Source organism: Kogia breviceps, chromosome 16, assembly GCF_026419965.1.
Source record: "Kogia breviceps isolate mKogBre1 chromosome 16, mKogBre1 haplotype 1, whole genome shotgun sequence".
Taxonomy (NCBI): domain Eukaryota; kingdom Metazoa; phylum Chordata; class Mammalia; order Artiodactyla; family Physeteridae; genus Kogia; species Kogia breviceps.
This window is the reverse complement of record NC_081325.1, coordinates 18,040,057-18,184,235: the sequence shown is the minus strand read 5'-3', so window position 1 is coordinate 18,184,235 and position 144,179 is coordinate 18,040,057. Positions and strand designations below refer to the sequence as shown.

Below are 144,179 nucleotides of genomic sequence, written 5' to 3'. Positions count from 1 at the left end.
GTATTGGGTCTTTGTTGCTGGGCGTGGGCTTTCTCTAGTTGTGGTGAGCAGCAGCCGCTCTTTGTTGCGGTGCACAGGCTTCCCATTGTAGTGGCTTCACTTATTGCAGAGCATGGGCTCTAGGCTCGTGGGCTTCACTAGTTGTGGCACATGGGCTTAGTTGCTCTGTGGCATATGGGATCTTCCCGGACCAGGGCTTGAACCGGTGTCCCCTGAATTGGCAGGCGGATTCTTAACCACTGCACCACCAGGGAAGCTCTAGTATTAACATTTTGATGTATATCTTTCCAGTCCTTTTTCTAGACATATGTGTGTTTAAAAACATAATTTGGATCATATTGAAAAATTATTTTTTACTCAAAAAATATTTTTCATTGAATTATAAGCATTTCTCATGTCATTTATTTACTGCATTATATTCTGCATTTGCATCATAATTTAACTTTATTATTCCTTTATTGTACACAGTGATGTATCCCATTTTGCTACCATAAATGATATTGTGAAGTACAGATTTCTATAATTTATGACAGTTTTCTCAGGCTAGATTTTGTGAAGGAAAAAAAAAAAAAAAGAGTCAAAGGGATGAAATTTTAAGGTTTGTGATGTGTCCTACAGAACTGCTTTCCAGATAGATAATATAAATCTAGTTCCTATTAACAAAGTATGAGAGTGATTATATTGCTGACTACACTTATCATCATTGAATGTGGTAATTGTTATAAATAGTTGAAAAATATTATTTTCTTTTAATTTGCTATTTTAGTCTACTAATGGAATTAATTTTTAAGATGTTTGTTAGCCATCTGTACATCTTTTATGAAACTCAGTTCATGTTCTTTGATCATTTCTTTAATGTGGTTTTTAGTGTTTTTCTTATTGTTTGGTAAGAGTTTTTATTTATTAAGTATACCAATCTTTTGTCATCTGCAAAGTTTTCCAAGTCTTTTTGTTTAAAAGAAGTTTCTAATTTTTATGTAGTCAGATCTACTTGTTTCTTCTTCTTGATTTCTGTTGCTTTTATGCTGAGAAAGTCTTTCCTTATCTTGTTAATCAGAAAATATTTTGTCTAAGTATTTTATTTTATTATTTTTTATTTTTTGCGGTAGGCAGTCCTCTCACCACCGCGGGGCCCAGGCTCCGGACGTGCAGGCCCAGCGGCCATGGCTCACTGGCCCGGCTGCTCCGTGGCATGTGGGATCCTCCTGGACCGGGGCACGAACCCGCGTCCCCTGCATTGGCAGGTGGACTCCCAACCACTGCACCACCAGGGAAGCCCCCTAAGTATTTTAAATCTTGATGAATTTTCATTGTGGGGCTCATAATATACTTCAGCAAACTGGTGCAGTGCCTAACATGGGACATCTGAATATGAGATATGGTCACTTCATGTTTGACTAATAGTTTGCTCTCAATAGAGATTGGTCATTGGGGCAATTCTTTAAGCCACATCTTGAAAGAGGAGGTAGTATTACCCAGTTAAACAAAAGGGTGAAGATCATAAAAGATAGGAAATCATCACACGGTTTTAAGCAGGAGAGAAACATTATCAAACTGACAATGGGAAATTTAGGTAAATTATTCTAATTTACTCTAAACATCAGAGAGGAGGATTGGTGAAGATGATATTTGAATCTGGGCAACCATTAGGAAAGAAAATGTTACATTTATCAACAATATTTAAGAAATGGGGAAGGTAGTATTGTATGGGCTAGAGATAAACAGACTCAAGAAATATTTAGATTGTAGAATTTGTCCACTCCACCTCTGGCCTTTTATTGACCTTAAATATGGACAAAGAAGGCAGTACAGCATAGAGGAAATATATTGTGGTTTGGGAATGAGGGCCATGGCTCTGACACTAGCACTGTCATCTTTACTAGTTACTTCTCCTCTGAGGGCTTCTACTTCTTTATTATTATAAGTGCTTTCTGGACTTATTTCTGGGCTTTCTATCCTGTTCCATTGATCTATATTTCTGTGTTTGTGCCAGTATCATAGTGTTTTGATTACTGTAGCTTTGTAATATAGTTTGAAGTCAGAGACCCTGATTCCCCCAGCTCCGTTTTTCTTTCTTAAGATTGCTTTGGATATTCTGTCTTTTGTATTTCATACAAATTTGTTTGTTCTAGTTCTGTGGAAAATGCCATTGGTCATTTGATAGGGATTGCATTGAATCTGTAGATTGCCTTTGGTGGTATAGTCATCTTGACAGTATTGATTCTCCTGATACAAGAACATGGTATATCTCTCCCTCTGTTTGTGTCACCTTTGATTTCTTTCATCAGCATCTTATAGTTTTCGGCATACAGGACTTTTGTCTCCTTAGGTGGACTAGATGATTTTTAAAGTCTCTTATAGCTTTAAAAATTCTCTGTTCTCATAGTTTTAGGTACCAGCTTAGTGATTTGACACTGCAAAGTAGCCTGAGAAATCTTGTGAAAATAGGAACTTGTACTTTACTAGGATTTTTACTTCCTGTTTTTATAAAATTTGAGCTAGAGAGAACTCTAAGGAGTGTCAGAATGAGCCCCTGCCTGCTGCTTGGCCAGCTGAACAGAGAGGAGGTTTCTGATGCCCAGAGGTGAGGGTTGTTTAAGGGGAATTGAAAGCAGAAGCACAGCCCTCTTACCTCTCCAGTGTGTCTTATAGTTGGCATCGTTATTATATCCTGATGTCTTGGGACCAAAAACGAAAATAAAGACATGCTCAGAAATGACACCCATGTAGTAAACGAAATACAGCTATTAGAAATTCAAAAAATGAAGTTCAAATTCATTGGAAATTTAGGTAAAATTTGGGGTCTTGTTCATTCAATTTGAAAATGCTTGCCCAGCTCTGTGGCTAATTACATACTGAAACAATTTAGCTTACTGTCATTTTAGTCTTTAGTGCGGGCAGAAAAACTGAAGGATGTAAAAGAGACATGACTTGCATTTTAGGAGTTCCTTGTTAATTACAGTACTCAATTCTTGTTCGTCAGAATCCATAATATGTGAAATACCTTAGAATAAAGCTAGTATGTGAAATTAAAAAAAAGAAACTTTTCCCCCCCTGCCGGCCATACAATTTAATCAGTGTGCTCTTTGGTATTTAGTTTGCTATTCTCTGTCATTTTTGTCTTGAGGCATTAGAATTGGGTCTATATTCTGCTGTCTGCTTTCCAGTCTTATCTAAGGAATGTATAAGCAACTTAACCCTGTCAAGGGGAGAGTCTACTAAAATGGCCTCTTCAGGAAGACCAGAATCCCACTCCTGAAGCCATTAGCTGTGTCTTGCTCACATGAAGCTTATCATGCTACCCTCAGAAAATTTCCATCTTATCATGGGCTGCATCGTAAATAATGGAAAAAACTGTCTGAAACAGTTTGAGTGTTTTCTTAGATTGTTTGGAAATTTCCAGCTTCATGTACTTGACAGAAGACCTCTGACCTCAGGGATAACAGCATGAAGGCGAGGTATGGCTCCTCATCAGCCAAGGAGAGCCCATAATTGCTCTGCAGATGCTTTCTATTATTTTTGTCGTGAAATTTCTGACTGTGGTCACTAAGAGCATGGGAAATGAATTCACTTTAGGAAAAAAAACCTAGCAGAGAGAATTCGTTCCTCAAATGGAAAACTTTTAAAAGCCTTTTATTTATGTGCCTATAATTGTAAGAAGGAGTTTTAAATTAAATGTTGCTATTGAAAATTTATTAGTTCTTATAAGAAGCAATTTTAGGGAAGGCTTAGGTTAATATCTAATTTTTAATGTATTTAAAATTCTTCTAGGTAAATTTAAAAAGATGAAATTTATATTAGTTATTACAAGTTGCCGAAGGTTTAAAAATGAAATTTTCTCAGTCCTCTCGTTTTTTGTTTCTAAAATTCTTTGCACACAGTAACAAGCAATCTTTATGTATTGTGAAGGCACTGTTTCTACCTTTGGTCTAAAATAGAAGCAAAGCATTGGTTAACTCATAGCTATGCACTTTTGTTAGCCCTCAGTTTTGTTCATTCTGTCATCTAACCCAAAATGTCCTTTCCTCTCAATTTCTGACTGTAAAAATTGTATTTGCCTTTTAAGATTCAGATCAAATGTTACCTTCTTCTATCTCCTAAAACAGATTTCAGAGCAAAGACAGGTCTGTGAACATTTAGGAATGGAAGCAGTAACCTGCATGGATTTTTGATAAAGAAGTCATTACACACCTCATCTCTTTTTTACTTTATTTACATTATCTTTTACATTGTTACTCATTTTTACATTACTCATCTGATAAGTATTTTTTACATTATTACTCATCTGATAAATAAAGAAAATGCAATAGACATGATCTTTGGATTTCAATAAGTCTTTGATAAAGTTTCTCTTGATAGCTTTGTGGTCCATGTGATAGTACAGTTAGGTGGATTAGTAACTGGTTAAATGGCTGAAGCTAAAAATGACTGATTAACGGCTTTTGGCATATGAAATACTTCCTGTGGAATGCTATCAAGCTTTGTCCTAGGAACTATCTTAGAGAAAAATTTTATTAATGATGAATCAGTTGGGATGGGTTTTAGTCCATGCTGTAGTAACAAACAATGCCCCTCCTCCCAAATTTAGTGGCTAAAAATAATAAAGGTTGATTTCTCTCTCACACTACAAGTCCATCCTGGGGTGATGGGGATGGGTGGGAGGTCTTGATCTGTGCCTTTGTTGTACTCATCATTTGGAACATTGCTGGCTACCTACAGCCACACCTAATCTCAAGTGGGTGGGTGTGCAAGTTGGCACGTGCCTGCAAGGAGGGATCTGCCATATTTGTGAAAACCCCTAGTGACTATCACACTGATTGAGCAAACAAAAACATAAAATAACAGTGGATGACATGAAAGTGGGGGTATAGTAAATGGGATTTCTGGTCAGAAGACCCAGTAGCGGGTTCTGAACTCTTCCACGTATTATTTGTATGGCCTTGGGCAAATCATGTAACTTTCCTATTTCCTTATCTATAAATGAGACAGTCAATGATGTTAACATCCCAGGTTATTATGGGGTGTACTGGTGTCTGGTACTGGCTGGTACTGGTGTCTCTGAATTTGGAATCAGCTTTATATTGGTACTTTATTTTTGGATGTATAAAAGATTTCTATTGCAAAAGAGTATTCATAATATTTATCTACGTAAAATTTTTGCTTCTTTCTAAATTTAATGTAATTTGCTTTGAATTGCATCTTGCATCTGCTTACCTTGCCAGTCTTAAATGATATGTGAACTCAAAGATAGCTCATTGTTATTTATCTAATCTGAAAGCCTTTTTTTTAATTTAAAAATTTTATTCATTTTTAACATCTTTATCAGAGTATAATTGCTTTACAATGTTGTGTTAGTTTCTGCTGTATAACAAAGTGAATCAGCTATATGTATACATATACCCCCATATCCCCTAGCTCTTGTGGCTCCCTCCCACCCTCCCTATCCCACTCCTCTATGTGGTCACAAAGCACTGAACTGATCTCCCTGTGCTATGCAGCTGCTTCCCACTAGCTATCTATTTTATATTTGGTAGTGTGTATATGTAAATACTACTCTCTCACTTCGTCCCACCGTAGCCTTCCCCCTCCCTGTGTCCTCAAGTCCATTCTGTATATCTGCATCTTTATTCCTGTCTGCCCCTAGGTTCATCAAAAACATTTTTTTTAAGATTTCATATAAATGTGTCAGCATACGGTATTTGTTTTTCTCTTTCTGACTTACTTCACTCTGTATGACAGACTCTACGTCCATCCACCTCACTAAAAATAACTCAGTTTCATTTCTTTTTATGGCTGAGTAATATTCCATTGTATATGTGTGCCACATCTTTTATATCCATTCATCTGTTGATGGACATTTAGGTTGCTTCCGTGTCCTGGCTATTGTAAATAGTGCTGTAATGAACACTGCGGTACATGTCTCTTTTTGAATTATGGTTTTCTCAAGGTATATGCCCAGTAGTGGGATTCCTGAGTCATAATGGTAGTTCTGTTTTTAGTTTTTTAAGGAACCTCCATACTGTTCTCCATAGTGGCTGTATCAATTTACATTCCCACCAACAGTGCAAGAGGGTTCCCTTTTCTCCACACCCTCTCCAGCATTTATTGTTTGTAGATTTTTTGATGATGGCCATTCTGACTGGTGTGAGATGGTACCTTATTGTGGATTTGATTTGTATTTCTCTAATGATTAGTGATGTTGAGCATCCTTTCATGTGTTTGTTGGCAATCTGTTTGTCTTCTTTGGAGAAATGTCTATTTAGGTCTTCCACCCATTTTTGGATTGGGTTGTTTGTTTTTTTCATCTTGAGCTGCATGAGCTGCTTATATATTTTGGAGATTAATTCTTCGTCAGTTAGTTGCTTCATTGGCAAATATTTTCTCCCATTCTGAGGGTTTTCTTTTCGTCTTGTTTATAGTTTCCTTAGGTCCCATTTGTTTATTTTTGTTTTTATTTCCATTACTCTAGGAAGTGGGTCAAAAAAGATTTTGCTGTGGTTTACGTCAAAGAGTGTTCTTCCTATGTTTTCCTCTAAGAGTTTTATAGCATCAGGTCTTACATTTAGGTCTTTAATCCATTTTGAGTTTATTTTTGTGTATGCTGTTAGGGAGTGTTCTAATTTCATGCTTTTACATGTAGCTGTCCAGTTTTCCCAGCACCACTTACCAAAGAGGCTGTCTTTTCTCCATTGTATATTCTTGCCTCCTTTATCAAAGATAAGGTGACCATATGTGCATGGGTCATACTCACATATGGGCTTTCTGGGCTTTCTGTCCTGTTCCATTGATCTATATCTCTGTTTTTGTTCCAGTACCGTACTGTCTTGATTACTGTAGCTTTGTAGTATAGTCTGAAGGCAGGGAGCCTGATTCCTCCAGCTCCATTTTTTTTTCTCAAGATTGCTTTGGCTCTTTGGGGCCTTTTGTGTTTCCATATAAATTGTAAAACTTTTTGTTCTAGTTCTGTGAAAAATGCCATTGGTAGTTTGATAGGGATTGCATTGACTCTGTAGATTGCTTTGGGCAGTATAGTCATCTTCACAATGTTGATTCTTCCAACCCAAGAATATGGTATATCTCTCCATCTGTTTGTATCATCTTTAATTTCTTTCATCAGTGTCTTATAGTGTTCTGCATACAGGTCTTTTGTCTCTTTAGGTAGGTTTATTCCTAGATATTTTATTCTTTTTGTTGCAATGGTGAATGAGATTGTTTCCTTAATTTCTCTTTCAGATTTTTCGTCATTTGTTTATAGGAATGCAAGAGATTTCTGTGCATTAATTTTGTATCCTGCTACTTTACCAAATTCATTGATTTACTCTAGTTGTTTTCTGGTAGTATCTTTAGTGTTCTCTATGTATATTATCATGTCATCTGCAAACAGTGACAGTTTTACTTCTTCTTTTCCAATTTGGATTCTTTTTATTTCTTTTTCTTCTCTGATTTCCGTGGCTAAAACTTCCAAAACTATGTTGAATAAGAGTGGTGAGAGTGGGCAACCTTGTCTTGTTCCTGATCTTAGTGGAAATGGTTTCAGTTTTTCACCATTGAGGACGATGTTGGCTGTGGGTTTGTCATATATGGCCTTTATTATGTTGAGGTAAGTTCCCTCTATACCTACTTTCTGGAAGGTTTTTATCATAAATGGGTGTTGAATTTTGTCAGAAGCTTTTTCTGCATCTATTGAGATGATCATATAGTTTTTATCCTTCGGTTTGTTAATATGGTGTATCACATTGATTTTTTTGCATACATTGAAGAATCCTTGCATTCCTGGGATAAACCCCACTTGATCATGCTGTATGATTCTTTTAATGTGCTGTTGGATTCTATTTGCTAGTATTTTGTTGAGGATTTTTGCATCTATGTTCATCAGTGATATTGGCCTATAGTTTTCTTTTTTTGTGTGACATCTTTGTCTGGTTTTGGTATCAGGGTGATGGTGGCCTCATAGAATGAAGTTGGGAGTGTTCCTCCCTCTGCTGTATTTTGGAAGAGTTTTAGAGTGATAGGTGTTAGCTCTTCTCTAAATGTTTGATAGAATTCACCTGTGAAGTCATCTGGTCCTGGGCTTTTGTTTGTTGGAAGATTTTTTGATCATAGTTTCAACTTTAGGGCTTGTGATTGGTCTGCTCATATTTTCTATTTCTTCCTGGTTTAGTCTTGGAAGGTTGTGCTTTTCTAAGAATTTGTGCATTTCTTCCAGGTTGTCCATTTTATTGGCATATAGTTGCTTGTGGTAATCTCTCATGATCCTTTGTATTTCTGCAGTGTCAGTTGTTATTTCTCCCTTTTAGCCTTTTTTTTTTTTTTGTATAGGTGCTTGATCCATTTACATTTATTCCCATAATTTTTAAACTAAAATTTTCTTTTGGGCATTGTGATTTATACTTTCTGTTTAAATATTTCCCTTTTATTCTGACTTATGCTATATATACCATTTGCTTTGCACTTTCCTCTGAATGTAAACATTCTGTTTTTCATTCTACTAATATATACCTTAATGAAATAAAACTCAACCCCATAAATGCTGTCTTTTTTTGAAATATCAAAATCAAGAATGAAATAATTACTTATGACCCCAGACTTTGAACACTGGTCTTCCTGTTCATCTGTGTGCTTTAGATTATTTTCATATGCCCAGATTTATTTCTCTTTACTTGTCCTTGAAGGACCAATCTTAAAGTACAGACAAGACATGGAAGTTATCCAGTATTACACAGCCTCACCTAGGTAAGTTACAAAGGATCCTCTTTGGGGTTAGATTAAAAGACTAAAAAGGACATATAGCAGGTGATGAGTTGACAACCAAGTAGTGGCAGTGCTGGAAAAAGTGGCTCCCGTTCGGGGACTTCATTTCCTGGAAACTGCTCCTGAGTCTCCCTGGCACAGATTCCAATGGCTCCTTGGAGAAAAAGACACAGTATTATGCTCCCAGTCAACAAGTAAGTTTTCTGGACCCATAAGCAAAATGGATCAGCTGAGAGCAGGCAAAGACAAATGCATAGGTAGAAGGAAATCAATATAAATGTAGTTTCCTGTGGTAATATGGAAACAAAATTGTCTCAGGGTGATGCAAGATGTAAGACCCACTCTAGAGCCTGAAACACTGAAGTGGAATAAGCACAGATGCTGGTCGCCTGCTGTGGATTAAGGAGGATTATTTAATTTTGCATTGGAATCCAGAGTTCTATACTTTCTAATGTTCCATGTTATTACATAGATGGTTTTTCTTATTTCATATTTTATTTGTTCATGTAAGTGGTTTTGGAGGAAGATTTTTAGAATGTTCTCTCATTTCTTAGCCAGAAGCCCAAGGGCATTTTTTGTCTCAGAGGACAGAGCTCCATCTCAAAGGATTTGTGCTTAGGAATTTCAGGCACCAGTTGCCAGACAGAGGCTTGTGTCAACTCTCCAATCTGAATTCAGGATGGATCTAAGAAGCCATTTAAGGCACAAACTTAGGTGAGACCTCTGAGTGAGTTTCTGAGAAAGGATTGGGGCAGTCCAACTCAATCACTGCAGCCATGCAAAACATTTGCAAAATTCACGCGCTTTAGTGAAACACAAATACGCATTATGTAGCAAACAGAATTGGGATGGGTCTTGCAGAGCTAAGGCATTACCAAAAAAAAAAAAAAAAAAACAAACAAAAAAGTCCAGGATTCTGATAGCTAGGCACAAACAACTTTAGGATCTGTGAGTAGCAGCTGCAGCGTTTAAATAAACACCCAGCCTCTGCGTGTGCATACGTGGAAAGGCCTGTCAGTATCACTTTTCAACCACACCTGCACTCCCAGATGGCGACCACTGCCAGCAACCTTGGCTCCTGAAGAAAGGATAGTCCCGGATTGTTTCACAGAGGTTTACTGATGGGAAAATAACTACCCATAATCTCAGGCCAACACTGGGAACATTCCTGTGCATTTCCTTTATCACGTATCAGAAAAGGTCCCACTTTTTTTTTCTTTTCCCCCCCAAAAGACACCAGTTTTGAGAACTCAAGTCTTTTGCAATGAGTCTGGAACACAAGCCCATTCACTGGTATGAAAGTGGATTTGCAGAGCCTCCATGAAAATTGCCAGGGGCTAGGTGGGGCCCTGATGACCCAGGGCAGAGCCACTGAACCAGAAATGGCTCTGGGATTTGAAATGATAGCCATTTGCTGAGTTGCTTGGGCTAAATCTGAAATGATAGCTCAGCTGCCCATGTTCTTTGACTTCTGGAAACTCTCTTCCCTCATGGCTTTCCCAGCATGGCCCATCTGTTTTTTACCTCCTCTTTCTCTGTATTCTTTCTTAGTTTCCTCGGTGCTTTTTCTTTTCAGGCCCTGAAATGTTACTGTCTTCAGAGCCATGTCCTTGGCCCTTATCCTTTACTCCTCTGCATGTCTGTGGGTCTTCCAGACTCCTGACTTTAGCCCCACACCCACATGGCCATCCCACTTTGGGACATCTCCTGGGTCTCTCTGAGCTCCTCAAATGTCCCTTGTCCTAACTGTGTTCTCTGTCTTGGCTACTAAGTGCCTTTGTCCCTCCTGAGATTATCTATCATCCCTCACACCACCCTTGTCCTCTCTCTCTTTGATTTTTCTCTGTTTGTAGTACATTGCCTCTGCTTTCTCATTTGGAAAAGTCTTTATTTAAAAAAATCCTGTTCATAGACTAAAAGCTCTGTGGAACTTTACCCAACCCTCCTCTCTCTCTGCTGGAATTAATTGCTGCCTTCATTGGTAAAATAAACATTACTGTGGACCTGCTGGGCGCAAGGCACAGGGCAGGTACTAGGGACCCTCAGGAGTCTGGTGCAAGAGACAGACTGTGGTCAGTTAGCATTTGAAGTGGTGCAATAAAGACATGTGCTAAGTGCTGTGGGAGCACAAGGGAGGGAGTCACTAACACACCATTTTCAGAAATCACCAAGGTAGGGAGCTGGGAGCAGAGGGCAGTGAGTATAGAGCACTCGCAATCGAACAGCTGGACTTGCTGGACGATTTCTTCTCGACTATCCCTCCCAGCCTCTAATCTGTCTTTCTTCCTCCAAACTCATCTATTGTCTGTTACTCCCATTGGGAAGCTCCACAGAGTGAAGACAGTTTCATTTCTCCTTTTTCCTCTTTCCAGATCTCAGAGTGAACTCATGACTTTAATGTCTTTAACTCCTTCAATGAGACATGGTGATGTTGGCAAAAATACACGTGCAAACTGAAATCAAATTTTAAATGGTGCACACTCATGATGAACCTCCATTTTCTGTTCCCTTTAAAACTGTCTCATCAGAAATCATCGCCTGCCCTGTGGCCTGTTCATTTCTTCCCCGTGGGCTTTGTTGTTTGACTCATGCTGTACTGATCATGCTGTCCTTCTTTTTCCTGGTGAAAATGAATCCTGGAGGTGCTATGTGTGTAGTACATCACTACATCATGCTTCACTGTTTAACATGTCCTATCAAATTGTTATTTTAGATGAGTGGAAAGACTAGACCCCATTTGGGAGCTAGGACAGCAAAGGGAATTAGGCATCTTAGTCACTGCCCCATCGCATGGAATCTGGCATGGAGTTGATATGTAGGATGAACTCAGGGATGACGAATTTGAGAGTTTATCAGTCATCTAGTTCAACATGCTTATTTTACAAATGGCAGAATGAAAGCCCAGCGAAGTAAAGTGATGTGTCCATGGTTCACAGAGAATTAGTGGCCAGTTTGCCTAATGTCCTGTTCAGTGGTACTCTTTCTACTTCACTGTCATCCCTGGAACTCTGTAGGTGCTTATAGCTCTAAGCCTTAATCTAATTAAAATAGTCCTTTGAGGTAGGTTTATCCTAATTTACAGAGGAGGAAGCTGAGGCATATAGAGGGTAAATAATTATCCAAGATCACATGGAACCTTTTTAATAATCTACATTCTCACATATAAAATGGGAATTAAAATATCAATCTATGGAATGATAAGAAATTAGGGAGGTAAAATTTGTGAGATAGTATATCATGAGCTCTTAATTTATGTGTTTCTTTTCCTTCACTTTCACTCCCTTTCACTTTTTGATCCTCTTTTATTTAGGCAGCTAGATAAGAGGGAATCAGAGAATTGACCCAGATATCAAAGACTAAAATTCTTAACTCTTAGTTTAAAAAAAGTCCTTGCAGTGAATATTTACTTTTTTTTTTTTTTTTTGATCTGTCAACAGTTCTGAAGCCCCTCTTATGTTAGGGATTCTTCAATCACACAAGTCTTGGTGGAAGGCAGTCTCCTGCCACTCACTGTGGAAATATATGGTGGTTGGATGTTCCATCTTTCTGCTACCTGGCAGCCAGCTTGTGGGTGTGTGAACTACTCTTGGCTCCCACCAAGGACTGTGTGTGAAGGTGGTGATCCAGGAATAACTAGTGGTTAGTCACAGTGGTAACAAAGGCATGTGCAGGGATGGCAAGGCCCTAACTATTCAGTGTTTGGTTTCTGCTGTCCAGCTCTTTGTATTCTCAGCTGATTCTCCAGCCTTCCCAGTGATTCTGTGAACCACCCAGTATTGGTTCAATAAATTCCTTTTCTGCTTAAGTTAGCCAGAGTTGTTCACAGCAAGAGCCCAGACTGCTACAATCCAAGTTTAAGACAGAAATATTTGAAACCGAACCTGCAGAACAAATTTTCTCCCGCAGAGAAGTGACAGAGCCCTTGGTGACAGAGAGCTGGATAAGTACGGATTTCAGAGAAGGGACTGTGTGTCTTGCCTCTCCCTCTCACTCTGTGTAACAGAATGGAGAAGTTTGTGTTCGAGAAGCGAAAGGATATGTGTCTCATTCTCCTCGAACCCTCGGAGGAGGCTGCTTCCTACAGGTTCCTCATGCTGCCAATAGTGGAAGCTGAGAGTTAGGATGGCTTCACTGGGTAGGGTACCAGGTAGTGAGGAGGCCCACAGCTGCCCATCTGGTCTTCTGTTACTTTCAGAACCGCTAAGTTTTCCTGTGTCCTGTGGAAGGTGTGGAAGTTGGCTGAGGGAAAGAGGAAGGATGAAACTAAATAGCACCAGAAAGCAGGAGGGCCAGTGGAGCTGAATGGGTCTTAGGATTCTACCTAGGGGTTTGCAGCAGAGGGTGGTACTGGTCGCATAGTCAAAGACAAGGTGGATATACAGACATCTTGGTAGTGCCAGCCTGGAAAGATGACCACACATGGAAACCAGGTGAGACTATACAACTCAGGTATCCTGCAGAAGAGAGAGGACAATCCCAGACCAAAAACACCTCTATCCCCAACGCTGACACCAAGACATTCTATAAACACCCTGGAACTCAGATCAGTCCAGGGAGGAGGGAGAAAAGGACAGAAAGAAGAAAACCTGGAACTGACTTAACAAAAGTAGCAATGATTGAGAAAACCCCAAAGGTTGGAGTTTATCCGGAATCGATGAGATTATGTTTTCTGCCACTGGTGAACTGGAGTTCAAGATAGAAAAGCAGAGTCATATTTTTTGCAAACCTGAGATTTGTGCTTTGATTCAGAAAAATTGCTTTTAGTAATTCAGGCTTTGGGCAGACGTTTGATTAGGAAGGTGTCTGGTGCCGTCCTGGTCAGGAGGACCACACAGCTAAACAGTTTCATCTCTGAGCCACTTCTCTGTGGTGATGGAAACAAGGCAGTCCTCAGCGTTCTGGAAATGTATTCAGTTCTGGTGCATGCAATTTTATACAGCTGGGATGTAGCCACATTGGTAAACAATTAACGGGATACATGGGACTATCTGAGAAGTGTGATGAAAACCATAGTCAGAACACCAGCATCCCTCATACACAATGGAGCCGGTTGCAGAGAGCACCTGGACAGCCACGTGGGATTCCATTCCTTTTTTTCTTGACATTTCATATTTAAAACAGTTTCAAAAAAATTTTAGAGACCTTTCCAGGGTAGCAGTTGCAAGCTGGATATTGAGAATATCTATTACTCTTAGTCATGGATTTGAAGGACTGGTTAACTAATGATCTGTATGGGTCTGGCAAATGGAAAAATTTTAGAGATGCTTAGCATCACCTTAGCAGTTTTTCATCACTTTCTATTGTTCTTTGAGATTCAGTTTTCTCCAAAGCATAGAGATTCAGATGCCTGTGCAGGAAGTTGTATCCTCATATGACGGATAGTAAAGATTCAGCTTTGGGCCTTTGCCAAACACTCACAATTGAGAACTGCCCAAGAGAAGCCAATGTGGTAAAAAGAAAGAAATAGCAGGACTAATGACTATTACTAACTTTTATTGTCCGCACTTACATACACGGACCAGTTCGTTTTCAACACAGCCCTGGCTATATCACTTGAGAATACAGGCTGTCTAAGTGTACACTATCCTGCACTAACTTTGGAGTCTGAAGGTGTTTGGTACATGTGTTGAGGGGTGGGAATGAGGTGAATTTGGAGTTAACAGAAGACATGAAAGCGCGTCCTGGGATTCTGTAAGGCTGATTTTTTTTCTGATGCTGAATGTGGTGCTTTGGTGTGTGCTGGAGTGGAAATAGGAGTCGGGCACAGTCCAGACCACATCGAAGTAGATTAATGTCCCTCTTTGAATGAGGCTTAGAGGATCTGGTCATTTGTGGGAACCTTCAGACTGAGGGTGAGCAGGTGTGGGAAGGACCTTTGAAAATGCCTCTGAAACACATGCAGGGTGTGATTCCACTTCAAGTGGGAAGGTGAAAAGCCAGAGTCCTGCTGGTCTTCTGTGATGAGATTGGAGAGGTGCCTCGACCTAACTAACCAAGCCTCGCCCCGAGCTTGGTGCAGTGAGAGGCTTAATCATAGCTCTGCAATTAGCCTTTTGCATGGGATCCCGATCAGTCCCTCCATCTCTTTATGCCTCAATTTCTCCTCATGGACAGGAGATGACTTACTAGTTCCCTCCCTCCTAGAGGATTAACTGAAAATGGAATCCTCAGCATTTTCACACATCAAATGCTTCATCAGAGCTTAAGAACACTGTTATCCCAGCGGCATTTCATCTCTAAATGTTAGTTTAATGTATATGTTCTCTACTGGCCATGATAATTCTTAAGATATCTGTGTGGTAGGTTTAATGCAGTAGAAAAAGGTCAGCCTGCACCTGGACTTCTGAGGCTGGGTCAGCATATGCCCCAAAAGTAAGACCCAAAGCATTTAGTCAGTCATCTAGATTCTGGCTTCTTGGTATTGTGCAGACAAATTATCTGGATGATGAAACTGTGGGTGTCTCAACATCGTGTTTTGGAATGTGTCTGTGTATGTATGTTTGTGCACTGTGTTTCTGTCAAGTGTGTGACCTAAATCATTCTTCTTGGAGATGTGTTCAGGCTCAAAGCTCAGCTTTGTGGCAAATTCTGGTTTTCTCGCTCGAGTGTTCCAGGTGCTGATTTCTGTTTCTCATTTCCTCCTCTGATGCCTCATCTCTTCTGTTCTTGTGCCTCTCACCATGTAGCTGGAGGCTGATGGGCTGAAGTGATTAGGCCCGCAGACCCCTGAGCACCAGACCTGCTTCAGCAGCACCTGCTACCCCTTTATTTCTTGTTTCTCTCAACCTCAGATCCTGCCCTTTTATTCATCTGCTATTTGGCAGTCACCCTACATTTCATTTCATCACCATGGGGATGAGGCCAGGGGCAAACCAGAAATGGCAGTTGCCTTGTTTGATAGACCAACTTTCCAGGAGGCCACAGCCCAGAAATGCAGGTGATGGTGCAAGGAGAACAGGTCAGCTGTGCATTACTAGGCCATGTCTAGATATCTAGAAAGTAGCCTTTTTCGGTGCCCTGCCACTAAATTCCACTTGCCTTGATTAATATTCACAGAAGGGCATACAACTTTTTAAAAAAATTGTGGTTAAAATGCACATAACACAAAATTTACCATTTTTATAATTTTTAAATATACAGTTTGGTGGCCTTAAGTACATTCACAATTGTGCAACCATTACCATCATTCGTCTTCAGAACCCTTTTTATCTTGTAAAACTGCCACTCTATACCATTAAACAATAAAGATTTAAAAAATATCCATTCTCCTAGTCCCTGGCAACCACCATTCTACGTTCTGTCTCTGTAGATTTGACTTCTCTAGGTACCTCGTATAAGTGGAGTCATGCAGTATTTGTCTTTTTGTAACTGGCTTATTTCACAGGCCATGATGTCCTCAAGGTTGTAGCATGTGACAGGATTTTCTTCCCTTTTAAGGCTGAATAGACCATATTTTGTTTATCCATTTATCCATTGATGGACATTTGGGCTAAGGTTGTGCAACTTGTATGTGAGGTGGTAAAAACACCACAACCTTTATGGTCAGACAGATTTGGGTTCCACTTGTGGCTCTGTTACTTTTTAGTATGACCGTGACAAAGTTACTTAGCCTCTCCTTAAAAAAGTACTTTTAAAAATTTAAAGTATATCTTACGTACAGAAAAGAGTATAACTTACATGTCCAATTTGAAGAATGATAACATAATATATAATATAATAGTAACACAAAAATAGAACAAGCAGCCGCATAGTAGCCACACAGACTAAGAAACTGAACATTACTCCAACCTTTGAAACCCTTCAGTGCCCCTCCTGGTGCCCCTGCACAGCTTTTTCTTGACCTGAAAATTTGTTCACATTATTCCTTTGTTTTTCTTTCTTTATTATATGTGTAGATCTCTAAACAATGCATTATTTAGGTTTGGTGTGATTGTTAAACTTTTTTTTTTTTTTTTTTTTGGTGGTACGCGGGCCTCTCACTGCCGTGGCCTCTCCCATTGCGGAGCGCAGGCTCCGGACGCACAGGCTCAGCGGCCACGGCCCACGGGCCCAGCCGCTCCGCGGCACGTGGGATCCTCCCGGACCGGGGCACGAACCCCTATCCCCTGCATCGGCAGGCGGACTCTCAACCACTGCGCCACCAGGGAAGCCCCTGTTAAACTTTATGTAAGTGTAATCCCACTGATTTTTTTTTCCTCCAAGCTTTAAGTTTTGAGATTCATTTATGCTGAGTGTGTCACTGTAGTTGATTCATTTCCATCATCATAAAAGTATCCCACTCCCATTCTATGGGCATTAGGTTTATTTCCTCCCCCCTTCCTTCCTTCCTTCCTTCCTTCCTTCCTCTCTCCTTCCCTCCCTCCCTCCCTCTCTCCCTCCATCCCTCCTTCCTTCCTTCCCTCCCTTCCTCCCTCCCTCTTTCTTTCTTTCTTTCTCTCTTTTTTTCTTTCTTTTCTTCCTCCCTCCTCCCTCCCGTCCTCCCTTTCTTTCTTTCTGCTGCAAACTTCTGCTCTGAACTTTCATGCACATATTTCCTGGTACACAGGTGCAAGAGTTTGTCTAGCGTATCTACATAGCAGTGAACTTACCTGAGCATAGGATATATGCAAGTTTCTAGGTAATATTCAATTATTTTCCGAAGTGGTGCTCTCCCAAGTTGTGCTTCCACTGTCAGTATATGAACATCTCCATCAGGTCACATCTTTGCCAACATCTGGCAATGCCCTTAAACAATTTGTTTCCCCTGGTGGGGACACCTGGTGGGTGTGAAATGGTCTTACACTTTCTTTTCAAATACTTAATCTCAGTTATCTTTATTGAGCACTCTCTGGTGATAAGTGTAATGTATATAGTGCACAAATGAGAATTATTTTAAAACAAGATTTTTCTTCCATGAACATGAACCTGGTTGAATAACATAACAACATAGATACTTGCTAACTCTATGTAGAGATGACCTATTGTTGCTGGGGCTCAATACTGATATAAATATTGATTAATCCCTAAGTTGACTTCTTACCTTCATCCAAGGAGGAATGGAGACTTTTTCCAAACCATTGTGTCAGTCATCCAGAAACATCTATCAGGCTTTGAGTAGGAACATAACAAAGAATCTAGAAAATACATGTCTTAATTTAATAGTAAAGGGGAAGAGAAACACAAGGGAGGGTCTGCTGAGTTCAAGACAGAGTGATAGGTACTTTCATATATGTTAATCCCCACAATATACTCTTCAAAAGAGGTATTGACTGACAAGAGGTATTGACTGACAAGAGGTATTGACTGACAAGAATTGTCAGTCAACTAAAAATATATTTTAGTTCTGAGTGTGTTACAAACACTGTCCTTGAATACAAAATGAAAATACAAGGTTCCTGCTCTCAAGAATTTTATACTCAACCTGGCAAGGAAAACAGATGTGAATACAACTGTAATTGCATTTTCATGTGTTAAGAGGTATGATAGGGCTTCCCTGGTGGCGCAGTGGTTAAGAATCCGCCTGCCAATGCAGGGGACACGGGTTCGAGCCCTGGTCTGGGAAGATCCCACATGCCACGGAGCAAGTAAGCCCGTGCCCCACAACTACTGAGCCTGTGCTCTAGAGCCCATGAGCCACAACTACTGAGCCTGCACGCTGCAACTACTGAAGCCCACACGCCTAGAGCCTGTGCTCCACAACAAGAGAAGCCACTGCAATGAGAAGCCCATGCACCACAGCTAAGAGTAGCCCCCACTCGCCACGACTAGAGAAAGCCCATGTGCAGCAACGAAGACCCAACGCAGCCAAAAAAAAAAAAAAAAAAAAGCAAAGCGGGGGGTATGATAGAGGTATACTCTATGTACAGTGAAGGCTTCTCAGGGAAGAAGACACTTGAACCAAGCTTTGAAAGGTTAATAAGAGCTGGTCAGGTAGCAAGAAGGGACACTCCAAGTAGAGGGACAGCATGAGCAAAGTCATGGGTATGAGAAACAGCATTCCCTTTCTCAGGAAAGTGCTAAAGAGGGCAGTATCTGATGTAGGGAGATTATAAGGGGTGGGAGCAAGGGTAAGAAAGGGGATTTTTGGAGACAGGTGAGATCTTGTAGGACTAGTGGGAGTCCTAGAAAGGAGTTTGAACTTTATGGGAGCCTTCAATAAAGCAGGGGAGTAACATGGTTGGATTTTGGTTCTAGCAAAATCACTTGGATGGCTATACAGATCTGTGTACAAGGCTGGGGGTAGGGAGGTTAGGATATAGTAATGATGATTCAAGTAAGAGATGAGGAAGGCAGAGGCAACAGAGGTATATTTCGATTCTGTTCAGGTTTTAGTGACTAGTGGACGCAATGGCTGAGAGACCTGTCAGTATTTAGGCATCATTCACCGAGATAGTGAATAAAAGGTGAGCAGGTTTGAGATGAATGGATAAAGAAGATGTGGTATGTATATACAATGGGGTACTACTCAGCCATAAAAAAGAATAAAATGTTGCCATTTGCAGCAACATGGATGCGTCTGGAGGGTATTATGCTAAGTGAAATAAGTCAGACAGAGAAAGACAAATACTGTATGATAGCACTTACATGCGGAGTCTAAAAAACACAACAAACTAGTGAACAAAACAAAAAAGAAGCAGACTCATAGATATAGAGAACAAACTAGGGGTTACCAGTAGGGAGAGAGAAGGGAGGAGGGGCAACATTGAGGGTGGGGAAAAAAGGGTTATTATGGGATTATATAAAATCATGTGTGTGAAACTTTTGAAAATTATAAAGCACTATAGAATATAAAGCCTCTTTCATTCAGTAAAAAAATCAATTAAAATTTTTTGATTTCAAAAGGTTAAAAAAAAGGTGAGCAGGTTTGGGGTGGGATGTGACAATGATTTCAGGGATGAACATGTTCAATTTGTGGTGCTTGTAGGACATTCAAATAGAAATGTCTAGTAGGTGCTTAGAGTTTCTAGGCTGACTGACTCATTTTACTTTACCTGAGATTTTCTCAGTCTTAAAGTCCCGAGTCTCAAAAAATCCTTCAGTCCCAAGGAAACTGGGATGGCCTAAAATTCAGTAGAGTCTGGGCTAGAGAAACCGGTTTGGAATTTATGGAAGCGAAATGCACGGATGAGCATCCATAGAGAATGTGGAGAGTGAGAAGAAAATGGGGCCAAAGATGGCTCCTGAGCAAACCAACCTTTGATGAACAGCTGAGGAAGAGGAATTCATGAAGGAGCTCAGCAGGGAAGTCCAGGGAAGCAGCAGAAATCTGAGGTGGTAAGGTTGTGAAAGCCAAGGGAGAAAAACATCTGTAAATTAAGGAATCGTCAGCTGTATTGAAAACTGCAGAAAACTGACTATCGGATTGGCTCTTAAAAGTAGTCAGAACTGTTTGTAATAACAGATTCATTTTGTAATAGGAATGAAATCAGCAGAGGGGTGACCAGCAAGCAAAGAAGGGGGCACAGACTTTTAAGAAACTATATGGTGAAGTGACAAAGAGAGAAGAGTTATATAGTATAGGACACAGTGATGAGAGAGAGTTTTGAAAAAATTAGAGAGAGAGGAGCTTGATTATATGATAAGAGAAAGAAATCAGTGGAGAAAGAGATCGAAGGCACAGGGAGGATAATTGTTAGAGTAACTGGGAGGGATGGGGTCAAGAAATGAGTTGGACCTCAGCAGACTTCTCTTTTCAGACCAGAGATAGCAGTGTGTGGAGGGAGTTTGTGGCAAGGTCATGTAGCCAGTTAGCCACAGAGTTGGGATTTGAATCAATGTGTGCCAGACTTCAAAAGCCATATTATTTTCACCTCATCACGGAAAAATACATTCAAGCTCAATAAAAAGTGTCTACATATATGCTTAATCACTTAGTGCTACAAACAGACAGATATGTGTGAAATTGGGGAAGTGATTAGAGCGATTGGAACCAGGTGTAGTTCATCTGGGGAGCTTAACAGGAAAGGTGAACTTTGAAGAGAATTCTTTGAGAATAGAAGAATATGGTGAGGCAAGAATTAGTTTAAAATTTAAAAAATTTAAGTTGTTCTTCAAATCATACTTCCTTTTAGGAAACTTGCCTTGACAAAATAAGAAATTTGCTTCTTGTCCTTACTAGTATGTAGATTCTCAATAGATGAAATGGATGTAGAAATGTATTTATTCCATGTAGCAGCAGGATTACTAGTCCCCACTTCTCCCATTTCCATGTTTCCTCTTCTTCCATAGTAGTAGGATTTTAAAGTGAGATCATGACTACTCAGCTAACCACTACATTTCCTAACATTCCTTGCTAATGTTCTTGACCAAGTTGTGGCCAACTGAATGTGATCAGAAGTGACATGTATACAACTACTGGTTGTGCTTTTAAAGGGAGAGATGTGTCATTTTGCCCTCCTTCCTCCACCCTGCTGCCTGGAATGCAGAGTAGTAATGGTGAGTCATCTTGGACCAGGCAGATGAAGGCAACATCCTAGCAATGGTAGAGCAGCAATATAAGTGGAGTGGGGTCCCTAATGCTGAGGGGCTACCATATATAAGCCATTGGTAATTTGCATTTGTGGTACAGCATTTGAGCTATATACCACATTACTAGTAATAAAACGAACATAAAGTTACTTGTTTTCTTTGCAGGATTCATTTACATTTACAATATTATACTGATGTCTGAATTCTTTGCCTATTTCAGCTCTCTCTTAAAGGCTTCCAGAGAGAGCATCCCTGTGAATTTAAATTCCTTTGCCTGGAGACTAGCTCAGAGTGATACTTATGTACAAAAACACCCAGGAAGGATGGGGCAGGCTCAGAGTTGGTCCAGATCATCCTTGTTCACTGTCTTTACCTTTGGTCATCAGGTGCAATATATATATTTTCTTTTTCATCTACCTCATTTTTTTCGGAAGCTGCTGAGAAATGGGTTTATCGATTAGCACTGCGTATAGCTGTGAATAACAGAAACCTGACTAGTTAGTGGCTTAAACAAGTTACGGTTTTACTTTTTCTTGTGGAACAAGAAGGCTGGAAGTGCTTCACAATGCACTCAAGGATCCCCTAGGCTACCTCTGTTTTCTGCCCAGCAATCTTTAGCATGTGGTTTTTGTTCTCATGCTTGTCACTTCATAGTTCCACGTCAGGCATCACAACTGTCTTTCAGGCAGGAAAAGGGTTAAAGGTGAAGGAAAGAGTGCAAGCTAAATGAGTTGGCTCCCTCATTTTCATAAAAACTTTATACTAATATAACATACATACAGAAAAGTTTACAAATCACAAGTGTATAGCTTGGTGAATTTTTACAAAGTGAACATGTCAATGTAACTGGCACCCAGAGCAAAAACCAGAGCACTCTCAGTACTTTAGAGTCTTTTTTACTGCCCCAAAAGTCCATCTTCTACACCCAAAGGAAGAGCATAGATTATTTCTGCCTGATCTTGTACTTTATGGAAGTGTATATAGCATGTAATCCGTTGTGTCTGGCTTCCTATGTTTAATATGTTGTTTGTGGGATTCACCCATATTGTTGCATGTAATTGTAGAACATTTATTCTCACTGCTATACTATTCCAATGCATGAATATAAATTTTTAAAAATCCACTCCAGTATTGGTGGGCATTTGGATAGCTTGCAGGTTTTAGCTATTATAAATAGTACTTCAATGACTATTCCAGTACAAGTCTTCTGGTGAACAAATGTCCACATTTCTGTGGATATATTCCTAGATGAAGGACCTCTGAGTTACAGATTATGCTTATGTTTAGCTATGATATTGCCAAACAATTTCCCAGAGTATTTGTACCGATTTACTAACCCACAGCAATGTGTAAAGTTTTCGGTTGCTCCACATTGTTGTCAACACTTGGTATTATCTGTGTCTTTTAGCCATTCTGGTGGGTGTGTAATAATCTCATATTGTGTTTTTAGTTTTTATTTCTCTGATAACTAGTGAATCAACTAAAGTTGAACAACTTTTCCTATGTATAAGTGTATTAGCTATTTGAATATTGTCTTTTGTGAAATACTTGTTCACAATTTTTTGTTCTATTCTCACTGTGCCTGTCATTTTGTTTTGTAGAGCTCTTTATATCTTCTGGATGAGAGTCTTGTATTAATTTGCTAGGACTATGATAACAAAATACCACAGACTGTTTGGCTTAAACAACAGAAATTAATTTCTTTTTGCTATGGAGGCTAGAAGTCCAAGATGAAGGTGTCAGCAGGATTCGTTCCTCCTGAGGCCTCTCTTCTTGTCTTGCAGATGGCCTTCCTCTTGTTGTCTCTTCACATGGTTGTCCCTCTGTGCATGGGTGCCCCTGCTATCTCTCTCTGTGTGTGTCTTACTCTCCTCTTCTTATTAGGACATCAGTCAGACAGGATTATGGCCCACCCTAATGGCCTAATTTTAACTTAATTACCTCTTTAAAGGCTCTATCTCTAAATATACAGTCACATTCTGAAGTATTAGGGGTTAGGGCTTCAACATATGAATTTTGTGGGTGATATAATTCAGTCCATGACAAGTCCTTTTTTTTTTTTTTTTTTTTTTTTTTTTTTTTTTTTTTTTTGCTGTATGCGGGCCTCTCACTGCTGTGGCCTCTCCCGTTGCGGAGCACAGGCTCCGGACGCACAGGCTCAGCGGCCATGGCTCACGGGCTTAGTTGCTCCGCGGCATGTGGGATCTTCCCGGACCAGGGCACGAACCCGTGTCTCCTGCATCGGCAGGCGGATTCTCAACCACTGCGCCACCAGGGAAGCCCCATGACAAGTCCTTTGTTATATACATGTATTATAAATATTTTTCTCACTGTTAGTTGCCTTTTTATTCTCTTAATGGTGTCTGCTTGATGAGCAGAAGTTCCTAATATTGTTTAATTTATCAGTTTTTTTCCTTATGGTTAGTGCTTTTTGGGGCCTATTTAACACTCTTTGTCCATTCCAAGGTCATGAAAATGTTTGTTCTCTTCTGTTTTTTTCTAAAAACTTTATTGTTTTACCTTTTACATTTAGATATACAATGTTTCTGGAATTAGTTTTTATATATGGTGTGAGGTGGCAGTCAAGATTTATTTTTTTCTTTGTGGAACCAACATTGTTTATTGAAAGATACCATCCTTTGCCTATAGCACTGCAGTGTGTTATTGTAAATTAGGTGATATCTCATTGTGGTTTTAATTCTCATTTCCCTGATGATTAGTGATATTGAGCACCTTTTCGTGTACCTGTAGGCCATTTGAATATATTCTTTGGAAAAATGTCTATTTAGTTCTTCTGCCCATTTTTAATTAATTTTTTTATTATTGAGGTGTGTGAATTCTTTATATATTTTGGATGTTAACCCCTGATCTAATATATGGCTTACAAATATTTTGTCACATTCTATAGATTCCCTTTCCATTTTGTTGAATATTACTTTTTTTCATGTTTGTTTATTTTATTTATTTATTTTTGGCTGCATTGGGTCTTAGTTGTAGCATGTGGGATCTTCGTTGAGGCAGGTGGGATCTTTTTCATTTCGGTGTGTGGGCTCTTCATTGTGGCGCGTGGGCTTCTCTCTAGTTGTGGTGTGTGGGTTTTCTCTCTCTAGTTGTGGTGTGTGGGCTCCAGGGTGCGTGGGCTCTGTATTTGTGGTGTGTGGGGTCCAGAACATGTGGGCTCTGTAGTTGAGGCATGCGGGTTCTCTTGTTGAGGCACGCAGGCTCAGTAGTTGTGGTGTGTGAAGGCTTAGTTGCCCTGTGGCATGTGGGATATTAGTTCCCTGACCAAGGATCGAACCTGCATCTCCTGCAATGGAAGGCAGATTCTTTACCACTGGACCACTGCGGAAGTCCCTGTTGAATCTTTTTTTTTGCTACTCAGAAGCTTTTTAGTTTGATGTAGCCCCGTTTGATTATTTTTGCTTTTGTTGTTTGTGCTTTGGGTGTCATATCCAAAAAATCATTGCCAAGACCAATGTCAAGGAAGTTCTTCTCTATGTTTTATTGCAGGATTTTTACAGAATCAGGTCTTATGTTTCAGTCTTTATTCCATTTTGAGTTAACTTTTGAGTAGTTTAAGATAGGAGTCCAGTTTCATTTTTCTGCATTAGGTTATCCAGTTCTCCCAACACCATTTGTTGAAGAGACTATCTTTTCTCTATTGAGTGTTGTTGGCATCCCTGTCAAATGTTAGTTGATCATATACGCAGGAGTTTATTTCTGGGCTCTCTATTCTGTTTCATTGGTCTATGTGTCTGTTTCTATGCCAGTACCATACTGTTTTGATTACTGTAGCTTTGTAGTATAGTTTGAAATCAGGACGTGTGATGCTTTTGGCTTTGTTCTTCTTTCCCAGAAATGCTTTGGATATTCAGGATCTTCTGTGTTTCTATGCAAATTTTAGGATTTTTTTTTTCTATTTCTCTGAAAAATTCCATTGGAATTTTGATAGGGATTGCATGGAATCTGTAGATTGCTTTGGGTATTATGGACATTTTAACAATTAATTCTTCAGATCCATGAACATGGAATATCATTTCATTTGTTTGTGTCTTCTTAAGTTTCCCTCATCAGAGTCTTGTTTTCATTGTATAACCTTTCACGTCCTTGGTTAAATTTATTCCTATGTATTTTATTGTTTTTGGTGCTGTTGTGAATGAGATAGTTTTCTTTATTCTTTTCAGATGTTTTGTTGTTAGTGCACAGAAATGAAACTGATTTTTGTATGTTGATTTTATATACTGCAAGTTTAGTGAATTTATTGATTAGTTCCAACAGTTTCTTGTTTGAGTCTTAAGGATTTTTTATGTATAAGATTATATCATCTGCAAATAATGACAGTTTTACTTCTTCCTTTCTGATTTTGATATCTTTTATTTCTTTGTCTTGCCTAATCACTATAGCTAGGATTTCCAGTAATATGTTGAATAAGAGTGGTGAGAGTGGGCACTCTTGTCTTTTTCCTGATTTTAGAGGTAAAACCTTCAAATCTTTCACCATTGAGTATGATGTTAACTGTGGGTTTGTTGTATAAGCCACATAACATTTTAGAATCAGTTTATCATTTTACATACACAAAACCCTTTAGTTGACTCTCTTTTAAAGAGGTTTCCTATAAGCCCTGACCAGTGACTTCTCATCACATCTCATTGGCTAGAACTATGTCACATGGCCATCTCTAGCTGCAAGAGTGACTGGAAAATGTAGTATTTTTAGCTGTATATATTGTACCCTGAATAAAATTGAGATTTTCCTTATAATAAAAAAGGTGAGAATGGACATTGTGTAGGCAACGAGCAAGTTCTGACTTAGTTGCTAATTCTTCCAAAGCTAGTGGAGATGAAGGAAGAAGATAGGAAGTGATAACCTTCCCCACTTATCAGATGAGCAGAGTTCCACAGCTTTTGCTGTCACAGATGGAATTACATTGGTGCAACTCAGGGAAATTGATGGTTCCTATTATTCCCTTGTCTGCTAGAATTGGACTGAACAGGAATGAAGGTCCTAGCAACTCTTCTAGTAAGATCATCTGTTCCTTACTACACTGGTTTTGTTTGTTTCCTCTAGACTGTGCCGAAAGTAAGAAGCCTATATTTGTATACTAATACCCCAGTTTTTCCATATTTATTGAAAAGGACCAAGAATGAAAAATCAAGCTGCGTTAGCCAGTTTCTCTGAGAAGCAGCCACCAGGATGGTGCAAGGATTTTATTAGGGGGATTTGTGCAAGGATTTTATTAGGGGAACACCTGTGCAAGAGAAAATGGAGAAGAAGCTGGCAGAGCCGTCAGACTATGATGCAAGTCTAATCACAAGTGAAAGAGAGAAGGAAGGACGGTTGGGTGGAAGAGTCCTTGCAGCCTAAGAAAGGTTCAGCATAGCCACTGGGGAACCCTTGAGCCAACACTGGCCATCAGGGGAGTCTGCTTCCCCAGAACAGGACTACCTGCCACACCTAATCATTGGCTGGAAGCAGCCTGTGGCAAGAGTGGCCTTGGTGCAGATGTGACAGTGGGTATCAGAGTGCAGCAGTTAGAGACCTTGGTCAATGACATTCCTGTAGTTGGAGAGCAGCAAGTTACAGTCTCATGACAGCCTCAAAACCTTAATAAGCTTTTGCTGGAAATTAAAGACAGAGCTGGATGCCCCTTACTTTTGTGAAATACAGAAATCCAAACTGGTCAACATCTGTTAACATGAATAACTTTAGCAAAGGAGTGAAATAATGGTGAATCAAGAGAAGGGTTAAACTATATTGGATGTCCCCAGAAGTCCGTAATATTAGAACTGAGTTATTCTTGAATTATTTTCTTAAGTTCTACTGAGTCTTCTTGATTAGGTGCCATTAGCTTTCTTAAAAATTTAAACAAAAACTTTTCGAATAGGTTGATTTCTCAGGTCCAAAAACATCTGCACCAGACATTTGGAGTGTTATGACAGAGCAAAACAAATAGAGGGCAGTGTCTTCGACCTATGACTTGTTGACAGATTCACAGATGAGAGTGCTTTTGTTTTAAAAACAGACAACCTGGGCATATAAGCAAGATATCAGACATGTGAGAATCAACTTTTCACTACTTGTTTTATTTTTATATTTCACACTATCAAGTCCTAGCATGGGCAAGAACAAGAAAGCACCAACACTAAGTTCGCCAAAACACCCAGACAGGCATGTGACATCCACAGCAAAAGGGCCTTCAAACCTGATTTATTCTTCTGTCTTCTCCTAAGTCACAATTTGTGCTGATAAGGTGACCTAATTTACTTAAAAGTGAAATGGAGAAGCTCAATGAAAATTGAGTGAATCCCAGGTTTATGTGTTGAACATCTCGATTAGCGGAAGGGCCATGGGCAAAAAGGGTGGGGGACATGCAACCAGAAACAGGTTTTCACTCTGAACAAGATTAAGAGACTAGAAGGTGCATGAGATAATTTCATTTAACTCCCCATTTTGCTGCCCGAAAGACCTGGAAGAAGAGGAGGAGAATGTTCTAAATAACCTATTTTCTGATTCTTTCTCCCTCTTTATTATACATGGTTTAGCTGATGGCTTTCCTGCCATTTCCCTCAGGGAGATAGTTCTCAAAAAAAAAAGCCATTGGTAGCAAGCAATTTTCTCAGATGATTTTCATTTTCTTAGATGATTTTTTAATTAATCTTCTAGAACAACGCTGAAATTCTTTTTGTCATCATATTCACTCTCCTAAGATACCTGTGAACCGCTATTCATCAGTTTAGTCTTCCCATCACCTGGCTGTGGCTCTTCTTCCTTTTCTGGCTTGTGGGCAAGTCAAATCCTTTGAGAGAATTTACCACACATGTAATTTCGTCAGTGGCTGTTGGACTCTACTTAGATCTTGAGAGGTCCCACAGCTTGTGACCGAATGACAAATTTTAGTGATTTCTTCCCAAAGGAACTTATTCAAATGCAACAGAATTTCCTTGCACATTTGAATCTTTTCCTGCAGCAATTTGAACCTGTGAGCCCCAGCTCTGTGAAATGAACTATTAGATATCGCCAGAGTCTATAAGGCTTGGAAATATTACAGAACATTTGGTAAATTAAAAAGCAGTTTTGGGACTCTCTTCAGCATACAGGGTAAGTTTCAACACATTTTACAAGAGGAGAAAGTAACGCAAAGAGTAATTTCAGTCTTCTCTGCTGATTATCCCTCTTAGAACTCTCCCTCCCCTCCCTCGAAGGGGGTTAGCAAGGGCAGCTGGTTGCAAGGCTGCAGCTGTTCTTAATTGTTGATTTTAGCTTTGCAGTGGTCCCTGGTGGGAGAGGATGCCGTATCTGCCCCCTGGAATGGACTTACAGGTGTTTGAGGAATGTTTTCTTTCCTATGGGTTACTTGACACTCTTAACAGACAAGCTATTATGATATACCAGCTGATGTTGTGAGACGTGGTCTTAAATAGCGCCTGTCTTCTCCTTCCCCCATTCCTCTCACATATAGACCTGCTGAAAAATATCTGCTTTCTGTGCATTTCCCAGTCATTCTTCTCTCCATGCTCCCTGCAAATGGGCACGGTACCTCAACAGCAAAAGAGAACATCAGGTATAAGATCTTTATGGACTTGCTCAGAGCAGGGCCAGATTAAAATGGGTTCCAAACTGAACTGCCTTGTTAAAAAAAAATGAGTATAGGAGAAATATTAGCTTTTTTTAAAAAAATTAAAATGCTACTTGGACAAAAACAAATCTGGTTTTATTTTTGTTTTGTTTCCTAAGAATTACTATGCTAGAACTTGGGTTCTAAGTTAGGGCTGGGCATGCCTTCATGCTTGTTCTGTTGATGTCATGATAGAGTTTCATTAGCTGGCTGTGGATGTCACATGTGAAGATAATAGCACATTGAATGCATTAATTTGAATGTATTAATACTAGCACAGTAATTGCCACTCCTTCCTCCCTTAGGTTTTGGTCACCTAGGGCTCCTTCCTTGGACCCCATGCCTATTCTGGCGCACCTCTGACCAATCCCTCACCCCTACCCTGACAACCCACTTCTAGACTATGCTCTGAGACCAGCGCCTAGACTTCTATGTCTACCCTGGTGTGTGCACACCTAGGTCTGAAGAGTGGCTATATTTGGAAGTGGAATGAGAGGGGACAGAGCCTGCATGCGCTGGCTAGTGTCCACATGCATGTAATCAATGCCCTTCAGGTGCCCCTCAGAGCTGGGTGAGCAAAGAAAGGGGCTCCCTGGGCCTGGTCTTCACGTGTGTTCTTGCCTGGATCTTATACATATTAGGGATGGACCTGCATGCTACCTCTCCTACTGGCTGGTGCAATACTTCAAAAAAGGCAAACAAACATGGGTTTTAATTTCAAAACTAGGTTAAACTTCTCACTCATTCTAGATTTTAAGGCAAGTACACAGGAAAGTAGTTTCAATGTAAATAGAAAGTGAAACTAACCAGTTTGAGTCCCCTTTTTAAGATACATGAATTGCTTCCTTTGGCAGACAATGAATTATTCTGACATTGATTTGAATGTTTGAAAGTTATTGATATTTTAATAAAGTACATCCAAAGGATCAATAGTAATATTTTGTTGTAGTGCAATGAATGTTGAACAGTATTTAAAAAACCCACAAATTTTGCCAGGGTCTTGAAGGCTGTTCAGGTTCAGAGCTATAGTAATTAGCATAACAACAACTCTGAGTTCTGTTAGTTCAGTCAAACACCCGGATTATCAATCAGGTAAAAAGGCTCCACAAATTTATTACAGTGTTTAGCCTAGTAAGTGCTCAGTAAATATTTACTGTATTTAAAAAATTGACCCAATGTCTGAAAATGTTTGGTTACAGTAGTTTGTGCAATAGTCCAAGATAGAGTCAATGTAAATCTCACGGTGTTTCAATAGCACTGAAAGCCAGCCCTAGCTTCCAAAGCCAACAGCTCTGATGACTGGTTATAGATACTTTAAAGTGAGAAAGTGGAGCTAACTTTTCCATTTACTGTCAAGTAGATATAAGAGTGCACTCACCTCAATGTGATTTGACTCATATCCAGAAAACTGGCCCACTTCAGTCTCAGCTTCATAATGGTTTCAGTCCATTCATTGGTCATTGTCTCTGTGATCTTCAGTTCACTGGTTTGAAGTGGTTTAAGATAAACTATGCACAATGATTTCCGTTAGGTTCTATCCAGGAGGGTGCATTATCTTGCTATGATTGTGGATGAATTTGGGAACGGGTGAATAGAGGAGGAGTTATGTAGTCAGAAGATTGATGGGCTCTGAAGAGGGTGTCCACTGGGAGCCCAGGGTAATTCATGAAGTGGTCCCAGCCTGCCACTTCCTGGCTCCCACTTTGCCTTAAAGCGTTGTGGGGTTTCCCCCTAAGGATCCTATTTCCTTACCTTGGACACCTTAATTTGTATTTTATCTGTTATGTTCCTAAATGGCCTTGAATTTCAGTACTTTTCAAATTGTGACTCTTGACCCATTTATGGTTGTTAAATTAATGGATCAGATCAGAACTGAAAAATGAAGTAGAATGAAACAGAGTAGAAACTATCAGCACACATCTTAGGGGGCGGGGAAAGTATTGGTTTTGCAGAATTTGTTTCGGTTGTGTATGTAGGACATGGTACTGAAGAGTGCTGTAAAATTTGTAATTTTTACATGGGTGGTAATGAGAAAAATGTGAAAAGCACAGACTTAAGGCAGGTTGTTTGACTTTTAGGCGCATGGCAGGAATTAGGAAGGAGAGAGAGGTATAGGGGAAGGAGACCTTCTGTGCATGCATAACTTCCACCACTCCATGTAGGCACATCACTCCCAGTTTGCCTACTCATTCAGGTCATACTTTTTTTTTCTTAATAAAATAATAACTTGGGTTATTTAAAAGTAGATTCAGTTGCAGGTCATACCTTTCAATGTTTCTTCTTTATCCTTGCTTTGTAGAGGACCATCACAATATCACAGTATTCTTCAGTGGATACTTTTCTGATTGTAAGGTGCTTTTGCCCACTCCATCCCACTTTATTATGGATTCTAGATTCCAAAACCTAGGTTCATCCCTAGGTTCAACCTCCTGCCTCTGAAAATCCTCCAGCAAATTATTCTCTAGTCTGTTTTGATGACTCAGTGTTAATATAACCACTGCCTAGAAGGGGCTACATTTATCTGAAGGTATTTCCTGTGTCTGATTAACTTTTAACGTTTACAGTTATGTTGCTATTACTTAAGTAAGGTATGATTGGTCTTATGACATCTCCAGTAGCCAAGGGATGGTATTAGAAGGGAGTGAAACAAGCAAGTGACACTGGTTTTCAAGAATGAGAGTCACAAGTAGAAGAGGATGACTCCTGGATGCTAGGCAACTCTAGGGGGTGAGGGATGGCCCAGCATTTTATTACTCACTGGCTCATGGAGAACTCCACTGAGAGTCACAGACTCAGGCAGCCAGCTGTTTTTCAGAGAGATGGTTTTGTTGTAGTGTTATCCTACTACCATTCTGGGGGCCCAACTATTCCATTCTGGGAACCTGTTATTGTTAACAATCTACTCCCTCCACATCAGTTGCTATTTATTAAAAGCCTGCTAGTACTATTCCCCTGGGGATCTATACAGAAAAGGTAGAGCTCTGGGATGAAAAGATGGGGGCTAACCTCTAGGGCATTTGGTTAGTGGAAGCTATTTGTTTCCAGACCTCTTCCATTAAGTGACAGTGGCTGATGCCAAGGAGAGTGAGAGTCATATTGGCTTTGTGTCTCTGTTGAAAGCTCCTCACATTCACCAAAACAAAATGCCTCCTTGGAGAACTCTTAAGCCCAGAAAGAGTTAAGCTGTGTGTCTGTACTGTATGGCTTTGTTCTGGCCACGTCCCATCAGTTTAGGTCATTTCTGATGACTTCACTCTCCTGGTGACATCAGCCTCTAATCTCCTGAAGGTGAATTCATGTGCGATTGCTTCAAAATGCTCACTCCCTGAGTTCCAGGCCATTCCTGTTGATATATGGACAGAGCCTGTCTCTCGCAGGCCGCAGTCTGTTCTGTTCACCGCATTTGTGCTTACCGTATCATATTACCGTGTGGACATTATGTCACTAACTGGCACAGCCCAGCTCAAAAATGAAATGTGCTTTTGCAAGCAAAAAACCAAAAGCTAATATCACCTCTCCCCGTGCCCTACCCCAGGTGTAAAATAAAAAGATTAGAAGGATGGCTTGAGTATATTTTGGTTGGATATTTTTCTAACTGCTCTCTCTTTCTGTACCCTCTATGTGGTCTGAATGTTTGATAGTATCTTTGTAATAGTTTTCAGTTCATTATACCCACTAACTCTTGAAAATGTTTGGTTACTGATGGCACAAATTAAATCTAAGACCTTGAAATAATTTAGTTTAGCCTTGTTCTAAAATATCAATCTGTAAATGAAAGTAGCCTGTTTACCTTCTAACACCATTTCCTTTTCTTTACCATTCAAATGTCATGAAAGAATAAAGGGTTGTCAGGAAAGCAACCTGGGCTTATTGGGTGAGTGCCCAGGGTCCACTTCAACCAAGATGATATAGGCGTTTACTTTCCCAAAGCTGACAGGGACACGATGCCTCTGGGGATTGTGGGACATGGCCTGGAGGGTCCCTGGAGTTTGCCTCGTCTTAGGCCAGTGTAAGCACATATTATGCCCCTTCCTGCCCTTCTTCTGCTATCCACAGGCTGTGGTGACACCCAGTTATGTCACTAGGGATTCAGAATGCCACAGGGTCTCCCTGAGCCCTGCTGTCCCCCCCATGGCTCCCACTGCTGCTGGGAGAGGGAGTGTGCTCTGTTTGGGGTTCTGTGTCCTCAGATGGGACCTGGACGGAAATTGGGCGGAGGAGGGGAGCCTGTCTGCACAGAAGCAGAATCCCCACACCATTTCCAGGATGCTGTGCATCCATTTCTTCTTCTGATTAATGGCTCTTGGCAGTCAACAGTACCTTCTGGTGTAGAGCTAGCGGGGTACACACTGGGGTTTAAAATCATGTCAGGAAAATTTCATACTAACAGTATTTTTAAGAGGAGAGTCTGATGTTTAAACAAGCCAATACAATGCCACTTTCACTGTTTATCTTCATTTCATATTGAAGGGAAAGAAAGACATGAATAGAGCTGTTCACCCTTACAAGTGTCAGTGCAGTTTTCAACTAGTCACGACCAAGTATATTCAGTTTTGGGGTCATCCACAGACTGCAGGGTACTGAAAAGATACTCTTTTTTTTTCTTTGCCTCTTCACGGAATAAATTTAGAGGCTTTTATTTTTTTGAGGAAGGAACTAAAGTCCTTGGATGGCTTGAAAATATATTTTTAAATGCAGGGATTGTTAGCCTTTCTGAGTTTCAGATCTGTTTCAGTTGCGGGCGGGGATGGGGGTGGGGGATTGGCTGCCTGAGAGGAAACTGGGGGAATCTTAGTCCAGGATGCTGGAACCGTCACCATTCACATCTGCTCAGGATATACGAAGATATTGGACCTTTTTAAGGTCTAGTATGAAGTAAACCAACTTCCTTTCTTCTCCTGCCGCATCTCCAAGAAGGTGGAAATATTAGAAAAGCCTCTTTATAAACACATTCTCAATGCCATCCTCTTTCTTGGTTCATGTAGAGGAGAAAATAGAAAAAAAGAATAATACAAAAACCCAGAAACCTAACTGAAATAAGTGAAATTTTAAAATTTGTGTTTTGTGCCCAAATTCTTACTTGTCCTTTTCTAGCAGCATTACTGTTATACACGCACACAATTTATACGTGCACATGCCTTACACATGGCCTTGCTTACTCCCTTCCCCCCAAATAAGTACTCCTGAGGAACTGAAATTTCCCACTTTTTGCAAGCTCCTGGTGAATAAGAAGGTAAAGCTGAGAAGACTGGAGGAACTCCTTCCTAACAGTGAAATGTCTCACATGGACAGTTGGGCTGCAGCCTTATTTGGGGATGAAAATAGTGGTAGGTGTCTGCCTATTCAGGAGGGAGGGTGTGTGGGTTGTAATAAGGAGCCCTGGATGAGCTGAGCCCTGTGTCTTTCCCACATGCAGTATTGTGGTGGTCCCTGTAGAGGGAATGCTTCCTATCTGTTTCTGAGGAGGTTGAGACATGTTTGCTTTTGCAGCTGGAGAGGAAAGGCAGGCAGTAGCAAACTAGGTAGTTTGCCCATAGTATCATTACTTTGGTGATGGCACAAATCACCAATCCTGCAAACTAACGGGTTCTTTGCTGAGCATGCCCTGCCATCAGTTTGCTGAGCACTTGTTCTCCGGGTGAGGTTGCTAAGCCACCAAAGGGGCACACTCCCCCCCAATTTGGGATCCAAAGTTGACTGCATAGTGTCCACTGTCCCACCAACTTCTCCTGCATCCCAGTGGGGAAAGCCTCCCACTCCCTACCTCCCTCTTGGAGTATTGATATTTTGCTTAATTAGGCTCAGGCCATGGCCAGCTGCAGCAGCACCATCAGCTAGATGCAGACTTGGGAAGATGCTGGTAGCTGGAGGTATAGAGGAGAGGGAGCCTATCACCAAAAGGCTGATGTGCACGTGTACATCCACCAAAGGATGTGATGGATGCACTCACATCAGCAGATCTTTCAGTGAAGGTCTGCCATCTACTGTCGGCGTGACCCTGAGCGAGAACTGTAGCCCCACACAAGATATTTATCATTTGTCCTAGGACTCTGGATCAGAAGGGAAAAAGTCGTTGCTGGAGCCATCAGTGCCTGCAGCCAGTGGGATGATAAATACTGACGTAGTTGGTGCTGAGTATTGGCTTATTCAGTGAAACAACCAATACAGCCAAAAAGGTTTTTGAGGAGTCTACCCTATCTAGAAGCCAGCTGAGGGAGTCCTGATAATGTGTGCACAGTCATTGCCTGACTTGCACCACCCCACTGAGATCCTTTGAGTTTGTGATCTGATGTGACATTCCCACTCGGGACCAGTCACCCCAGGAGGTCCTCCTTTAGCCTCAGTGGTCACCAATGCCTGTAGTCTCCTTGAATGCTGGTGCACTTACGTTTCAGTATGGCACCTTCATCTTTGTTTCCTATGCCGAGAGCAGAGCCTGGCATACACAGGCCCTTGGGAACCTACTTGATGAGTTGAACTGTTGAAATAATTAAAAATTTGCTGTCTAAAATAAACCCTGAACACAAAACAGTCTATAGATGAAACATTAAATTTCAGTGTCCCAAGGATGCAAAACATGTAGTTCTTTGAAAGGACCCATCTTGATATATGTATACAAATCCACCAACTTTTCTTCCATTTGACATGTTTTAATAGTGTGGTCATGGAGTGGGCTTCCAAACGGTTAAATCTAAGGATGGGGATTCACAGTTTTCTCCAAAATGGGAGAATCTTAATCTAGCATCTTGTTGGTCTGCTGTTTAACTTCACTGTTAAGGAATTCAAGGAGGTGTCTTCCATAGAGGTGGCCTCTCAGATGATCTTTTCCCTCTAATATCCTCATCCAGCTTCTTCTTGACAAAGAAGCAGTAACACTTGTTCACGTCACACAATTTTTGTCATTAACTTACCCACCCCTGCCACCCAGTACTACACTGGGAGAGCTCCATGAGGACAGCGATCATGCCTGCCACCATAGCATCTTGCCCAACACCTGGAGCATAGAAGATGCTTACTATTATTATGTTTAATGAATGAATTGGTAGGAATAAATGATGGCTAGTGAAAACAGAGGGGTTCCTGCCCTGGCTTGGTATATTGCACTGGATCCTGACAGCTGTCAGCACATGTGAAAAAAGAATTGGAAGTCAATTCTCCGGTGAATCTAGTTTTGGCAGTGCATGATAGGTGTTTGGCCAACGGCCTCTCACTGTAGGCATTACTCACACATAAGCCATAGAAGCCTGCCCAGAGAAGTTTGGGATCTTGTGTGTGTGTGTGTGTGTGTGTGTGTGTGTGTGTGTGTGTGTGTATTGTTGTTGCTGTTAATTTAGCATTGTAAACATGGTGGAATATTACATGCATAAAAACTGCACATGACAAATACATACAGCTTAATATTTTATCATAAAGCAAATAATTGTAGAACTACTACTCAAGTCAAGAAATAGAGTATCACCAGCATCCTGGAAGGTCCCTTCATGCCCCTTCCCAGTCACCAACTCCTTTCTCCCCGCAAGGGTCAATACTGCCCTAACTTTCATCGTAATAACATCCTTGTTTTTCTTTATATTTTAGCACCTGAAAATGTTTGTATCCCTAAATGCTAAAATGTAGTTTGGTTTATTTTTTTGTTGCTTGACATTATATAAGTGGAATCATGTAGTGTGTGTTTTATTCTGTGTGTCTGTCTTCTTTGGCGTACCATTACATTTTGGGAGTCATTCATGCTGTTGTGAGTAGCTATAGTTCATTTATTTTTTTTTATTGCTGTGTTGTACTCCATTATAGTACAAATATACCACATTTATTTATTCTACTGTTAGACTTTTCCCATTTTTGCCTATGTAAACTTTTTACTGAAACATTCTTCCTAACATTTTTGCATGTGTATCTTGGTGGAATTGATGAGTCATAGGACATAAGTGTCTTCAATTTTAGTAGATAATGGCAAACTGTTTTCTAAAATGATTGTACTGAATTTTTCTCCCACCAGACCTACAGAGTTACCAATGGCCTACATATTTGCCAATATTGGTATTGTCAATCTTTTTAAATTTAGCCACTCTGCTGAGTATTTTGGTGTGGTTTTATTTTGCATGCTCTGATTACCTATTACCCATGCAGTGGAGTATTTTTTCACATGTGTGTTAGCCATTTGGATATTAACTTTGGGAGGTGCCTTTTCAAATTTCTTCCTCATTTTTTCTATTGTGATATTTCTTTTTCTTACTGATTTGTAGGAGTTGTTTATATATCCTAGATATAAGCCCTTGTTAGATATATATGGAAATATCTTCTACCCTATAACTTCTTAATGGTATCTTTTGAAGAACAGAAGTTCTTTTTTTAAACTTTTTTTTTTTCACAAATTATATCAAACACTTAAAACATTTGGGAACGTTAAACATTAATTCTTAATTCAAAATAATGACATTCATATAATATGTCCTGGTGTTGGCCAATATGAAGTTTACTTAAATTTAGTATTTAAAAAATTTTTTTATTGGAGTATAGTTCATTTACAATGTTGTGTTAGTTTCAGGTGTACAGAAAAGTACATCAGTTATACATATACATATATCCACTCTTTTTTAGATTATTTTCCCATATAGGCCATTACAGACTATTGAGTTGAGTTCCCTGTGCTATACAGTAGGTCCTTATTAGTTATCTATTTTATATATAGTAGTGTGCATATGTCAATCCCAATCTCCCAATTTATCCCTCCCCCTCTTACTCCCTGGTAACCATAAGTCTGTTTTCTACATCTGTGACTCTATGTTTTGTAGATAAGTTCATTTGTACCCTTTTTTAGATTCTACATATAAGTGATATCACATGATATTTGTCTTCCTCTGTCTGACTTACTTCAGTCAGAATGATAATCTCTAAGTTCATCCATGTTGCTGCAAATGACATTATTTCGTTCCTTTTTACGGCTGAGTAATATTCCGTTGTATATATGTATCACATCTTCTTTATGCATTCATCCATCAGTGGACATTTAGACTGCTTCCATGTCCTGGCTATTGTAAATAGTGCTGCAATGAACACTGGGGTACATGTGTCTTTTGGAATTATGGTTCTCTCTGGATATATGCCCAGGAGTGGGATTGCTGGATGCTCTATTTTTAGTTTTTTAAGGAACCTCCATACTGTTCACCATAGTGGCTGTAACAATTTACATTCTCACCAACAGTGTAAGAGGTTTTCCTTTTCTCCACACCCTCTTCAGCATTTATTGTTTGTACATTTTTTGATGATGGCCATTCTGACCAGTGTGAGGTGATACCTCATTGTAGTTTTGATTTTCATTTCTCTGATAATTAGTGATGTTGAGCATATTTTCATGTATTTTTTGCCCATCTGTGTGTCTTCTTTGGAGAAATGTCTATATAGATCTGCCCATGTTTTGATTGGGTTGTTTGTTTTTTGATATTGAGCTGCATGAGCTCTTTGTATATTTTGGAGATTAATCCCTTCTCGATTGCTTCACTTGCAAATATTTTCTCCCATTCTGAGGCTTGTCTTTTTGTTTTGTTTATGGTTTGCTGTGCAACAGCTTTTAAGTTTAATTAGGTCCCATTTGTTTATTTTTGTTTTTATTTTCATTACTCTAGGAAGTGGTTTGAAAAAGAACTTGCTGTGATTTATGTCAAAGAGTGTTCTGCCTATGTTTTCCTCTAAGAGTTTTATAGTATCTGGCCTTACATTTAAGTCTTTAATCCATTTTGAGTTTATTTTTTGTTTATGGTGTTAGGGAGTGTTCCAATTTCATTCTTTTACGTGTAGCTGTCCAGTTTTGCCAGCACCACTTATTGAAGAGGCTGTCTTTTCTCCATTGTATATTCTTGCCTCCTTTATCAAAAATAAGGTGACCATATGTGCATGGGTTTATCTCTGGGCTTTCTATCCTGTTCCATTGATCTATATTTCTGTTTTTATTCCAGTACCATACTGTCTTGATTACTGTAGCTTTGTAGTATAGTCTGAAGGCAGGGAGCCTGCTTCCTCCAGCTCCTTTTTTCTTTCTTAAGATTGCTTTGGCTATTCAGGATCTTTTGTGTTTCCATGCAAACTGTAAAATTTTTTGTTCTAATTTTGTGAAAAAAGCTGTTGGTAATTTGATAGGGATTGTATTGAATCTGTAGATTGCTTTGGGTAGTATAGTCATTTTCACAATATTGGTCCTTCCAGTCCAAGCACATGGTATATTTCTTCATCTGTTTGTTGCCTCTTTGATTTCTTTCATCAGTGTCTCATAGTTTTCTGAGTACAGGTCTTTTGCCTCCTTAGGTAGATTTATTCCTAGGTATTTTATTCTTTTTGATACATTGGTAAATGGGACTGTTTCCTTGATTTCTCTTTTTGATCTTTCATTGTTAGTGTATAGGAGTGCAAGAGATTTCTATGTATTAATTTTGTATCATGCAACTTTACCAAATTCATTGATGAGCTCTCTAGTTTTCTGGCAACATCTTTAGGATTTTCTATGTATAGTATCATGTCATCTGCAAATGACAGTTTTACTTCTTCTTTTCCAATTTGTATTCCTTTTATTTCTTTTTATTTTCTGATTGCCATGGCTAGGACTTCCAAAACTATGTTGAACAGAAGTTCTTAATTTTAACAGAATCAATTTGATCTATATTTTCATTTACAGTTAATGCTTTTTGTGTTCTGTTTAGGTAGTCTTTCTCTACCTAGCAGTTATGAATATATTCACCAATATTATCTTCTAACAGGTTATTGTTTTGTCTTTTACATTTGATCTGTAGTCCACCCAGAATTGATTTTTTGTGTATAGTGTGATAAAGGGAGTTGACATTCAATTTTTTTTCCACATGGGCATCCTATCACACCATCTTTGTTGAAAATTTATCTTTCTGGAATCTTCCATCTATTTCATCATATTCATCTATTCTTGGGCTAATATTATACTGTCTTATTTAGTATTTTTTTAGCTAGTTTTGTTATTGAGTAGATGGAGTCTTCCAAAATTTTTCTTTTTTAACAATATCTTCACTATTTGTAGGCCTTTGCATTTACATATAAATTTTGAAATAAGCTTATCAAGTCTGTCCTCCTCATCTTAAAAGTTGAGATACTGATGAGGATTTTATAGACTCTATAGATCAGTTTACAGAGAAATTATCTCTTTACTATATCAAGTCTTCAAATCTAGGAACAGCTTCCCTCTGGTTTACTTGACTTTTAATTTTTTAATTAATGTTTGGGTTTTCTGAGTTAATTTTTATATGTGGTGTAAGTTACATATCAAAGTTCATTTTTTGAACATAGCTATCCAATTGTTCCTGCACAATTTTATAAAAACATTTATTATTTCTCCATTGACTTGACTTTGTGCCTTTGTTGAAAATCAATTGTCCATATATGTTTGCGTCTCTTTTTGGACTTTCTGTTTTGTTCCAGTGATCTATTTGTCATCCTTATGTCTATCCCACTCTGTTGGTTATTATATTTTTAGGTAGTGTAAATCATCCAACTTTGTTCTTTTTTGAAATTTTTCCAGTGACTGCAGGTCCTTTGCTTTTCCGCATGAATTTAAAAATCATTTTGTTGATTTCTACAAAAAAGCCTACTGAAATTTTTATTGGGATTGTGTGTTGCAGCTGTAGGTCAGCTTAGCAAAATTTGACATCTTAAAAATATTGCATCTTCCAATCATGCACAACATATATCTCTCCATTTATTTTTTATTTTATTTTTAAAATTTTATTTATTTATTTATTTATTTATGGCTGTGTTGGGTCTTGGTTGCTGCTCCCAGGCTTCTTCTAGTTGCAGCAAGCGGGGGCTACTCTTTGTTGTGGTGCACAGGCTTCTCATTGTGGTGGCGTTTCTTGTTGCAGAGCACAGGCTCTAGGCACACGGGCTTCAGTAGTTGTGGCACGCGGGCTTCAGTAGTGTGGTGCACGGGCTTAGTTGCTCTGTGGCATGTAGGATCTTCCTGGACCAGGGCTCGAACCTGTGTCCCCTGCATTGGCAGGCGGATTCTTAAGCACTGTGCCACCAGGGAAGTCCCTCTCCTTTTATTTTGATCTTCTTAAATTCTTTTTTTTTAAAGTTTTGGTGAGCCTTCTGGAAACTCATCACCTACTGGCTACCTTTCCCTGTCTCTTTCACTTTCTCTGAAGTAATTGCTCTGTTTTTTGTTTTTTAAAAAATATTTATTTATTTATTTTTGGCTGTGTTGGGTCTTAGTTGCGGCATGCAGGATCTTTCATTGTGGTGTGTGGGCTCTTGGTTGTGGCACATGGGCTTCTTTCTGGTTGCAGTAATGGACTCCAGAGCATGCGGGCTCAATAGTTGTGGTGCCTGGGCTCTCTAATTGTGATGTGTGGGCTCCAGAGTGCATGGGCTCTGTAGTTGTGGCACATGGGCTCTCTAGTTGTGCCCCATGATATGTGGGATCTTGGTTCCCCAACCAGTCGAACTCACATCCCCTGCATTGGAAGGTGGATTTTTAACCACTGGCCCACCAGGGAAGTCCCAGATCTTCTTAAATTCTTTCAGCAACGTTTTCTAATTTTCCTAAGTTTTTCATGTTTTTTGATGTTATTATGCATGGTATTGTTTTTTAAAATTTCATGTTCTGATTGTTCAGTCTTGTATGTAGAAATACAATTAATTTTTGTATATTGGTATTGTAATACTGCAACCTTGCTGTGTTAGCTCACTTTAGTTCTAATAGCTTCTTTGTACAGTCCATCAGATTTTCCATCCTGATGATCATGTCATCTTTTTCCTTTTACTTCTTGCTTTCCAATTTTATGCCTCTAATGTCTATTTATAACCTGATTGCACTGGTTATAACCTTCAGTGTAATGTTGAATAAAAGTGGTAAGAGTAGACATCCTTGTCTTGTTCCTGATCTTAGAGGGAAGTGTGGTGTTGACCGTAGGTTTTTGGTAGATATGCTTTGTCCATTTGAAGAAGTTCCCTTCTATTCCTGGCTTGCTGAGAGTCTTTATGAGAATGGAGGTTGGATTTTGCCATTTACTTTTTATACATGTACTGAAATGATATATGGTTTTTCTTTTTTTAAATTAATATGGTGAATTACACTGATTTTTTTTAACATCTTTATTGGAGTATAATTGCTTTACAAAGTTGTGTTAGTTTCTGGTATATAATGAAGTGAATCAGCTATATGTATACATATATGCCCATATCCCCTCCCTCTTGCGTCTCCCTCCTACCCTCCCTATCCTACCCCCCTAGGTGGTCACAAAGCACCGAGCTGATCTCCCTGTGCTATGTGGCTGCTTCCCACTAGTTATCTATTTTACATTTGGTAGTTTTTATATGTCAATGCTACTCTCTCACTTCATCCCAGCTTACCCTTCCCCCTCCCTGTGTCCTCAAGTCCATTCTCTACGACTGTGTCTTTATTCCTATCCTGCCCCTAGGTTCATTAGAACCATTTTTTAAAAAAAGTCAGCCTTGCATTCCTGGGACAAATTGCACTTGTTTATGATGTTTTATCCTTTTTATATATTGTTGAATCTGATTTCCTTAAAATGTCTGTGGTTTTGTTTTAAGTGTAATGATGGCCTTGCAGAATGAATTGGAAAATAACCCCTCTTCTTTAACTTTCTGAAGAGTTTTTATAGCAATGGTATTATTTCTTCCTTAAATATTTAGTTGAATTTACTTGTGAGTCTTTCTGGCCTGGAATTGTCTTTGTAGGAAGGGTTTTAACTATGAATTTTACATTTTTGGAAATATAGGACTATTCATTAAAGTAACCTACTTAATTTTGTGCGAGTTGTGGTAATTTGTATCTCTCAAGGAATTTTTCCATTTCACTTACGTTGTCAGATTTATTGGCATAAGGTTTTAACAATATTTCATTCTTCTCCTTTTAGTATCTGTAGAAACTGTAATGATTTTACCTCTCTCCTTGCTGATATTCATAAATTGCATTTTCTCTCTCTTTTCCTTATTAATCTGGATAGAGGTTTGTCAGTTTTATTGAACTTCTTTTGGCTTCATTAATTTTCTCTATTGTTTTCTTTTTACTATTTCATTGTTTTCTCCCCTGATATTTTTACTTGCTTACTTTGGTAGTTTCTTTAGTTGGAAGCTTTATGCTACTGATTTGATTCCTTTTCTGACATAGGTGTTAGGGCTATAGGTTTCCCTTTAAATTATTGATTTAGCAGCATCTCACACATTTTGATATATTGCATATTCATTTTCATTCAGTTCAAAATAGTTTCTACTTTCCCTTTTGATTTCTTTTTTGATCTATGGGTTATTTGCAAGTATTTTATGTAGTTTCTAAATATTTGGGAGATTTTCCAGAGATAATTCTGTTATTGATTTCTAAGTTAATTCCATGGTGGTCAGAGAACATACTTTGTATGACCTGCATCCTTTAAAATTTTTTGAGACTTCCTTTACAGCCAAGAATATGGTCTATCTTGGTCATGGTCAGTGTAAGATTGAAAAAAAAAAGGGTATTTGCTGTTGTTGAGTGGAGTTTTCCATAAATATCAATTAGATTGAGTTGGTTGATTGTGTTTTTCAAATCTTCTATATCCTTACTGATTTTCTCTGTCCTTATTCAGTCAGTTATTGAGAGAAGGTTTGAAATCTCTGATTATAGTGGGGGCTTCAATTACATGTATATTAGGGTGTTTGAAGTCATACTATAGCTAATGCTCTGTTAATTATTTTTTAGTCTTTTTTCTCTTTGTGATATATTTATTTTAGTGTTATTTTCTTCTTCAATGTCTTATCTACTGTGAATTCTTTCCAGTGGTGCTTTCATCTCAAGAAGTTTGATATGGTTCTTTTTGTAATACCTTCTCTCTCACTACTTTCTGAACATTTGGAATACAGTTAGAATATCTTTTTAAATGCCCTTGTCTGTTAATTTTAACATCTTTGTGAGTTTTGGGTTTGTTTTGATTGGTTGATTTTTCTCCTCAATATATTCCTGTTTTTTTGCATGCTGAATAATTTTTGATAGAATGGCGGCCATCGTAAATTTTACATTGTTCGTTCTGGTTATTTTATTCTTATAAACTTCTTGAGCTTTTTTCTGGGCTGGGATTTCATTAAGTTACTTAGAAACTGTTTGATCCTTTAAAATCTTACCTTTACCATTTGTTAGGTGGGAGTAGAACACTGTTTGGTCTAGAGCAAATTGTTTCCCACTACTGAGGCAAGAACTTTCTGCGTACTCAAGTCTCTGTAAATTATGAGGTTTTCCAGTCTGGTTGGGGGAACAATCACTTTTTCTGTCCTTGTGTGAGCTCTAGGAATTGTTCTTTGTAATTCTTTTAGATACTTCTTCCCTGGCTTGTTTCCCCCCATGTATGCACTGATCAATACTCTGCTGAGTACACAAGGAAGACCCTCTACTGATGTCCAGTTCTCTTTCTCTACAGCTCTTTCTTCTCCCTCTTTCCAGCCAACTTTAGCCGCATTGGTCTTTCCAAACTCTAGGCTGCATCTCTTCACCACAGGGGGTCTATTAGACTACGTTCCCCTTCCTCTGTCGTGGTCTGGAAACTATTTCATGGCAGTATGCTGGTACTATTGTAGGGCTCTTCTCTTTCTTTTTCTGTCCTATGCTTTCTCTTGGGTTCTGTTCTGATAATTATTCACTATCATTTTAACTTTCTTATGCTGTCAAACATATGTTTTTTATATTTTATCTAATTTTTCTAGTATTCTTTTGTAAAAGGTTTGGTAGACATTACTGTTTCCACTTGTTGGAATAAGAAGCCCCAAACCTTTTAATTTCAATGAAGTTTTTTCCAGAGGAGTGAGCAGTTATTTCAGGTCTGGTGGGGTACCCAGGTAGATTCTAAGTGAGATTCAGCGATGGTCATCTGTCATGTCTGACAGTTCTTGAGGAGGAGCCTAGTGGAAACGTCTTCTCTGGTGAGGATTGAGGAGACAATTGAGAGGGTGCTGATCCTGAGGGGAGAAGGAGCCAGACAGAATGAACTTCACCCAAGAACTGAATCTGGGTTATTAGAGAAGAGGAGGAGTAAGTATGATGTCAGTCATTCATATTTCTTTTCTGTCCAGCTCCCATTAGATTTACATAGAGTTGCTCAGAGAGAGTTGACTGTATGTTAAAACAGAAAGGGCACTTTTACTAAAAATTGTGCCAAAAAATAAAAGGAGCCAGAGGCCCTCCATCAGCAGCTGGGAGCAAGAACCAGTGAAATTTGAGTTATTACTGTTAATACGACCCTTTAAGAACACCCTGGCTGGTGAGGCTTGGAGAAATCAGGTTACATACGGGCCAGGTTAGCCTGGAGCCAGCTGAAATTTTATGGAGTTTCTTTAATAAAAAGAGTCCCTGGAATCCCCCTCCCCTCCCCCCATAAAATAGACAACTAATGAGAACCTACTGTGTAGCACAGGGAACTCTACTAGATGCTCTGTGGTGACCTAAGTGGGAAGGAAATCCAAAAAAGAGGGGATATATGTATATGTATAGCGGATTCATTTTGCTGTACAGTAGAAACTAACACAACATTGTAAAGCAACGATACTCCAATAGAAACTAACTAAAAAAAAATAAAAAGAGTCTTTGGCACAAACCCATTGTCCATCAGAAACTAGCCTGAGGCCAGAAACTCATTTTACCTTGACCTCAGAATGTCCATCAGATGGTGAGGCTCTTGCCTGGCACTGATATTTTTCTGGGCTGGTATTCAGATTGACTTGAAGTCCTTAAAATTTTGCAATGAGTCATACATAGTTCCAGGTTTGCTGAAACTTAATATGGCAATTTGTTGGTAAACTGTAGGCATTGTGAAGATATAAAGTGATTAATATGGGGATTGTCCTGGTGGTTAAGAGTCTGCCTGCCAATGCAGGGGACACGGGTTTGCTCCCTGGTCCGGGAAGATCCCACAGGCCACGGAGCAACTAAGCCTGTGCACCACAACTACTGAGCCTGCACTCTAGAGCCCGTCTGCCACAACTACTGAGCCCGCGGGCCTAGAGCCCGTGCTCCGCAACAAGAGAAGCCACCGCAATGAGAAACCCGCGCACCGCAACAGATAGTAGCCCCCGCTCACCGTAACTTAGAGGAAGCCCGTGGGCAGCAACAAAGACCCAACGCAGCCAAAAATAAATAAATTTATTAAAAAATGATTAATATGATGCATAAAATGAAAGAGAGGTAGTGGAGGTGGGGCGTGGGGAAACTATTTCCAGTGAACATAGCTCTAGTTCATCAGATGAAATCTATATTTCACTCAGCAGAAGGTACAAATCTGTACTGCATTAACTCTGCAATTCTAACAAAAACAAAGACAGGATGGCAAATATTTAAACAGTGATTAAAACGTCGCCCAGGCAATAGGAAATGTCTCCTCTTGCCATCTGTTTGCTTGGATGAAATAAAATAAATGAGGGGCACACAAACCATGTCTTCCTGGTTGCTCTCAGGGACCCTTCTCTGGCACAGAGGCAGCACCCTCAATCATTAATTTGAGTCCTGTGGATCCCACTGGAAAGACCCTATTGAGAAAGAACTCTGACATCTGTTAATGGCTAAAAGGGTCTCCAATATATATTTTTCTTTTAACATATATTACTTATATAAATGGCAGGGTGCAATCAGAGCAGATTTCTCTACCAGAAGTTTGAATGCTTGATTCAGAACAAACCCATATTTGATTTGGTAGTATAATTTTTCTCCCCAACTCCCTCATTTGGCTCTTTGCCACCTGTTAGTCTAATTGCAGGGGTGGCAGCCTGAGATTCTACAGCCCTCCAGGGCAACTTGAAGAAAATGTTGCCATTACTAATTTTGGTGTTGCTGTGACTGAAAGTAATACTCTGCGTTTGAAAAACCTAAAATGATATGACAGCACAGAAGCACCTAAGTACACCTCACAAATCTATATTCTATTAAAGTTCAACATTGCATTCATGTCAAAAGTGACCCTGAAACAGTCTCACTCGAGCTTGTAGTCAGGATGACCATAGCTTTGATCACACCCCACTCAGCGTTTGCTCTCGTCATCTGGAAAGCGGAGCCGCTTGGTGTGCTGGCACAACGTTGTCACGGTGCTGCCGTGCTCTTCTGCAGGTGGGCGGGTGGCCTGGTGACTTAATTCACATTGGTAAATAGCATTCACTGTCACATTCTCAGCTCTGGACTAAATACTGCAGGTGAGCGGCCAAGGGAAGAGGCCGCCTTATGAAGTGAATTGTGTCCCCTCACCGCCCCCCCGCCCTGCCAAAAAAGAAGATATTTTGAAGTCCTAACCCCCAGTACCTCAGAATGTGATCTTAGTTGGAACTAAGGTCATTGCAGATCTAATTAGTTAGGATGAAGTGACCCTGGAGTAGAGTAGCCTCCTAATCCAATATGACTGTGTCTTTATAAGAAGATGGCCATGTGAAAACAGAGACACACGTGGAGGATGGCATGTAACAACGAAGGCAGAGATTGGAGTTACGAGGTTGCAAGCCAAAGATTGCCAGAGACTGCCCAAACCCACCAGAAGCAGGAGAGAAATGGGGAAGGATTCTCACCTAGAGGTTTCTGCAGGAACGTGGCCCTGTTGACACTTTGATTTTGGACTTCAAGTCTCCAGAACTGTAGACAATAAATTTCTGTTGTTTTAAGCCACTTGGTTTGTGGTGCTTTGTTCCAACTGCCCTAAGAAACTACTACAGTGTGGAATGCCTTGTGTCCTTGGGCAGCATGGGGCTAGTGATGGATCTATTTCATATGCACAGTGTAGTAAGGATGACATGTGGAATGGACAGAGGACCAGTGGAGTTACTAGAAGAGGCAGTTTTTTTTTTTTCTGCCACGTTTTGTGGCATGTGGGATCTTGGTTCCCTGGCCAGGGAGAAAACCCGCGCACCCTGCAGTGGAAGCATGGAGTCTCAACCCCTGGACTGCTTGGGACGTCCCTAGAGGAGCAGATTTTAAGCTGATTTCAGGGTGTCATCATGCGAGTCCTCAAATTCATTTGAAGTGATTTTGTTTCTCCCCTGTGCAGTCTGGACCCAAGAGAAGGCAATCTGTAATCAGGGCTGAAGTGGCCAAATCTTTCTCCTCCCACCACAGAGAGTACACTCATTTGAATAACATGAACTAGTCCTGGCTTAATAGACACCCTCTTTATTACTAGTGGGTCAACAAAAGTATAGGGTAGACTAATTGCATAGATAAAAAGGAATTCGGAATGTAGAATGTTAAAGCCAAGGGTCCAGTGGCTAATTATTCCGCATCCAGTATAACTTATCCTAACCCAAGTAGCTGGTCTAAAACCCAAATGACTAGAACCTTGATGAAATTTCCTTTTAAGGTGCTAAAAGAGAGATTCAGACTTTGAATTTGTTGAATTAGTGCAAATTTGGGTCCAGCGCCAGTCTATTAGCCCATTCCAGCCCTTATAACGTGAACGCAGGTCGCTTGGTTCCATGCCCATGCTGGAAGCTCCAGGAAGCTCTGGTGCTCCCGGCTGGCTTCCTACCATACCAGAGCCATGTCCACTCTCTAAAATGAGTATCTCACCATGTTGCTTCCCGTGTACAACCTTTTGGTGGCTCTGGCTGCCTATGGATCAAATCGAAGCATGATGTTTTGACAAGCCTCTATGATCTGTCCCTGCTCTGGACTCCTCTCTTGCCGTCCTCTCTTTTTAATTTTACATCTAGCTTCACAAAATTACTTGTCATTTCCACAGTGCATCGTTATGTGTCCTGCCCCTGTGGTGTTAACTTACTATCCCCTAAACAGACAATGTCATTTCCTTCTTTTTCTACTAGGAAGACGCTAGATAATCTTCAAAACCTTGTAAGGAACACTTTCCTATGAAAGCCTTCCTTGACCTCTGCCTCCAAATAGTCTTAAAATAGATTCCTTCTTTGTATTATTTTTTGCATACTTATTTACTGTGCATCTCACACTGTATTTAATGATTTGTTTATAAATCATCTCCCAATTAAACTGTAAGGGAAGGAACTATGTCTTATTTATATCAGGATGCGAAGTAGTATGCGCATTGCCTACAGAAGGTGATTAGTAACTATTTAAATGCATTTGTTCACTCAACAAATATTTATTGTGGCATTTAATGTGCCAGTCATCGTTTTGGACCTTGAGTAAACAAGACAGATAAGGAGATTGCCTACAAGGAGCTCACATTCTGGTAGAGAAGAAAGATAAACAAGTAAACAAGCAGAAATGATATATACTTTCAGGTAATGATACATGCTATGCAGAAAAACAAACGACTGTAAGAAGTTGTTGGTCATCGGAGATCCTCTTAGACTCACAAGTCAATGAAACTTACTAAAAAAGGCAGACTTCTCTCTAATCAACCTTGATTGCTGATAGCTTTCTTATCCATATTATGGTGGAGGGATGGGAACATATGAGACATACCAGGCCAGGAGCTTTACATACATTATCTTGTCAGATTTTATAATGCCCTTGAGACAGGTGCTGTTACAGGTGAGCGAATAACCTGAACTTCAGGGAGGTCAAATAATGTGTCCATGGTGTAGTGTCTGAGTGTGTAAACCAAGATTCAAATCCAAGTAGTGCTGGGCTATTTGGTTAACACCAGTTCTACAAATGAATGCAATAAACAAACACAATAGGGCTGACTTTTGCCAACCCCTGTTTAAGTGCTTGGCATATACTAGTGAATAGAACAGACAGAAATCTCTGTGTTTACAGAAAATAACAAGTGTTGGTGAGGATGTGGAGAAATTGGAACTCTTGTGCACTGCTGGTAAGAAAGTAAAATGGTGCAGCCACTCTGGAAAACGATGTGGTATTTCCTTAAAAAATTAAAAATACAATTAGCATATGATCCAGCAATTCCACTTCTGGTATATACCCAAAAGAATTGGAAGCAGGATCTCAAAGAGATATTTGTGCAGCCATGTTCACAGCAGCATTATTCACAATAGCCCAAAGGTGGAAGCACCTCACGTGTTGTCCATCAGCGGATGAATGGATGAACAAAACGTGGTCTATGCATACAATGAAATACTATTCAGCTTTAAAAAAAGGAAGGAAATTCTGACACAGGCTACAACATGGATGAACCTTGAGGACATTATGCTAAGTGAAACAGGCCAAAAGACACATGTGTGATTCCCCTTATATGAGGTACCTAAAGTAGTCAAATCCATAGGGACAGAAAGTAGAACGGTAGTTGCCAGGGGCTAGAGGGAAGAGAGAAAGGGGAGTTGTTGTGGGTACAGAGTTTCAGCTGGAGAAGACGAAGAGTTCTTTGGATGGCTGGTGGTGACGGCTGTACCACAATGTATATGTACTTAATGCTACTGCACTGTACACTTAAAAGTGGTTAAGATGATAAATTTTGTGTTATGTGTATCTTCAATTAAACAAAATCCCTGCCCTTGTGGGATTCATATTCTACTTGGGGGAGACAGACAGTGAACACTAAAGAGATCAAAGATGTATATTATAAACTTTTTTGGGAAGAGAAGAGTGATACAGAACAAAGCAGAGAAGGTTAGGAAGAGGATTGGGAGGGCTGGGGGCAGGGAGAGACTATTTTCAGTTTTTAAAAAAGGTGGCTAGCTCTATGGTCTTTTTCAGCTAAAGTTAATATGTTGTCGATAAGTGTGTCAGCCATGAAACTGTGATATTTTCCTTGGCATCTGTGTTTTGCCCAGAAATCTCTGGCTTGTTGGAGTCTTGAGTGGCAGTTTAAAGTCTCTCAGAAATAACTTTCAAATACCACTGGGAGGAGTCCTGCCCAGTAAGGCTGGTGGAGTCTCACATGGGAACACCCAGAGGGGCTTGTTTTCAAGTTTGTGAGGAAGACAGCCAGGAGGGGCATGCGAATCACATTAGGGAATAATAATCAGTAAGAGGGAGCCTTAGGAGCAGAGGTGGAGTAAATTGGTGGGATGGGAAGTTTTAGGCAGGGTAAGAGGCTCTAACACTGATAGGCTACATGATGGTAAGTAAGTGCAGCGTTTTTACTGTTAACTATTTACCTGATCCACTGACTCCTTCAGCAAGTGTTCTGAGGGCCACCTCTGCATGTGCCTCTGGGCTAGTTCCTGAGGGTTGAGATAGAAAGAGTCATACTCTCAGGGAGTGCATAATCTAGTAGGAAAGTCAAAATATATGCCCATTGTGAATAGTTAAATAACAACAGCATACCGTTTATGACAAAGTACCCAGTTGAGTGATAGAAACAATAAATGCTATAGACAAGAATGGAAGTAAAAATATTTAACCACTGCTACTGCACAGGCATCAGAAGGGCTTAGAATGGATGGGACCCCATCAGAACCTACTCTAGGAGTGAACAATCCATGACCAGGAATATCAGTCCTGGTTATGGGAGCTTTGAGGAGCAAAGAATGGGGCTACCACAAGACATTTCAGGAAGGAGATGGAACTCGGACTGAGCCTGGAGTGGTGGGAAGGGAGAGAGGAGCAGGAGTAATTAAGTTAGTTTCATGATGTAAGTGGGATTCTTGGAAGATGATTCTGATGGCTGGTGTGTGGGATGGAGTCACATGGGGAGAATGAAGGAGGAAAACTGGTGAGGAGGTTGTTACAGGATCTGAGATTTGCGGTGAGGAGAGTGGAGGAGAAGATATTGGATAGAAAAAGGCTCACCCATGAGAGGGAGAACTGAGGGGTGGAGAGTAAGTAACTCTATATCATACTGACAAGGGCCAATGCGTTTCTTTCTTGCAGTGAATTGTTCAGATGTGACTAGGAGGTGTAATAAAAGCATAATAAGGTGTCAACTTAAGCCGCTGACCCTCCTCCCACTCCCCTCCCTGAAATTCCTCTCTCATCACACAACAGGCAGTTGGAAAATAATATTTGTGAAAGTGGCTTGCAGAATAGAGCTGGGCCCCCACAGGAGTAGCTTTGTTAGCAGGAATTGCTCTGAGGCCCTCAGCGTTTCAGGGCACAGAGGTGGGCATCTCAACCTTAGCCTCTGGCTTGGGTCTGGAACAATGTTTCAAATTCCTTGAAGCCTCCAAACACTGGAATCGCTATCCCAGGAAGTCTCACCTTAGAAGCTATATCTGGATATCCAGAACCATGGGAAGTGTCCTGCCCTGAAAAGCCCAAGATTATCTTCTTCTTAAAACTGGACTTTGGGCATGCAGCTCTCTGACTCTCCACCTAGATATGCTTTATGTGGAATTTAAGAGGCCCTAAGAGTTGTAGGGCTTCCCTTCTGTAGTGTTTTTTTTTTTTTTTTTCGATACGCGGGCCTCTCACTGTTGTGGCCTCTCCCGTTGCGGAGCACAGGCTCCGGACGCGCAGGCTCAGCGGCCATGGTTCACGGGCCCAGCTGCTCCGTGGCATGTAGGATCTTCCCGGACCCGGGCACGAACCCATGTCCCCTGCATCGGCAGGCGGACTCTCAACCATTGCACCACCAGGGAAGCCCTCTTTTTAAAATTAATTTTTATTGGAGTATAGTTGCTTTACAATGTTGTGTTAGTTTCTGCTGTACAGCGAAGTGAATCAGCTATATGTATACATATATCCCCTCTTTTTTGGATTTCCTTCCCATTTAAGTCACCACAGAGCACTAAGTAGAGTTCCCTGTGCTATACAACAGGTTCTCATTAGTTATCTATTTTATACATAGTATCAATAGTGTATGTATGTCAATCCCAATCTCCCAGTTCATCCCACCCACCCCTTTCCCCCATTAGTGTCCATATGTTTTTTCTCTATATCTGTGTCTCTATTTCTGCTTTGCCAATAAGTTCATCTATACCGTTTTTCTAGATCCCACATGTATGTGTTAATATTGATACAGCCACTATGGAAAAAAGTATGGAGGTTCCTTAAAAAACTGAAAATAGAACTACCATATGACCCAGCAATCCCACTACTGGGCATATACCCAGAGAAAACCATAATTCAAAAAGACACGTGCACCCCAATGTTCATTGCAGCACTATTTACAATAGCCAAGACATGGAAGCAACCTAAATGTCCATTGACAGAGGAATGGATAAAGAAGACGTGGTACATATATACAATGGAATATTACTCAGCCATAAAAAGGAATGAAATTGAGTCATTTGTAGAGATGTGGATGGACCTCGAGACTGTCATACAGAGTGAAGTAAGTCCCTTCTATAGTTTTAATTTGAGTCCTGATCAAAAACTCATCAGGCCAGTGGTAATGTTTGTATAGATCTCTTTGAGAAGAGAACGAGGAAGATATATGACTGAATGCGTTTCAACTTCCAGAAAAACTACTTAAAGAGGATGAGAAGTAAAAAAGAAGTAGTAGGTGGGTGGGGTGGCAGAGCAGTTGGAGCTCACGAACTTTAGCATGGGAGTTTTAGCTAAGATGATTTCAGAAAACTGCTAGATACTTTATATCAATCAGAAGTACATTTGAGTTAACGTGCTAGTGGATTACAGCATTAAACATAAGCACCATCACATTTTTTTTTCTTGCTAAAAAAATTTTTAACATCTTTATTGGAGTATAATTGCTTTACAATGGTGTGTTAGTTTCTGCTATATAGCAAAGTGAATCAGTTATACATATACATATGTTCCCATATCTCTTCCCTCTTGTGTCTCCCTCCCTCCCACCCTCCCTATCCCACCCCTCTAGGTGGTCACAAAGCACTGAGCTGATCTCCCTGTGCTATGAGGCTGCTTCCCACTAGCTATCTGTTTTACATTTGGTAGTGTATGTATGTCCATGACACTCTCTCACTTCATCCCAGCTTACCCTTCCCCATCACATTTTGTTATGATTTACTATGTAGCCAGGAAAGTCAACTGGGATCCTCAACTCAGGGAATAGACTTGATTGAGCAGAGAAGGCAGGAGTAGGAGGATGCGGGGATAGGAGGGATTTTGAAGCTGTGAGCTATGAAGACCAATTTAAGCAGGTCACATGCAGGTAATGAGGGTATCTGAACAGTGAGAGGGCAGCGTGGAACGTCAGGATGGGTGTGAGGCAATTGGGAAGGAGCAGAGATTGACACAAGCCATGATGTAGAGGTGAGAGTCACTAAAAACCAAAGCAAGGACCACATACTAGATAGTGTGAAAGAGGAATAAAACGTGTTTCCTGTCCTTGGGTGTTCACAGCCAAACAGGCAAACAAACAAATAATTTGTGTGGGAAGGTTTTTAGTTGAAATTTACAAAAACTCTGGGAACAAGGAAGAATAATAACCACGAACACCCACTGAACACGTTTATGCCAGACACAGTTTTAGGTGTTCTGTACATATTATCCCAACACCCCTATGATGGTCACTATCATTATCTTCATTTTTATGGATAAAGAAACTGAGACTTCTTAGCAGAATAAGTAATTTGCCTAAGCTGGTAGGTGGTAGAGCAGGTATTCTCTAAATTTAACATGATCCCAATAAATCCTGGGATTATTACTTATTAATAGGGTGTAAATTTAAGCTGCTGATACTCCTCTCTCTCTCTTCTCTAAAAAAAAAATGTTTTGGTGGCAGGGACTAGATTTTAAAGTTCATATTAAAATGTTCTGAAAATTCTGAAAAAGAAAAGCAATAAGAAGGGAATAGAACCACTAAACATTAAAGCATTACATAAAGTTATAATAATTTAGATATTATGATGCTGGTTCTATGAATAAATAAATTAATGATACAGAATAGAGAGTACATCTGGAAATGTCTGATACTTATGTGCTAGGAATGTAGTGTATGATAAGGATGTACATTATGTCTAATGGGCAGTGGTGGTTCTGTAAATACAATGAGATAATTGGGTAGCCATTTATAAACATATACACACATACACACACACTGCATACAGTCACAACCCTACTTCATTTTGAACACCAAATGCACTCAAGATTTAAATATAAGACAACAGATATCATAAAAGTACTACAGGAAAACATGGTGGTATTTTAAAATAATTTACCACAGGAAGGCCTTTCTAAGCCTGGTAGAAACTTCTGAAGGAAAGAATAAAATAAGCAGCATAAAAAATTTTTTTTGTCATTAAAACACCATAAACAAAGTTAAAAGACAACAAACTGGAAAACATATTTGCAATGTAAGACCTAGATGAGGCACTACTATTTTCTTACATGGTAGTATGAGATATCTATGTGTTTAAAGTCACTGGGGTTTTAATTTTATTTTATTTTTAAATATTTTAAGAGTTTGTGTTATGTGTGTGTATTTAATTCCATTGAGTATTACCACATGTTCTGTGTTTTATTTGTGTATATACCACCACGATCAAGATATAGAGCAGTTCTATCACCACAAGGAATTTTCATGTTACTCTTTTATAATCACATCCACCTCCCTCTTGCCCCACTTTCCCCAACTCAGACCCCAGACAATCACTAATCTGTTCTTCATTTCTATAATGTTGTCATTTAATGAATGTTATATACATGGAATCATACAGTATGTAACCTTCTGGGTTTGGCTTCTTTCACCCCACATAATTCTCCCGAGGTTCATTCATTCAGTTTGTTGCATGTATCAATAGTTTGTTCCTTTTTATTACTGAGTAGCAGATCATGGTATAGATGTGCCATGGTTTTTTAAACCATTCACTCATTGAAGGACATCTAGGTTGTTTTAGTTTTTGGCAATTACAAATAAACATGTTATGAACATTTGCATGCAGATTTTTGTGTGAACATAAGTTTATCTCTCTGGGATGAATGTCCAGGAGTGCAATTACTGGATCATATGGCAAAACATGTTTAGTTTTATAAGAAACTGACAAACTTTTCCAGGGTGGCTGTATTATTTTACATATATATATACAGTAAGTCCCCTACATATGAACCTTCAAGTTGTGAACTTTCAAAGATGTGAACGTGCTACTACCTAGACATCACTGGATCATTTTGTCAAGAGGGTAGATAGAATTGAATCCAGCAAGGAACCAGAACCTGAGCCATCAACGTCAGGCGTGAGTGAAATTGCAGCTTGCCCTCCATCCCCTGTTGCTGGTGATCCTTCAGCTCTACCATCTCCCACCTCCTCCCCCTCCTCCAGTCAGTAACTCTTCTTGCCTGTTCACTCGATGCCAGCCCCTGTGCCAGTTGTACTGTACTACTGTACCTTTCAAGGTAATGTACTGTAGGATTATAAATGTTTTCTTTTTTTTTTTGGTTTACTTTTTATGTGTTATTTGTGTGAAAAGTATTATAAACTTATTATAGTACAGTATTATATAGCCAATTGTGTTAGTTGGGTACCTAGGCTAACTTTGTTGGACTTACAACCAAATTGGACTTGCGAACATGCTCTTGGAACAGAACTCATTTGTATGTAGGGGGCTTACTGTACTATATATGTAAATATATAATGTATAATACCAATAATTAAAAGATTAACAACCGCAAGGAATTAGCAAAGGGCAAGAACAGGTAGTTCACAGAGAAATAAGTACAAATGGCTGTTTAACATGAAAATGTACCTAACCTTACTCATAATATGAAATATAAAAACTAAAATTATGGTAGATACCATTTTTTTCACCTACCAAACTTGCCAAGGACAAAAAGTTTGAGAACACATTCAGTGTTTAGGGAAACAGATAAATTCGTACGTTATTGATGGGGATATAAGCTAATAAAACTTTATGAAGAACAACTTAACAATATTTTTGGAAAATTTTAATGCCAATACCCTTTGATTCAGCAATTCTACCTCTAGAAAACTTTTCAATAGATATAGTTATATATGTGTGAAATTTATCAATTCATTCAACAAGTATTTATGTGCCAGAATCTGTTCTAGCTGCTTGGGATACATTGTGAATAAAACAAAGATCCCTGCCTTTGTGGAGGTTACATTCTAGTAAGGGGAGATAGACAATATATAATAAACACAGTAAATAAGTGATAAAATATATAGAAAATGATAGGTGTTCTGGGAAAACAGAGCAGGATAAAGGAGATTGGGTGTGCTGGAGGTGGATATGGTTTGCAATTTTATTTTTTTCTTCCAGTTTTACTGAGATATAATTGACATACAGCACTGTATAAGTTTAAGGTGTACAGCATCATGATTTAATTAACATGCATCATGAATTTATGACCACAGTAAGTTTAGTGAACATCCATCATTTCATACAGATACAAAATTAAAGAAATAGCAAGAAAACTTTTTTCCTTGTGATGAGAACTCTTAGGATTTACTCTTAACAGCTTTCATATGTAACATCAGCAGTGTTCATTCTATTTATCCCTAGTACTTATTTATCTTATAAATGGAATTTTTTACCTTTTGACCACCTCCATCCAATTTCCCCTCCCACCCCCACCTCTGATAAACACAAATCTGACATCTTTTATATGAGTTTATTTTTGAGGTATAATTGACCTACAATACTATGTTAGTTCCTGTTACACAAAATACTGATTTGATATTTATATACATTTCAAACTGATCACCAAGATAAGTCTAATTATAATATGTCACCATACAAAGCTATTACATATTTATTGACTGTATTCTTCACAGTGTACATTTCATACTCATGACTCATGTATTTTGCAACTGAAAGTTTGTACCTCTTAATCTCCCTCACCTATTTCTTTCCTCCTCCCGACCTCCTCCCCTCTGGTAACCACCTGTTTTTTTTCCTCTGTGTCTATGAGTCTGTTTCTGTTTTGTTATATTTTTCATTTGTTTTATATTTTTAGGTTCCACATAGGAGTAAAGTCATACAGTATTTGTCTTTCTCTGTCTGACTTATTTCAACTTAGCGTAATACTCAAGATCCATCCATGTAGTCACAAATGACAAGATTTTGTTCTTATTGTTGAGTAATAGTCCTATATATATATATATATATATATATATATATATATATATATATATGTACTGGCAGCATATGTAAGGGTTTTTGTATCCATTCAGCCACTCTGTTCCTTTTGATTGGAGCATTTAGTCCATTTACATTTAAAGTAATTATTGATAGGTGTGTACTTACTGCCATTTTTTTAATTGTTTGGAGGTTGTTTTTGTGTTTCTTTTTTTCCTTCTTCTTTCATTGTCTTCCCTTATGATTTGATGACTATCTTTAATATTACATTTGGATTCATTTCTCTTTTTTGTGTGTGTATTTATTATAGATTTTTGGTTTGTGGTTACCTTGGGGTTTATATATAGCAATCTCTCTCTCTCTCTCTCTATATATATATATATGTATATATGATTATATATACATATATATATATACATATATATATGATTATTTTAAGTTGTCAACCTCTTAAGTTCACATGTATTTTAACGACCCTGCTTTTTTACTCCCCTCCTCCCATGTTTACTGTTTTTGACATCATATTTTACATCTTTTGTTTTGTGTGTCTCTGAACTACCTATTGTAAGATACAGGTGATTTTACTCCTTTTAGCTTTTTTTTTTTTTTTTTTTGAGGTACACAGGCCTCTCACTGTTGCGGCCTCTCCCATTGTGGAGCACAGGCTCTGGATGCGCAGGCTCAGCGGCCATGGCTCACAGGCCTAGCCGCTCTGCGGCATGTGGGATCTTCCTGGACCAGGGCATGAACCTGTGTCCCCTGCATTGGCAGGTGGACTCTCAACCACTGCGCCACCAGGGAAGCCCTGCTTTTATCTTTTAACCTTCCTACTAGCTTTATACATAGTTGATTCACTTCCCTTACTGTATGTTTGCTTTTACCAGTGAGACTTTCCCTTTCATAATTTTCATGTTTCTAGTTATGGCCTTTTTTTTTTTCACTTACAGAAGTCCCTTTAACATTTATAAAACTGGTTTGGTGGTGTTGAACTTGTCTGTAAAATTTTTGGTCTTTCCATTAAATCTGAATGAAAGTCTTGCTGAGTAAAGTATTCGTGGTTGTAGGTTTTTCCTTTCCATCACTTTAAATATATTGTGCCACTCCCTTATGGTATGCTGGGTTTCTGCTGAAAGGTCACCTGACATTGTTCTAGGAGTTCCCTTGATGTAACTTGTTGCTTTTCCCTTGCTGCTTTTAATATTCTCTTTATCTATTTTTTGCCATTTTAATTACAGTGTGTCTTGATGTGATCCTCTTTGGGTTGATCCTGTTTGGGAATCTCTGTGCTTCCTGGACCTGGATGTCTGTTTCTTTTCCAGGTTAGGGAACTTTTCAGCTATTATGTCTTCGAGTATGTTCTCTGCCTCTTTCTCTCTCTCTTCTGCTTCTGGTACCACTATAATGAAAATGTTAGTGTGCTTTATATTGTCTCAGAAGTCTCTTAAACTGTCCTCATTTCTTTTTATTCTTTTTTTTTTCTTTTTTCTGTTCAGCTTCAGTGATTTCCACTACTCTGTCTTCCAGTTTGCTGATCTGTTCCTTTGTGTCATCTAACCTACTGTTGATCCCTTCTAGCCTAATTTTTATTTCAGTTATTGTATTCTTCATCTCTGTTTTGTTCTTCTTTATATTTTCTAACTCTTCATTAAAAAATTCTAACTTCTCACTCTGTTCATCCATTTTTCCTCCTGAGTTCTTTGAACATCTTTACGATCCTTACCTTGAACTCTTTATCAGGTAGATTGCTTACCTGCACTTCTCTTAGTTCTTCTGGAGTTTATCTTGTTACTTTGTTTGGACCATATTCCTTTGTCACCTCATTTGGCCTAATTTGCTGTTTTTATTTCTATGTATCGGTAAGTTGGTTATGTTTCCTGGCCTTGTGTAGGAGATGTCCTGTGTGTCCCAGCAGCACACTCCCTTCTGGTCACCAGACTTAGGTGTGCCTCCTATTTGGGCTGCATGGGTCCTTCTGTTGGGGCAGGCTGACTACTTTGGGCAGTCTGGCAGATATGGCTGACCCTCTAGTTGGTTGGTTGCCAGGCCCTTCCTTATGTGGAGGTTGCCTGCAGCTGGTTGGTGGGGCTGGGTCATGAGGAGGCTGAAGATCTTTTTTGCTAGTCTTGTGGTCTTTTCCATCAATAGTTTCTCTGTAAATGGTTGTAATTTTGGTGTGCCCATGGGAGGAGGTAAGGTCAGGGTCTTTTTATTCTGCAATATTGGCCACTCCTGGGTTGCAATTTCAAATGTATGGTTGGAGTTAGCTTCACTGAGGTGACTTGAGAGCAACAACTTGAAGAAGATCCAGCAGAGATATTTAGTGATTACAGAATATTGTGCTTCCCTACATTTTCCAGACCCCTGCAATTAGGTAGGGCCCTGTGACTAGTTTTGATCAATAAGCTGTAATTGGAAATGATTTGGGCAGAAATATTTGAGAGTTGGTACATGACCCCCTCTTTTCTTCCCTGCTGTGGCAATTGCAGAAGCCTCATATGACGATAGCAGAGCCCGAAGATGGAAGCAGCCCAACTATTTGGCTACCACTTGAAAGAATACCATCCTTATGAATAGTCTACATAGGAATTTTATGTGTTTAAACCACTGAGATTTTGAGGTTTGTTTGTAGTTGCAGTCTAGCCAAGCCTCACAAATTCAGGAGGTAAGGGAGTTAGCCATGTGGATATCTGGGGGAAGGGCATTTTAGGCAAAGGGAACAGCCAGAGCAAAGGCTCCAAGACAGGAGAATGCCTAGATGGTCTAGCAATTTATGTACAAGGTTATTTATGAATCATTGTTTCAGTAGCAGAAGGTTGGAAAGAAGCTAAATGTTCTTTGATAGAGGACTTTTAAGTAATTATGGCACATCCTTTCAAGGAAATACTAAGCAGCTAATACTATAATGTAGCTTTGTAACTAATTAACAATATAACAACATAATTTGTAGCTAATATTACAAATAATTAAGTGGCCCTTTATGCAATGATATGTAATGATCTCCCGGCTGTGTAATTAAGTAAAAAATGCAAGACTAGAATAGTGTGAATAACATAACATGGTTTTAAACAAATGGTCTATTTATTTAAAAAATATGTGTGTACACATCTGTATATGTTTATTTAAGAACAAGTTTAGAAACTCATCTCCATGGAAATATTAAGATGTGTCGCATGCAAAGAGTGGAAGAGTGTCAAGGTTCTCAGCTGGGGGTGATTTTGCCTCCTCAAGGTCTGGAGACATTTTTGGTTGTTGTGAGAGATGCTACTGGCATTTAGTGGGTAGGAGCCAGGGATGCTGCTAACATCTTACAATGCACAAGGACAACCCCCATAACAAAGAATTATCTACCCCCCAAAATCAATGATGCTGAGGTTTAAGGGACCTTGAGTAAAAGACTTCAACTGGGTTACTCTGAAATGGTGAAATGTACTAGTGTGTATTATCAATGCTTCAAAACGTCCACATTTTCATCTGTAGCGTATGAGCTAAGGTCTTCATAAGAGCCAGCTGCTGGGCAAAGAACAATTGAACAAGAAATTCTCTTCAGCTTAAATTCTCTTTTAACCAATCCTTTTTTTTTTTTTGGCTGGTTAGAAGAAAAAAATGACTTTCTATTTTCTACCAAAAGCTCCATCTGTATTTGAATATACTCTTATGGTTATAACAAATAATGTGCTTCAACAAATGGAAAAAGCATCATAAATGGCAACAGATGTAGCTTAGTGCTGACTTTAGATGGTGGCAAGCTCTCCTATAGGACAAGTGATCCTGCCTTCTTCCCACTCAGAGCCATCAAACACAATGCTTACAAATTAGAAAGTAATGGCCATTGCTTTGCTTGTTATGATCAACCAGAAAAACAGGCTTCGGCTTATTGGATCTATTATTGAGCCCTAATTAACTGTGGTGTTTGGACATTCTGAGGCCTATGGTAAGATAAATAATATTTATGGTTTCTTCAATGTATCAAATCATTGTTTATGAAATACAGTGTAGGATAAAATACTCGCCTTTCTCAGAGTTTAGACCACAGAGTGACCAGGCACTCATTCTAGGGTTGTGATTGAAACACTGGAGCCCAGGATGGGTAATCTTCATGTAGACACTCTAACCACACATGTCACAGTGCTCAGCAGCGTCTCAGGCCCACGCAGACTCCTCGACGGGTCCTTAACCAATGCCCTTAACATCTCCATGTGAGCTTTGGGCGGAATTGAGGAAGGGTAGCATTAAATACACTGAGTAATCTGAAAATGAAGGGTGGGGGAATGAAAAACAAGTTCAGTTGGGTTCAAAGAAAATTTCTGAGAATGTCAGCATTTTCCATTTTGGAGAAAAAAAGATGTCTTTAAAAACTTTTCTGTAGGAGAACTTTCTAGAATCTCGTCAGTGCATATATGAACTGAAATAGTATGGAGAAAAAAGTAAACAGAAAAGTAAAGTCTTAAAGACCCAAAATAAAATACCAGGATAATATCAGTGACGACAAATAGACCTCAGTTTCCTTATCTGTAAAACAGGGAGAAACAATTTGAAATTCTTGGAGCCAGAGGAAGTTTCAGAGTTCAAAGTGTTTAGTATTTTAGAAAAGTAAAAATAAACATGTTGTTTATTGTCTGGAATCCTGAGCGGGGTTTGGGACACTATCCCCTAATGAAATACACTAATATTTCTGTGGTGAAATGTGCATCAAATGGGTTAAATAAAGACTATAAGCTGCCTCACGTTGGGTCAAGTCAGCTTTTGCTGCCAAGTAAATTTGCTCTAGACTTAATGAAAAAACTTTAAGTTTTCCAAACTTTTGGATTTATGAATTACAAATGAGATATAATTTTAAAAATGCTATAATGGATAAACTGTATAAACTGTGTACAGTGCTGGGATACAGTAAGCATGAACAACAATGGCTATTGTTGTTATTAGTAGGTTGAGCCATATGAAAGTTTTGTTTTTATAGGTAAAAAATAATCAGATACTTTAATTATAATATTATTGTCACCATTGGAATTCTTTGGATTGATATATATTTGGCTCTATTACTATTCCATTTCTTTTCTTTCCTTCCTTTACATACCTTTCCCTCACCCCCTCCCTCCTTCATGCCCCCTTCCTAAAATCCTTGCATATAAAATGTGATGTGAGTAGTCATCTTTGGTTGGGTTACTAAACAGGCTCTTTAAGCTTCATCTACCTGTATAGGGGTAGAAGGCGTGCTTAAAGAAGACAAAAACCAAGACCAAAGCAAAAACAGTAAAACAGGCAGCAGGCATTTTACTTGTCTTACGTTTCCATGCCCTTCTTTCTCAGCAAGCCCTAAGTGTTCTAACCACAGTGATTCTGATGACCAGCATTTCCAGAGCTGGTAGTCTGGGCTGAGTCAGAGAGATTTGAGTTGCATCAGCACAGAGTCCAGGCCAAAGTCATGGTGAACTGGCATAAAAAAAAAACAACAACACAACACAAACACAGAGCAGCCAGCTGCCAACCACCTCAAAATTGTACCTAAATGACCTGCTGTTCATAACTCCATTTCTCTGCATTCCTTTCTGACTGTAGACCTCGGCCACTCAGATCATTTTCAATCTTAAATAATGTTATGGACCATCCACAGGAGCAGAAAAGCCAACAAACTCAACAAACTACACTCTGTTTACAAGTTCACTTCCAAGGCTGGTTATTTATTTGTTTGATTAAGAATTTCTATATCCTTAAGAGGACCTTAGTAATTGAAAGCTGCTTTTATTTTACTAATATGTAAATACTCCTGAGTTTTATAGTAGGAGTCTTGTCAAATATTTTCATGGTAATTCCTCTGATGAAGATAGAAGATCTTAATTAACCAAATAATTTATTATGAATATAAAGGCATAGAAAAATGGAATAAATATTATTGTTAATTGTTCTTTCCTTCTGGAAGATTGTTTGCTCTGTAGCAGTAATTCTTAAACTGGGTTTAAGAATTAAACCATGGTTAGCTGGTATTAGCAGGTATTTTGGGAAAAAGAAAAAGGATTCTGTGCTCAAATAACTTTGGGAGACTTTGCTTTGAACAAAATCAAGCAGGTGTTATTACTGTAGAAACCATCATAGCTTTATTATTTTTTACAAGTTTTATTTGGCCGTGCCCCACGACTTGCAGACTCTTAGCTCCCTGACCAGGGATCAAACCTGGGGCCCCTGCAGTGGAATCATGGAATCTAACCACTGGATCCCCCAGGGAATCCCCCCATCATAACTTTTAATATACTAGTTTACATTATGAATCTCCAAGAGGGGACTGAGTTTGTAGGAACTCCTAAGGCTGTTTGTACATGAAAACTTTCCTTTTGCCAACAAACTTAATATCTTGTGGGACACCAGTGTTGCAGGCAGTACAGTGTCTGAAATATTGTCACTGGCCTATACTGGTAGGTCAGTTTTGATGCCTTGATACCCACAGATTTAACTGAGCGGTTAATAAGCCACTGATCATAAGCAGCCAGAATTTGACCTTTCACATCCTCATGGCTGTTTGGAGTAGAAGTGGACATCTGATCCCAGGTGTCTGGGACTGGCCAGCACTGAGAAGCCTGAAAAAGGCCAGACACTTAGTAAACATATAAAGAGGCTGCCATGAGAGAATAGGGTTCTTGAGGGTCCCTGAGTAAGTCATAGACATGCATAGGTAGAAGTTTTGAGAAAGAGGCAGGAAAGATATGCAGAGTGGCGGGTGAGATGGTTGATGGGCTGTGTCAAGAGCTGTGGAAACAGAGACAGGGCATGTGAGTCACCAATGAGGAGGTAAATTTTGACTACCTGCCCTGGAGGGGCAAGGAGGTAACCTCATCCCTAGAGCAACTTGGGACCTTCCCATTGCTTTTGCCAGACTGGGACGTGCCCCTTCCTGGGTTCCTCAAGATAGTCTTGTACTTGTTTCCGGTGACTTTCAGTTATAAACTTTCTCATTATCCAATACATTCTCATAAGAAATTTCATCATAATTTGAAGTAAACTGAGAACTCTGCACCTTCCAACTTAAAAAAGTCCGATGAGCACTTCTGGTGTATTCCAAAGGCTACTTTTTTCCTATTAAAAATACTATTTTTTTCTTGCAGCAAAATTGATGCATAGAAAAATTAAAAGCTCAATAAAGTGCAAAGCAGACAATAAAAATTACCTACAATTCCCCCCAACCTGGATAATCACTGTTAAATTTTAATGTATATCAGTGTAGCACTCTCTTTCTCTTTCTAATTACAAAAGTGGGAGCAGTCTGTTTATGCGATTTTGTGTTTTTTTCACTTAACTGTTGTAAATATCTTTTCCTTTTTATCACAACATATTTAATGGTTAAACCATATTCTATTGTGTGTACAGTTAATCACCAATGTTGGACATTTGGGGTGTTTATTTTTTCACTACTATGAACACTTCTGTGATCAATAACTTTGTAGCTAAATGTTTGCACACGTATGTGATTATCTCTCTGATAAAGTCTTAAAAGTGGAGTTAACTGGATCAAAGTGTAAGCACAGTTTTAAGGATTTTAATCCTCAGGGACAAATTACCCTCCAGAAAATCTGTGCTAATTTTCACATCAAATCCAGCAGTCTCAGACAGTCAAGCTCTCTTTTCTGTGGCTTCTCTCTGGGAGCTTTTCACTGCTTCTGCATCGATATTGCTTGTCCTAAACTTGCAGCGCTGGCTCTGGCCACTTTGTCTCAGAACACTACCCCAATCTTCTCTTTCTTTTTCTGCCACTGGCTCTCCCTCTATCAAATTGCCTATTGATCAGTAGAGGAGAAAAGTGAACGCAAGTTTTTTTTGCACCCCATCCAGCCTGGGGGAGGCAGCAGTAGCAGCAAATTAAACTCAAGCCTTATAAGATTTGCTTTCCACTGGGAAATGAAAGACCCACAAGGTTCAAGGAGCCCATTAGTGGCAAGAAAATTAAGAGCATAAACCCCAAAAATGCCCACAGCTTGCAGCTTGGTATTACATGGTTGCTTATGGTTCATATAATCCCTCATTTCTGAAATGTGTTTAAAGACAATGACAACTCTGTGTTCCTGATATTCTGCCTAGCGCCAACCACCTGTGGCCCTAGCCAACAATCAAAGAAGGCTGTGATAAATGCTACATGAGACAATAACAGAGGGGAATAAAAGCATCGGTGCTGATTTTTATTATGCAACTTTTCTCTTAAGTGTTTAGGGAAACAGGGACTGACACACCTATTTATGGGCTGCCGGGTCTCTCCTACTTCCTGAGGAGCATTCTTATTTTTGCATGGCCTTCTTCCATACTGCATTTCACCTCTTTTTCTTTATTTCCTCAAAATGCTACTAGTATAAGACTGTTGCATGAAGTAGATTTTTCTGAGGGTTTGGGGGGGGTATTGCAGGGTAATTACAGTGGAGTTTGTCAAACTTGCAAGGTGTGGGGGAACATTCCCCACACGACTGTCTTCATTTCTGACACCAACTATAATTTCAGGGGGCTCCAGAAGGAGTCACAGTGTTACCAAACCAAACTTGGGTCTACTCGCCCATGCACAGTAAAGCCAATCTACTGACACCAGGTTGTGGTGAAGGAAAGTGCGGCTTTTTTGTAAGGCACCAGACAAGGAGGATGGGTGGCTTGTGCTCAAAAACCTCCAAACCCCCAAAAGAGTTTCAGCAAAGCATTTTAAAAAGCCAAGTGAGGGAGGATGGTTGCAGGAATGTAATCAGCTTGTGTACAATTCTCTGATTGGTTGATGTTGAGGTAATAGGGTGGTATCACAGGGGTTAACATCAGTCCTTAGACCCCAGTAAGCCTGGGGGCTACATGCTTATTGTCATCAAATAGTTAATGTCTTCCACTTGGTGCGGGTTTTCGCATTTGTAAAACAGCTCAGGAAATGTGTATCAGATATCTGGGTACTTCAAAGAGGAGCTAAAGCAGAGGATATGGGAGGGTTCTGCCCTGAGAAGGCCCCATAGGGTCTTGCTCAGTTATAACAGAGCCCATTGAAAGGAGAGGGATACAGGTTAACATCAGCCAAGGGAAGAGATATATAGGGCAGAGTCCAGGAGGAGTCCCAAAGTCAAGCTTCCAACTGCCCTTTCCCTGTTGAGTCATGATGCTGTTACCTCCTCCTGACCACAGTGTGTGACAGTATGCAAAGTATTGCCCACCAGGGAATCCCACTTGAGCCTTCGGTGTCCAGGCATTTTGTTGGTGCTCATTCACACACTGCTTTTGTGACTAACATTTTATTTTTATTTTTATTTAATTTTAACATCTTTATTGGAGTATAATTGCTTTACAATGGTGTGTTAGTTTCTGCTGTATAACAAAGTGAATCAGCTATACATGTACATATATCCCCATATCTCCTCCCTCTTGTGCCTCCCACCCACCCTCCCTATCCCACTCCTCTAGGTGGTCACAAAGCACCGAGCTGATCTCTCTGTGCTATGTGGCTGCTTCCCACTAGCTATCTATTTTACATTTGGTAGTGTATCTATGTCCTTGCCACTCTCTCACTTCATCCCAGCTTACCCTTACCCTTCCCTGTGTCCTCAAGTCCATTCTCTATATCTGCATGTATGACTAACTTTTAGTCTGCAGGCCTTCTCAGAGGTTCAAGCTAATACCTTTAGTCTCCAATTTCTCTGGACCTGGGAATTTATACATTTCCCAAAGCCTCCATTATAAATCACATTGTTAGACCATTCAGTGACCAGAGCCCCCTGAATGGCATTAAAGAACCCCACAAAGACACTCCTATCATGTAAACCATTCCAGGGGCCTACAGATCACCTCCTAGTAGCCAAGGGGCAAAAGCCAGATCTCTCTTTGAGTAAGGTTAATTCCTCACTACACAATTACATTAATGAGACATTTCTGGAAACCTACTGGTCAATCTTAAATCTCAGTAACTGTGACCACACCCCCTATTAATTATGTTTTTCAAGGTTCTCTCTTTCTCTAGACCTCTTAATGTCTCCCTTTTACCTCATTTCTGGATGTATATGCTGTTTTTGTCAGGCTGCCCTGAGAAATGTAAAGTTCTCTCTTTACTATGCAGAACAATCTATCTCTTTTGGATTTGCCCCAGTACAACCAGATTGAGCCCAGGAAGGCCTTTCTTTTCCTAAAAGGGCTTCAGCCAATGAAGGTATTTTCCTCAACAAAAGAACCATCTATTCTTGATTCATGCCACTCTTTGAGAAGGCAAATACTAAATGAAAGTAACCATCAGCCATAGATTTCTATACCCAGTTAAATTATCTTCAGAAAAGAAGATAAAATAAAGATGATTTTAAACAAACAAAAGTTGAAAGACTTCACTACCAAAAGTCCCTTACTAAAGGGACTTTCAAAGGATGTACACTCAGGAAGAAGGGAAATGGTCCCAGAAGGAACATCCAATATATAGGAGAAAAGTTGAGTAAACAAACTAAAAGGTTAACAAGTTGGTTAATATTTTTTATTTTTTTCTGTAAGATTTATTTATTTATTTATTTTATAAATTTATTTATTTATGGCTTCATTGGGTCTTCATTGCTGCATGTGGGCTTTCTCTAGTTGTGGCAAGCAGGGGCTACTCTTTGTTGTGGTATGTGGGCTTCTCATTCAGTGGCTTTTCTTGTTGCGGAGCACAGGCTCTAGGTGTGCAGGCTTCAGTAGATGTGGTTCACGGGCTCAGTAGTTGTGGCTCGCAGGCTTAGTTGCTCTGTGGCATGTGGGATCTTCCTGGATCAGGGCTCGAACCACTGTCTCCTGCATTGGCAGGCGGATTCTTAACCACTACACCACCAGGGAAGTCCATGATTGCTTAAACTTTAAGTTCAAGAGAACTGTTCTGGATGGCAAACTGTACTATGTAGTGTAGTTTAGTAAATGAACATACAAGATCACAGAGATCAGCTTCTATTTAGAATTGATTGCTTTGGAGCTGGAAGAGCCCACAGAACTTTTCTGTACCTGGTAGAAGAAATAGAGAATCAGGAAAGTACAACAGAGCTGCTGTGTTCTGACATAGAGAGGTGGGGCCATTCAAGAGCTCTGACCAGATCTCCTGACTGGCAGAGGACTGTGGAGATTTTCAAACTTGCAAAGCTGACCTGTTCTTCTCCACCTCGTGCTTCTCCACTGGGGAACTTTTGTGAAACCTCTTTTATTATTATTATTTTTTTATTATTATTTTTTTTTGCGGTATGCGGGCCTCTCACCGCTGTGGCCCCTCCCGCTGCGGAGCACAGGCTCCGGACGCGCAGGCCCAGCGGCCATGGCTCACGGGCCTAGCCGCTCCGCGGCACGTGGGATCCTCCCGGACCAGGGCACGAACCCGCGTCCCCTGCATCGGCAGGCGGACTCCCAACCACTGCGCCACCAGGGAAGCCCCCTCTTTTATTTTTTTATCTTTATTTTTTTACATTTTTTCACACTTTTATTGGAATATAATTGTTTCACGGTGTTGTGTCAGTTTCTGCTGTACAACAAAGTGAATCAGCCATATGTATACATATATCCCCATATCCCCTCCCTCTTGAGCCTCCCTCCCACCCTCCCCATCCTATCCGTATAGGTTGTCACAAAGCATTGAGTTGATCTCCCTGTTCTATGCAGCAGCTTCCCACTAGCCATCCATTTTACATTTGGTAGTGTATATATGTCAGTGCAAATCTCTCAATTCATCCCAGCTTCCCCTCCCCACCCATGTCCTCAAGTCTTTCTTTACATCTGCGTCTTTATTCCTGCTCTGCCACTAGGTTCATCAGTACCACTTTTTTAGTTTCCAAATATATACGTTAGCATATGGTATTTTTTTTCTCTTTCTGACTTAACTTCACTCTGTATGACAGACTCTAGGTCCATCCACCTCACTACAAATAACTCAATTTCATTTCTTTTTATGGCTGAGCAATATTCCATTGTATATATGTGCCACATGTTCTTTATCCATTCATCTGTCAATGGACATTTAGGCTGCTTTCATGTCCTGGCTATTGTAAATAGTGCTGCAGTGAACATTGTGGTACACGTATCTTTTTGAATTATGGTTTTCTCAGGGTATATGCCCACTAGTGCATATGACCCAGTAGTGCTGGGTCATATGGCAGTTCTATATTTAGTTTTTTAAGGAACCTCCATACTGTTCTCCATAGTGGCTGTATCAGTTTACATTCCCACCAACAGTGCCAGAGCTTCCCTTTTCTTCACACCCTCTCCAGCATTTATTGTTTGTAGATTTTTTGACGATGGACATCTGACCGGCGTGAGGTGATACCTACCTGTAGTTTTGATTTGCATTTCTCTAACAATTAGTGATGTTGAGCAGCTTTTCATGTGCTTCTTGGCCATCTGTATGTCTTCTTTGGAGAAATGTCTATTTAGGTCTTCTGCCCATTTTTGGATTGGGTTGTTTGTTTTTTTGATATCGAGATGCATGAGCTGATTGTATATTTTGGAGATTAGTCCTTTCTCAGTTGCTTCATTTGCAAATATTTTCTCCCATTCTGAGAGTTGTCTTTTCGTCTTGTTTATGGTTTCCTTTGCTGTGCAAAAGCTTTTAAGTTTCATTAGGTCCCATTTGTTTATTTTTATTTCTATTTCTCTAGGAGGTGGGTCAAAAAGGATCTTGCTGTAATTTATGTCAAAGAGTGTTCTGCCTATGTTTTCCTCTAAGAGTTTTATACTGTCCAGTTGATCTTTGCTATGTTTTCTGCATTTGTCTTTCATTTATTTCTGCTCTGATCTTTATGATTTCTTTCCTTCTACTAACTTTGGGTTTTCTTTTTGTTCTTCTTTTTCTAGTTGCTTTAGTTGTAAGGTTAGATTTTTGTTTGAGATTTTTCTTGTTTTTGAGGTGAGCTTGAATTGCTATGAACTTCCCTCTTAGAACTGCTTTTGCCGTATCCCATAGGTTTTGGATCGTCGTGTTTTCATTGTAATTTGTTTCTAGATATTTTTAAATTTCTTCTTTGATTTCTTCAGAGATCTCTTGGTTATTTAGCAGTGCACTGTTTAGCCTCCATGTATTTGCGTTTTTTACAGTTTTTTTCATGTAATTGATTTCTAATCTCATAATGTTGTGGTTGGAAAAGTTGCTTGATATAATTTCAATTTTCTTAAATTTTCCAAGGCTTGATCTGTGACCCAAAATGTGATATAGTTTGGAGAATGTTTTGTGTGCACTTGAGAAGAAAGTGTATTCTTCCGCTTTCAGGTGGAATGTCCTAAAAATATCAATTAAGTCTATGCGGTCTGTTGTGTCATTTAAAGCTTGTGTTTCCTTATTGATTTTCTGTCTGGATGATCTGTCCATTGGTGTAAGTGAGGTGTTAATATCCCCCACTATTATTGTGTTACTGTCAATTTCTTCTTTTATGGCTGTTAACATTTGCCTTATATATAGAGAAGCTCCTATGTTGGGTGCATAAATATTTATAATTGTTATTTATTTTATTGGATTGATTCCTTGATCATTGTGTAGTGTCCTTCCTTATCTCTTGTAACAGTCTTTATTTTAAAGTTTATTTTATCTGATATGAGTATTGCTACTCCAGCTTTGTTGTGATTTCCATTTGTGTGGAATATCTTTTTCCAACCCCTTACTTTCAGTCTGTATGTGTCCCTAGGTCTGAAGTGTGTGTCTTGTAGACAGCATATATAAGGGTCTTGTTTTTGTAGGCATTCAGCCAGTCTGTGTCTTTTGGTTGGAGCATTTAATCCATTTACATTCAAGGTAATTATTGTTATGTATGTTCCTATTACCATTTTCTTAATTGTTTGGGTTTGTTTTTGTAGGACTTCTCTTGTGTTTTCTGGTTAGAGAAATTCCTTTAGTATTTGTTGTAAAGCTGGTTTGGTGGTGCTGAATTCTCGTAGCTTTTGCTTGTCTGTAAAGCTTTTGATTTCTCTGTCAAATCTGAATGAGATCCTTGCTGGGTAGAGTAATCTTGGTTGTAGGTTTTTCCCTTTCATCACTTTAAATATATCCTGCCACTCCCTTCTGACCTGTAGAGTTTCTGCTGAGAAATCAGCTGATAACCTTATGGGGATTCCCTTATATTTTATTTTTTTGCGTTTCCCTTGCTGCTTTAAATTATTTTTCTTTGAATTTAATTTGTGTTAGTTTGATTAATATGTGTCTTTGTTTGTTTCTCCTAGCGTTTATACTGTATGGGACCCTCTGTGGTTCCTGGACTTGAGTGGCTATTTCCTTTCCCATGTTAGGGAAGTTTTTGACTGTAATGTCTTCAAATTCTTTCTCAGACCCTTTCTCTTTCTCTTCCTCCTCTGGGACCCCTATAATTCGAATGTTGGTGTGTTTAATGGTGTCACAGTGGTCTGTTTTCATTCTTTTTTCTTATTCTGCTCTGAGGTAGTTATTTCCACCTTTTTATCTTCCAGCTCACTTATCTGTTCTTCTGCCTCTGTTATTCTGCTGTTGATTCCTTCTAGAGTATTTTTAATTTCAGTTACTGTGCTCTTTGCTCTTTAGTTCTTCTAGGTCCTTGTTAAAGATTTCTTGTATTTTCTCCATTCTGTTTCTGAGATTTTGGATCATCTTTACTATCATTACTCTGAATTCCTTTTCGGGTAGCTTGCCTATATCGTCCTCATTTATTTGGTCTTGTACATTTTTACCTTGCTCCTTCATCTGTAACATATTTTTTTGTCATTTCATTTTTTTTTTTTTTTGATGGGTGGCGTGTATTTTTTTTTTTTTTTTAACATCTTTATTTGAGTATAACTGTTTTACAATAGTGGGTTAGTTTCTCCTTTACAACAAAGTGAATCAGTTATACATATACATATGTTCCCATAACTCTTCCCTCTTTTGTCACCCTCCCTCCCACCCTCCCTATCCCACCCCTCTAGGTGGTCACTAAGTACAGAGGTGAACTCCCTGTGCTATGCTGTAGCTTCCCACTAGCTATCTAATTTACATTTGGTAGTGTGTATATGTCCCTGCCACTCTCTCACATCGTCACAGCTTACCCTTCCCCCTCCCCATATCCTCAAGTCCATGCTCTAGTAGGTCTGTGTTTTATTCCCTCCTATCACTAATCTCTTCATGACATTTTTTTTTTTAGATTCCATATATATGTGTTAGCATACGGTATTTGTTTTTGTCCTTCTGACTTACTTCACTCTGTATGACAGATTCCAGGTCCATCCACCTCATTACAAATAACTCAGTTTCATTTCTTTTTATGGGTGGCGTGTATTTTTGTCTTACTGGTTGTTTGACCTGAGATGTCTAGCACTGGAGTTTTGCAGGTAGTTGGGTAAAGCCAGGTCTTGGTGTCGAGATGAGAATCTCCAGGAAACCTCACTCTGATTAACATTCCCTGGGGTCTGAGGTTCTCTGTTACTCCAGCGGTTTGGACTCGGCACTCCCACTGTAGGAGCTCAGGCCTGACCCCCAGCCTGGGAACCAAGATCCCTCAAGCAGAATGGCACCAGTCACTGGGGGTTCCTCCCATCCGCTTAGGTGTCCGTAGTCCCCCACCAGTGTCTGGTAGGTGCCCTAGTTTTGCAGAGATGCGAATTCCATGTCCTCCTAGTATACCATTTTGACTCTGCGCTAGAACTTAGGGAAAAAGTTCCATGTCCAAGATGGACAGCAGGAAGGAAATGTCATCCTCTGCTTTTGCAACAAGGCCCCTGAAGCCTCTTTTATTTCAGCGCATGGTTCTCTTGTTGTCAGCAATGGCTGCACAGCTGTTTTCCTTCCAACAGCAAACTTTTTTCCTCCAGAAAGTTTTGTGATCAGGTGACAATTATACCTGGACAAAAGCATTTGGGGAAACTTGAAGCCAGGACAGATTTATCTAAGATCATCATTGTTGCTTTTAAACATGTGGCCAGGGCTTCCCTGGTGGTGCAGTGGTTGGGAATCTGCCTGCCAAGGCAGGGGACACGGGTTCGAGCCCTAGTCTGGGAAGATCCCACATGCCACGGAGCGGCTGGGCCCGTGAGCCACAACTACTGAGCCTGCGCGTCTGGAGCCTGTGCTCCGCGGCAGGAGGGGCCACGATAGTGAGAGGCCCGCGCACCGTGATAAAGAGTGGTACCCACTTGCCGCAACTAGAGAAAGCCCTCGCACAGTAATGAAGACCCAACACAGCCAAATAAATAAATAAATTAAAAAAAAAATAAACATGTGGCTAGCCTTGCAAGTTTATGGATTGGCTTCCAAAGTTTGTGCTCTGTGACTACTCTTTCTTGGCAGGTTAGCAATGGAGAAGAAGAGAGACGAAGGCCACACTCCTGGGAAGAGCCGTGGTGGTGTTGGGAGATTGAAGCGTGTGTGTATGTGTGTATGTGTGGTGGGGTATGTGGCTGTTGCTGGAGAAAGATGATTAAGTATAGGAGAGAAAGAAATGGCTGCCACACTTTTATATTTGGAAACAATTTCAAAACCTGTATGTAGAGATTGCTATGCATGGGTATAACTGGGAAGCCTCAGAAAGTTGAATGCCTTAGACCAGTTTCTGTTTCTTCCAAGAGAATGCCTGTATGGGTATGGTAAGTGGCCTCTGGATGTTCATGAATATGGATGTTATATGTCTTCTCTTCCTGGGCCTAGAACTCTGCCTGAGTGTGCCATTGGCCTCGACTGTGTGGATGGTGCAGGGTTTGTGATGATGTAGGAGACCTTCATGACTGACTCAACCTCTGTCATTGCCAAAATATTCACAAGGACTATGCATCCTTTGCTCCAGAACAGCTGCTTTCATATGTCAGTAGTGGTGTATCTACACAGGTGGAAAGTCCCAGACACTCACCTGTCACCAAATCCTGGTGAGCTTTTCTAGGGCCCTTGCCTCTCTCCCTCTCCTGGGTGACAAAGGTGTGAATTGTGTGGGGTTCAACTGAGGTGTTTTATTGAAATAGAGGGTTTTATTTCATTAGCCTCTATTTGGAAATGGGGATTGCAGAGGTCTTTTCTTATTGTTTGGTATTACAGACATATGCAGGTGAGGAAGAGCAGAGAAAAGCAATTCAGGAACTTAAAAAGGATGGACAAATTCCTAAAATGTTAGCTCTGTGGTTCCATCTTGTAAGCCAAGTCTGACTGGCTGAGACAAAACCAAAAGAATAGTAGGAAATTTAATTAGAGGAATGAGTAAAAAAAAAAAATAAAAAAGAATGAATATGAAAACCTGAACTTCTGAACACTTAGAGACTTCTGGAATTAAAAATACCTCAGAAATAGTTTTTTCTGACACTGCCTTGCAGATGAGCAAATAGAATGAAGATGTCCCAACATCTAGCCTGCTTTCTAGCTTAGGGTACATCATTAGAGAGCCTGGGAACTTGGCCTTGAATCTAGTTCCTTTGACTGGAAGAGATGGGGGTTTGCTTAAGAGCCTCCAGCTTTGTGCTCCTGCCTTGGGGACATCTTCATTCAGTATCATCCCGGGTTCTCTGCCCAGATGATCCTAGTGATATCTAGGCAGAGATGATATGATATCTAACTCTTTATGTAATGAAAACTTTTTTTACTGTGTATCTTTGCATTGAGACTATTTTGTTATAGTGCTTTAAGTTCTTTTGTCTTTTTCTTTTAAATCATTGCCCTGTATAGTATTATCTTCTCTTTTTTTCTCACATTTCACATTTTCTGTTTTAACTTTTGCTTTCCAGTATCTGTTTCATGTGGTGATGATGAGGGTGACAATGACAGAAAATGGTTCCATAGCAATCACTGTGTACTAAGCACTATTCTAGGTGCTTATATATGTAACCTATGGAGGCCTGTTGTTATGCCCCTTTTATAAATGTACATGTACTCAGACATTTTCTTTTGATTAAAATAGATTTTAATTCTGATTTTTATTCACTTTTCACCCCAAGTTTTAGTTCCTTTCAAGTTTATCATTCTTAAACTTTTATTGCTAAAATTCTTTCTATTTTAAGGTCTATTGTCCATTATTTTCCATTTTCCTCTTATTTTTGTATTTTATTTGCTGAACTGCATTTAATAATTATTTTCTTTTTTGCTGCCTTAGGTTTAATATTATTTGTGTATTTTAGTCCATCTTTTAAAAATTCTTCCTTCCATACAGGAGATGGAGAAAAAGTTAAACAGTAGCAGGAGGTCATATTCAGACAAATCCAGGAAAGAGCCAACATTATGGGGGTGGGGGGAAAGAGGGGGGTGAGACTGTCCCAGGCTAAATAAAAGAGACCAAAGAGAATTAACAAAATATAGCTTGTGAATCTTGATTAGATTCTGGTTCTAGAACAGTAACAACAACAAAATCCAACCCAGCTAGCAAAGACATTCTTAGGGCTATTGAGAAAATTTGAATATGGACTAGAATGATTGTTTATTTTGCTAGGTGTAATAGTGGTATGAGAGTTGTGTAGGAGAATCCTTACCCTTAGGCCATGCATGAGAGAGATGGATAAAGGAAATATGGCAAAATGTCAATGATTATTGAATCTAAACAAAAGATGTATAGCTGTTGACTTTACTATTCCTCACATTTTCTGTAGATTTGAAACTTTTTGTGATAAAAGAAAATACAAACTAAGCAAAAGGCCCTTGTTGATTATCTATTTTATATATAGTAGTATGTATATGTTAATGCCAAACTCCTAATTTATCCCTCCCCCATTTTTCCCCTTTGGTAACCATAAGTTTGTTTTCGAAGTCTGTCAGTATGTTTCTGTTTTGTAAATAAAAGTTCATTTGTATCATTTTTTTAGATTCCACATATAAGTAATATCATTTGATATTTGTCTTTCTCTGTCTGACCTACTTCACTTAGAAGGATAATCTCTAGGTCCATCCATGTTGCTGCAAATGGCATTTTTTCATTCTTTTTTTATGGATGAGTAATATTCCACTGTATATATGTACCACATCTTCTTTATCCATTCATCTGTCGATGGGCATTTAGGTTGCTTGCATGACCTGGCTACTGTAAATAGTGCTACAATGAACATTGGGGTGCTTGTATCTTTTTGAATTATGGTTTTCTTTGGATATATGCCCAGGAGTGAGATTGCTAGGTCATATGGTAGTACTATTTTTAGTTTTTTAAGGAACCTCCATACTGTTCTCCATAATGGCTGTACCAATTTACCTTCCCACCAACAGTGTAGGAGGGTTTGCTTTATTCCACACCCTTTTCAGCATTTAATAGACTTTTTGATGATGGCCATTCTGACCAGTGTGAGGTGATACCTCATTGTAGTTTTGATGTGTGTTTCTCTAATAATTAGCTATGTTGAGCATCTTTTCATGTGCTTTTTGGCTATATGTATGTCTTCTTTGGAGAAATGTCTATTTAGATCTGCCCATTTTTTGATTGGGTTGTTCGCTTTTCTGATATTGAGCTGCATGAGCTGCTTGTATATTTTTAGATTATAAAAGTAATGCATAAGTATATGTTTATTATTAAAAAATACACTTTTTCCCTCCTGTGAATCTTCCACTTGGAATTCCAGTACTAATTCTACTCTTTGTGCAATCCCCTTGAACATGCTCCCTCATTCATCTGGATCCCTCAAAGCAGCTCTACTATGCCCAGCTAAAAGGATTGAAAGGAAAGATAGGACCCCCATCACAGAATATTTGAAGTGGTTACTTACTAGGCCTGTATATGCATATTAAAATTCTCTGAGTTGTTATAGCAGCTGTTGCAACTGAAAATAGTTCAGCAAACAGGATCATTTTCTGTGTAGTTTATGGGCTCAGGAACAGTCCAGAAGCATTGGTATTTGAGTTACTGTTAGCCTGCTCAGCCAATCTCCACATGTCACAGGCTGGTAATTTGATCTACAGCTCCCTTGAAGTGAGTTTGCACTAAACACAGAAAGCTCTTTTTTTTCTCCCTTTTTGCCAAACATTAAATGGGCTTTTATGTGTGTCCTTTTTTCCCCTTACAAAAATCGTGATTTGATTCAACAAAAATATTACACACCTTCCTGAGGGTTTTGTATCCTTTTCTCACAGCCACACATTTTCTGCAGCTGCCTGCCCTCTGTTCACCAGAAGGCCTGAGTCCCTAAGATGGGGAGAGACTGGCTTTGAATATAGCTGGGCCTAAGAAAGCACAGATGGCAGTGAGAAAAATATCTTCCAATGACTTTTCCTTTCAAGACTCAGGAAGTCTGCTGCTTCTCAGTGCTCTTATCATTGCTGTGAAGTTTTGATTTTTACAATCTCCAGGGGTGGCTTTCCAGGTGAATTAGAGCTGAAGCTGAAAGAGCCTCCTCTATTTAGAGAGCTGGAGGAGCCCTCCTCAGGGTGGAAGCAGCCCCACCTGGCCTCTCCTGACCACCTTCCAGCAGCCAGGGCCAGGGGCGTGTCTGATGATGGAGACATTTGGAACCACATCAGCAACGGAAGCTGGCACCGTGTTTATTCCATCTGCAGATATGTAGATTGTAGTGGGTAGGGCAGAAGGCCTGATGATACCATTGACTCACCACCATGCAATAGGTAGCCTGCTTTCCAGCCACTTTGCATGATATCCAGACTTCCTGGCAGTAAGACTGGTGGTTCATAGAGCCTGAAGCAGCACCTCTGAGCTCAGTTGCTTCCAGTTTTTAATGATACCCTAACCAGAGGTTGAAATACCTAAGATAATAGTAGTCACAGTGATGTGCTATTTTGGGTTACTGAAAACTGAAATTTGTTTTTTGCTGAAGATAGTTTGTCAGACAATTTAGTAACTTTTATATCAGTAATATGAGGAGTCCTGTCTATCTAATTAGCAAGTTGTACTACAAGGAAAGATTAAATATCTGTCTTCAGAGTCACTGAGTTCTTATAACATTTTAAGTTAAAATCCAGTACTTTCTTCCCTAGAGACATCTAAACTTATTTGACCCAAGTTCAGTAATGCCAAAAGCCATTGTGGTTTAGATGATACCTGTTTATGATTGACACAAATAAATAGTCACAAGTATATATAATCTTGAGTTGTGAGATCTTGCTGTCCATCTGAAAGACCATTGCATAAATCAGAAATCTGTGCTTGTCTGGCGCACCCAAGCCGGGGGTAAGTGGGTGTTTAGATGGATGAACTTCAGGGTTCAAGCCACATATACACGATATCCCAATAAACAGAAGCACCAACTACTGTAATCTACTTCTTGATTTTTCAAGACAGAGATTAATTATGAGGAAGACAAAAAAAAAAAAAAAAGAAAAAGAAAGAAAGAAAAAATCAACTCAGAAAACCAACCAAACAAAAAACACAACCAGATATTTGATTATAACATTAGTTTATGATCATTTAAAAGGGATTATATAAGAGACATTAACTGGGTTCCAACTCTGGAACAGACAAGTCTCTGGCTTTGAACCCAACTCTGCAGAATGATGTCCCCCAGAAGGCCTTGCTTGTGCCTTGACACTTGACAGCCAATACCTGAGGAGTAGATTTTTCTGAAGCTTTCCATGGACAGATCTTGGAGGGCAGGCTCAGTGATCCTGGCCTTGCTCATGCCCTTACCAAAAGGAAGAAGGCAGATTGAAGGCTCCCCCAAACACTTAATGGAATTTTGGGATAAAACATTTAAAAGGTTAAAAAGCCTTTTTATAAGGGGGGAACTTCTGGTCTCCTTGTGGAAGATGACCAAATGCTATTAAAACATTCCCATTTCTGGTGAGTTTATCAATCCCCAAATATCTATAGCATGCCTTGCACAGTCAAAATCTGGATCCAGAATTGCTCATTAGAACAATTTCATCTGCAGAAAGAACTTACCTACATCAAATGGCAAGGTTGTAACTACACACAAGAGCAAACTGCACAGCCCCATTTTAGCAAAGTGCCTGTTGGCAGCTTGCTGTGGGAGGGAGTGTCCTCCAATCCAGACACTATACTAAGAAGTTAGGTAATTCAATGACAATAATAATTTTAGCTGCAGCTTAAGGGAGCTTTACAACTTTAAAACAGGAAATGGAAAACAATAAGTAAGAAACTATTAAAAAAATCGAGCAGACAGCTTTCTGTTACATTTTATACCCAGTGCACTGTACATAGCATTTACTTTAGGAAATGACAGGCTTACTTAGAAGGCCAGCAACTTCTGGAGTTTCCCTCTTTTTTTTTAATTGAAATGGAAGTGGGAGCAGTGTTGGATACACTTAAGGCTTAGTTTTTAAATTTATTTTTAAGTTTCTAATTAGGGAGCTTTAGTATGTGTCTAAAAGTTTTGTTTTGTTTTCCTTTAATATTTACATGCCATCTTATGGCAAAATAAATCTTTACTGTTGATTTGAATCTGAGTATTATTAGCCATGTTTTATTAAATGATTACAGTTAGCCAGGCCCTATATTAAACACTACAATGCATTAGCTTATTTAATTAATTTAACATTATGATGTAGGTATTATTATTATTATCCACATATTACAGATGAGGAAACTGAGGATCAGAAAAGTTATGCAGCTTGCCTAGGGCACAGCTACCTTTTATTCTATATCCTGAATTTCACAATCTGAAGTTTGGGAACTCCTGGGAAGCCATGGGACAATGTTTAAGAAATATTTAAGGGTGCTGTATACATTGCAACTCCCATGTTAAATCATGATTTATTTTAAATAAAGTTTCTTTAAAATAAATGCGAGAGGGGTCTCTGACTAATGAACTCAGATCTCCAAACTGGCTGAAATTGTCATGTGCTATTCCTCCAACATTTGGGCTTTAATAGACAAAGTGTGAGTGACCACTCCCTTCCCTGGGCTTCAAGGACTTTAGAAATGTCCTGCCTGCCCTCAGAATTAGAGAACTCTGATTTTCAGCATTGCTGGTGTGTGTTATCTGAATAGCAAGGGTCAGGGTGCCAGGGGGAAGATGATAGGATCTGTAGTCTAAAGAAGATCTGGGACTCCTAGTAAACCCATTTCCATAGAGTCTCAGTATTCTCTTCTTTAATGGAAATGACATCAACGCCTATTAAATCAGAGTGTTGATAACATTAAAGTAGACAATGCATGTGAGTGAAATTTATGGGTTACTGTTTTTAGAGGTATTGAGGGTCTCCTCTACTGTTTGACCACATGTGGGCTGGTACTTAGCATCCTTTCTTTCTAAGACCTGTTAAAGTCTTTTTTTTTTTTTTTTTGTCTGGGAGTGCTCTATCCTTCAGGATCCTGGGAGGAAACAGATGGTGCACTCATACTGGGAGGAGTTTAATAAAGGGACTTTTTACAAAGGTGTGTGCTGGATTTAGGAAAAGCACTGAGGGATGTTGCAGTACCCCAGCAGGGAGCCATTACCAACCCTAAGTCTGAAGGGGCAAGCAGAGGAGTGTTTACCAGAACCTAGAGTTTTTGGAGAAAACCATCTGACAGGAACTGTGGCCCTTGGTGGAAGGATGCAGTCCAGCCACAGAAAACTACCAGGGAGAGATCTTGGGAAAAAAATTTCCTGACCTCACTTTTTTCCCTTGCTTTGATCATCTCCTGCAGGTACTCACCACTGGCTGAATCCAAATGGAAGCCAGAAAGGAAGGGAACTCTTGATGCATTTGTGCAGGTCGGTCCCCATGGCAGAGAGCAGAGGAGAAGAGTGGAAAGTGGATGTGGGCAAGCAGAAGGTATGGAGCACAGCCTCATGGCCTTCCAAACATGTTAACCAATAATCTTTATTACTCTGGTCAGATTTGGCTGAATCAACAGTAATGCAAAATTATGTTGTCTTTAGTGGCTCTACCTCCCCTTCTGTATTTTCTCCATTTTTAGAAATGTTCACTCTTCGCTTCCAATCTGTCTTGTGTTCTTTTACGCCTCTAAGTCTCCTTGTGAAAAAAATGAACACAAGAAATTAATTCACACACTTAAATATCTTATGCCTAATTTTTATTTTTAAAAATGTGTACTGATTTTCACTCCTGGGATGGCTAAGTTGCTACCAAACTGACTTCAGATGAAAAATGCAAAGAACTACCCGAAGGCACTGGAAAGTGAATAAATAAATGCAAGGAGATTATGGAGGGTGGTTGGCACTTGAAAGGACAAGACAAGGAATTCCTTCCCTTATTTATAGTTTTTTCAGCTTAAGAGTAGGCTGTAGGCAAGGTCCATAGTCTTTCTGGCCTGAAGAACTAGAGGAATGAGTTGAGAGTAGCTACAGCTATTGAAAAGTGAGGGGGAAATCTCTAAAAGGAGAGAGCCCGAGAGGCGAGCCCTAAATTCTGTGTATAAACTTCCCAAATTCTTGGCTGATCCCTGAACCATGAATGTATGTGGCAGACTACAAGCAGCTCTGTAAAGGGTAAATGAACTAAACTGAGATAAAAGCTGTTGCTCAAGAAACAGAGTACTTTTTAATTTATTTTTTTTGCAATTTTGCCAAGACAGAAATATCATACTCTTTGGGAGAAGTATAATATAATTCAGAGTCCTCACAAGAAATCATCCACAATATCCAGGATACCATCCAGAGTTACTGACACACACAAGAACAAGAACAGGGTTCTTGACCTATTCTTAAGGGAAAATATAATCAGTATAGATCAATCCTGAGGTGGCTCAGGTATTAGAATTATCAGACATGGATTTTAAAGCAGCTATTCTAACAGTAATTAGGGGAAAATTTATATCTTTAAGGGCTTGTATTACAAAAGAAGAAAATTATAAATTAATAATATAAGGTACTAACCTTAGAAATCTAGAAAGACAGAGCAAATTAAACCCCAATTCAGTAAAAAGATGGAACCAATTAAGATAACAGAAATCAATGAAACTACGTTGGTTACAAGGGATGCACTTTAAATATAAAGACAGATGTAAAGTTGATTTTTGAAAAGATAGAGAAAATTAATAGACCCATAGCTAGACTGCCTAAGAAAAAATGAGCGAACACAAATCACCGATATCAGGAATGAAAAAGAGGATTAACTACAGATCCCATGGAGATATAATAAGACAATATGATGACTACTCTTTTTCTCTCTGATTCCTGGGCTCTAGGATGACAGAGTGCCCTGTCAACAGTCATAACTTATAGTTCAATGGCACTCTTGCTCTGTCTTCTGGCAAGAATGTACTCTTCAAGGGCCAACGCCTCCAACTCTGCAGAGCCCAGAATTGTGGGGATGGGAAGGACAAAATCCCCCAGTGAGTCATTGGAAGTTATGGCAAATGGGGTCTCTCTGGTTTCCCCCCTTGGTTACACATTTGGAACACAGAAACATTTCAGAGCTTTTTGGTTGTGGATATTTGGGTACAGGAATACTGTCATTGAGAACTCTCCTCTGAAATTCCTTCTGTAAATACTGATCCATCTGCCTCATCACTATAACCTGATTTCCATGTCTTTTTTCCTTTTGTCCATGTAACATACCTCAAAGCAGACCCTTTGCCTAAATAGTTTATCTACTTGCTCCCCTACCACTTCCGGAGGGGAGAAAGTGAGTAGAGTGAGGGAAAGATCTGGGTTTATCTGCAGGAATATAGTTAATGTTCACGACATGCTCGTTCCCCTGTATTTCCCAGTCATTTTTGCAGTTAGTCTGGCCCATGTGATTAGTTCTGCTCAGGGGACTGTGGGTGGATCTTCTGTGTTGAAGCAGTTAAGAGCCAGTGTATCTCCGCCGTGGCACTCTTGCCCTGGTATGGCCACACTGGAGGCCACATGTTAGAGATAGTGCAGCTATGAGATGAAGGAAGCCTACCTAACACGTATCAACTAAACCTTTATTATGCTAAGCCTCTAAGATTTTGGTTTATTTGTTGTGGTTGTAAGTGTTAATTACCTTGATTAATAAATCTATTCTCTCCACACCTACCAATCAATAAACATTTCAGGACCCTAATTGTGAATTGTTTATACTTGGAAAAAGATTAGTCAATCAAGACTTTATTGAGGGTTACATGCACTTAGGATTATGCCAGGTGTTTCACTATTGAGTGCCCACTCTGGGTATGTGGAACCTTCTTTCCTGGTGGTTGTGGCCTTTCTGGACCAGATAGAAGTTAAGATATTTTAAAAACATGCCAGGTCAGCTTATTCAGTTCTTTCCAGGGCTTGCAGAAGGTTATAACTTGCCCAGATATGCAGAGAAAGTACAGTGCTACATATTCAGTGTTCTTCTTTGGCTGACTTTCTAATCCATTCTAAGTCCCATTCCTAAAACTGGCACATCACCAATTAATCTCTTAATGTATGTGCATGTACATGTACATGTACATCTTACTGTGTATTCTCTGTCTAGCCATGAGTATTAATACTGCTGTCATAACAGTCTTGGGGTTAGTTTATGTGCAGTTCCTACTGCTGTGGTCTTCGGTTCCTTCTTTAGTCTCTATCTTATCAGTCTTTCACTTTGAATCCACACTTTGTGGCCTCATTCTTACAACTTCTCTAATTTCCTCTTTGTCCTATTATTAGATAAAAGTTAATAACTCTATAATCAGGCCAGTAGAATCCAGCAGCAGGCACAGATGTTGGGTGGCTTACCTGTGTGATTTTGTGTCCAACTGTGAAATAGGTTTTTTATTTCCCTCTTCACAGATGAGGTAATGGAAGCTCAGTGAGGACACAAGAGAAATGTGATGTGATTCTCATAGATACAATCTAGGTAGAGAAACAATATGGATATGAGAGAAGTTTTTAATAACAGCAATATTTGTATACTGTAAACAACTAAATATTGCTAAGAGAAATTAAAGAACACCTATATAAATGTGGAGATATGCTGTATTCCTGGAATGGGAGACTCAATGTTTTTATGTTGTTAATTTTTCCCCAAATTGATCTATAGATTCAAAGCAGGCTTTTTTTTGAGTAGAAATTAAAGAAGCTGATTCTAAAATTCATATAGAAATGCAAAAGATTTAGAATAGTCAAACAACTTTGAAAAAGAACAAAGCTGGAGGACTCCCATTACCTGATTTCAAGACTTACTATAAAGCTACTATGATCTAGATAGTGTGGTAATGGTGTCAAGATGGACAAATATGTCAATGGATATAATGGAAAACAAGTCCACATGTATATGGTCAACGGATTTTTGATAAAGACACAAAGGATTCAGTGGGGTAAGAGTGGTCTTTCCAACAATTGGTGCTGGAACAATTGGACATCCATATACAAAAAAAGAAAAAAAAAACCTTTGATCTGAACCTTGCAACATATATAGACCAAAAAAGGATCATAGACTTAAATGTGAAATCTAAAAGAATAAAATTTCTGGAAGGAAACATAAAAGAAAAGTTTGGTGCTCTGGCATTAGGCGAAAATTTCTTAAATTTCATATCAAAGGCATGATCCATAAAATAAAAATGTATAAAAATTGGACTTCACCAAAATTAAGAACCTCTACTCCTTAGAAGGGAATAAAAAAGCTAGCTATTGGAAGAAAATATTTACAAAGCACATACCTAATAAGAGATTTGCAAACAATACATAAAGTAATAAGAGAAAAAGCAGTTCAATTAAAAATAGACAAAAGATTTAAACTGGCACTTTACCAGAGAAAACATCAGATGACAAATAAATATATTAAAAATGCTGAATATCATTATTTGTTACAAGCGAATTAAAACCGTAATGAGATACTGTTACACTCCTAATAGAATGAAGACTGACCATGGCAATGTGGAGCAACCAGCAACCCTCATACACTGATAATGGATATGTAAATTGTGCAACCATTTGGAAAATAGTTTGGTAGTTTCTTAAAAAACTAAACATATACCTACCATATGACCCAGCCATTTTACTCCTGTGTATTCACTGAAGAGAAATGAAAGTATTTGTCTATATAAACACTTGTACATGATTATTCATAGCAGCTTTATTGTAACAGTAAAAAACGAGAATCAACTCAAATGTCCATCAGTAGATGAATGGACAAATTACAGTATGGTGTATCTATGCAATGGAATACTTAGCAATAGAAAGGAATGAACTATTGATACATGCAACACATGAATGAAATTCGACATAACAGATGAAAATGAGTCCAAACTGTATGACTCTATTTATGTAAAAATCTGGAAAATTCAGGCTATACCATAGTCACAGAAAGCAGATAGGTAGTCACCTGGGGATGTGGGGAGTGGGAGTGGTGTGAGGGAAGGATTACCAAGGGGCTTGAAGAAACTCTTGGAGGTGATGGCTATGTCATCCATCATATTGTGATGGTTGTGGTGACAGTTGTGGTGACAGTTTCACAGGTTGTGGTGTGGTTGTGTTGACAGTTTCACAGGTGTATAATATGTCAAAACATATACTGTATATCTTGAATATGTACAGTTTATTGTACATCAATTATACTTCCATAAACGTGTTAAAATAGCAATAACAATAGGGAGTATTTTTTGAGAGGCAGGAGATGATAGTAGAGAGACTGAGTCTGGAGCCAGAATGCCTGAGGTACCAACTGTGGCTTTTCCACTTGTTAGTTGTGTGACTTTGGATGGGTTAGCTCTGGACCTGTTTTTCTGTATACAAAATGGAGAAAGTTCCTGCCTTGGTGTGTTGTTGTGAGTCTTGTTAGTTCATTAATGTAAAGCCCTTATGGTATTCCCTGGCGTGTAGAAAGTACTTAACAAATATTAAGAAATCACGTGCTGGGCACCATGCTGAATGCTTTATAAGAATTATCTCATTTAAACTTCACAATCCTGTGAAACGAGTACTAATATTCTTATTTTACAAGTGAGAAAACGGAGGTGCCAAGAGGATGTATAACCTTGCACGGGAGGCAAGTAGCAGAATCCAGATTTGAATAAAGGCAGTCGAATTCTGCACACTTTTAATCCTATGAATAAGTGTTAACAGGTGGGGCACTGACTCAAGTGCTAATAAGAAAGTTGTCCGTACACTGTCCCTGTTTTCTAGGATGTTAATCTGAGATCTGTGAAATTATTGAAGACCTACATATTTGGGCAGCTTTCTGTGAGTTCCTCATGTAATTACTCCTGGCAACTGGCTCAGTGCTCACCAAACCTGTTTCTTCTTCCTGGGCACATGATCAAACTGTATTTACCAGTCCTCCTGTATCTAGTAAGGTCATATGACTAGTTCTTGCCAATGGAACGTGAACAAAAATGGTTGTGTCACTTCTAGGCCAAGGCAGGTAGGAATGAGTAGGCTTTCTCCATTCTCCACCTCCCTTATTCCTGTTGACTAAAACATGACCTGCAATGAACCACCTTTGATGTGTTAAGCCACTGACATTTTGAGATTTGAGACTGTTTATTTTAGCAATTAGCATACTCTGACTGATGCATTACTCTTGTGCAATATTACCTTTGCTGACATATTCCTCTCTACAAATTTCTGAAATATAGGTCAAATACCTAGATCAATTCTATTGCTAGGAGATGGACCACAGAGAAGTTAGAGTAGAAGTTTAGTCAATAAAAATAATATACAGTTAATAGGAGGTAATAGATATATGAACAGTACATGGAACCTAAGTGTTTCAATATTTTTTTTTTTTTTTTTTTTTGCGGTATGCGGGCCTCTCACTGTGTGGCCTCTCCCGTTGCGGAGCACAGGCTCCGGACGCGCAGGCCCAGCGGCCATGGCTCACGGGCCCAGCCGCTCCGCGGCATGTGGGATCCTCCCGGACCAGGGCACGAACCCGTGTCTCCTGCATCGGCAGGCGGACTCTCAACCACTGCGCCACCAGGGAAGCCCTAGTGTTTCAATATTTAAATTCTTTCCTAAATTCCAATATTTAAATGTCCTTTATCTCACTCATGGTGGTTGAGTGGTGGCATGTGTTCTTAGGTCAAATCCCCTATTGGCTTTTGCCATGTGTGCTCCCTGTTTCTTGGGGCTTCAGTCATGGCATCAACTCTAGGTATTCCAAGACTTACAAAAAGTTGAATCATTCCTGGCCCTCTCAGATGCATTAATTGTCTTCCTCGGTTATTTTGAAACCTTCCATTCACATCTCAAAAACCTATTTAAAGGGACAGGTTGCTACCATCTGTTTTTCAACTGCCATCCTCCCCCCGCTTCTTGCTCATTGGAAGGTTTGCCTTCCACTCATTTTACCAACTTCCCCATCTGTGGTGTGTCTTCTTTCAGACCATATCCTGTCTCAACTATGACAATTCATGGTCTGCTGACAGTTTTCTGGTTCCTGGCCAATTACAGCTGGTTCACGACTCCATTAATCTCCTGGCACAAGAGGCTTCTCTCTGTTTCCTAGGGCTTCTGAATGGGAGAAAAGAAAAGGAACACTTACTTACCCTGGCTTGAGGACCATCTGTGACAGCCTGAACATGTAGCATTACTTTTATGTTCCATCTCTCCCTTTTCTAGTTCTGGATTAGGAAAAAAAAGCCCAGAGACAGTACCTTTTGTTCTGCTTGAATTTGGGAGGTTTTGGGAGAGAACAGCTGTTCACAAAGCTGGACACTGAGTATCTCATGCCATTGTCATGGAGAAGGGGTTTGGTTCTGGGCATCTGGTTCTGCAAATCTGCTGTTTTTGGCAGAAGGTGATCACTTATGTTAGCATTCCAGGGGCTATCTATGAAGGAACGTGCATGGGAGATTTGATCCTCTGGTCTCATACTCTTATTTTACTGATGAGGAAACTGAGTCTGAAGAGTCAGATGGAGAGCTCCTCAGAGTGTGTTCCTCAGACTGGTGCCGCTCTGAGAACCACTTACTACTGGTTGGTATAGGTACAGAAAGCAAAAGTAAGAAGCATTTAGTTAAAATAAATAAGCTACAAGGATACATTGTACAGCACAGGGAATATAGCCAATATTTTATAATAAGTTTAAATGGAGTATAATCTATAAAAATTTTGAATTACTATGTTGTACACCTGAAACTAATATAGTATTGTAAATCAATTATACCTCAATTGAAAATAAACAAAGAAAAGAAAAATGGAAAAAAGAAGCACTTAGAAACTTTTATAGTAATTTGAGAGAGAAATTTTAAGTTGATTGACACTAATAGTTTAAAGAACTAGGCTTATATTATATTATATACCTCTTAAAAATTCTTGTATATTTAATATATTTTATTTTTTATGACAAAATTATTTTTAGAACAATTTTAAATTTACAGAAATATTGAGAAGGTAGTACAAAGAGTTCTCATAGCGTCTGTCCAAGTTTCCCCTATTATTAATATATTACATTAGTATGGTGCATTCATTACAATTAGTGAATGCATATTGATACATACTTAACTAAAGTTCATATTTTATTTATACTTTCGTGGTTTTTAACCCAATGTCCCTTTTCAATCCCAGGATCCCATCTAAGCTCCCACATTACCTTTTGCTGTCATGTCTCCTTAACCTTCTCTTGGTTGTGACTATTTTTCAGACATTTGTTGGTTTTGATGACTTTGACAGTGTTGAGAAGTAGTGGTCAGAAGTTTTGTGGAGTGTCTCTCAATTGGGATTTGTCTGATGTGTTCTCATGATTTAATTGGGCGTGTGGGTTTTTGGGAGGAAGACCAGAGAGGTAAAGGGCATTTGCGTCACCTCATGTCAAGGCTACATCTTGTCAACGTGACTTATTACTGTTGGTGTTGACCTTGATCATGTGGCTGAGGCGGTGTTTGTCAGTTTTCTCTACTGTAAAGTTATCTTCTCACATCTCCCTTCCATATACTCTTTTAAAGGAAGTCACTATACGCAGCCCACACTTAAGGAGCGGAGAGTTGTAATTTATTTTATTGTACTTTATAAAAATATAGTTTGTGATATATATTAAATATATATAGTGTGTGATATAAAAATATAGTTGGTTTGTGATAGATTGAAAACGAAAAAGGTCTTTCCCCACTGATCATTTGAGAAGCACTGCTCTAAAAACCTGCTTAAGGGCACACAGATGAAGCACTGGAACTGAGCCCAGTGCTCATGGACATGTTGGCTCCAGTCCCAGCTCTTTTCATTCCCCAGAGCCCAACTTGAGTATCCATCTTATTGTGGAGCCAAGAGCCAAGCTGGCTCTGTAATACCATAGACTACTCCATGATATTTCCATGGATCTTAAGAAGGGCTTCAAGTCTTAGTGAAGTTTCTGGAATATCAGTCTCACTGTGCCTTGAAATGTTACCTCTGAGCTATTGTTTTAGGTCAGGTTCAATGGCAAACAGATACTGAGATGGAGATTTGCACTCAGGATATTTATTAAAAGTGAGGGGAATGGTATTGGGCAGAAGGAGAAGTTGAAGGGCAAAGCAGTCCAAACAAAGGCTCTCATCAGTGATATGGGCAGCACTGGATCTGGGATGGCCATTCAGAGTTGCTCTAAATTCAGGCAGAGAGACCCGGCTTTGAACACCCACACTGACCAGGTGTTGAATGCTGTCTGTCTTTGGGAAGGAGGTGTAACCTTGGGAGAGGTGGCTCCCTTAGCCCAGGGACATAACCTAGAAAGGGACTTAGCTGTGCCATCAGCAGCCTATACTTCTGGCAGCTAGGGGAATGAGCAAATGGGTTGATCTGGATGGCACCCCACAGCACTTGTTATAGATACCATTACTGTTTTTATTTCTTTTGCCTTTGTGTTGTGTCTAGATTCTAGGAATCAGAAGGTTGTTTGCTACACTCCTCCTTGCATTGTTAGCTGTCTCTAGTGCCTGAATGCACTAATTGTACTTTGGCTATGGATGAGGTAATCCAGCAGAGGAATGCTGGGAAGAGAGGCCATGTGAGAAGGTTAGTGTGGGTGTAAACACAATGCAGGGGATTTGTATTTGTGCAATCTGCCTGCTTCTATGATTCATCTGGGGCTGTGTACCCTCATAATCAGCAGGCTCCAGTGAACTAAGTGTTGCTTTCTAAAGAAAAATTAAAGCTGGAATTTCAGCAGGGAGAAGGCATATGCCCAACAGTAATGAGTGCAAACAAACACACAATACCAGGGAAGCCATATAGAATAAAGCTACGGGAAGATTTTTATAATTTTTTTTTCAGGGAAAGGGGTGTAAGTGACAGAATTGTTTTAATTGGTCAAGAATTTGTCTCTCCAGTCACTTGTCTCTCATAGGATCTCAAGCTTGCTCTTTCCCACCCATTTTGAATAGGGGTGAGACCAAGGGAATTTTAATCACAGGGCAAAAGATGGAATTTGAAAGCAGAGCAAATTTGGTACAAGTAATTCTTATGTAAAAAAACATGCTTCCTGTACTTGGCATCTTGCTTCCCCAGCTCTGCCTGATGTTCATTTCTTTTATTCCTTGCAGTTTGAATTTAGACATGCATCTTCCCTTTCAGCTTCACCCTCGGTTGGAGGATGCTTAGCATGAATGAACTCAACCTGGTTGATAGGATAATCTTATACTTAGATAAGGGGACTCAAAAGAAAAAAAAAAAACCTTTCCCTCAAAGAGCCTTTTCCACCAGCAACCTCAGGACATGGCACCCACCATTTGGATTATATGTAGCTGTGAGGCAGAAAAGGGTTAAAGGACTCAGAAAGCATTGCAATGGATTTTTTTTCCTCTTGAGATAGCAGAATGTGAACCACCATTTCTGCATAATAACCACAGACATATAATATTACCTAAGTGAGCTCTTTCTAGGTTCTGAGCACTGTGTTAAGCACTTTATAGGCATCATCTCATTTTATGTTCATAATGTTGTAACTATTATTACAAACCCCTCAACACAGATGATAAAACTAAGAGTTGCAGAGGTTAGGTAAGTTGCTTAAGTGTGAAGATGGGATTCAAATCTAGGTGTTGGATGCCTTTGCATCACTTCCTGTGTTGCTTCAATAGCCATGAAATTGGGAAGGGGGAGTGGTTTGAATAGGAAAACAGGAAGTGTGCTCAGAATGACTTCCTAGGAAAAAGGTGTCCCGAGGAACATCCTACTGTAAGCTCCTTCTTTTAGCTCAGGCCATTTTCTTTTAGTCCTAAAAGGAGAGACCTGAGAGACCTGAGATCTGAGAGTCAGGACCTTAAGTCTGAATTTGGAAACTCTTATATTGATCTGTCAGTTTGTGACATGAAGGTGGTGATGGAGGCCCATAGATGTGGATAAGATTGTCCAAGGAGAGAAGGTACAGCAATGAGGTTAAAGGGCACAAGCTGGATTCCTAGAAACCAACACTTAAGGGAAGTGTAGAGGAAGACAAACGAATAGGAAGGTCCAAAAGGAAGAGTCAATTTTGCTGCAATCATCTAGGGCAGGGGGGTGTATGGTCATTTAGGAGAGGGTGGTGTGTGGTCATCCAGGACAGAGTGGGGTTTGGTCATCCAGAACAGGGTGGGGTGTGGTCATCCAGGAGAGAGGAGCCATCAGAGTGGAATGATGCAAAGCTGTTAGGTTAGGTGACATCTCATCTTCTAATTGAGGAGAGAAGGAAGGGAAGATGGGAGGAAAGGCAGATCCATTAGAAAGTGTAGAGAAGACAAAATTAGGGAAGGTTATATTGGTGCTCATATATTCTTAAGGAAGTATTATAGAATGTTCTTTGGGTTTTTCTTGCTCAATTCCTTCCTTCCCAAAGCATCCTTTCAGTAGTTCCTCTCATGCTGTGCATGAGCAAGAACACGTCACCCACAGGGTAACCCTGCTGCGGGCCTGCCAAAGTCATGATGCCTTGTCAGGGATAGGTGCGTCTGAGCCTCTGTTCGACCACTGGTGACTGTGGTTGCACCACATGGCCCTGTTGGGTGGCTTCTCATCCCCTGAGGATGTTCTCCAAACTTTCTTGGAAAACTTTCTCAGAAAACTGGGTGATTTCACCTTTTGTCTTTTGTCTTAGATAGAGCTCATTTCTATCCAAGTTTGTGTTCACTGCCAGTGGAGCATCCAGGGACAGGTGGCATGTGGATATTCATCTGACTTCTCTTTTAACTGAGAACTTGGGCTGAAGGAAACTCTTGTGAATGCTAAAGTGGTCAAGTGGTCAATTCATGGTAAACACTGTCTAAGATCAGACTCTTGTGAGATATTTGAGATCTGTGCTTCCTGAGTGCTCACCTCCCAGAGGTCTTCCTTGCTCTTCAATGTTCTGCTGCCTGCTAGAACTTTCCTGCTTCATTTATGTGACTGCTAGTTGAATATTCTGTTCTATGAAAAGATATGAGACACATAAGTCAGTGTAGTAGGATCTTTCTCATAATTTTTACCAGATTTATATTTCTTGCTCCCAGTAATTCAGGTTATAACTGACTTTGTCTTTCCAGGGAAGTATACCCATAACTCCCTCCCCATGGCTAAAACAAGTCTATCCCCTGAGTCTTTCCTAATTACAATATGCCTCTTGAAGTTTTAAAATTTGTGAACAAAGCTCTTCTTTCCACAGCTAGAGATATACCCATAAGACAGCTGTCTTGGAGGAATCTGATTTAAATTTGAAGCAAATTATAAAATATCAGTATAAGATGTTTTTCTGGGAGAAGGCATTTAATGGAGGTGGGAAGAGATTACAGTAGTGGCTCAATGTTGGGTATTTTGCATACTCTATTCTAAGTCTATAACAACACTGGTCATTGTTCCATTTTATTGCACAGGAAACTGGGTCACAAAGTTAAGAAATTAACGCGGGTCCCCTAGGGTTAATTATGTTAATTAAGTGGCAGTGCTGGATTTCAGATCTTGGTTTATCTGCCTCCAGTATCTGTGCTCTTTCTATATTACCCAATAGTTCTCTAACTTGACATAAAATCTTTTGGGAGATTTGTTTAAAAAGCAAATTCTACCCGATCCAGGGGTTCTCATTCAGCAGGACTGGAGTAGGGTCAGGAATCTATTTTTTAAAAGTGCCTTCAGTGATTCTGTTGTACAGCTTGTTGGGAAATACTGGAGGGTAAAACAAGAAAAGGGGACAACAAGGATAGATGGTGGTTTCCCCTCTTTGATAGTTTGAGGGCAAGCACACACACACCCTGAGGCTCACAGCCTCTCTAGACCTGGCCAGTGTTCTCCGACTCCAAAGGTGGGGGGATTCTCCTTGAGCTCTGCTATAGGAACTTGCACTAAGGCAAGGCTTCCCAGCATGGAGGTCCAAAACTGGCCCAGAAGTTTTCAAGTTAGAAATGTAGTTCCTGTTATCTTCTTCCAAAGGAAGGACCACTTACAACCACACTCCAAGCCCAGAAATGGGATCTTCCTCAGCTCTGTGTTCTTAGTGTCTGGCACAAGTATCTGGCACGTGGTGGGTGCTCAGTGTACATTGGGTCTTGCGGGGTGGTGGGTGTGCTAGTGTCCAGTCCTGGTAGGTAGGGCTGAGGGCTTACATTTTAAAATATCTTCTGTTTGGAGGCTACACTCTGTTTGGGGTGCCACCTCTCTGGCATGTAGCTCTGAGGAGGGCATAGCTGAGAGTCCAGATGTAGCCAGTTTTCTAAGGTACACAGTGATGAGTGTGTGATAGCCTTTTTTCCTTCATAATGTTTTATAAGTTGAATCTCATTTACTTGTGGGAAAGCCCCATGGAGATTAAATTTCTAATCTAGTCAGCCTGTAATTTTTTCTTTACTTGGCCGATTACTGATATTTCAGGTGGCTCCCTCCCAATTCAGAGTCAGCAGTGAGTATCATTAACTTGCCTTCTAGTATTTCTCCCAGATCATTAGTATGAGATGAACAATCAGGAGATTCCAAGAGCCTGAAGCTTAATCAAAGAATCGTGTCTTCTTGTTCTGAGATAGCGTCACATGTTCCACAGCTCTAATTTCCCATGCCTGCAAACCTCGAGTGCTCAAGTGAAGGCCTTTGATGATTTTCAATAATGCGATTCCATGTTTTATAGGATCCCATGCCTGCCCCCTGGCTCCAGCTGTACACTATATTTAAAGTAAACCACTCATGCAGAGGAGACACGCGATAACTCACCAACCTGATATTCAAAACTTTATCATATGTACAAACTACAGGTTTTCCTCCTAGTCCATGTTGTCTGGAAAACTGAAAACGGTCCAGGCACAGCTTAATGAAAGAGTTGGATGGAAGGCATCAGGAAGTTGTAGTCGCTACAGTGGCCTGGCAAGGCCCCCAAAAGAGGCAATAGTAATATTTTAGCAAAATAGGGGCTCCAAGGAGACTGGACATCTTCCTCCCTCCTTCCCTCCCTCCCTTCCTTCTTTCTTTCTTTCTTCCTTTCTCTCACAAACACTTCTTAAACTCCCATCCCCACCCCCCGCCATATTCCAGCCACTGTACTAGACCTCTGAGAATACAAAGAAGCAAATGAAATGCCTTTGCATTTTGAGAGCTTAAGGCTCACTAGAGCTAATGGTTTGTCCAAGTGGAGCTGTGAATGGAGCGCCTGTTTTCTGAGCCATCATTTCTGCATCATTGACCCCTGACCTGGAGGCTGCTCTGATGCAGAGTGAAGTGGCAGGAGGTGCTTGAGTGCTGCTCTCCTGTATCACATGCCCCCCTCCCTCCAGCCCTCCCTTCTATCCAAGAATTTCCTCATTTAGATCAGAACTGGTTCTTGGTTTATGGGAGCGTGGCAGAGGGGAGGGGGTTCAGAAAGGTCTCATTTCAGAGTCACTTTTCTTTGGGAAGATTGGACCATGATTGCTGTGCAGTCAAAACAACTGCAACTCTGAGTGCTCATGGGTTTGAGGATGTGTAGCCACTGATTCTATAATTTGGCTACTGGTGGCTGGTGGTGATAAAGAGAAAGAGAGAAGAAACCTTCATGTTGGAGAAATGCAGTGTTTGTAATGAACAAAACCTTGTAACATTTCTAAGAAATATCCAGATAAGTAAAATATTCAGTACACTGTGCTAGTTTGGTCCACACAATGCCTGTTTGTTCATTCACTCATCCATTCACCCATTCATCATGGTGAGCATTGGGTTTGGAGCTGGGTAGACATGAGCTGCAGGCCCTGCTCAGTCCAGTGACTGGGAAACCAATGTTTCCAAACACTGGATCTGAGTGTCTTGGCATCATGAAGAAAAGGACTTGTGACTGCAGATGTCTGGTGGGTAGAGAAGGTGGCTCTTGGCATTTAATCTATGTTAAAAAACACTTTCCAATATCATTTTACCAACACCTCAGAGCTGTAAAATATGTTATGAAATTAAAAGAGAAAACTCAGAGAAGAAACTGTTAAAATGTAGAGTATTTTAGCTGAAAAACTCGGACATTAAAAAAATTTTTTTAAATTTGGGACAACTTTGTCTCAAAGGAGGTTTAAAAAATCTTAAAAATAATAGGAGCTTCAAAGTAGGTGGTCACTTACTATATACAGGGCTTACTATATGCCTGTATTAAACTTATGATGCTTGGTAATTATTTTTGTTTGTTTCATTAAAACTTCATTTATGGGCACTGAAATTTGAATGTCATATTTTTTTGCATGTTAAATAATAGAATTCTTTTGATCTTTTCTAATCATTTAACCATTTGAAAATTGCTCTAAGCTTGCAGGTAGTAAAAATGTGAGGCAGGTTGGATTTGGCCCAGGGACTAGTTTTCTGATCCCTAGGCTGACTATTGGGAATCCCTGTGTGTACACCAATTTTTCTAGTTGATTTTGAAGTCCCTAGGGTTCTCTGACTGTATGTAAATGCTGCCTTATTGTGAAAGATCTAGCTTGTCCTTTGGTCTTTTGATAACATGAAACATCATGGATAACCAGGTTATTCAGGGTTCAAACCATATGTTTACTATCATGAAAAAGTCTACTAGAGTTAGCCATGAAGATCTAAACTCCTAGAACAAGCCTGTGAAGGCCTTGAAACTCTGGTTTGATCTCAATACTTTTCTAAACTGAGGGGATAAAAAAGAATATATCTTTAGCTTCAGATCACCAATAGCATTTTTCCCAGTTGGTGTAAGGTGTCTCCAGGTGATAACAGGTTCAGGACGGCCATTGGCCATGCAGACCAGGGTCACGTTGCTGCCCTCATTCACAGTGACATCCGAGGAAATGTTGGAGATCTTTGGTGGAACTTGCACGATCAAGTAAACTTGGGAGGTCTTGGGCTCATGCTGTGTCTGCACTGAGCAAGTGTAGGACCCTCATCGTAGACATCCACCTTCTGGATTCGGAGGCTGTATTCCAGAGAATGGCGTTTCTCCAGCTCAACACGGGGGTCCAGAGACCACTTGTCGTTCCCGGCAAAAATGATGCCAGAACGGTTCAACCAGGCCACCTTTGAGTTCTTATATTCTACAACACACCTGAGGATGGCCATGTCCCCCTGCCTCACGGTGATGTTGTCGGTGCCTCGGTTAAAATCCACGCTGCGAACGGGCATTCCTGTGGGAAGAAGGCAGAGCAATCTCAGTAGGACCAGCGACAGCTGTTTCCGATGAGGCTGAACTCTGACGACCATGGTGGCCACGCCGAGGTGCGGGTCGCGGGCTACTCTGGAGGATGTGCGTGTGCCTGCTGCTGGCCGAGAGGGCTTTACAAACGGAGGGCTTTCGTCCACGGCAAAGGCGGAACGGGCTTTGCCAATTTGTGGTCCTTTCCACTTTGCCTCTCTCTTGCCCTCACTCAGTCTCTTTTGCCTCTAAGACTCAACAAAGCCCTCAAAAACCCGAGCAGAGGTGGGGAAAAGTCAAAGAAACAAAATTTGAAAGGAGAGAGTACAAAATATAAAACCCTCTAGAAAAGATGAAGAGAAGGCGGCCAATAAGGTGTTCTCTGGTCTCTCTGTGGCTGGATGCTCCTTTGCCAGCGTCTGAGCTGAGCCTCTTGACTCCGTAACCCACTTTCCCGGTGGGCGAGGGAGCTGGCACCCAGCCTGCCAGTGAGTGTAGAAGTGATGCTTGGTAATTTTAAAAAGTTAATTATTTTGGCACTCTCTCACTTCGTCCCAGCTTACCCTCCCCCTCCCCATTTCCTCAAGTCCATCCTCTACGTCTGCATCTTTATTCCTGTCCTGCCCCTAGGTTCTCCAGAACCAATTTTTAAAAATTTTTTTAGATTCCAGAAGGGTAAGCTGGGACGAAGTGAGAGAGTGGCATGGACATATATACACTACCAAATGTAAAATAGCTAGTGGGAAGCAGCCGCATAGCACAGGGAGATCAGCTCGGTGCTTTGTGACCACCTAGAGGGGTGTGATAGGAAGGATGGGAGGGAGACGCCAGAGGGAGGAGATATGGGGATGTATGTATATGTATAACTGATTCACTTTGTTATAAAGCAGAAACTAACACACCATTGTAAAGCAATTATACTCCAATAAAGATGTTTAAAAAAAAAAGTTAATTATTTTGGGATAGAAAAATAAGTCTTATTCGTTCCTCAACTCCAGTCACTCCAAAGCAGGGGATGGATTCTGCTCCCATCTTCCAATGCAAGCGAGTTTCCATTGGGTTGAGACCAAACTTGCACAATTTCAGCCTGAAATGATTACTTTCTGGAAATTTTCAGTGAGTGGAAACAGTCATGTAGAGGTGTGGATCTTGCTACCTGGATCAATAGCTTTAGCTAGTGAAGATTCTCGCTGAGGAAAAGTCAAGGAAGATCAAATTTCAAAGACCTAGCAAACCACTGGAAACTTCTTGCATGTGTATGTTCAAGGATCACTTTTATGATTTATAGAAATCAAAGCACTCACTGGAATATGAATAATAGCTAACATTTATTTGTCATTTATTATGCCGGCCACTATGCCAAGTACTTTATATACATACACTCATTTAATCCTAATGACAACCCACGGGCAGGTATTATTATTTTTCCTCCTAACAGATGAGAACGTTGAGGCACAAAAAGCCTAAATTACAAAGTAGGATCAGTGTGTCATTCACTTAGAAAATGAGTCAAGCACCATATGTGTGAATAATGTGAACATTCCTATTTCCTTGTCATTTCATTTTCCTTCTCAAGTTTGGTGTGTTTTCTATGTTTTCAAAGGATGTTGGTGACCTCTTAGTCCTTCAAAGAAAAGTCAAAATTTGAATGCAGAAGGCGGTTTTGAAACCCACAACATGAATTCATGAAGCTAAAGAAAATCTTACTTCACAAATAGGATACTAACATCTTGGAAAAATCCATTGCTTTTGCAGGGTTTGTTCTTGGGGGCCTTTATCTTGCTCTCTGAACACCTCTTACATTTTCTTCTCAGATAAGATGCTACCAACTAACTCATTTCCTAAGCAAATGACACATTTACCTACTCTTATAAGTCTAAGCTTTCAGCAATTCCCTAATGCTTAGGACACATGAGATGTAATTTTCTCTTCCTAAAATGTCTGGCCTTCTCCACCATGGCTTCCCACAGCTCATTCCTGACGATGCTCTGGCACCACCTCTCTCCTGTACTGAGGAAGTTTTCTGGAATGTTCTTTGGAAACGGTATTCAATCCATCCTCCACTGATGTCTTAGCTCCAGCCTTTTCCCCTTGTGTTCTCCTCACGTCCATTCTTCTGAATGACTCCAGTATTGGGCCATTTTTTTTTTTTTTTTTTTTTTTTTTTTTTTTTTTTTTTTTGTGGTACGCGGGCCTCTCACTGTTGTGGCCTCTCCCGTTGCGGGGCACAGGCTCCGGACGCGCAGGCTCAGCGGCCATGGCTCACGGGCCCAGCCGCTCCGCGGCATGTGGGATCTTCCCGGACCGGGGCACGAACCCGTATCCCCTGCATCGGCAGGCGGATTCTCAACCACTGCGCCACCAGGGAAGCCCCAGTATTGGGCTATTAATCACTGCATTTTATTACTGAATCAATTCCAGCCACAGGTATTCCAGTCAGAATGCCTCCAGAGCTTGGACCTGCAAGAAAAAGTTTGTGTAGCTTCTGGCTCTGGCACCAAGCCAGGGAAATTTGGTGAATCATACAATTTAACTGAGGCTCAAAGAAGGCACTGTGTAAATTTTAAGGCATTAACCGAACGAGAGGAGAGATCAAGGGGTTCTGTTCTACACTTACAGGTAGGTGTCTTACTTCATGGTGATAGCCATCCTCCCTAGAAACGTGTCTGAGATACATGCCCCTTGACATGCTTGGGCCTTAGGGAACACATGTCCGAAGCCAGTGTCAACAGGGTCAGCTGGACAAACACGTTTCAGTGGGTAAGGCTGTTGGAAATTACCACTATGTTACATTTCCCTTTAAACTCCTCCCCTTGTGAAGAAGTAAAGTCAGGGCAGAGAACTGGATGGGTTTGCCCTTGGCCACAGGATCAAGCAGTAGAGTAAATGGAAGGAGAGTAATCGTGTGTGTTAAAGACTGTCAGCATTTGCCAAACCATGGTCTTTTAAAAATATATACATATATTGCACAAAGAGTTTGGCAATATAAAACAGATCTTGTAAGTACCATAGTCTTTTATCCAGAACATTATTAAGAACTTTTTATTAAAAATTAAGATGCCTTAGAAACCACATAAAATTTTAAAAGGCTTTTCAAGGGCACCTCAGGAGATATGGCAGAATTCTCAAACAGTTGGAGAGCTCTGCAGAGGGACACTCCACTCAGCCAATTTGTCTTCATACTGGCCCAGGGCAGCCATTCACCATCTTGATTTTGGTTATTTCAGCTGCTGTTAGGAGTTCTCCTTTACACACCCCTGCGTCATAGCAGGCAGAATGCAGTGTGTTCCTGTGAGCTGTTGACGTGGGCCCTGCAGCCCCGTGTGTGCCTCTGTCTAACCTCACCTAGCTCTCCTGAAGTTTTCTAGGTTTTGTGTGAATTCTCTTATGTACTGTGAACTTAAGTACAGGATCAGCCTCCTATTCATCAGTGCAGTTTTCTTTGTTCGACTCAACTCAGCACACACGGGGTCACTTCATTTTGAGGGCCTCAAGCAATCTGCTCTAACTGTCCCCTTCTTTGCTTGCCCTCCTTTTCTCCTGGACTAACATAAGGACAGTCTTTCTGAGTTTTTCCTGGACCAAGAGACTCTTCTCATGTCCAGGAAATCCTTTGCCATTCTCGGATACTGTAGTCTGGCCACTAAGTTATATGTTCCTTCCCACCTTGCTCATCCCGCTTATCCCCTTCCTGGGTTCCTCACCTTGGTCCTGTCCTTTCAGCTTTTGCTTTTTTCAGAGGACGGTACCCACTGTTTTGTCTGCTGTTCACTGTGACCCCTTAACTTCCCTTCTCTTGGGTGCTCTTCCATGTCTTTTTTGTATTTCTCTAACAGCAAGCTTGTAGGCTCAGGTTGTAAAGGCATATATTTCCCTCCTTCAGCCCATGTGATCAGTCGGATTTGCCTTACTGTCAGCTCTTTTGGTTGGAGACCTGAAAACTCTTGAGTTTGCCCTCTCCTGAGATTCTCTCTTTTGCTTATGGAGAACCAAGAGAAGCTGAATAGAGTCAGGAATTTTCTGGCCTCCTGCAATTGTTCTTTCATGTAGGAAATATTTGTGGAGTCCCTTTTTTATGCAAGAGTGTCCTCAGTGCTGGGGATACAGAGGCCCTGTCCCGAAGGGGCTTGCATGCTTGTGTGGAAGATAGACATAGTGACACATCCTACTCTGTTGAATACCAGTATGCTACGGTAGAGTTGGAGGAGGGTTGTATGGGATACTCCATCCCACACAGAGAATGGACCACCTAATTCAGAAAGGGGAGAGGTGTCAGGGAAAGTGTCACCTAAAAGTCCTAGTTGAACTGAGTTCTGAAGCATGATGAGGTGTTCACCAGGCAAAGTCAGCCAGGGCCTTTTTGGTGGAGGGAGCAGCACAGCCAAAAGCTCAGAAGTATGAAAGAGGATTGATGATGTCCAGTCTGTTTATGAACCTTGTTAAAGATCAGATAGTCTTACCTATATGTATTTCTTGCCAGCCCTATAAGCAGACTGTGCTTTGAGTGGGTTATCAGGAAAGGTTAAAGCCTGTATAGCTGGTGTGGGGCTTGGGTGGGGAAGGGTGAATCACTTGGAAGTTTTGTGCGCTGTGACAAGCCTCTTAAAGGATCCCCAGGGTTTTTGCCGAGGAGAAAGTGCTTAAAGGCAGATTTTGCAGCCAATGGTGAGACAGGAAATGGTTTCACTGGGACCAATACTGGGACGTTTTGACAGCCCTCTTTATTGGGCTTGGGGCTCTTTGGCCATCCAGTACCTTTGTGACTCTGCTTTCAAATGCCCGAGAGGGGTTAAGGTGAAAATACAGAGCTTTCGAGCACTTTAATGTGATTTCAATTGCTTTTTAATTTTTAATAAAACTTTTAATAAAGTTGTGCTTTAAGACCCACAGGGATCAAAAGATTCCATTTAATAGGGAGTCCAATATTATAGTACAGGGAGATAGATGGGTTTAACAAGCCTGTGGTACATTTCTTCAAATAAGGGCAATAAGTGGTTCTGTTGGAATGGGAAGAAAGGGAGGGTGCCTACATACATGCATATATCTTTTTATTTTTCTGTGTAGCCAGTAATTTCACTCTTTGGAAGTAATTGCTGAGCTTCTGGCATCTTTGACTAATACCCTTTTCATATGATAGTTACAAGGCTCCAAAGACAGTACAGACATCTGAGCCAAACATTTTTCTCTTTCGTTTGCAAGAAATTGAACTGACAGATATACCTGTCTCTTTTGGTTCCAAGAAAATGTCTTGTTAGAAATGTGTGAAAATATATTATATGACAGTTGCTGAAAATGTTTCAGATGCAGCAATAAATTGATTGTGGTTTTGGGACCAGATGTGCACCATGTTTAGAATTTATTGTGTGTCTCCGTATTCTAGCTCGGTGCTTAAGTAAACAGAAAGAAGTACTTTGCTTTTCAGTGGAACTCCTTGTGTGAATGGATGACATTTTTCCCCCCATTTAGTGATAGGAAATGATAGAAATCATGCAAATTGGAAATACTCACTCTCCTCACATCCACTGTGTAACTGACAGGACTCAAATTAAGGGCCTGTTGTTTTGTTCTGAATCCTGAGGTTAACAGTGAGACTTAACCAGCAAATGACCATAGCTTAACTGTGCAGCATTTTTGAGCTCACATACAAACTAAAGAAATGTTTTTCCTATCTTATCATAGTATTTTATATTCCTGTCTTGTGATCTAATGTGTGATAGGACCTTATCAGAACTCAGTTAGTTAGAAAGCCTGAAGGAGATATCTTTTTATTGCATATCCCTGCAAGACTCAAGGAAGCCTCTTTTCAAGGTGTTAAGACATTTGATTTTCTATGTGTGTTCAATAAAATATCTTTCTCATATGGAAATGATCTGTGTGTTGTGACTGGTCGGTTTTTTTATGCTATCTCATTTTCCAATTCAGTTCTAGAGGCACGTTGTCTTGAATGGTTAAAGATGTCTCTCATTTCCTCACCAACTGAGATTATGTGTCTAGCTTTTTGTTAATTCTAGACATTTCAGCAATTGCTGCTGATCACGTCCCAAATCACTGTGCTAGGCAATCAGTGGACCTGGGAACCAGTGTAGGAAATGGTCTTGCCCTCAGGAAAGCCATTAGAGGGTTCACGAAGGACAGGAAGGCCAAGAGCTTCACACTTGAGACCTCACTTAATGGATGGCAACCCTCAACTTTGCAAGGGGGTGTGTATTTCTTCATTTTACAAATAATAAAACTGGGCCTCACATAGCTCAAAAATTAAGCTCCAGAGCCAACAGATGCTTGACTTCAGAGCCTATACACTCTCTCCAGCTCACTGGCTGGCTGGTTGGAGAGTCAAGACAACAGTGAATACCAGGCTAGAAAAATTTTGAATAAAGGCTAACAAAGGTGCTATAGCATTAAAGTACCACGTGGATTTAAGAAAGATCTCCGTGCACCTTGTAGTCAGTGAAGGCTTTCTGGAAGAGCATCTGAGCTGTGATTGGAAGTCTGGAAAGATGAGGGCGAAATCATGGATGCAAAGATATTGAGGGGATGAGCTTGCTAAGGTGTTGACAGGCTACATCAGATAGCTGTAGAGCTGGGCTGCAGTGGGCAAGCAGGAAAGGTATAGGTGGGGGCCGATGATAAAGGACCCTGGATGCAGAACGGAGGTGTTTAGACCCTTGTGAGAAACTCTGTGTGTGTGTGTGTGTGTGTGTGTGTGTGTGTGTGTGTGTACACGTGCATTTCCAGAGAAATTTTTTAAATGTGGAGGTAAAGTGCCATTAACTAAAAACTGCAGCATCTGGGGGCTATACAATGTTAAACTTTTCCTTGCAGCAAGAAAAATAGTGTTTTAATAATGAGGAGAATGTCACGTTTATTTTTCCCACCAGGGAATAAAATAAGTCAACCTCTTTGCTGAACTTAAAGCGTCTGAGAATTGTTGGCAAAATGAACAAATTTTCTTTGAGTCTCAGTGAGAGAAGGAGGAAACTGGAGAGGGAGCACTGGGGCACATGAAGGAGGACAGGAGTACAGACCACCCTAGTCTGGCAGTTCCTCTGATGTTCTGGAGATGCCTGGACACTAGGAGGCAGATGAAAATATAAAAGAAAGAAAATCCAAAGGGAAAGGCTGATGAGTCCAGAGAGCAGCAGGGAGCATGTGGGTCTGCTCTTTGGACCTGGGGGAAGAACTGACATTTGGGAGGGGCTTATCTTCTCTCCCAGAGAATATAACTTTTAAAATGTTCCCAACAAATATTTTTTGTGCCAGGCAGGCACTGCAGCATAAAGCCCCCCTTTTTCCTTTTTGTTTATAGAGAGATACAGAGCAATATTCTGTACAATTTTAAAGGTGATTATGACATGTGAGAAAGGCATGTGATTTTATAACTAGGCAGAAGAAAAAAATCTAAGAGGTATAGGTGACTTAAGAATTCCTTTGTAGTAATCACATTGCCTATCTATTGATAACCCTGTTTCAGACATGGAATCTAAATTTAAGAGAAAGGGGCGCATAAGTCACACCTGTATTTTTCTGGTGGTTTGAAAGAAGGTATGGGAGTTTTGTCAAATGTTTTGAAAACTTAATGTGAAATTTTCAGTGTTTACATAATCATTTATGTGGTGGAAGATTGGCTAGATGCTGGGGATACGAAGAGGAAGTCCAGGGAGCTTGCAATACCTTGAGGGAGGCAGAGAAATATGTATACAAGGTGATTGGTACTACAATATATATATAAAGAGTGGTGAAAATATAGAAGAGGAGTGATTCACATAGTCTGGGTAGATCAGTGAAGGCACTGTCAAGAAGATGACAGTTGAGTGGGTTTTGCAGTGTTGATAGGAGTTTGGGTGAAGAGAGGTGAAATAAAGGAGACTGGTGAGGAGCATCATAAGCAGAGAAATATACAGATAAAAACTCAAGCAGAAAAACATGGTCCTAAAGGATACATGCACCCCAATGTTCATTGCAGCACTGTTTACAATAGCCAAGACACGGAAGCAACCTAAATGTCCACCGACAGAGGAATGGATAAAGAAGATGCGGTACATATATACCATGGAATATTACTCAGCCATTAAAAGAATGAAATAATGCCATTTGCAGCAACATGGATGCACCTAGAGATTGTCTTACTGAGTGAAGTAAGTCAGACAGAGAAAGAGAAATATCGTATGTATGGAATCTAAAAAGAAATGATACAAAAGAACTTATTTACGAAACAGAAACAGACTCACAGACTTAGAGAAGGAACTTATGGCTACCAGGGGGAAGGGTGGGGAGAAGGAATAGTTAAGGAGTATGGGATGGACACTTACACATTACTATATTTAAGATGGATAACCAACAAGGACCTCCTGTACAGCACAGGGAACTCTGCTCAATATTATGTGGCAGCTTGGATGGGAGGGGAGTTTGAGGGAGAATGGATCCATGTATATGTACGGCTGACTCGCTTTGCTGTGCACCTGAAACTATCACAACATTGTTAATCAGCTATATCCAATATAAAATTAAAAGTTTTTTAAAAAGACTCAAGCATGTTAAGGTGTACCATCTACTTAGAGAACTAACAATAAAGGAACAGGGGTGGTGCATGATGTACAGGAAGGAAAGAATGATAAGAAATAGGGTTGCAAGGATAGATGAGAGACAGATTTCAACAGCCTTAAATACCTTGCTGAGAAGTTTGAACTTTATTCTTTAGAGTAGTGCTTCTCAAGGCTTTTTGTTTGTTTGGTTGGTTAGTTTTGTTCTTTTGCATGGGGTTCCTTCCTTCCTTCCCTCCCTTCCACTTCCTTCCTTCCATCCTCCCTCTCTTCCTTCCTTCCTTTCTTCCTTCCTTCCTTCCTTCCTTCCTTCCTTCCTTCCTTCCTTCCTTCCTTCCTTCCTTCCTTCCTCCCTCCCTCCCTCCCTCCCTCCCTCCCTCCCTCCCTCCCTCCCTCTTGCAAGATGCTCTGGAAGAAAAGGGTTCTATGGTCATAAGTTTGGGAGAGATGCTGTAAATATGCACCCTTCCTCTTGGATATGCACAATATTTTCACTACACGAACACATTTTAGCATTGCTAAAAGCCAAATAAGCTCAAATAACAAGCCCTGAGAATTCCTGAAAAAACAACACAACCAAATGGTCTAACTCTGTTTTACCCTTTGCTTCCCATTTATGTTAACACAAGGTCCCCTATTCATGTAATACCTTCTCAGATTCCCTGAAACTAATATCCCCCAAACTAGATCAGGAAATGACACTGGGGAACCACTGAGATTTTTTAGCAGGAGGGGCATTTAATCTGGAATGCACTGGAGGAAGGGAACTGGCGCCAGCTTGGAGGCTGGAAGGGTGGTAGACCCAGCACTGGGACAGAACGTGGAAAGCTGCACCTAATCCCAGTAAGTTCTCTGTCATAAGAACTTACTTTGTGCTGTAATTTCCCTCTCCTCCACTGACCTATGACATCCTTGTGTTAGTTATTTTGCATCCCATGCCCAGTACACAGTAGATTCAGAATAAGTTATGTTAAAGGAGTCAAGGAAAGAGTGAGCTACTGGAGTTGTTTAGTTAAGAGATACTGATGAAGGTATGAGCCTCTTAGAAAAGGCAAGATTCTTTGAGGCTAGAAAATAAGAAAAAGCAAATGCCTAAGTCAGGTTTAGACATAGCTCTCACTCTTGATATTGACTCTGATAAAGCAGTATGACTTTTTTCTTAATTTTTATTAGATGCGGTATTTCACATGGATGTATTTTCTGTAAACCATCAATAAGTTCTTTTGTCCACATTGAAATGTTTTACCTGTTCTTATGAGAGAATAAAATATAAAAGGGAAAGTGTTATTTAATATATTTATGAAGATGGAGAAGTACAACAAGGAAGATAAATTATGAGCCTTTTGGTGTGGACTGACAGTTATTTTGGCAGGTAAAAGACATGTTTTCTTAATGTTTATCACAACTTTTATAGAAAAGGCAAAACAGGGAAAGAGGGCAAATCTCCATTAACAATGTACTTTCTCCCAGACTTCACAATGTGAGACTTACTCTAAAGGCAAATCTTAAAGAAAACTAGATAAATGGTTTATCATACATCATCACCATTATCACATGTGAAATGGCAGAATCACAGAGCCATCAATTTTGCTGAAGATTAGAGATACCTCTCTGCAGCTGGGCTAACATCATCTGGAGGAAATGGACAGTGAAATCAAGGCCTGTGGCCAGAACAAAGCTTTGTGAGGCTGTAGGGTCCTCATGCACTGTGGTGGGGCAATATTTTGAAATATCAGCTGAGGATTTTTCTAGTATCTCCTTCGGTTGCTTGGTTCTGGCTTCCATTTAGTATACCAGGCTGGTCTAGTTTTATTGCCTTAGGGAAGGTAGGTTGTAGAGCAAGCACAAGATATGAAGTCAGTCTTGGCTTTTGGGTTCTCAAATCCTAGCTCCTTCAGGAGAGAGGACCTCAGGGCATGAGTGATAGATGAGCTAGAATATCACAGGGAGGGGCAGCTTCCCACCATGAGGGGGACAAGAGTCCAGGGAGCAGGAAGCATCAGGGAGTTGTGGGAATACATTTGGGAACTTTGGTATGGATAACCCCTGAGAAAGAGAACTGGCACCCAGTCCTTACCCAGGTCAAGCCCTGGGTAGGTGTGACTACAGAGCTCCTAGATAGATTTCTCAGAACTGAATGCACACAGGACGTGCACCTCGCTGGTGGTGCTCAGGGGGGAAATGACTGTAGGGGAGGCAGAGCCTTAGCATCAGTTTCTCATGGCCCAGTGGGGCGGGAAGAATGATTCTCTGAGCCAAGTGGATGAGTTCTTGGATGACCCCATAGTTTCTGTCTGCCCAGCATGGTATGGAGCAGTAAGTGAATTCCTGGGCACAAGAGAGGAGCACAGAAGAAGCAGAAGCAGAGGCATCGATGGGAATGTGGGCTGGGCAGCAGTGAACTTGTTGCATGGTAACCAGGGCCAGGGGCCCAGGGGACATCTCAACAGATGCCGCTGTGGAAAGCAAATGACGATGACTGGGAACTCAATGTCCACCACCCCCATCCCCGCCTCCTTGTTCCCACTCAACCTCCCCCCACCCCACTAGAATCCTGAAATGAGTGGACTAAGCTGCTTCTACCCCTTCAACAAGGGCTCTCAAAATAGAAATTCACTTGTGGTATAGAAAAATAAAGTCACATTGCTTACACACATGACTCTAGGGAGTGAGATTCAAGCCTGCTCTTTGTATAATAAGGAGAAATTCCATTTGATGATGTCTAGTCAAGAATGGGCACTTCTCTGTCCTGCAGAGATCAGAATGCCCTTAAACTCAGGCCAATACAAAGAAGGGTTTGTTGAAAGGATACACAAAAAATCTCTTAGAAACCAAGCACAGAGTAGTATAGATGGGGTCTGAGGGGATTCTTGGAAAGTGGAAAATGAGGTTCTTCTGTAACTAAGGGGCTGCATGAGCTCTTTAATCTCTCCCTGAGTGCCCTTCCCCTCCCTCTTCTTTCCTCGCTTTGCCTGCCTCCCCAGCCTGGGCAGTCTGTGACGGCCCTGGCCCAGGTCTCATGCCTGTGCAGCTACCCCGCTAAGGAGGTGACAGTCTACTGTCCACACAGCAAGGATCTGATTGTTTCTCTTTCGTGAGGTGTCTGCTGTTGGTCCAATCACTGGCCGGCTGTTGGTGAAGTCACAAGACGCATTTAGATCATCAAGAGCAGTGATGCCATATCAGATGTTCATGGTGATCAGAAGGAGATTACCTTGTCAAGTTGGGTGGTTCCTGGTTAGTACAGTGGTTTAGAGGATGTGCTTTGGTGTTCAACAGACTGCATTCAGATCTCAACTCTGCTTATAAAATGCAACGTTGGTAGAGTTACTTGATTTCTCGAAGTCTCAGTGTCTTCACTGATAAAGTGGGGATGATCATTTCTATCCTAGAGGGATTCTTATAAGGATTACAGGATTCAATGCATTTAAGGAGTTTAGGCTGGTGTCTGGTGCTCCACAAATACCTTACAAGTGCCAGATATCATCAATTCTATTATTAGTGATAATAAACCATATAAATTATGCAGTCATGAAATGTTGACCCATTATATGAAAAGCATTTATTTATATGGATTCAAGGTAATTACTTTGTGTTTGGTTAAGATCTATGGAGTTAAAATTAAAATCAAAATCACGATGTTATGCCAAAATTGATACTGGTAATAATTAACGACAATTATAATGACATTGATGATGAAAGAATAAACCTGGATAAAATTTTGTGTGGTATAACTATGCACATATGTATTATATCTAATTTGGATTTTATTAAAAAATCTTTGTCCTAATGGCATTTTCCTTATCATCTTGACCCTATTGTGACATCTAGCAAGATGTGATCTTTTTCAAGATAACATGTTTCATAAACAAAATGTATGTTTATATCTGACTGTACCCAAGCTGCTAATTATGGGCATCTCTTTCTATAGCTCACTATTAATCATTCATGTCTTTGGGGTTATATAGAAAACAATTTATGTTACAAAATAAAATCCTCCCTCAAAAATGTTTGTCCTGGGAGTGAGGAGAGAGGAAATCACAAACTGTTATTATTTTCCCTTAGATGGATCTAAATATTAACATTCCCTTAGCTTTAAAGATTATTTTTATGCCGCTCCTTTATAAACAGTCGAAGTACACTCACTCTTCTGTTGTCTGGGGTTCTGTCTGCAGCATACCTAAACAACCAAGCTAAAAAAAATGAGAAAATCAATTCAACAGGTTATTTGGCATTGCATGCAGAAAATAAATATGTTCGAATAGCTTAAAACATTTTAAAAAGCACAGCATATAGTAAACTGATTTGAATGTTAAACACAGACTTAAGGATCCCTTGCACAGTGGAGAAGTTTCTAGGTTTCATTGCAGCTGTGTTAACTACCCAGCTTCTAGGAGGACAGCAGCATAATAGGAAGAACTGGAGAAAGAGGAGGAGGAGGCTAGTATGTTAATAACAGCAGAAGTAACTGTAGTAGTAGTAGTTGTAATGATAATAGTTAACGCTATGGGCAGACAATGTTCTAGGCACTTTGTGTATTGCAGCAGTCACTCTTTACAGCAACCTTAAGGGATGGCACTGTTATTTCCCCATGTTCCTGAAAACTGAGACTTCAAGGAGTGAAGTACCTAGTGGAGGAATCAAGATCAGAAAAACAAGAACTATGATTGACACTGATGGACTGTTTCATGTTTCTTAGCTATTGATATGCATTACCCCACTGAATTCTCACAGCAATCCTAGGAAGTAGCCTTCTTTATTATGCCCAGTGAACACAGGAGGACACTGAAGCTTGGGAGGCTTGACTAATCAAATGGCAGACAAGGGACTGAGACCAGGGATCTAAAGCCACAGCTGGAAACTGGCCTTTCATTTTGGGGTTTAGAAGCAGTGTCTTACTGGTTCTGCTTGGACTGATTTGTTGAGAGAGAAGGAGAGTCCTGTGCCGAGAGATTCCCTCAGGACACCACTCTCCCTGATAACAGGTTTTCCTTGAGCTGCTCTCTCCTACTGCCTGGGTGGAAACAGGTACTCTTCTGCTGAGGGGCCCTGATGGGACCCCCACTGCTGGAGGTGAGGCAGTAGGGTAAGGCAAGTGAGGTGCTTGCTTGAGGCACAAAATTTAAGGGCCCTCCAAAAATTCAATAATCAAGATAAATAGCATTTTAATGTTGTATTTTAAACTACGTAAATAATAACTATTTAAGATAAATATTTTTGAAAAATCTATATCTGAACAAATTATCGATATTTAAAATAAAGACAGGATCAGTGTGGCCCTGGGGCCCCTGGATGGAGACAGACAGGAGGGTGAGCCGGATGCTGGCCGTCTGCTCATGGCCACCCCGGCTGTCCTCACTCCCACAGGGCCTTCTTGGGCCCTTTGTAACATTTTGGCCCCTCAGTCCACCTCTCTACACCACTGCACACGCAGGCCTCCTGTACAGAGTCACCATGAAGGAGAGGAACCTGTGTGCGTGCTTCTGTAGGCAGCACCAAAACAATATGTCTTTATTCAATACTGTTTTTAAAATTGAGGATGGCATTTTCCAGTGATATGCTAAAAATGTTAAGCCTCTTCCCTTCCAGCTTTTCTCTCCAAAACTCAACTAAGGGAGCTGTTTTAGAAAGAGACAGTCAATGCTTTTCCAATTTTAGATCCGTGTGTTGGACCACTCTTAGTTTCTCTTTTCTTATTTACTACTTGGGGTGTCAACTTAAGAAAACACTGGCTCTCCTGCTGGCGCGTCAGCTGGGACACATGTGTCCTGCTGATCTCTTCCAAAAGCATTGAGGGATTGTCTGGTTCCAGTGGCCTTGGGCTTTGAGGACTCAACCCAGCATTCATGATTTTGAATACGAATATGACTGCTTCCCACCCCAAAAGACATTTTATTTATTATTTTAAAAATATTTTCTTTGGGCTTCTTTAATCCTAGGGGACATTTGCTTGATGAATAGCAAGTAAGTTCCCTAACCAGACTGTTGTTATAAATACCCATGGCATTAATTCAAACCATTCGCATCGGAAACTTTTTTTTTTCTGGAGGAAAAAGGGTGGCTGACTTAACCTCAACATTTGGGACATGATTTTCCCTAAAATAACCACAACATCCATCATGTTTTTCCTGCTGGTGTGTCGATTTTTTAATGAGAGTCTGGGTCCCTCCAGTACCTTTGGTCTCCATAGTAACAATTCCATGTGTTTATTCTGGCTTACTGAAATAAAACACTGAGGAAAAGGTCAGTGACTCATTTTTGATTGGGGGTTGCTCTAATTAGAGGATGATTATTTCAAAGCTGATCACTAACACAAAGATACTATGTGCTTAGAAAAAAGATCCATGGCAAGGATTTTAAATGACAAATTATAAAACTTTTAGATAGTGAGATGCTTCCAAACTCTGGCTGTTTCTTCACAGGTGCAGGTGTTTTCAAGATTATTATTGTTTCACCCATGTATAACCAACCTTGACTTCCTGCCATTCCGTCTTGGTACCAGAATCTGAGTAATGCATTAAGTAATGGATTAAAGTGTCTAGAATGACTAATGCAGTTAAAGGAGTCTATTTGGACCTATGGTATATGCATCTGAGATGAGCTGAATCAATACAATAAAGTTTTTCTGAGGTGGCCACTGGATGGCCAGGAGAGGTGGAAACATTGCTTGAGTCCCACTCTTCATCTCCCCTGTCCCTTCAAGTTGGGTTTTGAATCTGTGGGAAGGCATAAAGGGGCCTGCTGTGCTTCTTGATTGTTGCCTTGGGTTGCCATTGTTTGATTTAGTAGGTATTATGCCTCTCTTTCCTCATCTGTAAAATGGGAGCAACAGCAGAATCTGCATCATAAGATGTTTGAGGGGATTAACAATAATAATTAAGGATGTATGTGTGGTGTTTAGCAAAGTGCAGGCTCTTATTAAACACCAAATTAGTGTTAGCTGTTAAAATTACTCTTTTTACTTTCATTATTAGATCAGCACTCTGGCCTTTGGATTGAGTTCCTTTGTTCAAAATTTATTTAAGACTCTGAGTGGCAAATGAAATGCTCACTTCAAGAGGCAAGAAATCATTCTGAGCAGGTGTGGATACGTTCATCTGTGAGGAATTCTACTCCTTTAAGCCTCCGTGAAGCTCACTTAGCTCTCTCACGTTTGAGGAGTATGGGGTATTTTGTCCTCTTGAACCCAGGCTCACGTGGACTGGCTCCCGAGACCATGTATGGGCAAGGCTCAGGTGGAGAACCTGGCCCTCATGCCCCAGGTGGTTGAATCTTGATCAGTATATACAATATAAAAATATGAGGAACCTAAAAAAGTCAAGCTCCAAAAGTAGAACCAGAGAATACAACAGTTGTTGCCAGGGGCTGAGGGTGTTAAATGGGAAGATGTTGGCACAAGTGTTCACTTTCAATTATGAGTTGAATAAGCTCTGGGGATCTAATGGTAACTATAGTTAATAAAACTGTATGTGTTCTTGAAGTTATGTGTTAATAAAACTGTATGTGTTCTTGAAGTTAACTGTATGTGTTCTTAAAGTCAGTAGATCTTTAGTGTTTTCACCACATGCACACACAAAAGCAACTAGGTGAAGTGATGGATGTATCCATTAACTTGATTGTAGTAATCATTTCACAATGTAAGCCTATATTAAATCATCACATTGTACACCCTGTTTTAAGCTGTCAATTATAACTCAATAAAGCTGGAAAAATATAAAACATAAAGAGATCCACTCTTAGCTGACAGAATTGGAAGTCAGTTGCATCCCTGTGACCCCTTGTCAGTGGCCTCACTTGTATGAGGCACCGTGAGACCAGTGTGGACACAAGTTGGGTGGGCTCTAAGAGAAGTTGCAGAAAAAAGCTGGTATCTTTTAGATAGAATTTGAGCATTTGCCTGAGGTGTTTTTCCGGGTACTCATGAAAATCCATCCCTTTGATGATTCTTAGTAGACCCTAGAAGCCAGGTCTTTATCAGGGAACTTCAACCATTCACTTACTTAACAAATATTTATGCCTATGATGTGTCAGGCGTATGGCTAGGTCAGCTGTTACCACGAATGCCATGATTCTCCTCTCTTAGAGCTTTCATTCTAAGTCGGAGAGATAGTAAACAAGTAAGAGAAAAAGAAGAAGATAATTGCAGATATTAAATGCTACAAAGGAAGGGAAAAACGTGTGCTAGAGAGCATTTATGCTCAGCTCCGTATTGCTCCTAGAGCAACATTGTGTCTTCCGCAGCAATGAGGATGGATAATGTTCTGGTTGCTTCCTCTTTGGTTAAGACTGTGGAATGATTCCTCCTCCTTAAGTGTTGATATCAGTTTGGTCTTTCCTGTCGAATTGTGCAGTTGGACTGAGCAAAGTGATCGCTATTGCTGTTCTTATTTTAGTTGTGAATAATGATGTTGCTAGGGCCCTGAGTCTCTGTTAAATGCTGTAATTGCTATTTTTATCATCATTCTCAGAAAACACAGTTTTGCAAACTTATTTGCTCACTATTTGCTTTTTTCTTCACAAAGCATCTCACGGGCCTAGTGCTTTCCAGAGCACCTTTTGGGAAACAGTGTTTTAGAAAGTGCAGTTTGGATGGTCCTATGTTAATGTATTTCTGAAGAGTAATGTCTTTGAAGAGAAAAACTGCAGATAAGGCATCTCTACTTGTTGGCTATCTTAGGGGTCTGAGTGCCTGGATAAGGCCACTATTTTTGGTTCATCTTCTAGGTCTCAGCCACCTGCCTACGATTCTTTGAGATTCAGAACCCACCTCCACCCCCCCTTGTCAATGTTATTGCAGAGAAAACTAAAAGTACACGCAAAGCAAAGCAAAACAAAACAAAACAAAAACAACCAGTGTTTGATGGCACACATATAAGGAGATTCCATCTTAAAGATTAATGCAAAATAGATGGATATAAATCAGGCTTGTTTCTAAAGTTTACAAAAGGATAAAATGACACAGGAATTTCTTGGGGAAAACATTATACATGCCAAAAAATGTGCTGTGCTTCTCTTTTCCATCCTTAGATCGTTGCAGTTCTTAAAAGATTTTTAAAAATTTAAAACTATCATGCAATTCTTCTTTGCTTGAAATATTTTAAAATATTGTAGGTGTAAAGGGAATTCACTTGCATATCCATTGGGCTGTCATATCCATCAGAGAGAATGCAGTAGCCTGAGTCTAGTTTGCTGCTCCGGAGACCCAAACAGTTTCCAGCTTCTCCTGACCATCTCCAGCTCCACAGAATCTGGATACTAATCATCTGGGGTCAAGTTTGAGGCCTAGAACCATGGTAATAGGTCTGAAGAAAAACTGTGATGTTTTTCTGTGGTATTTTTCTGTGACGTACTAGAAACAGATTTGGTGAGATTTTTTTGAAAAAATTTTTTTGTTGTTGCTTAAAAGTATTGAGAATTATGTCCAAAGGACCGTGTCCATACACACGCCAATAGATGACCAAATGGTTCTATTAGGGGAAACCTCTCCTACCTCCTACCTCCTCTGTGGTCAAGATAACACTGCACCTTGTAGCTAACTGATTAAAAGAAGGGATGCCCGGCTACTGGGTAGAGTAGAGAAGATGGCACTGCTTCACAATAGCCAATTTTGCCTCATGAGTTTCAAATACATTTTGGAAGAAGACGCTTCTTTACAATTCAAGGCACGAAGCAATAAGTCCAAAAGAGATTACTATGATCGGGGTCCCATACTTCCCATACTCTAGCCCTATAATTACCCATTGTTTGTGTTACCCCTCATTTAGTTCTTTCTGTGCCTTCCTCAAAGCAAACTCTCTTCCCCACATTGTTGGCTCTTTTATTTTTGGGCTCTTCCTTCACATGTGGAAATAGTTCTTAAACATTAATGTGTATCAGAATCAGTTGCAGAGCTTTAAAAAAAATGCAAAATAACGGTAAAGAATATATAACTAGAAAGCAGTGTTCACCACTTAGTAATACTAATACTCATGTTTGGAAAGTATAATGTCCACGAACAATACTCTTGTACAATTTGAATTTTTCCCTATTCCAGCATCCATGGGCTGCTCATTGCTTATGTGCCTGTTGGGTTATTAAACCTAATATCATGAACTTCCTCCACCATCCCCCCCCTTCTTAATGACAGCAAATTACATTTAATAAATTATCCTTTTCCTACTTCTGGCCTCTTTCCACTCAAGCCTTTCCTCTCCATAATTTATGCGTATTTGTTCATTCATTTTTTCATTCAGCCAGTCAGAAAACATGTGCTGTCTGCAAAGAATCAACCACTCTGCTAGCTATTCTATTCTGTCATCTTGAATTCTCACAAAACTCTGGAAGGTAGATATTTTTGTAGATGAAAGCAGTGAGACAGAGGTAGATTAACTTTCCTGAAGTTTTGTGTAGCTGGACTGTAGCAGAGCCAGGAGTTGAACTCCTCACAAAAGAGCCTCTTTGGTTTGTGGGCTTCTCACTAGCTAGAGAGGAGTTTTCTGGTGATACTGCCAACTCTGTCCTGGAACAGTAACCCTGACAGTTTACTGGTGCCCCAGAGTAAAAAGAGGAGGGCAGGAAGCACAGAGCAAACACCCAACTTCATGAACTAATAAAACCCGAAAACGACCTTGGGGTGTCCCATGTGGAAAAGCTGTTTTTGATGACTGATAGAGCACATGAGGTGACTTTTATTTTGATCTTGCTGAATTTGGATACAAAGCAAAGAGAAGGTCCATTCCACCTGAATGGAAATAAGAATGATATGGCCTCTGAGAAGATTAAGTCCATGGTGGATTTGAAGTTATTCGGACAGTTTTTGTCAAAGTTTCAAGTGCACAAAAATCTCCAGGAGTCTTGTTAGAAAAAAATCTGATTTTCTAAGTCTGGGAGGAGCCTGAGAATCTGCATTTCTAACAAGTTCTCAGGTGATGCCCTGGACTACACTTTGAGTGCTAAGTTTGTAATGTGCTGGGAACTAATTGCATCCTGCCACAGACTGGGTCCTGGGGTGCTGTCTGTCTGAGGCTGACAGCTGTGGTCCCAGGTTAACTAGATGTAGAGTCAGGAGAGTTGGAATTGAAGCCAATTTTGTAGCTTGAAACAAGACACAAACTTTCTGAGCCTTTCTCTTACTTGAAAGGAGAACAACAGCTCCCATCTTACTGGGATGTTGAGAAGATCAAAATGAGATAATGTTATGTGAAAGAACTTTGCAAACTCTGAAGTGTTAGGTTATAACTTGGATTAGTCTGTGATTCAGTTATCCTTGCATAATATTGGGAGAATGCTATTATTGAACCTCAGCGTGACAATTAATTCCCTAAGTTTGAGAATAAGGACTGAAGGATCTCTGAAACATGGAAGAAGGAAAGAAGGATGGACCTGAGTGAGTACCAGTATGGGAAGGGAAGGAGTATTCATGTGAAGTATGGCAGTTTGGAAAACAGACAGTTTCAGTGAGCTTGGAGGCAGGACAGAATGTACCTTCACTGGGTATAGTTTTTCAAGCATGCATTGAAGGAAGGTGACCCTAGGTGAGCAAAGTTAAGGAAAGTACATGGAGTAGAATTCTTTTATCCCTGAAAAACATATTAAAAAGAAATGAGACGTGGATGGACCTAGAGAGTGTCATACAGAGTGAAGTAAGTCAGAAAGAGAAAAACAAATATCGTGTATTAACGCATATATGTGGAATCTAGAAAAATGACATATATACACTATTGATACTATATATTAAATAGGTAACTAATGAGGAGATACTGTATAGCACAGGGAACTCTACTTAATGCACTGTGGTGACCTAAATGGGAAGGAAATCCAAAAAAGAGGGGATATATGTATAGCTGATTCATTTTGCTGTACAGTAGAAACTAACACAGCATTGTAAAGCAACTATACTCCAATTAATTTAAAAAAAAGAAATGTAGATCCATTTTCAGTAGCACAGACAAACCAGATAACCTGAAACCCTCCTGCTGAAAAACACTTGGAAATGCTGGATAAAATATAACAAACATCCTTTTAAATGCATATTTGAGCTCTCAAGAAAATAGGGGAAATGCATAGGGATATAAAACAAAGAGGAATCTGACAATTAGCTGTTGTTTCAGTTACCTTTTATCTTGTATACTCTAGTAATTGGGGAGTTTGGGTTTAACAGTAGCCTTACAGGCTCTGAGACAAGGCATGAAGTTGTCCAGAGGTGGGTTGTTGGAACTGAGATCCCTTCCTGCACAATCCTAAAGCTGAGACTCTTGAATTCCTGTTCCCAGCTCTGACCCTCAACTCTCCTTTCACCCATTCTGTAGTTTATTCAATAAATATTTATTCAGTGTCTCCTTTGTGTCAGACACACAGTGCTGGGCCCTGTAAAGAGAGGATTCTGGTTATTCTGAGGTCACACTGATACAATGCATTAATGCAAAAAAAAGGGTTCTGAAGACAGAATTTCCGTACCAACATGTCATTAAGGTCCTATGAGAGTCACCTGGAGGAAGGAACTAGCTCTTTTAACACCTCCCCCCAACCCCATCTCAGCATGCACCCTCCCATCCCTGAGGGCAGCAGTAAAAGCCTTGAAGACGCCTGCAGAGGGTGGACTTTCCACAGAGGTTGGCTCCGGGGCTCATCCTGTCTCATCCTCTGAGGATTGGCCCCCTCCATCCACTCCAGGGTCTGGTGGTTACCATGGAGACCCTCCAGAAAGCCACCTCCTGAGGTAGTTTCTCAAACCCCTCCCTGAACAGTACCACACATAAAACTGGAGGTAGAATGAAGCCATGAGACGAAGGAAAGGGTGGGGGCAGGGAGAATTCCAAGAGCCAGGGGGTTTGCAGGGCCACCCCCAGGCAAGGTCGAGTCGTCCTCAGGTTGATGCTTTACAACAGGAAGACCTGGTGCAGTGGAACACACAGCCTCCCACTGCGGGAAGTCTCACAGTGCTGAATACAGTCCAGGGCCTGCGATTCTGGGGGCTGTGGGGCTGCTGGCTGGGATCCCGTGCCTGCTTTGCTTTGAGACAGAGCGGAGAGCGAGGAACTTTGGGGAGCGGCTGATAACCACCCTGCAGCCCCTACCCCGCCTGCCCCAGGGATGGAACTTCTCCCATAGATGCCGTGCTGTTGGATTCTCAGGCTGGCAAACAGAAATTCTAGTTTCTGAGTCATTTAATTGGAAACTGTAAGTTAACCGAGAGCTGTACCCAAGGGCACATTTTCCCTCTGGTGTAATTATTCAAGAGGCACTATTTGTTGGTAAAAGTATAAAGGGCAGAGCTTGCCTCTTATTTCTGGGGCTGCTGTGTGGTTGGAGCACCTCCTTCTACAGCCTATTTTCAAAGCTTAGGAAATTGAGCTGGTTGATAGGCTTAGTTGGAGTTTGGGTCATTGGAGGGGCCATTGTCGACAGCTATTTACTGTTCAGTCAAGAGTATGTTTTCGGGTCATTTGTTCAGCAAAGTGGATCCCTTTTGAGGCATGGGCTACTTTAAAAGTTGATGGGAAAGTCCATTTTTCTTTAAAGACTGGCATCCTCCTTTTTTTTTTTAGAAGATAGCGTGTGATTTTGGTGACAGAGAGATGTGGCTCTCTAAGTCTGGGCATTACCACTTATTAGTTAATTGAATATAGACATGTTCACTAAACTCTCAGAGACTCAGTTACCTCACCCTGATGATAGGAATGCTTGGCTTGCTCTGGTAGAAATCAGATGTGTCGGTATTTTGGTGACTTCTATTTGTGTGTGTGTGCTTCTCAGGACGTTTTTGTAAAAAGTGCAAAATCAGGTTTACTTTTAGCCCCTTACTCATCTCTGGTTACACATACACAGAGATAGAGTTCAAAGGTGGATGAGGACCCTCGAGCCTGTGCCATGAGGCTGGGGGAAGTTCTCCCTAGAGAATCTCAACTGTTGGGAATCCATAGAGTTTGTCTTAGAGACATTGCCCACTGATAATGTTCAGTACACCTAGAAAGTAGGACAGCAGTCAGAAATAAAATGTAAATTTGGTTTGACAGTATAAAAGTAGTACTCATCACCATCAGCACTCGTTATCATCTACAAATCACTAGCTCAAGCAATGTTCAACACAAACTTGGAGTGAATGAATATTAGTGAGGCAGAACCAAAGACTCATTCATTCATTCATCAGATTTTTATGAAGCTACTGCCAGGTGCCAGGCAAGACTCTCAGAGGTGGGGGCGTGTTAGTGAAGACAGCAAAGTGCTGCCCTTTCAGAGACAGACAAACTAAGAAATTAAATTGTGACATAATGTTAAGTAGTGACCAGGTATTTGAAAAAAAGTAAAGCAGGGAGGGAAGTAGAGTCATTTTCCAAGAGCGAGATCAAGGAAGACCTCTCTGAGAAGATGATGTTTGATCAGAGACCTGGATCAAGTGAGGGCATGAGTCATAGGGATATGAGGGGAAGCACCTCATTAGCCATAAACCAGGATTGTCCCCCCAGAACTAAAACCTTGGGTTACTCTCGAGGCCCCAGTGAGGACTTTGGATTTTATTCTAAGTTCAAAGAGTAGCCATCACAGAGAGACATGATCTGATTTTTGTTTTAAAAAGATCACTCTTGCTGCCATATGAATGTGGACCTTAGGAAGGCAAGAGTGGAAAAAAAGAGACCAGTTGGGAGGCCATTGCAAAAGCCCAGATGGGAGATAACAGCTCATTTTTAAAAGGGGTTGGCTTACCACAATTTTATTTGACTCCACGCCGAACTCATCCTGAGCATTCAGCCCTCTTATTCATTCATGAAGCAGGATCACTTGCTCTTAATATTAAAGAAAATCGGAGAGATCAGTGATCCTCATCATGTCCCTTCCAAGCGTGGTGCTGGGCTGGTGGATGTATCAATACACAGAAGCTCTCTCCAGTGTTTCACTGTCCTCCCTCCTTTGCCCTTCCCAAGGAGAATGGAGATCTCAATCCCTCTTCTTGCTCTTCATTTTTTCACAGACTTTTGGTTCCAGAACTGAATGTCCTCTCCTCCTTTTCACTTTACATCTTTGAATAAAAAATTTCCATTAGTCTTCTGAAGTAATTTTGAGCATGCACCAATTGCATCCATAAACAGTCCCATCAGGGGCATTTTGTATTTCGTTGAAGTTGGTCCAAAGGTTATGATATATGAATTTGGAATTGTCAGTAAAACTTGGAAAAGTTTTATTAGGTACATGGTGGACCTGGGAAAACATGTTGGAACTTGTATGTTATGTAACTCTAATAGCGTAATTGCTAGAATGCTTGGGACTCTTACCAATGACTTCATTACTCCTGAATGTGGGTTTCAGGCATCTTGTTGCTTGGCTGTTTTCAGAAAGTAAGGGTAATAGCCACATTAATATATCATCTGTTCCATGATTAGAAAAGAAACCTGAGAATGCTTTCTTAGCAAATATGTAGACACAGTTTCCTCCAACACCTGTTCTCTCAAGTCATGAGATGTTTGAAAATAACCACACAAGTTCCTGTGTGTCTGATCCAGTCTTTTGAATACCTACTAGGGCAACATAAAAATTTTGCTAGTGTGAGCAAATGTCATCATGGCCCTTCTCTTGCACCCCTGCCCATGGATTCAAGGAGAGTAAATACCTATTGATTTGGAATGAACAGTGGATGGATTATTTTGGTTCCATGTAATTAATCAGCGGATGAAAAACTATGTTTTTTGAAAGTAAAATGCCTAATGTTATATTGCTTTTGAATTAAGGAGCTGGAATTCCATATTCCAGATACTCATCCACCCTGCTATACTTTGAAAGTTTAAAAATTATGCAAAAATACTTTCTAATTGTGGAAAAATTAGGAAACACAGATGAATTTTAAAAATGAACCTCAAAAAAAATTTCCACCATTCAGAGATAACCACTGTTAACGTTTTGGTTCACTTATTTCCAGACATTTTTCTGTACAAATATAATTACAAATATCTTTTCAAAGATGGATACTGCTTTACAACTTCATTTCCCCTTTAATAATATCTTGTGCTTTGTTAATGTCTTTCTATGGCATGAATATTGATCGTCATTTTAAAAACTCGCATTGTTCTTCATTCCAGGATGCTAGTACTATTTATGAAATATTTCATTATTTTTTTTCCTCTTCTGAGTTGGACTACTACTTGATTAACCAATCCCCCTGTCTTAGGACATTTATTGAGTGCTAATGATATTCTAAGTGTACACTAGCACTTTACATATGTTATTTCATTTATTTAACTTGTTTACAATTTCTTGGTATTACTGACAGTGCTTATTCTTTACATACATTTCTCTATGATTATGCAGTGGTTATTTAAAGGTTTTGTCTTAAATATTGTCAAAGTAACCTTCAGAAATGTTCTAACAATTTATGCTCACAAAGCATCGAGTGTTTGACTCTTCACATCCACACGATCGGTGTTACCAATTTTTTAAACCTTTTCTATTCTTGTAGGAAAAAATGGTATCATTATTTTTTAGCTTAGATTTCTTTGATCACTAGAGAAGCAAAATATTTTTCTATTGGTGTATTCATCTTTTTCCTTAAAATATTTTACATCTAACATATTTAAAATAATACATATTTTAACTATATGTACCCACATATACATAATTTGGTCAAATGCAAACCTTTAAAATTATGAAGTGCTCTTTTTACTGCAAGTTTTTCATTTTGTTTGCTTTATCCTGTTCCTTCCTTTCACAACAGCCTCTCTACCTCCCAAGTAGCAACTAAAACAGCATCAAATGAGTCTTTTTCTACATGTTTTATCTATCCTCCATATAATCTTCATATAATGTATAATATACATGCATACACACAATATCATATTGTTTTATGTGTTTTTTTATGGAAGTAGGATCATATGTTACATGCTTTTCTGCATCTTGCTTTTCTCACTCAACAGTATCTCATTTGAAAATCCTCCAAGTCATCTGGTAGAGCTCCAACTCATTATTTTTAATGACTGGAATTTTTAAAAAGGCATTTTCCTATTGATAGGCATTGCTTTTGTTTCTTGTTTTTCTTTTTTCCTACCACAACTAACAATGCTGCAATCAATATCTTTTTACATATGTCTTTATAAAGAAATACTTTTATTTTATTGGAATATCCATGAATGTTATTGCTGGATGGGTCAAAGTGTGAGTATGTGTTTTAATTATAATACATGATGCCAGATCGCTTTCCCCAAAGGCTGTACCACTTCACATTTCCACCAGCAATATATGAGAGTATCCTTTTCATTATATCCCAGCCAGCAATAGATATTGTGGCTCTTTCTAATTTTTGTCAGTCTGATGGGTATAAAGTGATAATCATGTAGTTACTATAATTTACATATTCATGGTTACTTCTTGTGAATTTGTACATCTTTTAATTTGCAACTTACCACAGGATTTATGTGTCTGTGAATTTTTTTTTCCAGTATTTTATTGGGTTACCTGTCTCTTTCTTGTCTATTTGTAAAAGATTTTTGCATATTATTAACTTAAAATTTTATCATCTATGTTACAAATTTTTCCACATCTATTATTTGCCCATTATATTTGTATATGAGATTTGTTGTCATACAAAAGCTTTTAATTTTTATTTAGTCAAATGCATCAAGCTTTAGCTTCTGGGTTTCTAGTCAGAGTTAAGAAGTCATGAATTCTACACAACACTGGATTGTGAGGTCTCAGATTTTTCATGTTTATTTCCTTCTAGATATATATCTAAGATATTAATACCAATTATTTTTTTCTTCCAGTTTTACTGAGATGTAATTGACATAGAGCACTGTATAACTTTAAGGTGCACAGCATGATGATTTGACTTACATACCTTGTGAAATTATTATCATAATAAGTTAGTGAACATCCATCATCTCATACAGATATAAAATTTTTTAAAAATCTTTTTTTCCCTTGTGATGAGAACTCTTAGGATTGACTCTCTTAACAACTTTCATGTGTAGCATACAACAGTGTTAATTATTAGGTTGGCCAAAAAGTTCATTAGGGTTAGTCCATAACATTGTATGTAAAAAGCCGAATGAACTTTTTGGCTAACCCAAGATACTAATCATGTTGTACATTACATACGTAGTACTCACTTAATTTATAACTGGAAGTTTGTACCTTTTGACCACCTTCATCTAATTCCCCTTCTTCCTACCTCTTGCCTCTGGTAACCCAAAATCTGATCTCTTTTTCTATGAGATATTAGTATCTCATATACGAATATTAGGATATTAGTACCAGTCATTAAACAATCTATAATTTTTCTATTGATAATATTCCATGTTTATATTAACTCTCATCTACACTGGGATTTATTTCTGGAGTATCTGTCATGTTTTACTGCTCCATTTACTTGCTCCTATTTGATTATAATGACTTTATAATATATCCTGATAATTGTTAAGGCAAATATTCTCCTATCATTTTTTCATACTTTTCTTAAATACATTTTCTTTCTTATACAATTTTAAAATCATGTACCCAATTAAAAATTTAATGGGATACCAATTGATAGTGCATTTAATTTGTAGATTAAGTTTTGTAGAATTCATGTTTTTCTATTAATTATACCCTTCTAAGAGCATGAAATGCATTTTTATATTTTCATGTATTATATATTTTAATAAGATTCTATATAGCCTATGACTTTTTTATTAAATTACTTTAAAAGTATTTTATAATATTTGTCACTATTATAAAAAGATTTGCTTTTTCATTTCTTGATGCTAATTGTCAGAAAAAAGCTGTTAATTTAAAAAATATTTGTTTATAATCCAGAAATTAGAACAAATTATTTTATTAGTCTTAGAATGTTTTGTACTAGAATTTCTTGTTTTGTTTTTTTTTAACATCTTTATTGGAGTATAATTGCTTTACAACGGTGTGTTTCTGCTTTATAACAAAGTGAATCAGCTATACATATACATATATCCCCATATCTTCTCCCTCTTGCGTCTCGCTCCACCCGCCCTATCCCACCCCTCTAGGTCTTTGCAAAGCACCGAGCTCATCTCCCTGTGCTATGTGGCTGCTTTCCACTAGCTATCTATTTTACATTTGGTAGTGTATATATGTCCATGCCACTCTCTCACTTTGTTCCAGATTACCTACCCCCTCCCTGTGTGTCATGTCCTCAAGTCAATTCTCTACCTCTGCATCTTTATTCCTGTCCTGCCCATAGGTTGTTCAGAACCTTTTTGTTTTTTAGATTCCATCATATATATGTGTTAGCATATAGTATTTGTTTTTCTCTTTCTGACTTACTTCACTTCACTTACTTTCTGACAGACTCCACGTCCATCCACCTCACTACAAATAACTTAATTTCATTTCTTTTTAGGGCTGAGTAATATTCCATTGTATATATGTGTGACATCTTCTTTATCCATTCATCTGTTGATGGATACTGAGGTTGCTTCCATGTCCTGGCTATTGTCAATAGAGCTACAGTGAACATTGTGGTACATGACTCTTTTTGAATTATGGTTTTCTCAGGGTATATGCCCAGTAGTAGGATTGCTAGGTCCTATGGTAGTTCTATTTGTAGTTTTTTAAGGAACCTCCACACTGTTCTCCATAGTGGCTGTATCAATTTACATTCCCAGCAGCAGTGCAAGAGGGTTCCCTTTTCTCCACACCCTCTCCAGCACTTATTGTTTGTAGATTATTTGATGATGGCCATTCTGACTGGTGTGAGGTGATACCTTATTGTAGTTTTGATGTGCATTTCTCTAATGATTAGTGACGTTGAGCACACTTTCATGTGATTGTTGGCAATCTGTATGTCTTCTTTGGAGAAATGTCTATTAAGGTCTTCTGCCCATTTTTGGATTGGGTTGTTTGCTTTTTGATATTGAGCTGCATGAGCTGCTTCTAAATTCTGGAGATTAATCCTTTGTCAGTTGCTTCGTTTGCAAATATTTCCTCCCATTCTGAGGGTTGCCTTTTCTTCTTGTTTATGTTTTCCTTTGCTGTGCAAAAGCTTTTAAGTTTCATCAGGTCCCATTTGTTTACTTTTGTTTTTATTTCCATTTCTGTAGGAGGTGGGTCAAAAAGAATCTTGCTGTGATTTATGTCATAGAGCGTTCTGCCTCTGTTTTCCTCTAAGAGTTTTATAGTGTCTGGCCTTACATTTAGGTCTTTAATCCATTTTGAGTTTATTTTTGAGTATGCTGTTAGGGAGTGTTCTAATTTCATTCTTTCATATGTAGCTGTCCAGTTTTCCCAGCACCACTTATTGAAGAGGCTGTCTTTTCTTCATTGTATATTCTTGCCTCCTTTATCAAAGTATAAGGTGACCATATGTGCGTGGGGTTATCTCTGGACTTTCTATCCTGTTCCACTGATCTATATTTCTGTTTTTGTGCCAGTACCATACTGTCTTGATTACTGTAGCTTTGTAGTGTAGTCCAAAGTCAGGGAGCTGATTCTTCCAGCTCTGTTTTTCTTTCTCAAGATTGCTTTGGCTATTCAAGGTCTTTTGTGTTTCCAGACAAATTGTGAAATTTTTTGTTCTAGTTCTGTGAAAAATGTCATTGGTAGTTTGATAGGGATTACACTGAATCTGTAAATTGCTTTGGGTAGTACAGTCATTTTCACAATGTTGATTCTTCCAATCCAAGAACATGGTATATCTCTCCATCTGTTTGTATCATCTTTAATTTCTTTCATCAGTGTCTTATAGTTTTCTGCATACAGGTCTTTTGTCTCCTTAGGTAGGTTTATTCCTAGGTATTTTATTGTTTTTGTTGCAATGGTGAATGGGAGTGTTTCCTTAATTTCTCTTTCAGATTTTTCATCATTAGTGTATACAAGAGACTTCTGTGCATTAATTTTGTATCCTGATACTTTACCACTGATTAGCTCTAGTAATTTTCTGATAGCATCTTTAGGAATTTTTAGGATTCTCTATGTTTTGTATCATGTCATCTGCAAACAGTGACAGCTTTACTTCTTCTTTTCCTATTTGGATTCCTTTTATTTCTTTTTCTTCTCTGATTGCTGTGGCTAAAACTTCCAAAACTATGTTGAATAAGAGTGGTGAGAGTGGGCAACCTTGTCTTGTTCCTGATCTTAGTGGAAATGGTTTCAGTTTTTCACCATTGAGAACGATGTTGGCTGTGGGTTTGTCATATATGGCCTTTATTATGTTGAGGTAAGTTCCCTCTATACCTACTTTCTGGAGGGTTTTTATCATAAATGGGTGTTGAATTTTATAAAAAGCTTTTTCTTGCATCTATTGAGATGATCATATGGTTTTTCTCCTTCAGTTTGTTAAAATGATGTATCACATTGATTGATTTGCGTATATCAAAGAATCCTTGCATTCCTGGGATAAACCTCGCTTGATCATGCTGTATGGTCCTTTTAATGTGCTGTTGGATTCTCTTTGCTAGTATTTTCTTGAAGACTTTTGCATCTATGTTCATCAGTGATATTGGTCTGTAGTTTTCCTTCTTTGTGACATCTTTGTTTGGTTTTAGTATCAGGGTGATGGTGGCCTCGTAGAATGAGTTTGGGAGTGTTCCTCCCTCTGCTATATTTTGGAAGAGTTTGAGAAGGATAGCTGTTAGCTCTTTTCTAAATGTTTGATAGAATTCGCCTGTGAAGCCATCTGGTCCTGGGCTTTTGTTTGTTGGAAGATTTTTAGTCACAGTTTCAATTTCAGGGCTTGTGATTGGTCTGTTTATATTTTCTATTTCTTCCTGGTTCAGTCTCGGAAGGTTGTGCTTTTGTAACAGTTTGTCCATTCCTTCCACGTTGTCCATTTTATTGACATATAGTTGCTTGTAGTAATCTCTCATGATTCTTGTATTTCTGCAGTGTCAGCTGTTACTTCTCATTTTTCCTCTCTAATTCTATTGATTTGAGTCTTCTCCCTTTTTTTCTTGATGAGTCTGGCTAATGGCTTATCAGTTTTGTTTAACCTCTCAAAGAACAAGTTTTTAGTTTTATTGATCTTTGCTATTGTTTCCTTCATTTCTTTTTCATTTATTTCTGATCTGATCTTTATGATTTCTTTCCTTTCCCTAACTTTGGGTTTCTTTGTTCTTCTTTCTCTAATTGCTTTAGGTGTAAGTTTAGGTTGTTTTTTTGAGTTGTTTTTTGTTTCTTCATGTAGGATTTTATTGCTATAAACTTCCCTCTTAGAACTGCTTTTGCTGCATCCCATAGGTTTTGGGTCATTGTGTTTGCATTATCATTTGTTTCTAGGTATTTCTTGGTTTCCTCTTTGATTTCTTCAGTGATATCTTGGTTATTTAGTATTGTAGCTTTTAGCTTCCATGTGTTTGTGGGTTTTTTTATGATTTTTTTTCCTGTAATTGATATGTAGTCTCATAGCATTGTGTTCGGAAAAGATACTTGATATGATTTCAATTTTCTTAAATTTACCAGTGCTTGATTTTGACACAAGATATGATCTGTCCTGGAGAATGATCCATGAGCACTTGAGAAGAAAGTGTATTCTGTTGTTTTGGGACGGAATGTCCTATAAATATCAATTAAGTCCATCTTGTTTAATGTATCATTTAAAGCTTGTGTTTCCTTAATTATTTTCATTTTGGATGATCTGTCCATTGGTGAAAGTGGGGTGTTAAAGTCCCCTACTATGATTGTGTTACTGTCGATTTCCCCTTTTATGGCTGTTAGCATTTGCCTTATGTATTGAGGTTCTCCTATGTTGGGTGCATAAATATTTACAATTGTTATATCTTCTTCTTAGATTGTTCCCCTGATCATTATGTAGTGTCATTCTTTGTCTCTTGTAACAGTCTTTATTTTAAAGTGTATTTTGTCTGATATGATAATTGCTGCTCCCACTTTCTTCTGATTTCCATTTGTGTGGAATATCTTTTTCCTTCCCCTCACTTTCAGTCTGTATGTGTCCCTAGGTCTGAAGTGGGTCTCTTGTAGACAGCATAAGTATGGGTCTTGTTTTTGTATGCATTCAGCCAGGCTATGTGTTTTGGTTGGAGCATTTAATCCATTTACATTTAAGCTAATTATCAATATGTATGTTCCTATTACCATTTTCTTAATTGTTTTGTGTTTGTTATTGTAAGTCTTTTCCTTCTCTTGTGTCTCCTGCCTAGAGAAGTTCCTTTAGCATCTGTTGTAGAGCTGGTTTGATGGGGCTGAATTCTCTTAGCTTTTGCTTGTCTGTAACGGTTTTCATTTCTCCATCGAATCTGAATGAGATCCTTGCTGGGTAGAGTAATCTTGGTTGTAGGTTTTTCCCTTTTATCACTTTAAATATGTCCTGCCACTCCCTTCTGCCTTGCAGAGTTTCTGCTGAAAGATCAGCTGTTAACCTTATGGGGATTCCCTTGTATGATAATTGTTGCTTTTCCCTTGCTGCTTTTAATATTTTTTCTTTGTATTTAATTTTTGATAGTTTGATTAATATGTGTCTTGGTGTGTTTCTGTTTGAATTGATCCTGTATGAAACTCTCTGTGCTTCATGGACTTGATTGACTACTTCCTTACCCATATTAGGGAAGTTTTCAACTATAATCTCTTCAAATATTTTTTCAGTTCCTTTCTTTTTCTCTTCTTCTTCTGGGATCCCTATAATTCGAATGTTGGTGCATTTAATGTTGCCCCAGAGGTCTCTGAGATTGTCTACAATTCTTTTCATTCTTTTTTCTTTATTCTGCTCTGCAGTAGTTATTTCCACTATTTTACCTTCCAGGTCACTTATCCATTCTTCTGCCTCAGTTATTCTGCTATCGATTCCTTCTAGAGAATTTTTAATTTCATTCACTGTGTTGTTCATCATTCTTTGTTTGCTCTTAATTCTTTTGGGTCCTTGTTAAACGTTTATTTTATTGTCTTCATTCTTTTTCCAAGATTTGGATCATCTTTACTATCATTACTCTGAATTCTTTTTCAGGTAGACTGCCTATTTTCTCTTCATTTGTTTGGTCTGGTGGGTTTTTACCTTGGTCCTTTATCTGCTGTGTTTCTTTGTCTTCTCATTTTGCTTAACCTACTGTGTTTGGGGTCTCCATTTCACAGGCTACAGGTTCATCATTCCCATTGTTTTTGATGTATGCTCCCAGTGGATAAGGTTGGTTCAGTGTGTTGTGTAGGCTTCCTGCTACAGTGTACTGTTGCCTGTGTTCTGGTGGATGAGGCTGGATCTTGTCTTTCTGGTGGCAGGATGATGTCTGGTGGTGTGTTTTGGCGTGTCTGTGAAGTTACTATAATTTTAGGCAGCCTTTCTTCTAATGGGTGTGTGTGTTTCTGTCTTGCTAGTTGTTTGGCAAAAGATGTCCAGCACTGTAGCTTGCTGGTCATTGTGTGGAGCTGGGTCTTAGCATTGAGATAGAGATCTCTGGGAGAGCTTTTGTCATTTGATATTACGTGGGGCCGGGAGGTCTCTGTGGACCAATGTCCTGAAGTCGGCTCTCCTACCTCTGAGGCTGAGGCCAGACACCCCGCCAGAGCACCAAGACTCTGTCAGCCACATGGCTCAGAAGAAAAGGGAGAAAAGAAAGAAAGAAAAATATATTAAAAAAATAAAAAATTATTTTTAAAAAGTAGTAGAAAAAAAATAGAGTAACCAAATCAATAACCAAATCCACCAATGATTACGAGTGCTAAAAACTATACTAAGATAAACATACAAATCAGAAACAAGTCACTTGAAGACAGCAAACCCCAAGTCTACAGTTGCTTCCAAAGTCCACTTCATCAATTTTGGGATGATTCATTGTCTATTCAGGTATTCCACAGATGCAGGGTACATCAAGTTGATTGCGGAGCTTTAATCCACTGCTCCTGAGGGTGCTGGGAGAGATTTCCCTTTCTCTTCTTTGTTCGAACAGCTCCTGGGGTTCAGCTTTGGATTTGGCCCCGCCTCTGTGTGTAGGTTACCTGAGCATATCTGTTCTTCACCCAGACAGGATGGGGTTAAAGGAGCGGTTGATCAGGGGCCTCTGGCTCACTCAGGCCAGGGAGAGGGATGGGTACGGAATGCGGGGTGAGCCTATGGTGGCCAAGGCTGGCATGACATTGCAACAGCCTGAGGCGCGCCCTGTGTTCTACTGGCAAAGTTTCCCCTGGATCATGGGACCCTGGCAGTGGCGGGCTGCACAGGCTCCCAGGAGGGGAAGTGTGGATAGTGACCTGTGCTCGTACACAGGCTTCTTGGTGGCTGCAAGAGCAGCCTTAGCGTTTCATGCCTCTCTCTGGTGTCTGCTCTGATAGATGTGGCTCACGCCCACCTCTCAAGCTCATTTAGGTGGTACTCTTAATCCCCACTCCTTGCGCATACTGAAACAGTGGTCTCTTGCCTCTTAGGCAGGTCCAGATGTTTTCCCGGACTCCCTCCTGGCTAGCTGAGGCCCACTAGCCCCTTTCAGGGTGTGTTTATGCAGCCAACCCCATTCCTCTCCCTGGGATCTGACCTCCAAAGCCAGAGCCTCAGCTCCCAGCCCCCCGCCTGCCCCAGCGGGTGAGCAGACAAGCCTCTCGGGCTGGTGAGTGCAGGTCAGCACCGATCCTCTGTGCAGGAATCTCTCCGCTTTGCCCTCCACACCCTGTTGCTGCGCTCTCCTCCGCGGCTCTGAAGCTTCCCTCCTCTGCCACCCGCAGTCTCCGCCCACGAAGGGGCTTCCTAGTGTGTGGAAACCTTTCCTCCTTCACAGCTCCCTCCCCGAGGTGCAGGTCCTGTCCCTATTCTTTTGTCTCTGTTTTTTCTTTTTTCTTTTGCCCTACACAGGTACGTGGGGAGTTTCTTGCCTTTTGGGAGGTCTGAGGTCTTCTGCCAGCGTTCAGTAGGTGTTCTGTAGGAGCTGTTCCACATGTAGATGTATTTCTGATGTATTTATGGGGAGGAAGGTGATCTCCACATCTTACTCCTCCGTCATCTTGAAGGCGCCCCCCCATTTACTTTTAATGTGATTATTGATATGGTTAGAAGTATAGCTGTCATATTGCTGTTTGTTTTCTGTTTGTCCAATCTGTTTTTTGTTCCCTTTTCCCTCATTTTGATCATTAAGATACTTACAAGTTTTAAAAATCTTGTCCAGTCAAAATGAGTTCATTTTTATGTTGAATCCAAAGCTTCTCCCCTCTCTCTGCCCAGGTCTGACCTATGTTTCCAGGGTCCTTTTCTGTTCTTCATAGCTCTCTCACTTCTCTTCCCCAGCTCTTTTTGATGCTTTTGCCCTTCTCCAGGTTTGAGGTAGTGTGAAGCTAGATTTGAGTTAAAAAGACCATAAGTCTTTTTATTCAATAGTAGCAGTAGCAACCAAAATCTTTGTTTTTATCTTATTTATAGAAGCCTCAGGTGTTTAGCCCATACAAAGCTTTATATATTGAAAATCAGACCTTGGTATTAGTGTATTTACAACTTTTGCAAGCCTGTTGGATTTAAATGCAGGAGAGAATGGATGTTGGAGCTTGGTGTACAACTGCTTACCTTAAATAGTTATTAGTAACTTAATTACTAATTGTCTTATCATTCTGAACTAAGATAGGATGTCTGCTAAGGTAATGTGAGCTACTGTAACAAAAAATCTTAATAAGGTTTTATTTTATCATCTAAATTTAGTTCCCTTTCAAAAGACAACTCTCTTCTCAGTAGTGATTCAGAGCTCCTTCCATCTGTGGCTCTGCCACCTTTGGCATCTGTCTTCTAAGGTTGCCATAGCCATCTACATCAAGCTGGCCTTGCCTGGGGAGATAGTTTTATATGCTACAGCCTAGGGGTGGCATACAGCACTTGTGCTCACATTCCAGTGGCTAGGGCTCAGTTATACTTACCTGAAGTGTGGCTGAAAATATGGTTGTGTGCCAAATGAGGACAGAAAAGGTTTGCTAAAGAGCTAGCTAATGTCTGTGTACACGTGTTCCATATATTTAAATTTGAAATTAACTCTCAGTGAACCTGGCTCTTTTTCCCCTCTTCTGTGGAAGTATGTTGACATCATACAGCCAGGTCACTCACCTCTAACTCAGCCCTCAATAGGACATTTATTTGTGGGAAGAAAAAAAGATTACCCATCACACTAACACTAAAGTTCCCAGAAATGTCTAAACTTGAATTTTTAAGAAAATGTTTTTGAGGGACCAGGTCTTTATAATGAAAAATTTAAAAGAACACTTATTAAGGTCAAGCAGTGATGTCTTCATACTTCATCCTGAGAGGATTTTCTTCTTAAAAAGTAACTCTTGAATGTCTTTCTAAAGATATTTTTCATTTAAAAGTAAGAACTTAAAATTCTATTTTCTGGAGTTTTGATTTTGGACAAAAATGCATTTGTATAAAGAGTCTTGTAGCGTGTTTATGATGTCTCTGTGTTTAGTATTTTTCTTACAAATCCCAATCCTCTGGAGTCATGGGGCACTCTGGGCCCAGGGACTCCAGTTTAACATTAGTTTAATGGTTCTGACCCCTGCTCTGAAGTGGATTTATATAGAGGAATCATGCCTTGCATGTCCTGAAGTCATTAGTTTGGCATGAAATGGTCCCACAGTTGTGTTGTCTTACACACAATTATTTCTGAGTTGGGTTTCTGTAAAATGACCATGTCTACTTGAAGACCTAAATAATTTAAGAGCAAAATGCTTGTGGGGATGACAGCATTTGAGGGCCAGTGACTATCTGATCCTACATTTACGGCAACTCTCTCTTCCCATTTAGTTACCTAGGTTCTAATCACTTAATAATTTGAGTGGTATCCCTTTCGGAGAATATGGTAAGTATTTCCCAACATGGCCATAGAAATGGTTCTGCACATTTGTCAAACCAGCTCTGATAGTCTGTTGGGAAATTAGTATGCTTATTTTATTACTGAACATGCTGCTTATGAATTCAGGGTCCTAACTGTATCTGTTTTTTAATGTGTGGTCTTCAGAAACAATGGCTGTCAACTCATATGCCAGGAGTCAAGGCTTTTAATTGCTACTGTTTTCTCAGTACGATGTGGAGGAAGGTTATAATCTGGGAATGGGAATGGGAAAGGACTTTTGGAGCTTTGAGGAGAGAAGGTGTGATGTGATTGTCTAGGAGAGAAGAGGATGGAATGGGGCAAGGAAGAGTACTGTGATTGCTGGGTAGCATGCATTTTGCTGTCATAGATACAGAAGACTAGAGAGGTAAGAATTGGGGTCTGTGAGATGAGTGGGGGTCAGACCTAGTAGAGCCTTGCAGGCTGTCATAATGACTTTGGATTTTGCTTGAAGTGAAATGTGCAGCCATTGGAGGGTTTGCACAGACACTATCTGACTTAGAGTTGAAAAGGATCACTTCATTCACTCTGTGCAGAATATTCTGCAGAAGCAGGAAGAGGTTTATTCAACAGTCTGAACAAAAGATGCTAGTGGCTTGAACTATGCTGGGAGTGGTGGAGGTGATGAAAAGGGGTTGGATTTGAGTTATATTTTGAAGTTAGAGCTTACAGGATTTGCCAATTAAAAGTAGAGTGTGATAAAAAGGCATCAAGGATGAATTTAAGGTTTAATCCTGAGCAATGCATGGATGCTAGTGCCAATTATATATCAGGTTTCTCAGCCCCAAATAAACATACAAGATCAGTGCCAACTATGCTGGTATCCTCAGCCAAGCAGCAAAATAATCTCCATGTTATTTTGGAGATTTATTTAGGTTAATGTTGCTAATAGCTTCACATTGCAGACAAAAAGGAGGAAAATTTCAGCATGAACACACCAAACAGGAGGTCTAAGATGTGTAGTTTTTCTTAGTATTTTAGCATATTTTCTTTTAATTTTATAATTCCAAGATTAATTAAGTAGATATCAATTTAACCTAACTTCTGGAAATATGCTGGAAATTTCTTCTTCAAAAAAATGATAGATACAGAGTGAAGTAGGTCAGAAAGAGAAAAACAAATACCGTATGTTAACACACATTTATGGAATCTAAAAAAAAATGGTTTTGATGAATCTAGGGGCAGGACGTGAATAAAGACACAGAGGTAGAGAATGGACTTGAGGGCACGGGGAGGGGGAAGGGTAAGCAGGGACAAAGTGAAAGAGTAGCATTGACATATATACACTACCAAATGTAAAATAGATAGCTAGTGGGAAGCAGCCGCATAACACAGGGAGATCAGCTTGGTGCTTTGTGACCACCTAGAGGGGTGGGATAGGGAGGGTGGGAGGGAGACGCAAGAGGGAGGGGATATGGGGATATATGTATACGTATAGTTGGTTCACTTTGTTATACAGCAGAAACTAACACAACATTGTAAAGCAATTATACTCCAATAAAGATGTTAAAAAGAAAATGACAGAATTCAGTTAGTAATCTGGAGCTTGTTAGAGTTTTCCAAACAATAAAACAAAGTGTATTTATTTTAATGGGAAACTCTGCTCTGTCCATTCAGTATTTTAATATTTTTAACTTTTTCTTCTTTAAAACTGAAATAAAACTATAGAAGTCTGAAAACTGAATATGCCATTAACTTTAAAAAGAGAGATGACACTTTGTTCCTCCCTTTTAACGTTTGTCCCAAATTTTCCCAGTCTGTTTTTGTTTTTAATTTTACTAGCTTTTTGACTGGGCTAATCTCATTTCATACCCTCTTACTACATCAGCTACTTCATTTGTTTTTTATCAGCTCATCAGCACACTTTCTGGACAACTGAGAAACAAATGTCTTCATTTCCGTCCTTTTAAATGTAAGGACTTCAAAAGTTTCCCTAACTGCTCACTAACCAGAGAAAACCAAAGGATGCTAAGACATTTCCCCCCAAAGTGCTGTTTATCCATTTTCTTTATTGTGTTTGCAAATGATGCCACTGGGACTGAGGGAGGAAATGAATGTATTGCACAGGAATCTTTGTTTTGAGATTTGGGGAGATCAAGAAGAAAAATAGTACCTGGATCTTTTAGTTACTTCTTCAATTTGTTTCTTCTGCTCTTCTTGTTTGGTGAGTGATTAATTTCAGGTGAAAGGAAGCAAGTCCTTTAGGGTCTTTCCCCTTAATCAGAGAACTTGATGGCTCTAGTTGGTGCTTTAAAGTGTAAACAGCTGTCAGGTTTGTGGATTGGTGCTGCGGTGGGATGCCCACTCTGATTTCAGAGGTAAAAGCAATGCAGAGCTTGGGTTTTGGAATTCGACTTGGGTACATATTCTAATGTTACCACTCTAGCTGGCCAGGTCATTTAGCCTCTCTGAGGCTCAACTTACTTGTATATAAAACAGAGATAATAGTACTTACACAGTAGTTGCGAAGATTAAAATGAATAATGTATCCTGCAATTACCATAGTGCCCTGCATATAATAAATACTCAATAGTTGGTAGCTATTATTATTTTTCAGTTTTATTAATTTGTAATTTAAGGAGTATAGTAAGATAAGAGTATTATAGATATATTATTATATTTTTTATTTATAAGATGTATTTTGTTTTTAAGATATATCATACCTTATCATATAAATTATTATATATACATATTTGTGTATATATATATGAATGTATGTATGTGTGTATTTATGTATGAATTATATATATATATGAATAAGAAAAGGTTCAGATTAGAGAAAATAGTACTCTACTTTCTCTAGGTACCCCTAAAGATCTAAACCAATAGTTATTAAAATGTAGTCTCCAGACCAGTGGTATCAACCCCACCTGGGAACTCGCTAGAAATTCAGTTTTTTGAGCTGCACTCTAGAAACTCAGAAATCTATGTTTCAGTGAGTCTTCCCAGTAATCCTGATGCCCTGTAAAGTTTGAGAACCACTGGAATAGACATGTTGCAATTCTAGGTTAATGATTTTCAATCTAAAACATACTTGGTTTAGCTGGTGTCTTGTTTCATGTAGTAACTTTTAAGCAACCTGTAAATGCTGAACTAAAATCAGACGGTAATATTACAAACACAAATGCTTTGTTCAATAAATGTTTATTGAGTGCTTACTAGGTGCAAGGCATTGTGGTAACATGCTTTAATGCACATTTAGTACCACTCTGTTTGGCACAATGGGCAAGTATAAGACCCAGAAGTACCACTTCTTTTTTGTTGATTGAAGGGTATCATGGTAAGACTTTCTCCTTCCCATGTCAAGGGATTGACTGAAAGTATTTGGGGCCAGCACTGTCTGGTTCCTCAAAATTCAAGGAATGGGACAGAAAACTGGTGATGGTGTCAATCCTGTTAGGCATTTACTGGTTGGACAGCAAGGGGACACACCATAGGAGGAGGAGCATGGGTGCCTGCCAGTTCCCCCACCTACTAGTGGCATCCTGTATGACCTCACCACGTTGCAGAAGGACACTCCTCCCCCACCAAAACCTTAATTCAGTGAAATGTAAAACTTTTATGACCTCTTGGGAGGGTGTTGGTTCTGTATCATTGTTTTTAGTATGACTAAAATGACTAATGTTCCCCTATATCACCTGTCAGATTAAATTATGACTACATATGTGAAGGGAATATTTGGAATAAAATAAAAAGCACAGAGAATAATATAACATACTCCTATACAGTCACTATTTAGATTTAACAAACATTAATGTTTTGCCATTGTATTAGCTCAGGTTGCTGTAGCAGAATACCATAGACTATATGGCTTAAGAACAGAAATTTATTTTTTCACAGTTCTGGAGGCTAGAAGTTCCAGATCAATGAACTGGTTGACTGGTTCCTGGTGAGAGCTCTCTTCCTGGCTTGCAGACTTCTTGCTATGTCCTCACCTGGCCTTTCCTCAATTCGTGTTCATGAAGAGAAAGTGAGATCTCTGGTGTCTCTTCTTATAAGGACACATTTTATTGGATAAGGCCCCGACTTATGGCTCATTTAGTCTTCATTACTTCCTTAGAAGCCCTTTCTCCAAAAACAGCTATACTGGGGATTAGAGCTCCAACCTATGAATTTTGGGGAGACACAATTCTGTCTATAACCACCAGGCATCTGATTTTACCCTCCTTGACCCCATTTCCCCTTCTTCCTCCCCACAGACAGAGTTTTTGAAGTTAGCATGTGTTCTTCCTCTCCTGACATTATACATTTATTCTACACATACATGCACAGTTTATGTCAATGAACACTATATTAATTAATATAATGTGCTCTACATTTGAATGATATTTGCTTTTTTTCTCTCACCATTTTATTTATAACATTTATCCATGTTGATGCTTTTGGATCTAATTAACTCATTTTAACTGCTAATTGATGCATTATTGAAAGAATCTATCATGATTTATTTATCTATCTAATAATAATAGACATTAAAAAGTAGTTTCCATTATTTTCACCATTGTAAGTGATGCTGCATTAAGTATCCTTGTGCATGGTTCCCTGTGGATATGTTCTAGAGTCTCTTTAGGGGATAAAACTAGGCTTGAAATTCCTGGGTGGTAGGGTATGTATATACACAATCAGTTTTATTAGATATTGCCAATTTATTCTCTTAGTAAAAGTTTACGCAAATTTTAACTTCTACCAGTAGAGTTTTAATTTCTACACATCCTTTATAACTCTTGTCAGGTGTCTTAATTTTTGTTTATCTCTTGAGTATAAAACACTATTTTATTGTTATTTTAAATCTACATGTCCCTGATAATTCATGAGGTCAGTAATCTTTCATATGTGTATTGGTCAGTCAGATGGTTCCTTGTGAATTGACTGTTCATGTCTTTGTCTACTTTCTATTGGGTTGGTTGTCTTTATGTAAGTTCTTTATCTAATTTTATTGTTAAAATTTTGTTTATTTATAATGATTGCAACTATCTTCTCCTTGTCTGTAGCTTGATCTTTTTCACTTCTAAAAAAATAATGTTCTAATTAAATAGAAGGTTTATATTTCAACATAGTTGAATGTATCAACTTTTTTCTTTTATGGTTTGGGCTAATTATGTCTTATTTAAGAAACTATTTCCTACCCAAGACCATAAAGTTATTTTCTTTGACAAGTTTTAATTTCTGAGCTCTCCATTCTTTTCCATTGGTCTGTCAGTCTTTTTGCACATTGTTTTAAATATTATAACTTTACAATAGCTTTGGTATCTGATGGAGCAAATCCCTTTTCTTTAGTCTCCTCTAAAAAGGTCTGGACCATTTTTGACCTTTATTCATCCAAATAAAATTCAGGAAAAGCCTGTCAGTCTTCATGAAAAACTATAATATTCATTGAGATATCCTTGAATTTGTAGATTAATCTGAGAGGGATTTACATCTTTATGATATTGAGAGCCTTCTGCTAAAAGAATATGGCATATCTTTCCATTTACTTGAGTGTTCCTTTAGATTTTTCATTAAAGTTCTATGATTTCATTCCTTCAGATAATATAGAATTTTGTTAGATTTATTTCCAAGAAATTTACAGATTAAAAATAATTCAATTTATTATGGAATGAATATTTTAATTTGTCATCCATTTTCTAATTGGTTGTTTCTTATGCATGGGAATGCCATTGATTTTTTAAAATTAATTGATCTTGTATTCAGCAACCTTACTGAACTCTCTTATTAGTTCTAATAGTTTGTGAATTCCTTTGGATTTTCTGTGACAATAATATGTTCTACAATTAATGCCAATTTAGAACCCATCTTCTCTTTCCTCTTATATCTATTTCTTATTGTCTTATTGGATTGGAGAAGACCTCCAGTTACAAGCTGTATGGTTGTGTCAAGAACAGCCATGTTCTATTTCTGACTTTATAGCAGATGCTTCTATCACTGATCACAAAGTAGGAGGCTCATTTTTTGTGGATACTTTTTCTAGATGAAAGAAGTTTTTTCTTCTTCCTACTTTGCTAAGACTCGATATTATGAAAGAATGTTGACTTTTTTTCATCATGTAATTTTCTGTATCTATTTTTTCTTAATCTATTAATACTGTATTTACAGTAATAAATTTTATATCCATTAAATCATCCTTATATTCCTGTGTAAAGCTTGTTTTGTTGGCTAATATTAGAATGAAGAACTTTTGCATCTGTGATCTATAATCATGAAAGTGATTGAGGCTATAATTTCACTTTCTCACACTGTTTTTGTTTAGTTTTGATATTAAGGTTTTGCAAGCCTCATAAAAAGAACTGGACAGCTTTTACTCTTTTTTGGTCTCTGGAATAGTCTGAATAAGAATGAGGTTGTATAATATTTAAAGGTATGGTAAAATATACCTGAAAACCTTTCTGGTTTGGATGCTTTGGTGCTTCTTTATGGGATAGTTTATTTTCAACTACCAATTCATTTTCTTTAATGGGTATATATTTTTTTCCAGGTTTTTCTGCTGCTTCTTGAGTCAGTTTTGCAATATTATTTTCCAGGAAGCTGTCTATTATATTTAAGCTTGTAAAATTTATTGACTAATTTGTTCATGGTATTCTTTCATAACTTTACAAATTTTTACTGTAGCTCTATTTTGTCTCTTTTCATTCCTAACTTTGTCTATTCTGCACACACACTCTTCCTCTTTTGTATTCTCACCAAAGATTTATCTATTCATAGAAGGAGCGTTTGATTTTGTTGATACTATTTTTTCTTTCTTTTCTATTTAATTAATTCTTTCTCTTACTGTTATTCTCTTTGTTTTTATCCCCCTCTGGGTTTATTTCATAGTTTTTAAAATAATGTCTTCAGTTGAATGCATTAATTATTAATTTTGAAAATTTCTTTTCCTACTCTGAGTTTAAGTCTATATATTTTCCTGTAGGTATCACTTTAGCTGTATATTATAAATGCATTGTTTAATTCTATTATTGTTTATTTCCAAATAATTTCATTATTTCCATTGCAATTCTTCTTTGATCCTTGAATTATTTAGAAGTATATTTTTAGTTTTAAAGTACATGAATTAAATTTTTTAATTTATTCCTTATTTTATTGCTTTATGGTTAGAGAATGTGGTCTGTATATCATATCTTTGATATTTGTTGAGACATCCTTAATTTACTTCAATAATATTTTTGAAATTGTTTCATATATACTCAAAAAGAATGGCATTCTCTATGCTCATGCTCATTAGATCAAGCTTGTTTATTCTGTTGTTTGAATCTTCTATAACTTTGTTTATTTTTTTCCAGTCTATCTTAGGAATGTTACAATCTTTCATATAGATGTGATTTGTGAGATTCTCTTTGTAACTCATCAACTTATGGTTTATATAGTTTGAAATTATCTTGTTAAGTGAATGTAGCCAAGTGTCTATAGGGATGGGTATAGAATTAGAGCATAAGGATTTGGCAGATGTCAAATACCAGAGATAAAAACCAGAGGAGCTGGAGAAGAAATGCTTTTTCCCAAACTCTAAGCCAAGAGTTGACATAAAAGTGCCAGGATATGTCTGCCAAGTTCATGGGAAAAAGACTCGTATCAGGGACCATGTACTGGATGAGGAGTGAAAGCATAAAAAGGGGGTCCAAGATGAAGTCAGCTGGATGTAACTCACAGCCAACTGTTTTTAACTGCTGCCATACCTGTGTATTTGTTTGAAAGAGACTAGAATTGAAAGTTGTTACCTGTCACTGAATCCTGGCAGGAAGAAATTCGTTTGGTTGAATAAAACATGTCAGAACAACTTCTAACATTTAATCAATTACCACCCACACTTTCATTTTGGAAGGATATTCCTGACTTTTGTATACTTCTTTTTAAAATCTTAATATCACATTTCATATAGCCCTTTGTGTTTTGAACTCCAGGAGGATGAATTATTCCGATTGTCTTACTTAACTGGCTGTTATTGTCTGGAGGAAACTTTAGTGAGTTCAATTTACCTGGTAGCCTTTCCTGCTGAGATTTTGTTTCTGGTAGACTTCACCACTGAGCAGAAATACTCCTGTTACAGCACTCGGTTTATCTGTAGATGAAAACCTTTGCATCTTAAATAAAACACTCAGCTAGTGGGGTTATGTTTGGCTCTGTTTCTCTTCATCAGTGCTTCTAAGTCTCTTTGCCAAGTCTGAGGTCCTGGACTTAGACATCTTGGAGGAACACTGGGGGTAAAGGTGCTTTCCATTTAATGTGAAAAATAGCATTTTGCTTTAGGCTATTTTGCTCAACTGCTCCAAAGTAATTTACCTTGGGGAGCAGAGACCAAGACTGAGACATTCAAGACTAAAAGGAAACTGATTTTTGTTTTAAAAGTACGTCTAGTTATAAGCAATCAACAAAGAGGACTTTATGAAAATCATTCTTCAACCCTGACAGGGACATTCTCTGTGGTAAAAGATGTAGCTTTCTCATAAACGCAAGGAATATGTAACCCCTCTCTCCTCATTCCTTTATTACTTTCAGGTCTCTTAATTTGGGGTGAAGAAACCAAGCAAAGTTTATGGTGAGATTCATTTTAGTAAAGCAGACAACTTCTCAGATGATTTAAGATTCTGCCCTTCTCCAACTCCATACAAACATTTATCTCCTATGTTTAGCTTATGCAAACGAAAGGGTCTCGTGGGTCTGGGGGAGTGTATGCCAAATACCCTATAATTGCACAGTCTTAAATTTTAGTTTCCTAGTACAGACTGGTATCTAAGATGGTGTGACATTTTCAGTCTCCAAAAACCTTATAACAATCTTTACAAATTCTGTAGTTGAGTCTGAGCATTTTCTTCTTTGGTCATTAGATTAGACTGCTCCAAATTCTACACGGTAGGTCTGGCAACAGATCCCTTCCATGAATAACTATTGCTTTTCCAAATTCAAAAATATAAAAACAAAATAGCTACAATAAACAGTAGATGATCTGAGAGTTAATTTTTCAGGAGGGAAAAGAACAAGAGTCCAATTAGACAGCATTCACTTCAGGACTAATGTTTAATCACAGTAGTTCCAGAATTATCTAACTCAACTGTAGCCTCCAGACTTTGATTATGTCTCTTTGCTAAATTACTCAGAATTAATTTTGAACTTAGATCCTTTCCAGGGTAGATCCTAAATGCTGGGTCTTCAGGCCACCTTTCTGTGAAAATTCCCTTCACTTGACTTTTTTTTTTTTTTTTTTTTTTTTTTATGGTTACTAGCAACTTTTCTCCTTCCCAGCTAAAGGTGGTATACTTACCCTGCTTATGTTGGTAGAGTGTGGACCTACTTAGATTCTTAGCTTGTCTGTATACACTCACTAGGGAAAAGCCATGCTGCTTCTCTACCCCCTGTCCATTGGACAGAAGGTAAAAGAGCCCACAGGCTGCCATACATTGACAGTGGACATCTTTACCTGATTAGAGGTTGACCAGGTAAAAGGAAGTCCTTGTCCATTATAATCACAAAGAAGAATAATTTGTGCCACATTTCTTTTCCCAACAACCTATGAAGTTGAAAGCAAGAAATTTATACGAAAACAGAGGTTAAAATTGTTTTTGATCTAAACATACTATAAATATTTCAAAAATTGTTGAAAACTTGTAGTTTGCTTGGGACTTTACTCAACAATGTGTGTGATTCCACATTTTACAAATTAGGAGGAGAGATGAACATGTATACTAGCAACTGTAATTTCGAGTAGTTATAGAACAAGGATACTATGTACAATACAGACAAGCAGTGTTTACATGGTGATCCTTTCTGGCCAGGGAAGTCTTCTGGAGAAAGTTGCATTTGTATTGGGCCTTAGAGATGGGTAGGAATTATCAATGGGCAGACATATTTCAGTGGTACTAGGACTACTTTAAATGGAGCATGATTATAAGTCCAACAACTGCATGAATAAGACCAAGGAGTAGGAAGGAATGAGTCATGCTCAAAAACAAAGAAACGCAGTTACATTGGGTAGAAAGAGGTATTAAATGGCACTGAGAATTTAAGGAGGTGTCAGACTGTATAAAGACGGAAGAATGATAGAAGACCCAAGATGTAAGTAGAAGTCAGATTATGAAGAGTCATTGATGACGGGGCTTTGTAGGCAATGGGAATCACTGAATTTGGGCAGGGCAATAGTATGATGACAGTGTATTCACAGGACTTTTCCATGGTGCCGGTGGTAGGGATTAGAACCAGCAGCCTGCAGGTGAGGAGACCAGCTAGGAAGCTCTTGCATTCATCTGAGAGTTAAGAGTCTTGAACTGAGAACAAATCACACCTCTACCTATCTTGTAAGGGACAGATCCAGGTTTGGTGGAGCGTAAAGCTTGTATGATTTGGGGGAGTCCTCTAGGAAAAATAAAACAAATTTACAAGTAAAAATTGCTATGTTTCTTCTTGGGCCTTCAACAGGGACATGTAAATGAGGGACCTTGAGCCCCGCTTCACTGTAAATTAGCCCCTGGGTGAAAACCATGAGAGTTTTTGAGTTGGAATGATTTGCCTCTCTCATTATTGTTAAATGCATCTGCTTGTTCCAGAGAGGGAGGTTTTATGACAATTGGCTCAAATAGACAAATGAAACAGTTTAGGCCATAAGCAGAAAGAAACTGCCTGTTTGTACAAAGCCTGGGTCAAGTGGAAAAAACTTGTTTATTTCATCTTTACAAATTTTAAGTTAGTCATTTGCAACATCCAAACCACTTCTAAAATTTAAGAACATTTGTACGATTGAAAGTGTAAAATAAGGATTGGCTGTGCAGCGCCTTTGGTTCAAATCCTATGTCACCAGTTTCATTATGAAAGTGCTTGGCACATAATCAGTGCTCAATAAAATATTAGATATTATTTCTATCAATGGGGAGTTTAAAGATAAAATGAATGAAAATGTGTTGAAAACAAGATGCATGTTAACTGCTTTTAAACAGATCACTTGCCTGTGGGGATTGTTACCATTGTCACCTAAATTTAGATTTGCAAAATGAGTTCCAAAGAAGTTGCTTATTTCCTTGTGATTTTAGGTTCAGGTAGTTCTTAGCTGGCCACATATTGAATTACCTGGGACACTTTTAAGTCATACCTTTGCCAGGGCCCCAACCTGGTCAATTTGACCAAAACCTCTGTGGTTAGCGTGGGTATCAGGATAGATTACAGGCTTCCTGATGACTTTATTA

General features: G+C 39.4%; 1 pseudogene; it reads right to left on the bottom strand.

Moving 5' to 3' along the window:
- Nucleotides 1-96,369: 96,369 nt before the first annotated feature.
- Nucleotides 96,370-96,858, bottom strand: LOC131743293 (limbic system-associated membrane protein pseudogene; annotated as a pseudogene).
- Nucleotides 96,859-144,179: the final 47,321 nt, after the last annotated feature.